Source organism: Juglans regia, chromosome 12, assembly GCF_001411555.2.
Source record: "Juglans regia cultivar Chandler chromosome 12, Walnut 2.0, whole genome shotgun sequence".
In the NCBI taxonomy this organism is placed as follows: domain Eukaryota; kingdom Viridiplantae; phylum Streptophyta; class Magnoliopsida; order Fagales; family Juglandaceae; genus Juglans; species Juglans regia.
Window position 1 is genome coordinate 1,014,675 of NC_049912.1, and position 121,896 is coordinate 1,136,570.

The 121,896-nt window shown below is 35.1% G+C and overlaps 8 protein-coding genes and 1 pseudogene across 9 annotated transcripts; 4 read left to right on the top strand and 5 right to left on the bottom strand.

Annotated features, from left to right (window-relative positions):
- Positions 1-2,933: 2,933 nt before the first annotated feature.
- Positions 2,934-6,906, bottom strand: LOC108985759 (SUMO-conjugating enzyme SCE1). Its single transcript, XM_018958180.2, has 5 exons — positions 6,764-6,906; positions 6,555-6,638; positions 3,922-4,074; positions 3,695-3,808; positions 2,934-3,244 (listed from the first exon to the last, which is right to left on the bottom strand). The coding sequence occupies exons 1-5, from the start codon at positions 6,830-6,832 to the stop codon at positions 3,182-3,184; spliced, it is 483 nt and encodes a 160-aa protein (XP_018813725.1). The 5' UTR covers positions 6,833-6,906; the 3' UTR covers positions 2,934-3,181.
- Positions 6,907-25,231: 18,325 nt separating this feature from the next.
- LOC108985769 (probable inactive receptor kinase At5g67200) lies at positions 25,232-29,553 on the bottom strand. The gene is made up of 2 exons (XM_018958190.2): positions 27,950-29,553; positions 25,232-26,615 (listed from the first exon to the last, which is right to left on the bottom strand). The coding sequence occupies exons 1-2, from the start codon at positions 29,538-29,540 to the stop codon at positions 26,059-26,061; spliced, it is 2,148 nt and encodes a 715-aa protein (XP_018813735.1). The 5' UTR covers positions 29,541-29,553; the 3' UTR covers positions 25,232-26,058.
- Positions 29,554-30,852: 1,299 nt separating this feature from the next.
- LOC108985745 (protein IRX15-LIKE-like) lies at positions 30,853-32,243 on the top strand. The gene has a single exon (XM_018958167.2). It carries the CDS (start codon positions 30,921-30,923, stop codon positions 31,842-31,844), a length of 924 nt encoding a protein of 307 aa, XP_018813712.1. The 5' UTR covers positions 30,853-30,920; the 3' UTR covers positions 31,845-32,243.
- Positions 32,244-37,487: 5,244 nt separating this feature from the next.
- On the bottom strand, positions 37,488-39,218 carry LOC108985768 (probable WRKY transcription factor 7). Of its 2 annotated transcripts, none has more exons than XM_018958189.2 (3): positions 38,402-39,218; positions 38,186-38,311; positions 37,488-37,976 (listed from the first exon to the last, which is right to left on the bottom strand). In XM_018958189.2, the coding sequence occupies exons 1-3, from the start codon at positions 39,121-39,123 to the stop codon at positions 37,817-37,819; spliced, it is 1,008 nt and encodes a 335-aa protein (XP_018813734.1). In that variant the 5' UTR covers positions 39,124-39,218; the 3' UTR covers positions 37,488-37,816. The 2 variants fall into 2 exon arrangements, with proteins under 2 accessions (XP_018813734.1, XP_018813733.1); XM_018958188.2 differs by having other exon boundaries at positions 38,186-38,314.
- Positions 39,219-50,064: 10,846 nt separating this feature from the next.
- LOC108985762 (probable beta-1,4-xylosyltransferase IRX14H) lies at positions 50,065-55,160 on the top strand. The gene is made up of 3 exons (XM_018958183.2): positions 50,065-51,199; positions 51,404-51,970; positions 54,464-55,160. The coding sequence occupies exons 1-3, from the start codon at positions 50,457-50,459 to the stop codon at positions 54,699-54,701; spliced, it is 1,548 nt and encodes a 515-aa protein (XP_018813728.1). The 5' UTR covers positions 50,065-50,456; the 3' UTR covers positions 54,702-55,160.
- A 6,712-nt stretch (positions 55,161-61,872) lies between these two features.
- LOC108985746 lies at positions 61,873-63,703 on the bottom strand. Its single transcript, XM_018958168.1, has 3 exons — positions 63,595-63,703; positions 62,331-62,608; positions 61,873-62,226 (listed from the first exon to the last, which is right to left on the bottom strand). The coding sequence occupies exons 1-3, from the start codon at positions 63,701-63,703 to the stop codon at positions 61,873-61,875; spliced, it is 741 nt and encodes a 246-aa protein (XP_018813713.1).
- Positions 63,704-67,773: 4,070 nt separating this feature from the next.
- LOC108985763 (floral homeotic protein APETALA 2-like) lies at positions 67,774-71,328 on the top strand. Its single transcript, XM_018958184.2, has 10 exons — positions 67,774-68,850; positions 68,972-68,997; positions 69,146-69,176; positions 69,317-69,404; positions 69,600-69,745; positions 69,901-69,945; positions 70,045-70,136; positions 70,229-70,410; positions 70,552-70,749; positions 70,836-71,328. The coding sequence occupies exons 1-10, from the start codon at positions 68,327-68,329 to the stop codon at positions 71,028-71,030; spliced, it is 1,527 nt and encodes a 508-aa protein (XP_018813729.1). The 5' UTR covers positions 67,774-68,326; the 3' UTR covers positions 71,031-71,328.
- Positions 71,329-92,883: 21,555 nt separating this feature from the next.
- LOC108985764 lies at positions 92,884-100,414 on the top strand (annotated as a pseudogene).
- Positions 100,415-101,900: 1,486 nt separating this feature from the next.
- LOC108985765 (protein ENHANCED PSEUDOMONAS SUSCEPTIBILITY 1-like) lies at positions 101,901-103,636 on the bottom strand. Its single transcript, XM_018958186.2, has one exon. It carries the CDS (start codon positions 103,416-103,418, stop codon positions 102,078-102,080), a length of 1,341 nt encoding a protein of 446 aa, XP_018813731.1. The 5' UTR covers positions 103,419-103,636; the 3' UTR covers positions 101,901-102,077.
- Positions 103,637-121,896: the final 18,260 nt, after the last annotated feature.

Sequence of the window (121,896 nt, forward strand, 5' to 3'; positions counted from 1 at the left end):
AATTTTGCCAAAAAGAAATTGCAAATCTTCTTGACAAAAGGATAATTATACATAGCAAGTCCCCATGGTCTTGTCATGCCTTCTATGTCCAGAAAAATGTTAAGTTAGAACGAGGAACCCCTCGACTAGTCATTAATTACAAACATTTGAACAAAGTCTTAGAATGGATTAGGTACCATATTCCAAACAAAAATGACTTAATTCATAGTCTGAGTGATGCAATAGTCTTCTTCAAGTTTGACCTAAAATTCGGATTTTGGAAAATCCAGATAGCAGTCGTATTTGAAGAAAATCTTTGACATATACAGGCATCTATTTGGAATAAGGTACCTAATCCGATCGTGTGGAGAGCAAGGTTTACAAAATTATTCTGATAAATAATCTTTTTTGTTTCGTTTATAACCTTGTCCTTCTCAGGATCTCTGGAACACAATCTCAGGGATTTTAAAAGGAGAAACAACTACTTCTGATCCTTTAAAAGGAATAAATACTGTCTCTAAAGGCGGATGACTGGCTTGAATGACAGTCTTGCTTTCTTCCTTGGCAAAATCAGTTTTAACAACATTTAAAGTATTTTTATAAATATAGTAATTTTCAACAAAATCAAAGAAAAGAATATGCCTTTGGAGTTTATTCATTTCTTATTTCTATTTACGTTTGACGCATTGCTTTTCAATTTGTGAAAATTTCAGATGATAAGTTCTTCACTTATCATGGTTTTCATAAGATTCAAAATCTTTGAAAAAGGCAACCAAATCAAATTAAATGGTTTGTTTAAAACAGTTAAACTATGATGTACAAGAGCAACAGAAGCAACCATATCTGAAGCTGTGAGAGATACAGAAGAATTATCTTTTTTTTTTTATATAATTTTTTATTTTACTTTGTGATTAAGAAAGTATTTTCTTAATAATATTTTAAATTTATTTTATTTTTTTTAAATATTAAAAAATCTATATAAAAAATTATTTAAACAAAACAAATATAAAATAATACTACAGCTTCCAGCGGGAGCTCCCGCTAGGGGTTGTAGCATCACCCTAATAAGAAAGAATAATGCTAGAGACCCCGCTGGGGGCTCCTGTATTTTTTTATATGTTTTTTTTTTGTTTTTTGTTTTATATAGATTTTTTTAATAATTTTAAATATTTAAAAAAAATAAAAAAAATTATTAAATTATTAAATTATTAAAAAACACTTTCTTAATCACGAAGTAAAATATTTATTTTACTTCGTGATTAAGAAAGTATTTTTTAACGATTCTTTTTTTTTTACTTTCTGGTTAAGAAAGTATTTTTTAATGATGTTTTAAATTTATTTTATTTTTTTAAAATATTTAAAAGTATTAACAAATATGTATATAAAAAATAACTTAAAAAAACATATGAAAAAACACTATGTTAGAGCTAGCGGGAACTCCTAGCGGTGGCTCTAGCATCATCCTTTATAAAAAAAATTCATAATATTATTAAACAATACTTTCTTAATCGTGAAGTAAAATAAAAAATATTTTTTTATAATTTTTATTTTACTTCGTGATTAAGAAAGTATTTTTTAATATATTTTTTTAACTTTTTGATTAAGAAAGTATTTTTAATAATGTTTTAAATTTATTTTATATTTAAAAAATATTAAAAAAATTTATATAAAAAACAACTTGAAAAAAAAAAAACATATAAATAATAAATACATGCTGCACCACCCCAACGGGAGCTGTAGCACTACCCTAAACCAATAGATGTTCGGAGCCCACTGGGTTCGTATAATTTTATCAAACTTAATGGTCTATATCAGATCAGATCGGGCTTATAACTCAAATCATATTCTCTTGTGCAATTTGTAAATAAATCTGCTCTGCAACGTATTATTTATTGTAAAGTCCATTATATTCTAATAAATTTTTAAATTCCACGTTAACGGTTTACTTGTATATCAATTAAAAAGAAAAACTTGCAAATAGATTTATTCATCATATTCGATATCCAATCAACTAACACTAACAGTCCTCGATTTTAAAATCTAACTTGTGACTTGCCCTCTTATATATGTCCTGATATGATCTTAACCATTAAAAATTAAAAGAGGGAATAAATTACAATACATGTTTTAATTGGGAGTTTAATGACAACATTGATAATTTTGAGCTCACGTTGAAAAATTAATGGTAGTTTGAAGAGTAAGGGTATAATTTTATGGAATGGTTAAATATTCTTTTTACCCAAAACTTTTTAGGTATTTTACAAAATACTTAACAAACTCAAACAACACCAAAACTAGCTTATATTTCTTAATTTTCGCGGTCTTAAAAGGTCAGTATTTGAATGAGAGGGCGCCATTTGACAGAAAGTGATAATTTGAATAGAAAAATACTATGAACCTATAAAAGTGACCAATAAAAGTAACCAATTGACTTTTTTAATTTTTTTACTTAATGGTTAAGAAAATGAATATTAATGAATTGATATTTTTTTCTATTTTTTAAAAATGTTTAAAGATATATAAAAAATTATTAAAAAGAGAGGAAGAAAAAAAAAGTGCATTTGCCCTTATAATATGCAATACGAAAGTTTTTGGTTATTAAAGGACCCAGAAGGTTTTATCCAATGGGAGATTAGGGAAAATAAAAACATTTGACGAAAAATTAGCATCTTGACGGATAAGAGTAGAAACTTAAGCCAATGGACAGGGATGATGAACATGAATCTCACCTCCTAAGCACCTTGCTTATAGAGATTCCTATTCATGGCCTCTCGTCTCTACCAAACTATATGGGAGCAGGTCTCTGGTACCGATCTATACGTTCTCCCTTCTTAAATATGCCCACTAACTTCATGCCAATCAAAGACATTCGATTTATGCCTAATCACCTTGAGGATTGGTGAGCATAGATATTATAAGTAGAGCATGTGCTCTACTGCAATTATGAATCAAAATTACTCATCCAAAGCAAGTTTTAACTGATATAAGGACCAATGAGTTTTATTGGTCGACTGATACACATATGCCCATAGACATAAATGCAAATTTCGAGAGAAGAAACATTTCAGCATGCAGTCTAGACATAATGGCAACTTACATTTACCAAATCCCGATACTCTTAGAAAAGTCTTTATAACATCAAACAAGAGGTGGCAAATAACAATAAACATAGTACACAATCTCTGAAAACATGGATTTAACCTTACACGAGAGGGGGGTATTGCTTTGCCTGCTGTCGGACTCGTTTCTTATACTCTGCAGTGTCCTGTTGAGAGTTGCATAAGAATATAACTCAAGAAAGAAATGGAGAGAACCAAAAGTGAGCCCTATACATATTTAATTTTAAACCAGGTCAAATTCTCTGCACTTAAACCCTACTGTCCTACATTCAGCAACCACAGATACTGAGAGAATCAGTATGATCAGCAGAAAGAAATGTTCCTGGTTTACCATATCACCCAGTCATATAGTATCTCATTAGGCAAGGAGGGCTTTGCATTTAGACAACGCAGATGTACATCACTACTACACCTGTTTTGCCTCATTGAAAGAAATGAAAGGGCCCTTTCTATATCCTGCTGAGATAGCATGTGACTGGACCTGATGATGCACAACGGCTTATTGAAAACAGGCGCTTCGCTTCGAGTTAGCGAAGCGCTATAGTAGTGCCACATAACAAAGCAGAAGTTCAGAAAGTACTTTCAGCCATTTATACCTGGATGTAGAGGTGATACCCTTCCGTCTGTGCAGGATCAGCTGGATTTGGTAGGTCAAGCAAATCCTGAATTCCCACAAGGATTTGCTTTACAGTTATGGCAGGTCTCCACCCCTGCATATACCACAAGATTTGCCATCTTATGCCAGGGCCTTAATGTTATGGCTGGGCTCCAGCCCTAAAGATAAACTAGCTTCAAATTGTCAATAGCAGCATAAGGTACTTACACTATCCTCATTAAGAATAGATAGACAGACAGTTCCAGATGGGTAGACATTAGGGTGGAAGAAACCTTGAGGGAATTTGCATTTAGGGGGCTTACTAGGGTAGTCTTCACTGAAGTGGAGTGTCAGTGGGAAGTAACCACCCTCCCAATCAGTCTGCAAAATCACGAGTGGAAAGATAAAAGGTCATGACATTCACCATAGAAAAACATGGTTATAACGGAAAATAATTTGAATATTCATTTGGTTCAAATTTAAAGTTCAAACAAGGGATCTTCTGAGTCCTTAATCTCATCTTGTGTTTGAATTCACTCATAAGCCTACAATACAATCTTGATTTTGACATGCTCCCTATTACACTACACTAATATCATTAACCACACCGTCATTGGAAGGGGGCTGTTGTCATATGTATTTTTCCAAATTTGGAAATTTTTGAGTTTATTCTTTGAAACCCACATTACATCTTCCACAAAGGCAAATCCTGACCAACATTGAAGATCAAGTCACAGCACTTCTACAATTAAAACAGTTTCAATGAGTTGGTGGTTTGAGTCATTTCCATTGTATTCAGCAGCAGGATTGTATTCAACAAACCCATCACAAAATAACTAAGCATCTTTAGGATATTTTAAAATAAAGATGGGTCTAGAGTTTTTTTCATAATATTTGGAGCCTTGGGACTGTTTTCTTCAATTTGAATAAATCATTTGTGTGTTAATTTTGCAGATCAAAATAAGGAGTCCAAGAATCAATAAATAGTCATTATTGTACACTAATGAAACCAGACTTTCAAATGATGGAATTGTGAGTTTTTTCCAATATAGAGGCATCATTGCCAATTGTGTGCTAATCATTATCATCAGTACACATCATAATTCTCTTCGTGCTACTTTCTATAAAGCGCCTTGTTCTCTTCACTTTTCTCTACTTTCCCCAATATAATAACAATTTTTCTTCTGAATATATCCATTGTCCAAACAGCCCAAAGCCCTTAACTATCTGCTGTCCAGAATATGAGAAATCTTGATATCTGCTGCCATTAATTATCTGCTGGACATTGACACGCCTAAGTGAACCTTTATTTTTATAAGAACACCTACGTGAGCTTTTGAAATGAGAAAAGAAACCAAAAGAACAAATGAAGAGTAAAAGACACAAAGATGAGAAAAATCATCAGACACCTGCAAAGCAGCTTGTTTTATCGTAGACAATTTTAGGGACTTTTTTTTCTTTTTGTTGACAAGTTAGACAATTTTAGGGACTTGGAGAAAACTAATGAGGAAAAGCTAGAAATTCATTCCATTATGCCAGAATCTTCATTTGGTACGTGTTTTCAAGAACCATTTTGTTTTGGGGTGCTTTGTTACTATAGCTCTTGAGAGTGTATGGTAAGTGTTTCATGAAATGTAATGTAGGGAAAATTTGAGAAAAAATATTTTTAAAAAATGGATGGTGGATCTCCCCCTCCACTGCAGCTTGTGCAGTGGCAGCACTCAGGGAGGGGAAAGATATTTCCCTCCTCTGCGGCTCATGCAGGTGTTGGTTTTCAAGAACCAAATGTAGCCTAATGTTCCAACAAATCCTCTAAGTCTATATTTCAAAGACCAACACCAATATTAGACTTCCATCAGTTGATTCAGTTCTCAAATAATATAGCACCAATCATTTTTCTGCAGAGAAAAGCTGAAATATCTATCAAAGAATGAAATCCCTGCCAGGGTATACACACAAGGAAATGAACCTCAAATTAAAACTACATGAGGCAGCTCAGTTAAGTACAAAAATAGGAACAAGTACTTTGATAAAATGCTGTAAACCACAAGAGATATATGCAAGTCAATATATATGAAATGTAATGACGAAAATCATATGTATTAAACACTCCTTAAGGTTTTCCACTTCATTTTTGGCGGCGACTTTCCCATAATATAGCTCAAACCTATAGGTTAAACTGAAAGGAAGCTCAAACTTGAGCACACACCGTAAAGCAAGCAACTCCATTTTCTCACATTATCCATACTGAGTTTATCCATTCATCCAGCACCATAGCCCAGAATAACTGGAATTCCAAAATTTAAATCTTCATTTTGATCTTGGTCAGGCTTACTTTAGATGGAATTTCAACCTTGCTAACTCATTCAATGAACTTACTTTTTTTAAGATAGGACCAAATCGCAATTCACTGTAACTGTTCCTGCCAATCACACCTATTAATCCAACAACCATGTAAACATCTTGAGCACAGTTCTTAATACAATACACCTAGTTGTAAGTTATTACTTCACCGTCTCGAATTGGGAGTCTTGGTCTGAGATGGAACTTTATGAAGAAGAAATAGTATACCATCTTTACCACAACGGCCAAAATGCACACGAGCGTTCAAAATTAATTAATATTATTTTGGGACATGTGGGAAGGAACAAGTGCGTAGAGTTCCCTCACTCCAACTTGACTGTCTTGCTTTCCTTTCTGTGTGTGGAAATTCCAAATTGAGTGTACATTTTCAAAAAACCAAGACAAATACATATGATTATTAGAGAGTAAAAACAACCTAAGAGTGCCAAACAATAACAGGAAAAATGCACAAATTAGGGTTCAAAAAATGAGGGTGAAGAAGAAGATGAAGAGCTTACGCCAGGCTTGCCAGGGATAGTGCAATGCCACACCATCAAATTAACTGTACCATCGGGCAGAGTCTCTGGTTTCGCAACAAAACCCTAGATTGCAAAAACAGAAACCACTAAATAAAAACCAAATTCAAATAAAAGATATATATCGAAAGGAATTTCATAGAGAACTAACAAATACAAGATATTAGATAGAAATAGAGCGTTGTACGGACATGTGGATGGTTCTTACGCCAAGCCTTTCGCTCCTCGGCAAGTCGACCACGAGCAATACCTCCAGACATGTCTCTCACAATCCCTCTCTCTCCTTTCTCTCTCTCTCTCTCTCTCTCTCTCTAAAACATACTCTGGCTTCGCTGGCGGAGTATTTAAAGAGAGAGTGAGCAAATCCGGTTCGTCTTCCTCGGTTCCGATTCTGCCCCGGGCAAGGACTTTTGGCGTGCGGGAACTTGGAGGAATGTACGGCCCAGATCTCATCAAGGCCGGTAGGGTACTGCAAATAGGCTGACATTTTTGTCCCTTTATGTTTTCCTCCTCCATTAATAAAAAAATAATAATAATAACTAAAAATTGACAAAAAATTGACAAAAAAGTCAGCTATTCTCGCTTAAGAATCACGCCACTGTGTGTGCCTACACGTAACCCACGTTTTTAGTCCACCCCTAGTTTAGGGGTAGCAATATCTGATAAGATTTATTAATTCAATAAAAATATGAAATAATAATAAAAATTTTGAATTTAATTTTAATAGATTTAGATCAAAATGAATTAACCTATTAAGACATAATTGTTTAACAAGTTGATAACGGATCAACTCGTTTTGATCTGTTATGACCCGAGGTGGCTCAATACAAATTGAGGCCTAAGGTAAAATTTAAGTGAATTGTTCGTAATTATAATATAATAAAATATAAATTATTATATAAAAATTTTTAATAAAATGAGATTTTTTTAAAAATCTTTAAATACAATTTTTGTGAATTTATATTTACAACAACTTAAAATGATGCCTCAATGCAAATTTCGTGCCTCAATTTAACAAAATCTTTAAAAAAACAGAAACTCTACTCTCAAGCCGGTCTAACTCCCACTCCACACACCTGCTGATGTGGCAGACCCGGTCTCAAGTGTAAAACGGTCTACTCGCTAATTTCCTAACTCCCCGAAGGCACCCTCCATCGTCTCCCCCCTTTGAGTAAAATCTCCCGAAGGCACCCCCCCATCGTCTCCCCCCTCTATGCCCTAACTCCCAAACCCGAAATCTCCCCCCCAAATCGTGATTCGTCTCAAAGCTCCCTCCCCATCTTGGAAATCTAACTCCCGAAATCTCCCTCCCATCGTCTCCATCACTCCCTCTCCATCTCTGTACCCTAACTCCCGAACCCGAAATCTCCCCCCCATCGTGATTCGTCTCCATCGCTGGTCTACATCTGCGAACCCCCTCTGAAATTGCCGGTCAGCTCTCTTTCCAGCAGCTGCTCAGAGCCACATCGAGATCCCATACCAACAACACGGTACGATCCGAAACCCATGCCTTGATGTTTCTCATTTATTTTGCTCAATTTTTTGTCAATAGCAGATTTCGCATACACCATTTTTGGATTTTCTTGGGTTTGATTTTGTTCATTTTAAGTGCATGCTTGTTGAAAGTGGATCTATGATCTGTGGGTGCCTTTGATGTTATTTTTGGTTTTTTTTTTTTTTATTTTGTTTGGGTTTGTTTGGGTTCAATTGATTGATGTTATTTTCGTAGGTTATTGATTTTCATTGTTTGGGTGACATTGATTTCGTTCTGCTTGAGCTTTGTCGTCCCCTTCCTTTGTGCCAACAAGTTGATGCAGCGCTGTCCCTCTTACAGGTATAAGTCTCATCAACACTCCCTCTTACGAAGGTACTTATATTTTCCCGAATGTGATGTTTCGAAAAATGAACAAATTCTTGAAGAATCTGCACGATATGGGTACAGATTTGGTTAGGTTTTGGACGTGGGTTTTCTATAGGGTATTGATTTGGTGAGTTGTTTCTTTCAATTGGGTTTTCTAGAGGATACTGATTGGCATTATTGGGTTTTTTTTTTTTAATTCTAAATTAGTTTGAACGCCAAATTAAAAAGATTTTGGGTCTTATTAGAGCTGCATGCAGCGTTCCATTGCATTTTTATATTCATATGAATGATATGATCATCCTTAATTTGGACGAAACCTCCTCTGCCCTCCAAGGTCCCAAAGCTTGATTGTCACATTTTCCTTAGTAACTTTTCGCATATTGAATCCAACCTGGTTTTATAGTATTAATAATCCGTTGTTAGAAAAAAAAACTGTTGTAAGATAACGAGATTAAAAAATTGTGCAACAATTTCTTCAAGGACAAGATACCTACAGTTGGAATCATGTCCTCACTGTAACCCCTTGTCTGGCAGACATAAAGGACTAATGTCAAAAGAAAGCAACTCACAAGTACCAGAATAAATAGCAGAGATTATGTTTACTCACAGCAATGGCATTAACAAGAGATGTCTTTCCTGCATTCTGAAGGCCAACGAGAGAAAGTTCCATTTCCTGTTTAAAGAATAAGCTGATACACAGGCACACAGTAAAAGGAAAAAACTTCAATTATTGCAGCACCCAATTATAGTAGAAAATCCAAATATTGAATGCAACCTTTTCTATATTTTTATAAGTAAGAGAGGTGAATACAACATTTTCCATTGCATTGATCATACCAATTATGAACGATAGAAGTATTAGTATCACTTTGTATCCTATGTTAACCATATATGGGATTATTGTAATGATCATGCAGGAAGAATATAAGGATATGTTATAATTTTGGAGCAGGTTTTTATCTGTTTGGAACTTGTAATTAAATGGAATTTGAGATTGTTTGTAGAAAGTAGAGTGGGTAGGTGCAAGCCTAACTGTTTGTAGGGTTGTGTTGTGTATATTGATTTACATATTGACATACTTGAGTGGATTATGACTGGTGTTATTGAAAAGGTGCTAGCCTCACTGAAATGCAAAGTGCCAAAATTTTTGTTTTGGTTCAGTTATTGTAAGACAATTTTGAGGGTAAACTTAGCTATTACAATTGCACACACATGGAATCCCTTATTGTGAACAAACAACCTCAATGCTTGGGCTGGGTGCATTCCTTCTTGCATATCCATATGTTCATGCAGGATTCTTCAACCCTTTCCAGTTGGTGCCACATGCACATGGAACCCAGTCTATTTGGCCAGGGTATTGAAGGAAAATAGGACACATGATTTTTTTGTGCTCTCATGTCCATGACTTTTTTGGTTCAAGTTCAGCTTTCTTCAGCTTTCATGTGCAGGCATATAATTTGTAAAGTGCAATAAAGTGCAATGTCTTCATCACAATCACAATCACATTCATCATCTTCTTTGAAAAATGCTCCAATATGTTTATGCGGATCGATTGCACATCTCAAAGTCTCAAACACCTCGAGAAATCCAAGAAGACCTTCTTTTACTTGTCCAAAGTACAACAAGAAGGTTATCACTAAAAACTTTTGTTATCTTACTTTTAATCTTCTACACTGTTTGGGCTGAAATATTTAAATTTTCTCCAATGATGTTGACAAGTTATTTGCCGCAGGGAAAGCCATACTGCAACTACTTTATATGGGCAGATTTTGAAGAAGGAAATGAAAGTTCCGTTGCCAAAAAAATAGAACTCCAGCAAAGAGAGGAAGAACTCGAAAAAAGAGAAGTTGTATTCCTAACAAGAGAGAAAGAACTCCAGTATGCCAGGGAAGAGATTCAGAAAAGAGAGAAAGACATCCAAAATAGAGTGTTGGTTCTACTTAATGATCGGGAAGAGCTTCAAAGCCAAATTAAAGATATTAGTCATGCACGCATGCTACTCTGCGTGTATTGGGGACTTTCAATTCTAATCTCATATTGTTTGTTGCGATCAAGTTTGTGTTAGGGACTTGTTGTATGTTGTTAAGTTTGTTAGTGTTTCAGTGTAGCAAGACTGGTGACTTGTAAACATTCTACATTAATATGCAGTTTTGTTAAAGTTGTAATGTGCAGTTTATGTTGCAACTGTACCAAACTTATGATCATTTCAATAGAATGTATTTTTCCACAAATTTTATGTTGTATTAGTAAGCTTGATTATGTGGCAGCTGCTCTTTTCAGTATATTAATAAAGTGGAAAACTATTGTTGCTTGTATTGTTTTACTACATTGCTTTGAGATGACACATATATTGTTAATCAGGGCTAAAGTCACTACCATGAGCATACAAAAACATGCCCAAACTACATAACAGTCTTCTAAAATTTATAAAAATATGTAACAGTCTTCTGAAAATCCATAAAAGTATGTAACAGTCTTCCAAAAATTCATAAAAATTCATAACACTCTTCTAAAAATCTATAAAAATACATAACATTCTTCCAAAAATTCATAAAAATTCATAATAGTCTTCCAAAAATCCATAAAAATATGTAACAGTCTTCCAAAAATTCATAAAAATTCATAACACTCTTCCAAAAATCCATAAAAATACATAACATTCTTCCAAAAATTCTTAAAAATTCATAACACTCTTCCAAAAATCCATAAAAATACATAACATTCTTCCAAAAATTCTTAAAAATTCATAACACTCTTCCAAAAATCCATAAAAATACATAACTCTTCTAAAACATCATAAAAATACATAACACTTCCAATATCCATAAAAAATACATAACACTCTTCTAAAAATTCATAAAAATACATAACACTCTTCCAACAATCTTGCTAAATACATAACACTCTTCCAATATCCATAAAAAATACATAACTCTTCCAACAATCCATAAAAATACATCAAAGTCTTCCAATCCACAAAAATACAAAACATTACTCAAACTACATAAAATACATCACAACAACTACTCATTGCCCGATGGCGTTGGTTGTGTGACAGTACTGCGCTGAGTTAGAACCACAAAATCATCTTTAGCTACACTGGGTATCTGCTCCTAAATTAAAGAAAAAAAAAACGACATTAGAAAGTGGTTATGAATGCAGTGGGAAGGGAAGCAATATAGAAAAAATACTCTTCCAAAAAATGTTACCTCAACATTTTCAGGAGCTTCCGACACCTCACAATTTTGGTTCGTATCATCAAATATTTTCCTGCGTGTCTAAATAAGTTTCAAGTACAAAAAATATACATCCGTTAGAAAGAAATATGCATGCAGTGGAAAGCAATGCACGTAATAAATACTTGGAGAAAAGGAATTACCTGTTTCTTCTTCCGCTTGGTCGCAACCTTCTCAACAGGCGGAACCTTCCTTTTTGTTGTCGGCCTCCCTTTCCCTCTGATAACGTGTGGGCTTAATATTTTCTTACCCTTGTCCGTGACCACAGTCTCTGTTACCTTCGTTGAACTGGACTCAAGTGTTAATCCTTTAAATTGATTCTCAAACTCCTCCAAGTGGCGCATGAATGCAGTAACATGAGCATCACTCGACGAAACACGGGTAGCTAATTTCACACATCGTTTCACCACAAACTCATACCTTCGTGAATCCGCATTTTGCCGCAAGTCATCGTAGCTACTTTTTACCACTGTGTATCTCCTCTTTAAGTCCTTTCTCTATCGATCCAACAAGTACTTCTCTGGTAGCGCATGAATCTTATTCATCTGACAAACGTTCAATGCATGCCTACAGACAATCCCTCTCATCTCAAACAATGCACATGTGCATTTCAAATCAATCTCCTCATCGTTAAAGTAAATTGTGTACTTTATGCTCTTGACATAGTCATCATCTGTCGTTATTTCATCTAAAACATTGTACGTGGAAATGCAACCCTCCTTACTGATAAGTATGCATTTACATAAAATCATTCCCCAGACCTCTCTCTGAACCTCTTTAAATTTCGCATTCGTATACACTACTTGAAACTGCTTTTCAATGTGGAACGCAGATGAACATGGGATGGTTTGGTTGGAGAAATTGAAATCAGTTGTTGTCTCGACCTCCACCTTTTTTCTAAGCGCATTGTCAAATTGATCGACGAATTCTTTCAACGTCGTACCAGAATGCACAAACCCATCAAAGAAAGCATTCATGCTTTCAGAACGCTGTGTTGTGCTCATGCCAGCCCAAAAAACTCCTTTAAGGTACACGGGTACCCAGAACGACCTCTCGTTATACAATCCTTGCAGCCATTGATTTTCACCTAGCCCATATTTCTGAATAAGTTGCCCCCACTTCTTCTCAAACTCATCACATGTCTGTGAATCATATAGGGCACTCTGGATGGCAGTCTTCAACCCTGCGTTGAAGGCAGCATGAGATCCCAATTTCTCAGGCAGTTTTCACATTATATGCCATAAACAATATCTATGGCGCGTGTCTGGGAATACCAACGCAATAGCAGCCTTCATGGCTCGGTCTTGGTCTGTTATAATCGCTTTTGGAGCCCAACCATCCATGTACTCCAACCATGCTTGAAACAACCACACAAAAGTACTTGTGTCCTCGCTTGAAATCAAGCCAGCCCCTAACAGTATAGACTGCCCATGATGATTTACACCAACAAATGGAGCAAACGGCATACCGTATCTATTTGTTAGGTATGTCGTATCGAAGATGATAACATCTCCGAAATACTCATACGCTGCTCTACTACGTGCGTCAGCCCAGAACACATTTCTAAGTCTCAACTCCTCATCCACGTCAATCACATAAACAAAACCATCATTCTGCAATCTCATCCTTTTGAAGTACTCAGTCAGTGCTTGACCACCACCTTTACCCAGTCTTAATTCTCGGGTTTTGTCAATAAAATTTCGACAGTCTTTTTCTTGAAACTGCAGATTCTCAAACCCCCCCGCCTCAACAACAAGTGCCCCAAAATTCTTGTTCATTCGAATACCTGCTCTGTCGTTCAAATCAAGCATCCTCTGACTATATTCGTCTAGATTCTTGTGCGATCTAAAGAATCTAGACTTTTGTGGGCTGATGGTACTATGATTATGGGCAATCTCAACAGTGGTCACCACCCAAGTACCATCCACCAAGTGAGCATTTATCCTTACCTTACAATCCGTTTTAATAGTTGGACGTGGCCTCGAGATATTACTATGACTAGGATGGTACTTCCCTCCACGCGCACACCCAATTGTTAAATACTTCACCCTCCCATTAGCCTCTCTCTTCGTCCTTTGTGTTATAACACCAAAACCTTGTTGCTTGGCATATCGCATGTAGTAGGTCATAAGCTCATGATCAGTGGCAAACTTCATACCAGGTTTGGGCTCCTCCTCAACTTTGTCATGATCAGAATTTTCTTCATTTATCTCCTCAACTTCTGTCTCTACGTCTAATGAAGTACTTCCAACAATATTTTCACTTCCAGATATAAATGCCGATGTCTCAGCAGTCGACGGATTACTTGCGGTCTTTTCAAAACTTGTCGAGTTCTCTCCGGTAGTCGACGGAGTGCATGGCATTTGTTGAACACGACCCAAACCATCTGCATTAGTCGACATGAACGTTGTAGGAAAAGCTGGCGTTGGTGGGGGCTGTAATCAGACACGGTGTTAGAACGGGTAACAACGCACGCATGAAAAAATAGATAAAATATTAGAAATGAATCTACCTGATTCATTTGTTGAACACGACCCAACTCATCCGCATTAATCGATGGATGGGAAATGAACGTTGATGGAAAATGTGGCATTGGTGGGGGCTGCAATCAGGCACGGTGTTAGAACGGATAAAATAAAAATGCATGCATAAAAAAATAATAAAAGATTAGAAAGGAATCTACCTGCTTCGTTTGTTGAACACGACCCGACTCTTCCGCATTACTCGACGGAGGGTAGATGAACGTTGATGGAAAATGTGGCATTGGTGGGGGCGGGGCTGGGCTACAATCAGGTACGGTGTTAGAACGGATAAAAATGCACACATCATAAAAAATAATGGCCTTATATATATATATATATATATATTATAGAGGAATGTACCTGGTTCGTTTGTTGAACAGGACCTGACTCGTCCGCATTAGTCGATGGCGGGTAGATGAACGTTGATGGAAAATGTGGCATTGGTGGGGGCTGCAATCAGGCATGGTATTAGAACGAATAAAAATGCACGCATTAAAAAAAAAAAAAAAAAACAAGATTAGAAAGGAATCTACCGGATTCGTTTATTGAACACGACCTGATTCCTCCGCATAAGTGAACGGCGGGTAGATGAACGTTGTTGGAAAATGTGGGTGCTGCAATCAGAAACGTTGTTAAAAATATAAAAATGCACGCATCATAAAAAATAAATATAAACTGAAAGGAATCTACCTGGTTCGTTTGTTGAACACGACCCCACTCGTCCGCATTAGTTGACGGAGGATAGATGAACGTTGTTGGAAAATATGGGGGCTGCAATCAGGCACGTTGTTAGAACGGATAAAAATGCACGCATCATAAAAAAAATATATATATTAGAAAGGAATCTACCTGGTTCGTTTGTTGAACACGACCCGACTCTTCCGCATTACTCGACGGAGAGTAGATGAACGTTGATGAAAAAGGTGGCATTGGTAAGGGCTGCAATCAGTCCACAATGTTAGAACGGGTAACAATGAACTTAAGGAAAAAAATTGGGAAAGTTTAAAATAGAATATACCTGGATACCCCATGCGTACGTATATGAATTCGGATATGCATTTGGATGAATTATAAATGGCGGGTAGTAAGCATTTCCTGGACAAAGAGGGACCTACAATACACAAATAAAAATACATTAACTATTAGAATCAAGACACATTCCTTTTATGAATGACCAATGTATCATACCTGAGTCGGTGGAACTAGTGTAGAAGGTCTGGGTGACCTTCTATCTTCCTCTTTGTCCATCACACTATTTCAACTGAGTTTTTAGATCGAATTTACAAGAAAAAAACTATTAGTCCATTATCATAATATTAAATCGACATTACTAGGAAAAAACACTTTTGGTTACTGCTACATTTGTGACTTTTCTATGCTCTGTAGCTCAGCTTATTATTATCTTACTCGACGATATGTTTTAGTTGGTCTTCTTAGTGTGCCTTTGACTTGTGTATTTTATATTGAACATTGTTAGTTTTAATTATTTTGGGAGTTTTAAGGTTGGAAATTGTCTTTAAAACAGCCTCTGATTGTATTAAAAACAGCCTCTAATTTAATGAGAGTAACATATGGTTTAGATCTACCCAAAGAAATCTCGAAATCAGTAATTTTATGATTTTATTCTTGCATCACATACATATAACTGAGGACATTTTAAGTAAATGAGAATGGTATGCAATGCTCCTAAATCTTGAAAGCTTGTTTATGGGATATTAAAGAGTTTTCTAGACAACTTTCAGTTTACATTTAGGTAATTTAGCAAGTGAAAATGGTATGCAATGCTCAAAACTCTCAAAACTCTAGACAACTTTCAGTTTACATTCAGTTTACATGCTTTGTTAGATGCTGTTTTGAATACAATTTTTTAACCTTAAAACTCTCAAAATAATTAAATTAACAATGTACAGTTCAATATAAAATGCTCAACTCAGAAACACAACACTAAAATGAACCAACTAAAACATACAAAAATACAAAATACAAAACAAATGCAAACGTTCAATGGATGACCACAATGTAGACGCCGGAAGGCAGACGGCACGGCAGAAAGGTAGACGGCACGGCAGAAGCCAGGCAGCACGCGGACGACGGTAGAGGATCGAGGGGAACCGAGCTGGAGAGAGAAATTCGAAGGGAAGATGTGTTTTGAGCAGACCGAACGGCAGAAGCCACCCAAACGACGGCAGACGGCACGCTTTCGACGGCAGGAACTGAGCAGGAGGGATGGGGTCGCACGAACCGAGCAGGAGAGGTCTGAAATTCGAATGCACTGTTTAGAAAGGGAAGATGGGTTTTGCTTTGAGTAAAACGGTTCGTTTTACTGTAGTAGACCTGCTACTGTTGAGTAAAACATTTCGTTTTACTGTAGCAGCTTAAAAAAAAAAAAAAAAAAAGCCACGTCGGCAGTGTGTGGTGTTGGGTACTGTAGCGGCTTAAGTGTAGAAGAACTCTTAAAAAAATTATTTAAAATATAAATAATTTATTGTATTAAATATTAAATTTAGTTTAATGGAGTCTTGCACACATTGAAAACTATAAAAATTATTTCAATTTTCTTTAATAAAATGGTTTTTATTTTTTTTCAAAAAACAATTAAAAAAAACATTTCATTTTTATTTTTGGGGGGCCTTACATAAGGTGAAGCCTTAGGCAATGGCCTAAATGGTCTTACCATTGACCCAGCACTGGTTATGACCCGTTAAGAAAGTTGAAGTTACAATTATACTCATATACCTAAAAGTAAAATTGTTGAGATTTTAATTTTGATATTTTTATTGTTTGGATTGTAATTTTGGATTTGTAGTTAGTTTTATATTTTTTATAAATATTACGATTTTAATATTTATATAAAATTATGCTAAACTTAATCAGGCCAAACGGGTTAATTTCAGGTTTGTCCAACCCATTTATATAAATGGGTCGGGTCGGGTCAACATATTGCATAGTATTTACTAACGGGTTGACACGACACGACCCATTATGTTAATGAGTCGTATTAGAATTTGAGATTTTAACACGATAACGTCGATAAGCTTAACGAGTCGTGTTTGGGTTGACCCATATAGTATAATATACATGCCTTAATACGACACGAACACGACCCATTAACACGATTTGACACCCTTACCCTAAATTGGCCAATGCCACAGTGTCAAAGGTCATTCCATCTAGAAAAATTCTATAAACAGTCACTTTGCGTACTCTTTGCGCATTTCACTAATTTGATTGGTTCCGTTACTTTTTTTAATATAAAATAATTGTTTTGGCCAATCACATCAGTGAAGTATACAAAGACGATGCAAAAGTGATTGTATGTAGCAGAACTCATCCATCAAAGATTGATAACTTTTTCTTTCACTAACTATTAAGGTCATTTGGATACAAGAAGTATTTTATCTCATCTCATCATTACAAATTTCTTAAATTTTAACAAAAAATATAATAAACAATTCAATTTTTTCAAATCTCAAAACAATACTAATATTAAAAAGTAACATTTTAAAAATATTTTATTTAACTTTCATCTCAACTCACTTTCCAAATGGTATCTAAGTTTGGTAAAAAAAAAATAACTCTCAAAAATTTTAAATATTTTAATCTAGAAAAATATATATATATATATATATGTAATAGAGCTCGCAATATTTAATATTATTGTATATAAATATTTTAGATAATATTAATTGAATAATAAATATTATAAGACTCATTTTATATGTCTATTTTCTTATACTCGAGGAAGATTTTTTTATAGGTAAGAGGATATTTAAATGTAATATAATTCGTGAATAATTTTAAAATCTTTTTAAAAATGATGTTTTGATAAATTTAATTAGTTAAAAAGTATTTTTGAATAATATAATAAATCAATATTAAAAAAAAAAAAAGATCTTAGTAGTTGAATGGCCAACCTGAAACCACCGGTGGCTTAGTCTGGGCCGCCAAGCCATCGTGAGTAGGTTAGATTGGGCTATTGTGACGGCCAAGGCTCTAATGACAGAATACAAGAATGAGTGGTGTAGGTTCATCCCAATAACTTAAGAATGGCTCATCAAAGATCATGCAGGCCCAACAAATGACCCGTGTTTTAGCCCATTCCTTACCATTGGTCCCTGAGCATTGTAATGCTAGTGGTGAGCTCAAATGGTCCTCACCCACCCTAGAAATAGGTAGGGGTGTGCAACCGGACCGATTTTGTTTTTTTGGTCCGGTATGGAACCCAGACTACACCTGGGCAGGTGAGAAGAATCTGGATCCGGTTACGCATCTGGTTTTGTGACCCGGTTATCCGTAACCAAGTCATTTAAAAAAAAAAAAGAACACTTTGTCTATTTGCGTATGCACAACAAGCACAAGACCTCCTATCTTTTGGTAGCTAGCTAGTTAGGCTCTTTACTTCTCCTCTGAAACCTTCCAGCAATTAGCAATGTTGTGTCAACTCACACCGTATTCCATGCATGCTTTACAAATACGACTCGCTCTCTCTCTATTGAAAAATCTACAATGTTGTCTGCAGAGTACTGACGCCCAAGATGTGTTGTAAAATCGACAAATGCTACCCATTTCTGAATTTCTTAAAGTTTTACCATTTCATTTTAATTAAATAGAAATATAAATCCTTAGGAAGGATGAGTATTGAGATGATAAAAAGTGTTTAAATTATTATTTTTTAAAAAAAATTTGGGCAATTTAAGCATGATATCAGTTTTTTTTTTAATAAAAAAAAAGTGAATAAATGTTTTTTTTAAGTTTTAAAGTCTTTTTTTTAAAATAAATAAATTCGATATAACCCAGATATCCGAGTTAAATCCGGATATCTGGTTACAATCCGGATATCTGGATTGAATCCGATTATTTGCCCAATTTTTAGGATTTGGATCCAAATCCAGTTATGGCCGAATATCTGGATTCGATTGCACACCCCTAGCAATAGGCCCATATCTATGAACCAGTGGCAAGACCCAGTGATTTTAGATTTTTAATCCTTATTGCTAGCTGATGATGAAGCACCAATATTGTTAAAATGATTATGAGTTGAAAGGGATCCCATATAGATTTCCAAACCATTAACATTATTGATGCATTCTAGAGTAGAAGTAAAATATCACAACCAAGATGCATGCAAATAAAGACTTGAGCTTTCAGAATTAGCATCCCAATATTCTCTGTCATTTGCCATGTACAATAAACATTCATCCTTAGTGGATTGTTGAGGAACTTGAAGATGAAATTCAGAAGCATTACATGTAAAGAAAAAGGAACTGTATCAAAGATGAAAAGGTTGAGTGTAGAGCAAAGATACTTTCCAGTGAAGTACTGTCACAATCTACCACTCACAAAAGCTGATAATACCATCACTTATTAATTGTTTGATATATTCATGTCTCAAACTAATATGTCTAGATTTTCCATTATAGACTTTATTATAAGCCCTAGACATAGTAGCTTCACTATCACAGCGCAAAGAAATGACTAACATCGGTTGTGGCTATAACTTTATGTCAAATAACAAATTCTTCAGCCATTCTGCCTCTTTGTCCGCTGCCGCCAAGGCTATAAATTCAAATTCTTTTGTAGAATGTGAAATACACGTCTGTTTCTTAGAAGCCCATGAAACAGCTCCATTACAAAGGGTGAAAACCCAACCAGACGTAACCTTATTATCACGTGCACTAGTAATTCAACTAACATCACAATATCCTTATAATACAGCAGAAAAATTAGAATAATACAATCATAACGAACTACTTCTTTAAAGGTACATAAGGACTCTACCAATTGCTTTTCAATGCTCCGTACTAGGATTATCTGTATATCTAGAAAGTTTGCATATTGCAAAGGAAATATATGGCTAAGTGTAATACATTACATACATTAAACTAGCAATTGTACTAGCATATTATAACTAAGCAATTGCTCTACCAGCATTCTCAGTTAATTTAAATGAAAAGTCATATGGGTGTTTGCTTCATTAATTCTTAAATGTTGAAATTTAATAAGCATTTTCTCAACGTAATGAGATTGACATAAAGCATAAACGCTACTATGTTTCTTTACTTTGACACCCAAAGTAGTGTCAACTTCATTAAGATCCTTCATTTTGAACTTTGAAGATAAATATTCTTAGTTTCAGATATTCCTTCCATATTTATTCCAAATATAAGCAAGTCATCCACATAAAGATATATTATTACACCATAACAATCAATGAATTTAGAATAAATAAATTTATAAGCATTATTATGCTTAAATCCATGAGATAAAATTACCGAATCAAATTTCTCATGTCATTGTTTTGGTGCTTGTTTTAATCCATACACTGACTTGATTAATTTATAAACTTTATTTTCTTGCCCATACATAACAAATCATTCTAGCTGTTCCATGTACACTTCTTCAACAGCTCACCATTTAGGAAAGCAATTTTTACATCTATTTTGTGTACAAATAAGTTATATATTGAAGTCAATGTCATAAGCACTCTAATGGATGTAAATCTAGACACTGAGGCATACGTATGAAAATAGTCTATGCCCTTTTTTTGTTTAAAACATTTGGCTACTAATCTAGCCTTAAAAGTTTAAAGAGACTCCTATGTATTGTATTTTCTCCTAAATACCTATTTACAACCAATAGGCTTTGATTTAGGATGCAAGTCAACTAAATCCCTAGTATTGTTTGACAATTTTGAGTCCATTCCATCATTTATTGCCTCTTTCCAAAATGCAACATCTCTAGAAGTCATAGCTTCTGTAAATGTTTTTGGATCTTTTTCTATATTTAATAGAATGAGTATTTTATTTAAAACAGCTCTCTATTTCCTTTCGAAAGGAAAACAATAGCTTGAGATAACACAAATCTGGATCCAAAATTTTCTCTTTTCTGACTCTTTGACTCTTCTCAGTTCAGTCAATGTGTTAGGAATTATACAATTCATTTTTCAACTCAAGTCAGTTTATGGTGTTTGAGTATGGTCTGATACTGTTTTAGAGTCATTATAGAATTTATCTTCAATAAATTCTACATCTTTTGATTCTACTGTAACGTTAAAATCTAAATCCAAAAGTTTATATGCTTTTGGATTCTCAACATATCCTACAAAAACACTTTTGATTGCCCTTGGACTTAATTTTATTCTTTTTGGGACTGAAACTCTATAAAAGACTAAACAGCCCCATACCCTTAGGTATTCCAGATTTGGTTTCCTGTTTTTCCACAATTTATATGGTGAAACTTTAAATTCTATAGAAGGTATTCTATTATGCAAATAACATGTCATGAGCAATGCTTCTCTTCACAAATTAAAAGACAATTTTGCATTCAAAATTATAACATTTAACATATCAACTAGTATCTTATTTTTTCTTTCTGCTAAACCGTTTTGTTGTGGGGTATAGGGCAGTGTTTCAAATATCGTATCGTACCGGCCACTGATCCGGTACAGGTATTGTATATATTTCGTACTAGTCCAAATACCGGCCGGTATCGGCCTATACCAACCTGTATTTTGGCCCGTACCAGCCGATATTTATGCCTTTATTTTATTTGTTATTTTATTTTCATTTTTTCAAACTATAAGCTCATTGTTTTATCCCTAATTCAAATTAGGCTATTTATAATTTATATATATGTATTTATATATAATTTATTCATATATAGACTAGTATTTTAGAATATGATTTATATATATATATAATTTATTCATGTATCGACTATCCCAAAAAGGTACACAAACCATACCAGTATTGAAATATTTCGTTCTAGTGCCTTAACCGGTACGGCGTTCGATACGATATTCAAAACATTGGTATAAAGTGCACTAGTTTGATGTATTATGAAATTATCCTTGTAGTACAAATGAAATTCAGTACGAAAATATTCACCACCTCTATCATTATGAAACATCTTAATTTTTTTTTTCATTTTGATTTTCAACAGAGACTTATAAGATTTGAACATATTGAATGCATCATCCTTACTTTTCAATAAGTATACATATGTATATCTTAAAAGATCATCAATAAATGTAATAAAATAGCTATTGCCTCCTCTAGTTAAAATACCATTTAGTTCACAAATATCAGAATGCACAAATTTTAATAATTGTGTATTTTTGTCTATTTTAGGGCAATGTTTATTTGTCATTTTCGTTTGAATGCAAATTTCACATTTAGCATCATGTTCATGACTATATGAAATTAAACTATGTTTAGACATTAATTTTAAAAATTTAAAATTCAAATGTGCTAAACAACCGTACCACAAACTAGAAGACTCAACAATATAAGTAGAATCGAAATTTATTTTATTAATACTTAGTTTATACATGTCATCGCAAGAGTACCATTTTCCAACAAATACTCCCCATTTGGAAAGAACTATATTACTAGACTCGATTAGAGTCTTGACATCATTCTTACAAAACAAATTTGCAGATACAAATTTTTTCTTTATTTCTAGGATATGAAGAACATTGACAAAAATAAGTTTCTTTCCATAAGTGACCTGAAGTTCCACAGTTCATTTTCCCACAACTTTTGCAAAGTTGTGATTTTTCATTAATATTACATGTACATTTGCTGCATCCTCATAATTTTTTAATTAAGATCTCTAATTGCAAACATAAACGGTAGTGCTTGAATCATACCACCAATCAAAAGACTCAATTGTTATAGCTATATTTAACTCTGTACTCATGCTAATGTCCATTTCAGAGACCATGACCACAATTTCCAAAGTCTCATTTTCTATCAGATTTGCACAATTTTCATTTTCATTTTCTTTTTTGTATTTCTTCTTGTACATGCATTCACGCTTAAAGTGCCAATTCTTTCTGCAATTGTAATAAGTTTTTATTTTCTTTGACTTGTCAACATTGTTGGAAAAATCATTATATTTTCTCTTTTTTTTTTCCTCTAAAATTACATTGAAACTTATTTTTTTTATCAACAAAGTTCACTTTAGAGCCATTTTGAGAAAATCATTTATTATCACCAATTCAAGTTTCCTCTTCAATTCGTAAATGTTTTTGAATTTGCTCTATAGTGAAATCATCTGTTGTGTACATAAGTTTCTTTCTATAATTATTTCAACTTGGATGAAGTTTGGCAATAATAGCCCCAACTTGCAAAGATTAAGAAACTTCAACATTAAGATTTTAAAGTTTATTCACCAAAACTTGCACTTCATGGACTTGATCCATCCGAAAAGTATTATCATTTATTGTAAATTCAAAATATTTCATAATAAGGAATTTATTCATACCTTGCTTTTTGGTTCTATACTTGGATTTCAATGTCTCCCAAATCTCTTTTGGTGATTTGATTGATGTAAACAAGTCGTAGAGACAATCAGAAAGTGTATTTAGAATGTTCCCTCTACATACCACTTTATCTTCTTCGCACTTTTTGCATTCTGCCTTGATTTGATCATTATCGTCAAATTTGGGTTCTGAAAGTACTGGCAAGTTCAGATCCAAAACATATGAAATCTTCAATGTAATAAGAATGAACATCAACTTTTCTTTCCAACGAGTAAAATTCGTTCCATCAAATCTATTTAGTTTGACAAAGTCTTGATTCATTATCTTGAAAGTCCTCATATCAGATTCTGATACCATTGCGATTATCACTTTAAAATTGTTGAAGAAAATTATGCAAATACAGTAATCTGAAAAAATAAATGCGATTTTGAGGCATGTAGAACACTATCTTTAAGGTGATAATTGTCCCCACTTGATAGAGTTTACTACTGAATTGCAAGCAATTTACCTCTAGGATACAACAAAGTCACCAACTGCAGATAGCAATTCTGAAGTTTTTCTTTCATAATTTCTCTACAAAATTGTGTAAATGAATGAAAATATGAGAGAAATGAATATTCAAATTCGTGGATCTCATTCTCTATTTATAAAAAATGAAGTAGTACCATGTGAAATATCATAACTCTTAACTTGTGACTTTTCAAGTAGTAATTGATAGTTTAAAGGTCATGATATTTCATATAAAGACCAAAGGGCATGCCTGGTCAAGTGGTTGGATACCTCCCTCCCCCCTTTTCCAAGGGAGGTCACTGGTGTGAAACACACTTATTCAACATATCAATTGAATTTATTTTGAAGAATTGCACCATTCTACTGAATTGCAAGCAATTTATCTCTAGGATACAACAAAGTCACCAACTGCAGATAGCAATTCTGAAGTTTTTCTTTCATAATTTCTCTACAAAATTGTGTAAATGAATGAAAATATGAGAGAAATGAATATTCAAATTCGTAGATCTCATTCTCTATTTATAAAAAATGAAGTAGTACCATGTGAAATATCATAACTCTTAACTTGTGACTTTTCAAATAGTAATTGATAGTTTAAAGGTCATGATATTTCATATAAAGACCAAAGGGCATGCCTGGTCAAGTGGTTGGATACCTCCCTCCCCCCTTTCCCAAGGGAGGTCACTGGTGTGAAACACACTTATTCAACATATCAATTGAATTTATTTTGAAGAATTGCACCATTTTCAAGTGCTTATTCTGGCCAAGCATTGCACCTATTCAGGCCAGCCCAAGCATTGTGTCTCTTCGAATGGGCCTTGGGCTTGGCCCACGTGCGCCCCTTGGGCTACCTCATGCCTTGTTAAAATTAAATCATCAAAATGATTTCAAATTCATTTCTTTTCCTTTGAAACAACATACCCTTACCACTAAATCAATGCATCTCTTTGTATTAGTGATTCATGAAAATAAATAATAACCCACATTTAATAAATTCACATATTTAATATCAAAATCTACAATATAAATATAACATAAATTACATTCATTTCTTCGCAGAGTTCTAGAGTTCTAGAAAAGGCAGGTGAATGAGGCAACACCATTGCAATTTTTTTATTTTTATTATTATTTTTTTTAATAGAGAGATCTCTTGATAAAATAAAACCCCCTCTTATTCTAAAAATTATATCTCTCCATATAAATCATAATTAAATTATTATCTCTAACAGCGACTATATAATTGATTTCAAGAAAACCAAAGTCTACAACACGAATGTACTACTGTTCACTTCAAGATCAACATTCAAACTTGAAAGACATCATCCAAGGAACTATTGATATCCCTTATATTTTCAAGGCTGGCTCAACCATGAATCAAGGTGCATCTTCCCAATTTCTCTGAACTTATTCACACAAGTAGGTAGACAAAGAAACGTTGTAAGAAACCTATTTGCCTCAACCATAAATAACCCAATGAAGACAGGATAAACACCTTAATATAGGATCGATCCTTCTCTATAGAAGGCAGGATGCTAACCCCAATGTTAAAAAGACATTAGAACACAAGCTCATGAGCAACCAAAAAGTTGAAACACAAACGCTACAGCATGCACTGTTCTCTCTCGCCTATATATGATCCCCCATCTTCCTCCTCCAGAGGATTTAGTGCCTCCACTCTTGATCACCACGACTGACTTAGAACATTGGCACCGCCGATGGATTCTGGACATTATTACCTCTGATATTCATGAGCAAGTTTTTGTAGAAAGGCATTGTAGTGAAAAACCGTCCAAAAGCAAGCCAATTGGAATAAAATTACCTTCTTCTATCATCAAAGATTCTATATATAAAATCATGATTTATCCACCATAAAAAATAAATATATTGTGGGAGATTCTACTTATAGGTTTACCATAATCGCCCAAGCTTCGCCCAATAAATAAGAGTTGTTCATGACACTTATCTCCCACTTTTATAATCCTTCTTTGGTGTTTACTCGGCCTCCCTTCCAAGTTCCAAAATATACAAGTTGTCTCCGGCCACTACCTCGATTTTCTTCTTTGCACTCAATCTTGTAAATCCAGACAAAAAACTATGAGAATCCAAGAGATGCATTATCTACTACCACCCTCTCCTTTATTTCCTGTATCATCTTCAGAACCTGCCACATCGCTGGCCTTTGTTCTGGTGATGTCAAAGTACAGACACATGCAACCTCTGTAAGCATTCCAAGTCTGCTGTCTTCACAACCATCATCTTCCCTCATTGCTCTGACCCAATCAGGCACCTCCGTGGGTACAAGGAAAGGATGTTGTGATGGGTGTTTACCAGTCAAAAGCTCCAACAGAAGGATGCCAAAGGCAAAGACATCAGACTTGAAACTGGCTTGGCTGCTAGACCTTCGGGTCTCGGGTGCTTTGTAGGCTGCAGAATCCGGATTTTCATTGGACAAAGAATCTGCAAGGACTGCAAGGCAATAGTCTGTGACACAGGCCTCAAAGTCAGCTCCAAGGAGGACATTGGAGGACTTCAGGTTGCCATGGATCAACCTTGAAGCTTGATGGATGTAAGTAAGGCCCTGGGCCACATCTTCAGCTATCTTTAAGCATGATGTCCAGTGTAGAGGCTTTGCTCTGGTTGATTTCGATCCTACACAGAATTTGCAACTTTTAGACACGAAACAATGGGTCAACAGTGTTGCCCAAAAACAGCCAATCAATAAAATTATTTCTATTATTTATTGCAGTATAACGAAAAAAGAAAAGCTTACTTCAAAGGAGAAATATTCTATTAATCAGCTTGCACTAGAATTTCAGATATCTCTCGCCTCAAGTCTCTTAAGATGCATACCAGAAATAACTATAATATCTTAAGATCTTAAACAGTGTTCTGTAAAAATAAAAACAAAATCCAAAACTTAACATTGCAGAAACTCTAAAAGAAGCTTCTACAACACAAAATATAGTCATTATGGGGGTAAGTGTATTGCCTCAAAGCTACCAAAGCAATGTGGGATACACCACCTACCCTTAGGTGGCACGGCTCAAGTCTCACATTTCATATTTCTGATTGGGATAGGCTCTAATACTATTTGTAACGCCCTAAGGAAGGGGCAAGGCACATCTGTCTATACTACAAAAGGACTAGTCAATGATACAATTTGAATCTCATTGGAATCATTATAAAGAGCAAGAACTTATCATTCCAAAAACAATGCGGGATTCCATACACCACTTACTTTTATCGCTCATAATGGGATATCACAGTAACATTCTCACATAGACTGAGATAGGATGGAATTAAGTAAAGCTTAAGAAACTAATGGTGACGACTTTGTGTAGGACAAAAAGGGCATTGATTCCTACTTTGGCAAAAAGAATTGGAAAAACAATTAGAAAAAATAGTTGCATAAATAGTGGCTTCAATCAGAACATGCTAAACTAAAAATCGTCTCTAAAGTAGCACAAAACAGGAACATACTAAACTATTTAGAATTATCGAATTCTCTCTATTAAAAGTTTCATAGATACTAATTATAACCATGCAGTTAGCGATGTAGTAAATGTTCTTGAACAATAGAACGAATGAAAATTGAATCCACCTTTATGATTCTGTCCATAATATTAACAGCGCAACGATTCGATTATAGGCATTTGGCAGCTTTTGAAAAAATAAAAAAAAATATAGGTCGAGGAGACAAAATAGCTCATTAAATTGTCGCATTTGAAAAGGGAGAAATCTGTGATGTCATCCTAAAACTATTACGACGCCTACCGACATTCCGTTACGTCGAACTCCGATGCTTACGGACGGGGTTATGATAAGAACTACGATCTAATCAACACACTGGGTGACCGAAAATACGGAAAACCGACAATACACCCGAATCAAAGCCAAAAATGCTCAACTCGGCGCCAAACCATGGAGTAAACTCAGTAGACTCGGAAACAAAATCATGGAGCTTTAAGTAGTTAGTTACTCACCGTGAATGAGGTTGAAGAGGCTCCCGTTTGGTTGGTATTCGTAGATCACGAGCCTCTCCCCCTTGGCCTGGAAGTAAGCTCCCATGGGAACTAGATTCGGGTGGCGGAGCCCGCCCACGGCGTCCATGTGGTGCTCGAACATTTGGCTGCTCGTAATGGCCGTCTTGTTTGCATCCAGCCTCTTAACTGTCACGATCAGTTGGTTATCGAGCACGGCCTTGTATGTCGTCCCAACCGTGCCCCTCCCCAGCAATTCCGCCGACGCCCTCATTAGCTGCTCCAAGTTGTACGGCTGGGCCTGCCCTCCACAGAACACCAAGTTCCCGCTCTTACGCACCGCTCGAACCTCGGGGATGAAACTTTTTGGTAAGTCGCTAATTTCTTCGGCTCGAGCTTCTGTGGGAGGGTTTGGAGTATAACCGGGTTCGCTTCCCAAAGACTCCGTTGTTTTTTTCGGTGGGTCTTTTTCATGGCTGCCCTTTTTCTTGACCAAGCCAAAAACGCATAGAAGAGAGGCAATGAGGACTGAGACTCCGATTAAAGACCCCAAAACAAGAGCAATGCTCTTGTGCTTCCTCGAATTAGATGTAGGAGAGAGAACAACAACCTCCTGCGATTGCGCGCTTTGGTTGAGCGGAGCAGTGGCATTACTGGGAGATTCGAAGAAGGGAGAGTGTGAATTATTGCAGACCTTGTTGATGATCTCGCCGCAGAGACCGAGGTTCGATTGGAACGACTTCGCGTCAAAGCGCGAAAGAGTTGGTGTGACGGGTATCGGTCCCTCGAGGTTATTCTCGGACACGTTCAAGATTTGAAGATATGACTGGTTCAGCGGAGGCACTGTCCCGTTGAAAAGGTTCGACTCAAGCCGAAGGGAACTGAGCCGGTCCAAAATGCATAATGAGGCCGGTATCGGACCGGTGAGATTGTTATGCGAGAGTTCAAGCACTCGAAGCCGATGGAGGAGTAGAACCGAAGCAGGGAAGGAACCGGTGAAGGAGTTGCGATCCAAGATGAGGGACTTGAGGTTGAAGAGACCGGAGAGGTCAGGAATGGGACCAGAAAGTGAGTTGTTGCGGAGAATGAGGACTCGAAGCTGATCGAGTCGAGTCAAGGTGTTGGGGGGGAGGACGCCCCGAAGACCGAAGCCCTGGAGACCGAAGCGGACCACGCGGCCTTGGGTACATTTCACGCCCTGCCACTGGCAGTAGTCGAAGCGCTCGTTCAGCGTGTATAGCAGGCGGTTATCTAGGTCGGCTTTAGATTTGAAGGAGAGCAGCGAAACGGCGTCAGAGGGAAGCAGCAAGCTCTCTGCTGCCGGGGAAGTCGACGGCGCAGCCAATATGTGGACGGAGAAGATGAGTAATGAGAGAACAGTGAGGAGGAGGAGAGAGAGTTGTCGAAGAATGATCATTGTGTTCAACATATTTGAGTGGCGGACACTGGAGGCGGGGGCGTTAAGAAGTGAAAAGGAGTAAAGGGTGGGCTGTATTGTATTGTGTTTATGTCTAGTCGTGTGTGGTGGGAAGCAGCTGGCTTTCCACTTGGAGACTGGAGACTCACGTGAAAGTGGGGAATGGCGCCTTGACATTTTTTAGACTCAGATCAGTACAATTCTTTCTCCCAGTTTTTTCATATATTCTCAAGGTTGTTATTAAATTCTTTTCTTCAATTTCTTAATATATATATATTTGTGTATATACTGCCATTTTAGTCTTCGCATGAATCATGAGTGACTCTACGATGGAGTGTTGTATGGACGGTAAGTATGTTTATTCATCTGCCCAACATCATCATCAGACAAAATTCTGGGCCATCCTTGTCAAAAAAATAGGGGGGGACTGTGCTTTCCTTCTTCTTTTCACAATTTCAAAGAGCAAAGTCTATGCTTTCTTGACCAAAGGTGTCATGAGTCCACAATGATGGTGTCAGTGTACGTACGTGGCTTTGCTATTGCTGCGCACATGATGATAATAAGTGAGATTGGGCCACAGCCTACTTGTTTATGGGAATGAGGGCTAGGCTAACCCCAGTTTAAATAAATTAATGTTTCAAATATATTAGCAAATTCTCTGAACGTTTGTTTGCCAATTCTCTTTTTACATACGTAATCCGAGTCATCCTTGATGTATGAATAGTTGGGGCCCAATATCAAGCACATGGACATCAGGTGGTAGCTAGTCCTAATTGGGGCTTTCATCTAACAAGCGTGTTTGGGCCCAACCCCTGCTAGTTGCCACTTCCTCCTTTGATTTGCTTTTTTAACTCGTGCAACAAAAGTTGGTCGTATAAATTAAGGTACAGTAAGTACAGTTTTGACCCGTTTTCTAGTTAAATCGTTGGCTTCACCCACGAGTCGCTATAAATATTATCTGAATTTCCATGGCATGTTTTCCATATGGAATTTGTTGCAGCAGGTAATTGGTCTCCCTCAAAGGTAACTACTTATTTAAGAAATTGCAAAAAAAAAAAAAAACAAATATTCAAAGAGCTTCCGTGGGAACTAAAGCTGGAATTGGAGAGAAGGAAAAGTGACTTGTGGCTTGTAATCAGTTATGAGGTCACTACAGCTATTCCCTCTTACCTATTCTCCACCAGCTCCAGTCCACCCACCCCCTTTTTTGTGTTCTCCTTCCTCCCATCCCAATTCCATCTACTTTTAGTTTTAAGAACCACCTCCCATTAAAATAATACAGGAAAAATGGAAATACCTAGCCAACCAACATAAACTAGGGAAAATAATAACTAATTGGTACTAAATAAATTGCTATACACCCTTAATTATTTGGGTCATTGTAAGGTCACCCTCATATATTCTACTCTCATACATTGCTTAAGTTTTGTTTGCTTACAACAACTCTCATCTTTAAATCAATCACTCTTCCTCAAACCCATTTCAGAACCGATTTAGAATCAACTTTTCAGAGAGATTTTTTTTTTTTTCTCTGCAGCCTTGATCGATCTTTTCGAGATGAAGAACAATAACGGTAACACGAAGCTAATCCTCCTCCACCCTTATATCCAGAAACAAGGAAGCTCCACTCGTCTATGGCTCCTAGCCTTTGTTTCCTTCTTCACGCTTGCTTTCTTACTCACCCTCATCTACACAAGAGAATCCACATCGACCGCCGCCGCTGCTGCCACCGTTGCTTCCTCTAGCTTGGCCGGTGCTCCATTGCCGACCACTGTCATCAGTATTCTCATCCACTACGCCTCAATATCCAATAACTCATTCCACATGTCCTACGCGGAGCTCAAGCAAATCTCCGATGTCCTCCGAAAGTGCTCGTCCCCATGCAACTTCCTTGTATTTGGCCTCACCCCGGAGACCCTTCTCTGGAAAGCACTCAACCACAACGGCCGGACCGTGTTCATCGACGAGAACCGCTACTACGCCGCCTACATGGAAGAGAAACACCCAGAGATCGATGCATACGACGTGCAGTACACGACGAAACTGAGCGAGCTGCACGAGCTCCTAGCGTCTACAGAGAAACAGATACGAAACGAGTGCCGACCGGTGCAAAACCTATTATTTTCGGAGTGTAAGCTCGGCCTCAACGACCTTCCCAACCATGTCTATGAGGTGGACTGGGATGTCATACTGGTGGACGGGCCGCGCGGCAAATGGCCGGACGCTCCGGGTCGCATGTCACCGATATTCACCGCCGGCGTGCTTGCGAGAAGCAAGAAGATGGGTGTGAATGCCAAGACCCATGTGTTCGTGCATGACTTCTACGGGGAAGCAGAGAGGGTTTGTGGGGATGAATTTTTGTGCAGAGAGAATTTGGTGGAGGCGAGTGACACTCTTGGGCATTATGTCTTGGAGAGAATGGACGCGAATAGCTTCCAGTTCTGTCGCAACCAGACATTACCGAAAGCTTCATCTTCCTAGCCAGCAGTTTGTTTCATGCATGCATCATGCATGCATGCTTCATCTTCTTCCTAGCTATATTCATAACAGCTAGCATTGTTCTGCTTGCAGGGAGTCAATTGCATAAAGTGCTAAAAGTACTGGCCGCTATTTATCATGATCATTTCATTTTTTTTTTTCCAAATATTGTTTCTTGGGCGGGGAATATTGTGAAAAATAATTTTTTTGCATGGAAAAAGCTGTATTTCATGGAATTTAGAATTCTCCTGTTTTCTTGTCAGTGTACGTTCTTCTTTTCTTTTCTTTTTTATCAATTCAAAGGCATCAAAATACAGGCCACCAGTCATTTTATGTCATGGAATTGATCTTCAACTGCATGAGAAACCAATTAAGTTGGCCTCTTAATTAGAGGCAATATCACGCGGCCCTCATGTACAATTATATTGAAACAAGAGAAATGTTGTTCTTTGTACTAAATTTTATTATTAGTGATATCTATGAAACAAGAGAAACGTTGTTACTCTCTCGGGATATGAGTTTTGTTACCTGGTTAGTTATTCTGTCGGGAATATAGATGTACATGACGAATCTCTTAAACTTAGGTCCTTAGAGATCTGTCATCAGAACTAGATCATGTCAGCTACGAAAATATGCTAGTGAGCTATTAACGTTTGTAACTGATTTATTTAAATCAAATTTGTATATTCTTTATTATGAATGAATTGTGATATCTTATTATAAAAAAAAAAAAAAAAAAAGTTCTTTGTACTAAATTTTAGCTTTAAAATGCATAAAATAAATATGATTACTATATATTTTAAATAAAATTACCACATATATAACTTTTCTTTCTCAAATTTTTTTTTTAAATTTTTTTTATGTCCTATGAATTTTTTAACACGTCACTTGTGGGCATGCAGTAGTTGGAAGGTTTTTGTCATGCAATTTGGTAGACAGACTGAATTAATCAATCAAGCATGTGGCTAGCTAGCTAGGCTAGCTGTAGCAGTCACAAATTAAAGTAAAATTGCATCTTCTAACTTCAACTTTGTATTAATTCGTTATACCCAACTCAAGATAATTGACTCCTCATATATATATATATATATATATATAGATATAAAACCAGAACTCAATTAGGTACGTACATAATTGGCTCAGCTATCAAGTAGTACCACACCCCCACTCACAAAATTGGACGACCGATGTGAGAATTTTGGTAGCATAATTAGAAGGACACCATATCACGAGGATGAAACATCATATAAACATTGTTTAATTCTCATTTAGTTTGCTAAGGAAATTAAACTAAAACAATGAAAACCACGCAAACATGTTTGGTAAGGCCGGCCATGCTGATTTAGTTGGGTTCTAGATACAGAATATATATGCATTTAGTAAGTCCTTCTATATTATGTAAATTAAATCATATCACGACGTTAACCCTACAAAAGAGGTCGGAGGATAGATTATATATTATCCACACCGACTTATAAATATGATTTTTGTTAACCAGCTGAACCTCACCCCATGATTGAAACTTCATATCCAGATGAACGAAGTTTGTTAGGATCGCTTAATTGATGACCAAATGCTCTCCATAGACAGCTATTTCGAACTTCTTAGCTTCGTCGATCTGCCCTACCCCTGTTTACGAATTTCCGAAGGCTCTACTGTTGTGCCAAAGTTTGGTTGTACTATACATACAACAAACTGATGTGTGGAGCACCGACAGCCAGCACACATAAATTCAAAGTTGCAAGCAGAAAACATACTCAAACATAAGCTGAAAAAAATATAACTGCGTTGAATGAAGACATTGAAATAGAATGATCTAAAGAAGATGTGCACTCCTAGTCGACGACTAGAGGTATAATTGATTTGATTTAATCTGGTTTTAGATATACTTTAGAACCAAACAAAACCAAATCAAATTGGTCTACATCGGTTTTGGAATTTTGATCATTGAAACCGACTGATTTATCTAGGGAACCATAACTTTCGGGTTTTTTCAGTATCTATTCGGTTTTACAGTTGTGATTATGTTTTGGGCCTCTTTGTTGGTTAATTGGTTTTTCTTACCCAAATGTACAATTTGTTTAGAGTAATGCTACGTACATTTGTGGAGTGTGCCGTTGTACAATTGTTTTGAAAAAAAATGGTGTCTATTCTTAAAAAATTAATTTTTTTCATATGGATCCTATAGTTTTTCACTTTTTTAAAATGGATTGCGCAGTACTTACGCACTTCACAACTGCAAATATAATTTCTCATTTTTTTTAGCCCAAATATGATAGAGCCAAAAATATTATTTTCAGTTCAAAACATCATACACATAACCAATTAACCAAATAAATGCTAAACACAATTAGCCAAAACACACTAATTAGCTTAATCAAAATATACATTTAATAATCCCTAAAAAACATATTAAGAAATGCACATAACAATATTCCTAAGGGCTAAAAGCCTAAAACATGCATACAAAAAACAATTAGCCAACATAAACAAAATCTTAAAAAAAAAAAAATACACTGAAACAATTGCAAATGCAACAACTAAAATAAAAGTTTCAACTCCAAAGTATATAAAAATTACAGAATAACTTTACCAACTACTTAGCTTAAAAAAATGTCCTTATTAGAATATATATATATATATTATACTTATACCATATTATATATGTAAGTATGGAACTTAATATGTAATGATAAATAGAAACATGTTAATTAATAACTTAATATCAACATTCATGTTCAAGAGTAATTTTATTTCAAATGAGTATAAACTCATGTAGTACTTATGTTTGGCCAAAAGAGGAAGGGATATCGACCAAATAACCTTGGTTTCTTCTTTTCCTTTCTCTCTCTCCTTTTTCAATTTGTAGTATTAAAACTTAGTTTGTGAAGCCATGGCAGGATAAAAACGGCATTTGAGATTTAGCAAGTATATATTATGCAGTCAAAATCATTGCTCATGGCATGCATTCATCTCGGCTTGATACGGATATGGAGGGAAAAAAAGGAGCTTGGAGTCTTCGACCCACCAAAGAACAAACCTGTCTCATGTGAGTCCATTGAATTTTAAATTTGAGAAAAACCGGAGCCAAGTTTGAGCTTTTGATATGATCAGAGCAGGGAGGAAGGGAGTTCGATAATGGGGATGGAGTTGAAGTCGGTGGCCATGACTGCTGCTAATTGCTACTGATCTCGCAAGTAAGAGCTCAGTGAAGTCAAATGAAACCGACAACCTTTCGTACACAACGAAAAATGAAAAAAGGATGATCAGCAAAACTGCAGATCAGAAAAGTAAAGTTTCCGAGAAAAATAAATTGAAGTTGATGAGCGGAGGCGGAGGCGGAGAAGGAGGAGGGAGTGTAATGGAGACCATCAATCCAGCGAGGATCGACTTCTGCGACTAGAAAGGCAGGCTAAAATAAAATAGATTCGACTTGACGACACGTATAAAGATACATTCTCTTTTATACAAGGAATGTATATATGGTTTATTACATATACAAAAATTTTTATTTTTTTATTTTTTTTAAAGAAAAATATTTGTTAATTTAAGTGATAAAATCTTAACATGATAACCAAGTGATTAATTATTAATTACGAGAACTCATGAATAGTGAGATTTATTTCATTTAAGAAAAATGATAAATGAATTAGCATCTACAATTATTCAAAAAGAAATTATCCCAAATATTGTGGGAATAACACTTAGGCATCGTTTGGTTACATAAATGTGATGAAAAATTTGTGAATAATAATGAAATAATTTGTAAATAGCAGTTAAATAGTTTGAGTTAAGATTTTTATAAGATTTTGAGAAATGAAAAAAAAAGTTAAATAAAAAAATTATAAAATTAGAATATAATTTCTTAATATAATTTTATTTTAAAATTTAAAAAAGTTGAATTATATTTTGTCTTTTCTTCATAAGTTTAGAAAAGTTATAATGAACAAGTAATGATTAGATGAAAAATTTGAAAATTTGAAATTAAAAATTATTTGTATTTGAATGATGTTTGGACGTTGAGATAAAATGGAATGAGATGATATCAAATATTTGTGAAATCAAACTTTCCAATAAAAAATAATTCATTTCATTTCATCTCATTTCATCTTATTTTCAAACATAATTCAAATAAAAAATTTTTAAACTAGTCATTACAATTTTTTCAAATTTTCAAATAAAAAATAATTCCAACTTTTTCAAATCTCCAAATAAAAATAATATTATAAAATTATATTTTTACAATATTTTAATTTTATAATATTTTTTATTCAACCTTTTTTCTCCTTTTTCAAAATCTAAAAAATATTCAACTCAAATTATCTCGCTACTATTTACAAATTATCTTACTACTATTTATAAAATTTTCATCTCATCTCACTCTCTAAATTAGTTAGATAAAAAAAAAAATTATAGAAGATCTTAATTCGAAGTCAGTGTTGTGACAGCCTTGCTTAAACATGAGACATACTACACTCACTGCTCCCAAAAATACCATTTGGTTTTTTTTATTTAATTTTTTTATATTCTTAAATATTTTTTGAAAAAAAAAATTAAAATATTATTAAAAAATACTTATTTAATTATTAAAAAAAAATTATCGGGAACCATACTCGTCGGTAGGTTTAGCTTTTCTCATATAACGGCCCCAATTAAGTTCCACCAAGCTAAAAAAAAAAAACCCGAGGTCCACTCCGAATGCTATTTGGGCCTAGGGCCCAGGAGAAGGGCCATCTCGGTTGATGGTTTTTGCCTTTTGGTTACAATCCTAAGATTGGGAAGCTTCCCTGAGTCCCTGGTTCTGTTAGCGGCGGGCGTATAGCTAAGTAGTCAAGTAGATCCAGCGCAGCAAATCGAACTCTCTCTTCGCTAATCTCGGAAAAAAAGGGAAAAAACTAAGAAAATTAAAATCTAACCGGACATTGATGTCCGTCAAGAGGGAGAAGAGGAAGGGGTAGGAGCCGTAGCGGCTGATTAGCGGCATCTGGTTCTCACAGACCTGGGCCACTGTAAACGTGTATTCGATTTCTGTGTATTCAATATTCTTTGTTTTAAATTGTGTAATCGAGGCAGCCTCATGAGTGGTGGTGGATGACGAACATCCGAAGTATAAATCATAGAGGACCAAATGCACAACGGGGTTGACGTTAAGGCAAAGGCAAAGAACAAAACCGTGGATAGGCCCCACCTCTCAAACCACAATGCCCAGGGCTAATCAATTCCGCAACCCACTCGTTTTGACTTTGCCCATTTATTTTCCCATCACGAGTTCCGTTTCTCCTCACTCCACTCCAAATTCAGCCAAACGAGCCAACAAAATTTGCATTAAACACTCTTTCTTTCTTTCGTTTTCCCCACCCATCACCCACCTTCTTCACTAAATTGGCCGTCCAAACCTGCAACTGCCAACCCCTCTTTTCTTTTTACCTTTGGTCAACCGTCCCTAACACGACATGTTGGTCCACTTCTTTCCAAATGTTTGACCCAGTCATTTTCCCTTCTTTAATGTCTCCTTTGTCAGTGTACTGCTACTAGTATTATTATTAGATCTGAGAAAAAACTTTGGTGGGCAATGGGAAAATAAAGTAAGGGGTAGAGGGCATCCAAAGACAAAATCCAAAGATAAAAGTAATCAGTACCAAGATCAAAGCGAATAGAACCCACTTCTTTTTGTTACGTATTCATACCCAAATCTATAATCACCAAATCCACCATCTTCTCCTTTTTCGTCTTTTTAAATTCATAATGATTCTGGTGTTCAAGAGAGAGAAAGAAAGAGGAAAGAGAGGAAGGAATCCAATATGTTACAGGCATTGAACTAACCCCACTAATCTCCTTCGAGATAAGAGTGGAGTCTGACCGAGAACCAACAGCTACAGCTGCTGCTGCTGCTGCTGCTGCAACTGCTACTATTCTTGGCTCCTTTCGATGAATTAATGAAACATGGAGAGGCTTTCTGCAGCTCTCTGTGATGTTCAGGACGATTCTAAGATGACACTGGTAGCATCGGTAACAGGGAGAGAGTGGTTGTGATCGCCTTCGTAGGTCACAACCAGCATAGATGGATCATCCAGTGCTCTCTCAACGTGTTTACGTGCTGGACACCCTCTAACGCTGCTGCACTTGTAGTATCCCCTGTTTCATTTACATTTACATGTCAAAACACGTATTCCAAACTGAGGTCCTGAATTAGCTGCAACTTGGAAATATGGAAAAAGAAAAAGAAGTTTCCGCACATAAGCATGGTGATGATGGAGACTTGGAGTTGACGACCGAGATAACAGAGTTCCGAAATTTAAAATGGAAGGAACCTATCTAATTATATATCTTTGTTATCTACATACCTTGGATGAGGAGAACCCTTAATCGGCTTCTGTCCATATTTCCTCCAGGAAAAATCGTCCGGTGGAATATCAGCCATCTTCAAGCTAATCGCCGGAACCCTCACCACCCTCTTCATCCTCAACTTTCTGCTATAATAAAAGAACATATATAACTTAGAAAATCGAACAAGTTTAAAACAATGTAAGAGAGAGATGAGGTAAGGAGGAAAGACCGACCTTTTCTTGGAACAATGGCATCGGCCGGAGGAGCCACCGCACTTGCCGGAACCCAAAGTTTCGGAGCTACACTTTCTCTTCAAGGAGGTTGACGAAGACAAAGGTGGCTTTCCCACGGAGGAAAGCTGGGACAGATTCGTGATTTGAAAAGCCGAAGAACAAGATGGCTGCTTGCTGTCTGTGTCGCCAGTCAAAGACGACATGAACGAGGTCGCAGCAGAGTAAGAAAAATTAATCGTGGTGGAAGCGTCCTTCCTGTCGATCACACCCTTTTTAGGCATCAAAGAGTCACTGTACTGGTACTGATTATTCAGATTGTGGTGAGGAAGAGGTGGGATCTGCTGGATCGGAGTCGCGTAGTAAACTCTGTCGGGTTCAGATGCCTTCTCTTTACCTTCGATTTGGGAACCCAAAGGGGCTCTTCTGAAGCGAGCGTGGCCAGTCCGGGTCCGACCCAGAAGAGAAATAACCTTCTTGAACTTGGAGACGGCAACGTCCGCCACAGCCTTGCAGTCCATCTCCATTTCCATGGACGGCTTCGAACTCGAGGACGAGGACGACGAAGATAGGTATTGCTGCTGGCTCTGCGAAAGCAATCTGATAAGCTTTTCGACGCTCTCGAGTCCAGACGCCGCTTCCTGCACGGCGTTGTCTTCCATTTTCGCTCTGAAATCGCTGTTTTTGTTGTTGTTCCTATACTCCATGATGAAATCCACCGCCATCTCTCAGAAGCATCAAAGAAGAGGAAGAAAAAAGGGGAAAAGGGAAGGAGAAAGATGAGAGTAAATGTAGAAAAAGGGAAAGGGTGGGTCTCTGGTCAAAGTGGTGCCCCTTACATTGAATTAAATAAAATTTTAGCATCCCCTAGCCCCCACTGACCCACGGCGTGACCGACCTGTCACGCTACCTCTCCGTCAAACCTTAGGCGCGAATCAAGCCCCAACTGCCTGTGGGCAATTTTTTATTCATTACCGTGCAGAAGGACAAAATAATATTTTTATTTTTAATATTTTGCTCACAAAATAATTTTATATATAATTTATCGTAATATAAAATTAATTTATTATAATATAAATTTATCAAATTAAATAAAATCACATTAATTTATAAATTATTTTTACCTAAATGTAGCATTGTTTTTAGATCTAGTTTGGGCACTTAGATATTTATCTCATTATTATTTTTTATTATTTAATATTTTCTTATTAATTTATCATTATAATTCATAAAATAATTCAACATACCTCACTACCCAAAACGTTATAGTATTACTATAGTCGCGACATTCATTGACCATTTGACCTGATATTCTTTGAGTAGGGCCCGTCGAGGTTAACGTGTTCTCCACTCACGTTGAGGTCAAACAAATGCTATTTAACCTTAACCTATTGGAATGGATTGGTGTCGGATAGAAGGGAAGATTGGGATTATAAATCGTTTTGATTGCTTGCCAGCAGGGCAGAGTTGACTATCTTTCCGGCACTGCAACTTTCATAATGAGTAATAATAGACGAGAAATATAATTTCTCATAAAAATAACATTTTCCTTTTTTCTCGTGGGAAATAACTCAAACGAGAGGTGAAAGATTAGTAGTTGTAACAGTAGGTTGCTGGGTGATTTTATCAATATATATATTATTATTATTAATTATCTGGGTTTTTTTAATTAATTGTCGTTGCACAAATATCAAGTTGGTGAGACGGACTTAGAAATTTAATTTTGGGAATCTAACTAAAACTATAATAATTTATTGAGTTTCATAATATATATTTTGTGATTGAATCAATTTTCAACTGATTTGGTGGAGAAAGAGAGCTCCTCCCGCCGGGCTTACGTCTTGTGCTTGAAAATCCATGGTCATAGAAGTATAATTACTTAAAAACTTGAGAGAAATTAAGTTTATATGAGAGATAGAGAACATCATTTCAACTCAACTCATTTCAACACATGATGATATATTGATGATAATAATACTTTATACATATATATATATATAATAAATCCATTAAATCCTGATTGATAATAGGAGATCTTTCAATGTTTTGTAAAAACATCTGAAAAAAGAGAGATAGTAAAAATTTAAAAGATTATAATATATAAAAATTATATAAATAATAAAAAATTACGTAGATTTTTTCTTTCCCTATCCTTTTCCCCCTTTTCCCCTTACACATTTTTCCTTCAGATTTTGTCCCCCCTTGTCCTTTGCTTGTCCCTTCATCACTACATGGGCTCGGCTCGAGGCTCCATATGAGTAGGGGATTTTTATTCCTTCCACTTTTGGTTAGTTTTACAGGCACAAGGCACTAATAATGGAAACTCGATATCACTGTTAGTAGTTAAATTTTGACCAAATTTTAGTTAATTTGGTTAAGTTTCATCTACATCAAATTCACTAATTCTACTTTGTCGATTCTTTTTTCAAGGACTCCTGTTCTTTTTTCCGGTAAGCTTCTGCTACTTGATGTTCATTGCCACAGCAAATTCCTCTGATTGCATGATTTCTTTTTAACATTTCAATAAATTAATGGACATTTTCTAATTTTTCTTAATCGTGAAATTAGACCGAGCCCCAAAAGTGTGTAGTATATGGGCCATATTATATATATTACTCTGAAAAAAATTGAAATAATATGAATATTAGAAAAATATATTTTCCGAAAAATGTCATGTTTTAATTTATATGCTTTTAAATAAGAAATGAATATTCCAATAATCATGAGAATTAAAATTAAAGAGTAAAATGAAAAAAATGAATTCTCTAATCAAATGTTAGCCAAAATTTAGCTACATCACTGTCAATGCTCTTACATGATAAACACATATTTTTAGTCATCTAAGGGAATGTCTCGTATTGATATTGATATCATCTCGTCTCATTTTCTTTTCAAATATTATTAAAATATAAATACTTTAAAGCTAATCGTTATAACTTTTTTAAATTTTTAAGTAAAAAATAAAAAATATTTCAATTTTTTTAAATACAAAAATAAAAATTATATTGTAATAATATTTTAACTTTAAATTATTTTTTATTCAACTTTTTTTCTTTCTTTTTCAAAATCTAATAAATATTTAACTCAAATTATCTCACTTTTATTTACAAATCGTTTTATTACTATTTATAAAATTTTCAGAATCTATCTCATTCCCAAGCATAAATCTCAAACCCATATAACATGTACGTTTTCATCGCATGTATCTATGACACTTCCACATATAATGTCATTATTAATAAAATGTCACTAAACAACACTAGAATCATTTATCTCTTTTAAGACGAGATTTTTATCTTTTAAGAGTATGTTTAGATGTTAAGAGTATTTAAATTATTAGTAAATAGTAGTGAAATAGTTTATAAATAATAATAAATAATTTGAAAATAGTAATAAATTGTTGATAAATAGTTATAAATTATTTATAAATAATATTGAAGTAGTAAATACAACCTTAGATGTCTCAATTGCAAGGCGTGAGTGATTAAAGTTTGATGGAAGTTTTCTGTAAAAGAAAAACAGACGATTTTCTTTCTTTCTTTTTAACTCATTAAAGGCATAGAAAATAAAGGCATACCAAAAAGATGGATGGGGGTTTATGGAATTGGGTGAAGAAATTTTGATCATTTGTCGATCATGAAACTCAGATATATGGAGTTTGTCGATTATATTTAATTCACATGAGTTGGGTGGGGGGCAGTTTGGACCGATCGAGCTTTATAAACATTAAGGCTTGTTTGGAAAAAAAAAAATCACATTTCAAAAATATCATTTCATCTTATTTTATCTTGTTTTATCTTCTTCCTAAATATAATTCAAATATAACATTTTTAAATTAATTATTACAATTTTTTTAAACTAATCATTATAACTTTTTAAAACTTTTAAATAAAAAATAAAAAATAATTTAATTTTTAAAATTTAAAAATAAAAAATTATATTATAATAATATTTTAATTTTATAATATTTTTTATTCAACTTTTTTTTCTCTCATTTTTCAAAACTTAAAAAGTATTCAACTCAAACTATCTCATAATTATTTATAAATTATCTTGTTACTATTCATAAAATTTTCATCTCATCTCACTTTTAATACAGACTTAAAAGAACTCTTATTAGATTATACAAATATAAATCCAATGGGATATTTGGTTAATAGAATCTCAAAATGTATTACATTAAATTATACAAATATAAAAGGAGATAACTTCTTATTATAGTAAGTTACTGTTGTGGGTCAATAGCATGACCAAAAGGTATAAAAATAAATTTTTTCTTACTTCTTACCACGATTTGGTTGCAGCAGTTTTTTTAGAGCTATAATATAATCAAATACTCTATTTGCATGTATTTTTTACGTATTTTATTAATGTAATTAGTTGTATATTTTTTTAATATAAAATAATTCATTTGGCTAATTATATTAGTATAAAGAATACGTAAAAATAATTATATATAACATAATTTTAATATTATTATTAATTAATATATAATCGATAGAATGATAAAATATAATAAAATAAAATAATTTTTAAATTTTAGAAAAATAAGTTGATGTGTTGAATTTTATATCCAAACACCTAAATATTTGCTCTATGATTGAAAAAGACGTACGTAAATGGTGAAGAAGATTGATTAGTGTTGGAATTTGCTTAGAGCATTAGTATTGGTCTATGTATATCCATATCTAAAGTCATATTTGGATAATATGACTCTAAAATCATCCACATTGACTTATGCATATCTATAAATTTGGCTACCTATGAACAGTTGTTATCTAAATTTAGATAACAACTATTCACCCTACATATTATATTTTAATAATTAATTCTCTCTCCTCCCACTCTATCTCACACAATCTTTTCATTTTCTCACTCCTTCAACAATAAAAAAAACATTCACTTGCACATTCATTTTATTATTATAATATATTATATATATATTTTTTCATTTTATTATATTTTTAATATATTATTATTAAAAATTTATATTTTTTATTATTATATTTGTATTATTAATGTCAAATGTATATAGTAGATGTTAATTGTAAAATATATATATAAAAAATAGATTTTAGCAAAAAAGTAATAATAATAAAATAATAATATTTTATTATTATTTTATTTCAAATATGCATAAGCCAATGTGAGAATTTTACTTGAATGATAAAGTAAATATGTAAAAGAAGTAATTTTAGATATGCATACGCATAAATTAATGCTAATACTATTAGAAAAAAAGAAATGATACTTGCAGTCGTGAGCGTGCAGTCGCCGTGCAGTCGCTTTAAAAAAAATGAATAAATAAGGGACCCACCTGAAAAGAAATTAATTTTTTAATAGTAGACTCCATTCTTTTTCAAAGTGACTGCACGACATTTGCGCATTCCACGACTGTATGTAGCATTACTCTTAGAAAAAATAGTGTTGGGATTCGGACGAGAAGTTTGAAAGTTAAGGCAGGCGCAGCTGGGAGACCGACTGATTTGGACATGGCCTCTTGAGCCTGAGTTCGTACGCACAAAAGTCAAATTACGTGTTAAAGTTGGCCTCCATCGTTGTCTTACTTATTGACTTCCCGTCCTAATTAAGTCTTTAATATGAGTGTTTACTATGATTTGTTTTCCATCTAAACGAACAAAAACATAAAATAAAAGTATCGTCCTACGTCCACCGCTCCTACCGTTAGTATAATTGTTTTTTTTATTATTATTTTTTTTTATATGTATATTTTTATATTTTTAAATATTTTTAAAAAAATTAAAAAAATTATAATATTATTAAAAAAATATTTCCTTAATCATTAAATAAAAAAAATTATAAAATAAAATACTTCCTTAATTACTAACTAAAATAATTTCCGTTAGTTACTTTGATGTGTTTTTTTTATATTTTTTTAAATGTATTTTTTTAATACTTTTAAATATATATTTTTAAAAAATAATTCACAATATTATTAAAAAATATTTTTTAATTATAAAATAAAAAAAAAATGCTAGCGGTAGCTGCTTAGCATTATCCTAAAAAAAAAAGCACACGTTGAATGGATTGGCAAAAAAAAATCCGGTTGGAGGTGGCGACAGGAGATTACTTATTTACCCAGGCATGATCATGGTAACACCTAATCTGCTGGAGAGCAAGATGGAAGGGACCTAGACGGCGAGAACCAAAGTGCTTCCTACAAGTCGCACTTGAGCCAATGTCTGACCCAGTTCCACGAAAGCATCAACGATCCATGAAGTAATAGGTCATCAATCAATTTGAACGCCTTCCATTGCGAGATTCGACCTAAGACTTTTGGCTGGGTTTGGATATTAAATTGAGTTAAGTTGAGTTAAAATAATAAAATATTATTAAAATATTATTTTTTAATATTATTATTATTTTAAAATTTAAAAAAATTAAATTATTTATGATATTTTATGTTAAAATTTAAAAAAATTATAATAATGAATTGAAATAAGTTTAGTAACCAAATATACTTAGTATCCACTGTCAAACTCATGAACCATTGAGCCATCACCCTCAATGGTACATGTGGAATGAAACTAATGCATGTTATATATATCTGGTTAAATAAAATTTTTAGATAATATCATGTATTAAATGATTTAATAATATTATTATGACGCTATTTCTACAATTTTTTTAGAAAAAAACCTAAATCTAGGCACTTTCGTGTACCCATTGCGCACAACTCAGCTTACATGGTAAGTAAAACGGTGTGTGAAGAAGTTCTTCTTCTCGACGAGATGCCCCTACAAGGCTACAACCCAGTCTTGATTTCTCTTCCCCAAGTCTTCTGAACAAAAGCAAATGAAGGACGGACAATGAATCTTGCAGAACAAAAACCTCATCACATATTTACCTCTTTAACTACTAATAATTTTGGGGCTTACACGCACTAGTGGTTCTGAATTAGACTTTGATAGAGAGAGAAAAATACAAACTTTTGTCCTAAAGAAGTGAAACCTAGAAAGCAATTTGAATTTTGGAGGTTTGCGATAATGAATTTTGGGGCTTATATGCATTAGTGGTTCTGAATTAGACTTTGATAGAGAATATATATATATAAACTTTTGTCGTGAAAGAAACGAAACACAAAAAACAATTTGTAATTTGGAGGTTTGTGATAATGAAGTTCATCTTCAAGAGAAACGAGCTACTAGGAAACAAACCCAAAATAATCTCTGTTTTCTGATATTTGTTAACGAACAAATACATAAGACGGAATAGTTTGTTTCTATTCTATATATAAGCAAAAAGGAAATGACACACCCCACTCAGATTTATTTTCTTATTAAACAATCACTCTTTAGCTAGAATAAATATCAATTGCACACTTCCGACCATAGATTTTCCATTAAAGCTAGATTTGACAGGATTAATGGTTAAGAACAAACTCAGTGAGAGATTGGATTTGGGGGAGGGGAGATGAAAACAGATCCGGGAACAGCCGATGGCCTTCTTCTTCTCTTCTCGAATCTCTTCGAGTTTCTTTTTATTTCTTAATTTTTTTTAAAAAGTACTAACATGGCAATAGGTCATGTTAGCTTCATACGCGGATTCGTTTACCAAATCATCTATATCTATTTGAACTATTTTTTAGGTCTATTTCTCAAATATTTTAAAAATAAAATTCTAAAATTTGAGAAGGAACTTTTAAGAAAGAATAATGATAGTCATGAACTTGTGTGCAACTCTTCGCAATTTAACTAATAAATATAATAAAAAATAAAAAGAAGGAAAAAATTCTTGAAATGTATTTATTTATTTGTGAGTAGTAAACTGATGGTAAATAAGTTCAGAATGCTATCATTGTCCTTTAAGAGAAAAAGCTCGTTATTTTTAAGACAAGAGTTTTGTTATGTACAAGCAAGTTTGCATACTAATCTGTGTACTAATGTTGTTACTTTCATATTCTAAATTTAAATTAGTATTATTTTTAATAAAATCTAATTTCTGACCAATCATATTGAATGTGTGTAGTGTGCATAATCGCTTACAATTAAATTTTTCTTCATGACAAAGTTGAAAAAGTGTTGGGAATTGGAGGGGATGGTTGAATCCAAGATGTTGGTATAGATGAAGGGAGCTGCAACAGTCACCAAAGCTGGTCACAAAATTTTTTTACCGAATGACATTTCTTCTTAAGTGACATGCCACGTAAATTGAAAAAAAAAAAACAAAAAACAAAAAACAAAACCAAAAATGAAAACATACCCAGTCAATCGTCCTTGCCATCATCCCTATCCTCTCATTGTATTGCTATAGTCTACAAGTGTCGGCCTTGTTTTCTCCTTCTATTTTCGACACCAACCTCTGGTTCTAGTCCACCTTCCGTCAGCTTTACTTTTTCCTTTTTATGAGCGGTAATTTTTTTTCCATTTTTTTCTTTATTTTTACTCAAATGTTAAAGTTTTTATCTACAAATGTTAGGAAAAATCAAGTACTCAAAAACATAAAATCTGTTATACAAACTCACTGGGAATTAAATAAGAAAAAGAGACAATTTTCTCATTGTTGACAATCACCGGTGTTGACCCATATACCATTGTTCACATAATTTACTTACCATTTATTATTGTATTATATGTATATATTTGTATATATTATTTTTTTTGTATAAATATTCACAAGTATTAATAATGAACTTCAAAATTTTTTATTTATTGTTTTACTTTTTATGCATACGAAGTGGACTCGGAGAGATGAAGGCCACGGACGTGGGTTTGTATTTCAGGGAGATGCGTTCATGTGGTTCAAGGAGATGAGGGAGATAATTTTCAGGGAGAGAGGGTTCGTAGGTGGAGATGAGAGAGACGAGAGAGATGAGAGCTCGAGATGGAGAGGGGGGTGGTGTTAGGTGAAGTCTGGAGATGAGGGAGAAGAGGTAGGATTTTTATTTTCTTTAAGGTTGAGTTTGGATGTTGAAGTGAGTTGAAGTGAGTTGAGTTGAGATGATAAAATATTATTAGAATATTATTTTTTAATATTATTATTATTTTAAAATTTGAAAAAATTGAATTATTTATTATATTTTGTATTAAAATTTGAAAAAATTATAATGATAAGTTGAGATGGATCGATGATCCAAACGAAACCTAAATCCATATGAAAGCAACCAAGTCAGTCGGTAGAGGGATTCTGTAAAAAAATTCCGTGGACTTGCATTTTTCATAGAGGAATATCAGATGACACGCATGACTGATAGTTGGAAAAGAAGTTGTACAGTCCAAACATGGAGTAGTGGGAATGTAGAACAACTCATCGGATAAATTTGTGGCCAATTAACGTTCTAGACAGAGATCCAAAGCTTACAAAGCAGATTTGACTACCAATGTTAATTAGTTATTAGTGGATGATAATCGACAAAGAAAATAATTTATAAATAACATTTTTTACAATATTTTATATAAGTATATTTTAAATAATAAATATTTTTATAAAATATCTTATAAAAATAATATAATTTTATAGAAATATTCTTATTTTATAATATTATTATATAATTTATTAACACCGTACTTGGGTTCACACGAGGGATTTGATTGTTCCATTATTGTCTTGCTCTAGTGTATCTGCCTCAATTGTCTCAAGGGAAACGCTTATCCGACCGAGAAAGGCAATTGATTTTTTTTTAAAAAATAAAAAAATTATTTATTTAATTAAACTCATTTAAAATTCAATATAAATACCTTAATTACAAATGAAATTTTTATATTTCCCATCCAAGTATATTACAAATCAAATTTCTATAAAGGGATTTTTCATTTGTGATAGGAAATGTTGAGAGAAGAGAGAGTGTTCCAAAAATAATAATAATAAAAAGTATTTGGTTCATCTACGGTGCATATCAAATATGAATTTTTATTAGATATATTGTAGTAAAAACCAACTGTAAATACTTTGCATAATCTAATGCGAGCCGTATTTTGTCCCAATAGCTCCCAACATGTATATTTTTTTTGCCTTTAGCTAATCTATCGAGATTGCCCTAAGCTGTTGTGTAAATCCACCCATTTGTTGGGAATGCATTATTATTATTATTATTATTAAAAATAAAAATATACATTTATAACTCTTTTCACAATTCTATTTTAAATGGGAGATATTTTTATAAAAATAGCATCATTTTATCTAAATACTCTCAATTTAAAACATAGTTGTATAAATAGTTGTGAGTATATTATTACTCTATTAAAAAAACTATCAATTCTTTTTTACACTATCAACAATTTGTCGGGTACATCTATAAATAGGTTTGTAAATAAGTTTTTTTTAACAAATAATATTTGCAGTCATAGAATGTTCAAACGCTGCGCACTCTTTTTAAAACAAATAATAAATGTGAAATCTACATAAAAAATTAATTTTTTAATTGTTAACTTCACTTTTTTATTTTAAAAAAGTGTGAAGTGCTTGCACAATCTAAGATAATATCTTGTATTATTATTATTATTATTTTTTTAATCTCCAAATCTAATCCACTTCACTCTAATTTCTTTTATTAAATTTCACGGAGTTTTCACGCAAATTCTAGGGCTTGTGCGGGGGAGAGTTGTTGGTACATACCTAATAATTTTGGGCCATCTGAAAAAGAAAAGAAAAGAAAAGAAAACTGGTCGTACTGGGTGTGATTATGGTTGGTTTTTGTTTTAGGCCCAATCATAGGAATGAGGATGTTCTCCTAAACTCAAAAGTACAGCTGGGCCCAGTGATTGGTCTCAAGCCACAATCACTCCAGCAGCTAGAGTCAGTTTTGTGAGCTCAACTAATGGGCCCGAACTATAGGCTTTAGGTGTGGACCCATTTGGCTTGGGAAACAAAAACAATAATTAAGAAGAGAAAAAGAAACAAATAATTTTAGCACAAAAACATCATGCACATTCATACATGCCCGAACTTTATTATTGGACTGCATTTCTGTTCCTTTTTAGTTTGGTTCCCAATCATAATCAATCAACAACAAGATGATTGAAATGTCACATTTTCCCTCATATTTTTTTGGTACCATTTCACGATCGAACCCACCAAACCCATTCCCTGTTTCATACTCTTTATATTTTATGTCCGTCTTACAAATATGTGATTTTAATATTTTATTCTCATATTTCGTATTGAAATATTGAAAAGGAGTAAAATAGTACAATATTGAAATATAATAGTAAAAGAGTAAAATTATATATTTTTAAGTGGTATGTAAAGTGTGAAATTTCTATATAACACGATTCTTTTAAATTTATGCAATGGTGACACTTTTGCACATTGTGATTAAATACCAATTATGTTTTTAAAATAAATTATAATATTTATCAAGTTACATCAAGTATTCATTGTATGGTATTTATAAAAAAAAAAATTGATATGAGTTAGCCAAATTTACCTGACATATTTATTAATTTATTTTTATAAAATATGTTTATAAACGGAACTTTCTAAAAATGCTCATTTTACTCAAAATTTTCAAAACATTCCGACATTTGAGTTACTGCATACTGACCATTACCGTCATCGTTGTTCAATACTTTGACCCAAAGATTACTATCATTAATAAAAAATTGTTACGTTTAAATATCTTTAGCTTAAAATGATATTTCTGCATGGATAACCTTAATCATGACAAACAGCTCATTTATCAAGAGTGAAGAACTTTTTTCATTTTTAAATGATAAAGATTTCTAGAAATTGATATAATGAATCATTCCGATCGACTCCGACTGCTTGCCAAGAAAATCGGTGGAAAATGAAGACACAGTGGTCTCTCTCTCTCTCTCTGTGACTCTGTGTCTGTCCCCGACCTCTCTCACTGTTTGCTTGCAGTTGCAGTTGCTGCTGTTGTGAGAAGTGAGAACTAAGTAATCGGCAATCGAATAACACCAGACAATGATATATCACACGCCCACCGATTATTCCTTCATACATTCGTAAACCCCAAGAAACCTCCGATTAAACCAATCGAACCACACCTCCTCCATCCCAAATTCTCTCTCTCTAACAGTCCACTCGCAGAGACAGCCAAAGAGAGAAGAGAGAGTGAGAGTTAGGGTCGGAGCCAATGAAGCTCTCGGTGCTACAGCAGAGTTACATGAACCGGCGCGGCAACAGCTTCAGGTCATCTGGTCCCTTGGATTCGTCTTCGGACGCTTCCATCAAGTCCCCCTCTTCCATCGTTTGGCTCCTATTCCACGGACTTTGTTGCCTTATTAGTCTCGTTCTCGGCTTCCGCTTCTCCCGCCTTGTCTTCTTCTTCCTCTTCTCCACTTCTCACACCACCAACCTCTACAACTTTCCGTTTCGCACAGCCTCCGAGCTCGCCCAGAGTCTCACCGTTTACTCCAATCCGATCACCAATTTCAACTCCCCCCTGGGTAGTAACGCTACTACTACCGGCGGTAGTAATAGCCGAGTCGTCGTCGGGAGACATGGGATCCGAATCCGGCCGTGGCCGCACCCGAACCCTGTCGAGGTCATGAGGGCGCACCATATCATCGAGAGGGTCCAGAAGGAGCAGAGGCTCCAGCTCGGGGTCAAGAATCCGAGGACAGTCATCGTAATCACACCGACCTATGTGCGGACGTTCCAGGCGCTGCATTTGACCGGCGTGATGCACTCGCTCATGCTGGCCCCGTATGATCTCGTCTGGATCGTGGTGGAGGCCGGTGGAGCTACCAACGAGACGGCTTCACTTATCGCCAAGTCAGGGCTTCGGACTATCCACGTTGGATTCCGTCAGCGGATGCCGAATTTGTGGGAGGGACGGCACCATTTAGAGGTTCAGATGCGGCTTCAAGCTTTAAGGTGAACGCTATTGCCTTTTCTTTTGATTTCTATTTTCTATTTGTTTGTTGAGGAAACCGAGCTGTAAAAATCGGGGGCTACTTCTACATCCTCTACTTGCAAGAAACTAACTCTTTTTTTTTTTTGGTCCTCCCAACGAATTATGATTAGAGGATTTAAGTTGTTAGAATATGAATTTGATTCAGTGGGTCTATGATGGAACAGAATTGTGCGAGACAAGAAGCTGGATGGGATTGTGATGTTTGCAGATGATAGTAATACGCATAGCATGGAGCTCTTTGACGAGATTCAGAATGTCAAATGGGTTGGTGCTCTTTCGGTTGGTATACTTGCGCATTCGAGTGATACCGATGAGTCCTCGGTGTCCTTATTAGAGAAAGACGAGGATGAAGATGACGAGAACCCATCAATGCCTGTTCAAGGTCCTGCTTGTAACTCATCCAATCAATTAGTTGGTTGGCACACCTTCAATTCCATACCCTATGTTGGGAACAGCGCCACTTACATTGGTGATAGGGGGGTTGTGCTGCCCAGGAAACTTGAATGGGCTGGGTTTGTACTGAATTCCCGGTTGCTTTGGAAGGATGATGACGGCGGGCCTGAGTGGGTTAATGATCTAGATACATTAGCTCACAATGAGGAGGCCGTAGAGAGTCCATTATTTCTGCTGAAGGATTTTTCTGTGGTGGAGCCACTTGGAAGTTGTGGGCGTCAAATCTTGCTCTGGTGGCTCCGAGTTGAAGCTCGTGCTGATAGCAAATTTCCTCCTGGGTGAGTCTTTCATCTTTTGCTCTTAGTATTCGATATCTTGCAAAAGTCATTTTATCTCATGGTGTCCGAAATGCATATCCATTAGTGAAGGTTGTGATGTTCTCGTCTGCTGTCACATATATGATGTTGAAATTATTTGGTTATGCCTTTGTAAATTGAAATTAAACTATAAGTGAAACGCCATCTACTACTGCCTAGTTTTATAAAGGTCAAGGTGAACTTGATTGACAACACGTTGAGATTAAACCAAGCACTGTCCCTTAAGAATTTTGGAAAGGAGACATCATTGAAAGAAATTACCTTTTGGAGGTGGACTCAGCATGAAAATTGAGCATCAAGTGTGCGCTTTTTATCTTTTCTAGATGCCGTTGTACGTCAAATTTCTTCTAAGATGCTAGAATTGCAATTTGAGTGACATAATCCAAGTTGTATTAACTTGTCTTTGTTAAAACCAAGTGCTCTAAATGTAGACCATATGTAACTTCAAAACACATAACATCTTATGTTTGATATGATGAGCACAGCTTCATCATGTTGATAATTGGCATGTCAGTTATAATGATGTGTTGAGTGTATACACGTGCCTAACTTTTTTTCAGAAAATAATGCATGGTTATTGCTCTATCCATTATCTCAAATTAGTTAGAATGCTTACAGTCTATTTTGTTTTTGAGGTTGTATCTAAATGATGACTTTCTGCATACATGTAGAAGCATAAATAGCACTAGTCTCATAGGTGCATACAAACAGACACAGGTTTTATTGATCACACCTTGTTGATAAAAACATTTTATCCAAGTCCTCTGTGGTTATAGTTATAAAGGCACGTGTTTATGTCTCCAAGGACCAAGACCCCATACTGGAAGTCATCATGTTCAATTCTCATTGTTTTTGTCAAGTAGTTGAGGATCTGTAACAGCAAGGAGTTTAGGCCCATGCAGCTTGTCATGTTTTAATCTTCAAGTTTGGTTCCACGTTTGTACGACTCTTTATGATCTCTGCAACAACTATTTTTTTACTTCTTTAAAGGACCTCTATCCAACATCTTAAAAGCCTCACTGTCCTGTTCAATCAATCCTCCATCACCTTGGAACATCTGATAGCCATCCCGCTACCTTCCTTTCACATGAAAATGCCTCTTATACAAATTATGAGGCTGTCCTACCTTATGGCCTTTCTTGACCATGGGCTTAACCACTAGAGCTACTTGAAAAAGAAACCAAGCGACGTCAATTTTAACTTTCCCGTGTTGCCTTCCGTTCACATTTCCTTTTGACAAAAAAAAAACTGCAGTATGCTGTCATTTGGTTGTGTGCTCTTTGTAATCTGTCAATGTTCAAAAAAGAATCAAGATTTGACATAGCCTATTTCCTTACACATAGTTCTTATTAAACTATACGGATAACCACTGTTGCCTGATGTTCCGATTTTGATTAGGAATATAGGAATTTTTTTGGATAACAATGCATTGAGCCTATTAATTTCAGATGAAAATCCTTATGCATTGATTGTTAGCATATCGCCATGAGCCACATACATCCACCATGTCAGATGCAGGGGACGTATAGCATACCATTCTTGCTATGTGCAAGTTAAAGGGTATCATATGACTATCAGATCCTTTAAGCATGAAGTTGTCACGAAGCATGGGTACAGGATTGAGGCAGTTTGAAAGTGCCTCTAACTAGTAGGTGCTTTCCTGAACTAATATTATCCATGATTCTGAATTTTAAGCACCATCCAAGCTCGAACATTGAATTCTACCATAGTGCAACTGACAGAGGAAACCATGAGGTACATTTTTGGGCATGTGATGGCCCATTGTTTAGAGAACTGGGTTCAAGGTTGTCAATTTTATTCCATTTTAGGTCACTCCCTCAAAAAACTTAGGAAGTTTAGGAGTACAGGAATCCTTCATTTTTAAGAGAGCTTGATCATGAAGTTTCAGGTTACACATAAACTATGCAGTTTTGTGGCTGCTAAGTATAGTTGGAGGCACACCATATGAATCCATGATGCTATCTAGATAGAAAGAGGGACCAGGGGTTTGGGGTGTAAAGATTTTAACGGTTGATGAAGAAGTAGCATGTGAAACTCCACTAAATGACCTCGTTTCTAGTTTCACACTGGAACTAAAGGCCTTTCACAGCTGCTTGTGTATATGTAACTTCGTACTTTTCTAGCTTTTGATGATCTCAGGAGTAATCACTAATATTAACAGTCATCAATTGTGTGACTTGTGGATATCTATGCCATATTGTTTCTTAGAAGTCTAATATGAAAGTCGATAGTGGCATCCTTGTCACTAAGCATGTTCAATATTTTGGTCATCGCAAGTAATATATTTTCAGTATAAGGTTTTATGATATGAACACACAAAGAACATGCAAAATGGGCTGTAATTGGATCTGTATTTTCTTTTGCAATTTCTGTTCACTGGATAAGCTGTCTAGCACGCATTTTACATATTGATTTTGAATGTGTTTTATACAGATGGATAATTGATCCTCCTCTGGAGGTCACTGTCCCATCGAAACGTACGCCATGGCCGGATGTTCCTCCTGAACTCCCATCTAGTGAGAGGGAAGTGACCGGTGTCCAAGAGCACATAGTGAAGCACTCTTCAAAGACTCGAACATCCAGATCTAATCGCTCTCGAAGTAAGAGAAAGTATCATGACACAAAGATACTAGACACACAGCTTCCTGTGATGGATTCTGAACAAAGCTGAAAGATGATCCCGGACATCTCAAGATAATACGATGCTGTGTGAATTTAAGACCACTGGTCTCTCCGCTTCATAAAATTTGGTTGATATAGGGAAAAAAGCAACGGGGTAAATACCTGAAGGCATCGGTTACACACGCAGTCCATCCGATCTGAATTCCAAAATCCAGCCAGAGTTTTGAATTTTTTTTCCCTTTTTTATTTTACTTTGTTGGGGGTGATTGATATTCTGGACTCATGAAAGTGGTGTTTTCACTGGATCATGATGAGTCTCGTGTTTGTAGAAAGCTTGTATCAAATAGGCTTTTAAATCGTGTACACAAATCTTTTCTAAGTAGGAATTATAGAGTTGCGTTCATTTGGATCTCTGAAAAACGAGACCAAATACAATAAATTTTTTAATTCGTTCCAAAGCAGTGTCCTTGCCATTGTACAAACTACCAAGTCATTGCATGGCTTTCTTCGAAAGGGATTCCAATATTACCATCAAGGCCTCTTAATCAGTATGTTTTGTCTCCGTGGAGTTCAGTTTATTTTTATACATACGAATGAGCCAAACCAAATATCCCAGCCGAAGAAGCTTCTGCTTGATGCATGTGGACAGGAGAGACCAATTTGATTCATTCCAATTTTTTTTTTTTTTTTGGGTACACGGACAAAATGGTAGAGACTATTGAGAGCAAGCCCCTATACCAAATATGTACCATGTTTTAAGCTTTTTCTCATAAGAGAATTTACTTTAGGAATAAATGGATTATACAAAATAAACCTACAAAGTGATATGACTTTAAGTGACATGTCACATCAAAATTTCTGACATGCCACATATAAAATAAGTGAGTCCTATATTGTTCAAGTAAAACTCTCGTATTGTCTTGATCTCTTATATAAAAATTAGCTTAAGAGGTCAATGCAATACAATCTTGTGAATAAGTCTAACAAATTTATAAATGTAAAAGTGGTTAGCTATGATTAGATGACTAGGAAGATAGATATTTATTTAAGTTGGGAGATTGTTGAGATTAGATGAATGTAAATATTTTATCTTTATCTAAGAACATTTAATTTGAATTAAGCGGTTATTAGATAAAATCTTAGATAAGTCATGAAAGTGTGCATCTGAAGTTAAATGAGTATGAAATTATCCAGTTGAATGGAAACTATATTTGATGAGAAGACTCAGTGCTAGGTGTCAACAGACGTGTCGACAGACTCGTTCCCAGCAGAGTCCTACTGCAAATCAAATTCCTACCTGACTCATTCTGTCAGCAGAGTCCTACTGCAAATCAAACTCCTATCAGATTTGTTCAGTCAGCAAAATCTTACTGCAATTGGAATTGATTTTCAGATTATTTATTTAAGGGATCCTATTGGTTAAGATCTGTAGAGATTCAAATTTGGATATTTTCGAAAGCACTTACCAGTGCATATTTTGGTGAGAAAATTTCTTGAAATTTTTTCATATTGTCTCTCTTAGAAAGTGGTACTTGAGTGTGAGATCTAGTGTTTTATCTCTCTTATTGAGTGCGTGCATACTCCGTGTCGGAGTTGAGGTGATCGAGTTCAGCCACTAGAGTTCTAGGAGGGAAGTCAATAGTTTGAACATGGCCAGAGGTTCTGTCTGCTACTGCGGTAGAAGACAAATAAGTCATTTGTCTGGTCAAATAGAAGAGTCAAGTTACAAAAGTTTTGTAATTATGATTTACTTGTAATTGATTTTCAAATAATAAGATTGACTTTCCTGGATTTTGCTGCCTTGTAGGGTTTTACATTTGAAGAGTTCTTCAAAGGGTTTCCCTTCATAACCAAAATTGACGTTACACACTTTATTTATTCTATGTTATTGCTTAATTATTGAAATTAATTGCATACTTGACGACTAACCAATTTGTTGGCTAGGAATTTGTAGATATTTCCATTGCGTTACAGTAGTATTTGGGTAATTTCAAAATTGTAATATATATATATATATTTATATATACACGATTTGTAAAATATAAATATATAAGTAGGGGGTGGGGCGGGGTTGGGTCCTGCCCGCCCCCCACCCTCGTTAGGGGACCAGATGCGGGGCCCGCTACCTACATCTCCCCACATCTGGCAGACGGGGGTCCGCCCCACCCATGCGGAGGCAAGGTGGACGAGGGTGGTGCAGCAAGGTGAGGGGTCCTGTTGCCCACCCCCACATCACTCTTTTGAATGGAAACTACATCTAATGAGAAGACTCAACGCCATGTGTCAACAGATGCGTCAGCAAACTCGTTCCCAACAGAGTCCTTCTGTCAACAGATTCCTACTGCAGATCAAACTCCTACCAGACTCATTTCGTTAGCAGAGTCCTACTGCAGATCAAACTCCTATCAGATTTGTTCCATCAGCAGAATCATACTGCAATTGGAATTGATTTTCAGATTGTTTATTTAAGGGATCCTATTGGTTAGGATTTGTAGAGATTTAGATCTGGATATTTTCTAGAGCACTTTCCAGTGCATATTTTGGTGAGAAAATTCCTTGGAGGATTTTCATATTGTTTTTCTCAAAGAGTGGTACTTGAGTGTGAGATCCAGTGTTTTATATCTCTTGTTGAGTGCGCTCATACTCCGTGTCGGAGTTTAAGTGATCGAGTTTAGCCACTGGAGTTCCAGAAGAAAAGTCAATAGTTTGAAAATCGCCAGAGGTTCTGGCTACTACTACGGTAAAAGACAAATGAGTCATTTGTCTATTCAAGTAAGAAAGTCAAGTTACAAATGTTTTATAATTATGATTTACTTGTAATTGATTTTCTAATAATAAGATTGACTTTCCTGAGTTTGGTTGCCCCTTAGGGTTTTACCTTTGAGGAGTTCTTCAAAGGGTTTCTTTTTGTAACCAAAATTAGTGTTACACACTTTATTTATTATATGTTATTGCTTAATTGTTGAAATTAATTGTATGCTTGAAGACTAACCAATTTGTTGAGTGAATTGGTAGATATTTCCGCTGCGTTACAGGGGTACTTAGGTAATTTCAAAATTGTAATATATATATATATATATTTATATATACACAATTTGTGAAGTATATATATATATATATATATATATATATAAATATTTAAGTGGGGGGTGGGGCTGGGTTGGATCCTGCCCTCCCCCCGCCCCCGCCAGGGGGCCAGATGCGGGGCCTGCCACATCATTTGGCAGATGGGGGTCCGCCCAGCCCATGCGGAGGTGGGGTGGAGCGGGATGCGGGGCCCTGTTGCCCACCCCCACATAACTCTTTTGTCATATTCTTCTTCACATCTCATGAATACTTTTTAGGCTCATTCCATCTTTTCCTTACAAGTGCATTTAGCCACCACACGCCTCCAATCCTCATTTCTTATTGCTTGTACTAGTATTGCCTCATTTAGTTTTGCACCAATTTTATTCGATGTGTGGAGGCCATGCTCCACCGTAGGTGCACGGGGCCATTAGCCAGCTTACCTAGGGGCTTTCCCCTCTAGCATGACTACTTTTTCAACCTCTTACTACATTTTTTTGCTCCTAAAGACAATTAACAAATGATGGTTGAGATAACATAGTTCACTTGTAATTAACTATCAGTAATAATACAACACATGTAAATAAACCAACTATATATATTCATTTAGTAGTCATATGTAATTGTACAGAAATCAAGTTTTCTATGAACACTTGTTTCCTTTCAAATCTGAATCTTCTTCACGTGACACATCCATCACCTCTTTGTCCCATTCTTCTCTTGATTATATTATTCTTCCCAAACCTATCAATGAGTCTAACCTCACAAACTCTGCTCTTGATACTGCACCTAATCTCACAAACTCTGTTGATGAATTTTCAATCCAAACAGAAACAAACATTGTAATTCAACAAGTCAGGAGGTCATCTCGGGTTAAACATCCTCTATCATAGTTACAACAATATCATTGTAACTTTTTACATCTATTTCTACCCTTCCTACTTCTTCTATGGCTGCAGCTATTGGTAAGCAAAATTCTTTCCCTTATTCCATCTCTAGATTTTTATCATATGATAAACTTTCTCCTAGCTAAAGTGCTTTCACTCTTAGTCGATCATCAAATTTTGAACCCAAATTCTATCATCAAGCTATCCAATATCCTCATTGGCGTAAAGCTATGGCAGAAGAGTTGGCCGGTCTTGAGGTAAATAATACGTGGGAACTTACAACTTTACTTCCAAACAAACATCCCATTGGATGTAAATGAGTGTTTAAAATCAAATACAACTCAAATAGTTTAATCGAAAGATATAAAGCTCATCTTGTTGCCAATGGCTACACACAACAAAAAGGCCTTGACTACTTGGACACCTTCTCTCCAGTTGCCAAGTTAACTTCTGTATGATGTCTATTGGCTATTGCTACCATACATAATTGACATTTACATCAACTTGATATAAATAATATCTTTCTTCATGGATCATTAGATGAAGAGGTTTATATGTAACTACCTCTTGATTATGGTAGCAAGGGAGAGACTCGAGTATGTAGACTGGTTAAGTCTCTCTATGGACTTAAACATACATCTAGGCAATGGTTTTCTAAACTTTCTGCATGTTTACTCAGTCGTGGATCTACTCAGTCCAAGTCTGACTATTCTTTGTTCACAAGGATAACAGATTCTTCCTTTATTATATTGCTGGTTTATATAGATGATATCATTGTTGCTAGCAATGATTTACAAGCAGTACAAGATTTCAAAGTCTATTTTCACAGTCAGTTCAAGATAAAAGACTTGGGTAATCTCAAATACTTCTTTGGTTTGGAAGCTGCACGAACAAACAAAGACATATCTTTATGCCAAATGCATTATGCACTAGAACTTCTCAGTGATGCAAGTTTTCTTGCCTGTAAACCAGCACAAGTTCCTATGGAACCCAATCTCATATTAATGAAAACAGACGAAAATCTCTTGGTTGATCCTACAAGTTACATGAGACTTATAGGAAGACTGCTATACTTGACCATTACACGACCAAATTTAGCCTTTGCAATAAATAATTTGAATCAATTTATGGATAAGCTTGCTACTATATATTTAGATTCTGTAAATAAGGTTTTACATTATGTAAAAAATCTAGATGGACAAGGTATATTTTTCTTTGCAAAACCCACTGACGCAGAACCTCCCACAATCATAAACGAAACAAAATTCACAATCTTCTGGCGTCTCACTAAGTTAATCCCATCTAATGATCAAACGTGTACTTTTATTAATCATAAAAAATCCCATTTAATCATGCACCGTAGACCCTTAAATAATTTGCCAAAGTGCCAGATTACTCTAACAAGATAAGAACAAATGCAGATAAAATAAAACTAGAATACAATAACAATGACAAGGGCATTCATCCCTTATTGAATAAATTCTAAATATCTATTGACTTAGCCTTATTGATAACTACTACTTGAATTAGTCTTATTGATAACTATGACTATTTAAGATTATCCGTTCGGTGCCGTTGAGTTCTTCTTGCACTTGGACTTCATCAATTCTCTCTGCCCCTAAAAAGATTTGACTCCGACGGATGTTGAGACTGATAATACTCGTTCAAGTCCGGAGCAAGGCGTTGAACTTCCTCTGCTTTAACCAACAATAATCGGACAATAGTCTATTTTTCCAGTTGACAAGAAATTTATGATACCCTGCACACCTTGTGGACACTACCTGATCATCTAAGATGGCTTCAATTGTTTCTCGAGGTTTGCAATTCTTGGGCAGTGTAGCGGGGGTGCTTTCATTCCCTAGTGTGGTATCATCTCTTAGGTAAGGAGTCAAATCTTCCACATTGAAAATGAGACTAAATTGTATGTCTGCAGGAAGCTCGAGTAGGTAGGCGTTTGGACCTAAACGGCACAACACCTTGAAAGGTCTAGCCTTGCTGGAATGTAGCTTGGTCATTGCACCCCGTGGAAATCTCTTAGGTCGAATATGAGTAAGAACGAAGTCTCCAGGTTGAAACTCGACATGCCTACGATGACCATCAGCATGTTGTTTATATATTGTGTTGCTGCGGGTTATACGATCACGCAGTTCCTTATGGATTTCTTGTAAATGGTTACAGAAATTAATAGCCACTTCACTGACTCTAGGAGATAAAGATAGTGGAACAAGATCCAACGGTGGTCTCGACTTAAGCCCTGTGGCCACTTCAAAAGGGGAACGACCTGTGCTGCGATTAACTGAATTGTTATAAGCAAATTTGGCATGTGGAAGGAAGAGATCTCAAGTGGCACCATGATCTGTAGCAATGTAGCTCAATAAGTTTCCCAGACTCCTGTTGACGGCCTCTATTTGCCCGTCGGTATGTGGGTGAAATGCACTAGAGAATTGGAGTTTGGTTCCCGTCTTTGCCCATAATGTTTTCTAGAAATAACTAACGAACTAAACATCACGGTTGGATGTGATAGTTTTTGGTATGCCATGCAACTGTACCACTTCAGAGAGAAATATAGTAGCAACTCGTGAGGCATCGTACGTTCGGCTGTAAGGGAGGAAATAAATGAGCCATTTTAGAGAAACGGTCTACTACCACAAAAAATAGAATTGTGTCCCTGAATAGTGCTCGAAAGACCAAGTACGAAGTCCATGTTGAGATCCTCCCATGGTTGATCTGGTACAGGTAGAGGGGTGTACAAACCTATGTTTTGTCTTTGTCCCTTAGATAGTTGGCATATCCGACAACGTTGCACAACTTGTTGGACATCCTGTTTGAGGCTTGGCCACCAGAATTTGTCCTCAACGAGTTGGATGGTTTTGTCACGGCCAAAATGACCTGTAATTCCTTCTTAATGTAGCTTGCGGTTAATAAAAGATTGCATACTTGCATCAGGTAGGCATAGCTGGTTGCAAAAAAAAAAAAAAAAAAACGGAATCCATCAATAAGGGTGAATTCAACATGTTACAAAGAGGATCCTGCTTGCAACGTTGTATATATAGTTCCAACCTTGGGGTCAGCGTTGTATTCTGTTTTGATTGAGTCAAATTGAGTCGTGGTTACTGTGAGGGTGGTAAGTAGGGCAGCTTTGTGGCTTAGGGCGTCGGTAACTCTATTTTCAAACCCAGCCTTATGTTTGAGAACAAAATAGAAATACTAGAGAAAGTCTACCCAACGAGCATACTTGGCGCTCAAGTGTTTTTGAGATTGGAGATGTCAAAAGGAATCATCATCTGTGTAGAGGATAAATTCTCTATGTATGAGGTAATGTCTCCAATGGAGCAGTGATTGTACGAGTGCATAAAACTCGAGGTCATAGGCCGAGTAGTAGCGTCGAGCTTCATTGAGCTTCTTGCAAGAAGGTGATGAGATGACCCTGTTGACAAAGTACTCCACCAATACCTGTGTGGGACGCATCGCAAGCAACTTCGAAGGGTTGTTTGAAATTTCGTAGCCGCATAACAGGGGTCTCGGTGAGGTGTTGTTTGATGGTTTGGAATGCTCGTTTCGCAGCCAGGGACCATAAAAAAAATCCCCTTTTTGGTGAACTTGATAATCGGAGCCATGATACTGCTAAAGTTTTGAATAAAACATCTGTAAAACGAAACAAGCCCATGGAAACTACGTGCTTCGTGTATGTTGGTCGGAGTGGGCCAATCCCAAACAACTTGTACCTTTGAGGGATCAATGAAAACCCTTTGATCAGAGATGATAAATCCGAGAAACACCACATAATTCTTTGTGAAGGTGAACTTCTTTAGATGTATCAAAAAACTTTCGAAGCGAAGAACTTGTAATACTTGGCGGAGGTGGTCTAAGTGGGCAGGATAATCACGGCTGTACACAAGAATGTCGTCGAAATAGACCATGCCAAACATGTTTAGGGTCACAAAATCTGTGTCATCACCCTTATGAAAGTACTGGGGGCATTCGTCAGTCCAAACAGCATCCCCTGCCACTCAAAAAGTCCATCATTTGTCTTGAAGATAGTTTTCCACTCATCGCGGGGATGTAGTTGGATTTGAAGGTAACCAATCCGCAAGTCAATCTTAGAAAAATTTTGAGCACCATGCAACACGTCTAACATATCGTCCAAACGAGGAATAGGAAATCAATATTTTATTGTAATTTTATTGATAGCTAGATTGTCGATGCACATGCGACAGTTGTCGTCCTTCTTGGGTATGAGTAGAGCGGGTACTACGCAAGGGCTGAGGCTCTCGAGAATAAACCCTTTCTCAAGTAAACTCTGGACCTGTTGTTGAAGCTCTTTGTGTTGGCTGGGCTCATCCAATATGCGGGGCAAGGTTGCCCCCAGAATCAAATCTACGGCATGTTGTATGTCCCTTATGGGCAGTAGGGTCTGAGGCAATTCGTCTCGAGTGATATCCGAGAACTCCTCCAAAAGCCCTATTATCTCTTATGGCAATGTTTCCGTCATTGGTAGCAAACTAGTTGCTTTGGAAATCAATGCAAAAATAATCCCATAGTCTTGGCTTGCTTGAGCAAACCCCCACAATGCTAATATTTAGTCTTCGCCAGAGGGATAGTTGAAGTCGTGGATCTTCATGGGTTGTAGGACCACCTTCCTGCCATCAAACAAAAAGGAATACGAGTTCTTATAGCCATCATACTTGACTCAACGGTCATATAGCCAAGGGCGCCCCAATAACAAATGGCAGGCTCTCATTGGGATCACATTGCGGCGCAAGGTATCGATATGGTGTTGTCTGAGGGAGAAGGTGATCAAACATTGATGTCTCACTGGAATAGAGGTGTCATCGACCCAACTTAATTTGTATGGTTGCAGATGTTTCTCCACTGGAAGTTTGAGTTTTTGTATGATTTATTGGAAAATCACATTCATTCCGCTTCTGTTGTTAATAATAAGGTTCAGAGACTTCCCTTGATGTTCCACTCGAATATGAAATATGTTACTGCACATCCAATCATCACCAGCCGATTCTTCCTTCTTTTGTCCTGTCAATACTCGGTAGATCACACAAACAGGCAGTTTAGATCCTTCTAGTATTACTTTAAGCCCCATGGCTTCGGGGTCCTCATCGGTATCCGATGTTTCTTTCTCCTCTACCGTCTTGAGTTGGTTCTCACATGCCAGGGTCAGTCTCTATTCTTTTGTGGGGCATACTACTTTGAAGTGTCTGTATCCTCCACATTTATAGCATTCCTTAAGCTTGCCTTTGCAAATATCACGTTCTGAATATCTATTGACTTAGCCTTATTGATAACTACTACTTGACTTAGTCTTATTGATAACTATGACTACTAAATATTATCCGTTCGATGCCGTTGAGTTCTTCTTGCACTCGGACTCTGTCATCCACTCTACGTTTGAAAGGTTTTTCTGATTCAAATCTGGCCACATGTCCAAATACTAGAAGATCAATAACTGGATTTTGTATGTTTCTTGGTGATTCACTTATCTCTTAGAAATCTAAGAAACAAACTACTATATCATGATCATCTGTAGAGGCTGAATATCGAGCTCTTAAATCCACTGCTTGTGAGATCACATGGTTGGCCTCTTTGCTAAAGAATCTTGGTGTAGCACATCCCTCTCTAGCTGTATTATATTGTGACAGTAAGGCAACATTGCACATAGCATTAAATCCAGTATTTTAGGAGAGAACAAAACATATAGAGATTGACTACCATCTTGTTAGAGAAAAGCTACAATCAGGTCTTATTCGTACACTGCACATATCTTCTCAGCATCAAGTAGCTGGCATACTTACTAAAGCATTGCCTGGTAGACAGTTCTTCTATTGAGTTCTGCTACATAAAATCATTTTTGCGTACTCCTTGCACACTTCATTGATGTGATTGACTAAAATAATTATTTTATATTAAAACAAAGTGATGCAACCAATATATTAGTGGAGTGCGCAAAAAGTTAGCAAAAGTGACTGCACATAAAGTTTTTCTCTCCTATCTCCTTTCCAATATGGGAATCATTAACATTCATTCCACATCTTGATGGGGAGTATTAGAGATAGCATAGTTCACTTGTAATTAACTACCAGTAGTAATACAACACATGTAAATAAACCAACTATATATATTCATTTAAAGTAGTCATATGTAATTTTACAGAAATCAAGAAAAAGGAATACACGAATCTTGAAAGTCTTCTTTCTGAAGTTTCTGGTTTCCCTCTGTTTTCTTTCTGTGTTTTACAATTGAAATCTAAGTGAGCTGTAGTTTTAGCACCACCGGCCTGTGTGGTCCATTCTCTACACCACAACAATGTCTCTTGTTCTTAACCCCCTTTAGTCGTGCAAGAATAGTTTACACTCCCTCACCCCTGATCTCACATTTATAACCGCCTCTCTCTCAGTTCACTCAACCTTAGTTTGTCTCAATGTCCATACTCAGCAGTTTTTCCATTAAATTATTAAGCTTACTTTGATTCAGATGGTAGCTTTCATATATCCTCTGTTTGGTTGTCAAAACAATGAAAAGAAAATAAATATATTCATTCTACCTAGTAGCTAGGGGTTTTTGGCTTGGTGGGTCTCAAAGAAGGAGAAGGCCAAGATCTCTCGTCTCCCCCACCAACTCTTTTGTTTCTTTGGTACCATCGAGGATACAAATGAAACAAAGATATCAAGTAAATAGTAGTTGTGGCCTCTATTCTTAACTAGGAAGCGCAGGATTCAACATTTCTTTTGAACAGGAAACAAAGAATGTACCTTTGCTCTAGGACCACTCGCAAGCTCTAGGGACTGTTTAAGGTATTTCACTAAGAAAGAAGATCAGTAATCAAGATAAAGCCTTTTAGTTTTAGCAGTAGCAACCGCGCATGAGCGCTTAAGCACCCTATCTATCTTATTAACAATAAGAAAAGGGAAGTGATCGAAGAAAACTTCGAACAAAGTCCAGCTAAGCTGGGAAACCACTACTCATTAATTGGTGAAATCAACGGGGTGATTGGAAATGTTTCAATAATTTTTATAAAAAAAGAGCCAGCTGACAAAACAGCTTCAGCAAAATGCCAGATACAGCAACATTGTGCAGCACTTTCTTTCTTTAATGTATAAAGTGTACTACTTTCTAAGACAACTGTTGTGTGATGTATGTACAATGTTTGGTCTTTATGTTTGGTCTCTGTCCTCCTTGTTAGAGTGGCATGCACTACCACCACATATTAATAATACACATGGAATTTATCACTCAACAAACCATGCTGCTGCTGCTGCTGCTGCATCATTATCATCATCATCATTATCATCCATACTACGTGGAAAACAATAAAAGCTGAGAAGACATGGAATTCGTGCATACGAGAAAAATATGAAAAAAAAAAAACAAAAGCCAATGGCTACGGTACATGTTGCCTGCAAGTACATAAATGGTGGGAACAAGTAGTTAGGTTGGGAACAGTGGTAAACGGTTAAGGACAATAATGCAAAGTGGGCCTAATACCTTCAGTGGAAGACAGATAGAGAGAAAACGAGAGGTGGGCCTGGGCTTTTTTTGTATAATTCAGTGGAGAAAGAAGAGAGAGAGACAGAAAGGTTAGAGAGAGAGAGGCCCACTTTGGAGGTAGTACTGTTTCCGCTTGAGGAAAACTACCTATTGAGCCGTAGCCTCGTCCCACTTCCATTATTGGAAGGTTTGGAATGAGAGAGTCTAGAGAGAGATTAGAAGGAATAGACCGCATTTGGGTTGGGCCTATTGGGAATTTTGTTTAGGTGTGTTGTGACGTTCTCCGCCTTTCACTCTGAGAAGATATTTTCCTTTTTTTATTATTATTTAAGTACAGTACCTACTTATATTATTATATTTATAAAAATAATAAAACTGGACTTTTTTATTGGTTGATTATTTTTAGGGATAATATTATAAAATTAAATGATGATGTCAGGGATGATGATATATGTTATTAATCTACGAATCTATCCATCAATCTATCCTCGATGGTTTTTGAGTTGGCTTCAGCTATTTAAAGTCAGATGTTTAGACCCACGCTCTTCCGTTTCCTTGTTTATTCACGCTCCCTGTCTAGGGAAATGTTACACCCTATTACTATTCTATAACTTTTACCTCGTTTTTTTAAATAAAATATTATTCCTTTTGAATCCAAAGATCATTAAAATGAAAAAAGAAATTCACTAAACATAATTACAAGTGTATTTTTTGTTCTAAAAAAATCAACTAAAAATTAGATTACGGTGGTCTAAGAAGGTAAGTGTAGGTCACGCGCGGTTAAACGGGAGTGAAAAGGAAATTAAAAGTCATAAATACGAGGTACCAAATAGAGAGGCCATTGGAGGAACGAAAGAGGCAAAGGTGGTCCTCTTCCCGTACTCCTGGATTGGTCTTTTCGGGAAAGAGCTTCCCTTTCTTACTATATTCCCGTTTCTTTCCCCTCCTATAACTAGACTCTCTCTCTCTCTGCTTTTGTATTCAGACACAATAAATAATTAGTACTATTACACCTGTAAATTTATAACTGATTTATTAAATTTAAATTATAAAAAAAATAATTTTATAATTTAATAAATCATATCACATCATATCAATTTATAAAATTATTTTTATTTTTTAATTAAATTATTTTTTTTATAAATAATTCAACCCAAACTTCTTCCTAAACTGCCCTTCTCCTTACTCCATTACAGCTTATTGCTGGATCTGTAATACCAACGGTAAGAGCACGAAATAATTAATATTTAAAGATGGAAGGAAATGGAGGTGACTTGTGACGTTAAAGATTAATAATTATTACTCACTAAGCTAATAAAGGTAACTGAGTGATTAGCTATCTCTTCGAGTCCCTGTGCTGTCTATTTCCATTAGTGGGTGATTTAGAAAGAGAGAGAGAGAGAGAGTGGTGCTTTTCGATTTGGTTAACGTGGGAAAGTTGTAAGGAAAGAGACGGTTCTTTTCTTTCTCATTTTCCCAATTTATGTTCCTTGGAACCCACCAATGAGAAAAAGAAAAAGAAACTGCATTAGCAGTCCTCCTAGACAAGAAGGACAGTAAAGTTCGTACACGAGTTCAAATAAACAGAAAGTAGGGGTTAAAAATAAAGAAGCCTAGACAGACAAACTAATTTATGAATAACATAAAGAAATGAAAAGAATACAGAAAATGGAAGTAGCAGTAGAATTTGAGAAAGAGAGAGAGAGAAATTGAATTATGAGTCATTGAAAAGAGAAGGAAGAGAGGCAAGTGGTCAGAGAGAGAGAGAGAGAGAGAGAGAGAGAGAGGGAGTGGGGTAATAAGGAGAGCGTGGCTTGCTTTCGGCCAAGCTTGCTGAAGCTGGCCTCGTCTATGCTGTATTGGGCAGCGAGGAATAAAAGATCCGGGAACGTCTTCACCGCTCCTAGCCTCCTAATTACCTAGCTACCTTTTGGCTCGCAATACAACCTACGCATACTCTCTCCTTCTTTGTCCTAGGTTTTCTTTCGTTCTTTCATAAGTCGTAACACTCTCCTCTACCTTCATTTCTCTTTCCCTACACACACATCTCCTCTTCCTCCTCCGAAAGAAAGAGACTTTTATTTTTATAATCATTTTCAATCGTATATAATATGGCTCCTATGTGAGAATAAGGTTCGGAATTTGTACCACGAAGCAATAGGGTCTTGTACTTTGCAGAGATATATAACATCGAAGGCGGGAGGGAAAAGAGCTGAAAAAAATGTGGGATCTCAATGACTCGCCTGATCAGAGACGAAACGACGAATCAGAAGGCTGTTCTTCCCAGAAGACCTCATTTGATGGGGACGATGACAAGGGAAAAAGGGTCGGATCGGTGTCTAATTCGAGCTCCTCAGCTGTGGTCATCGAGGATGGATCCGACGACGATCAGGACGGCGATAGAGAAAGAATGATCAAGCGGCGGGGCGTTAGCAACAGCAAGTTATTCGGGTTCTCGTTCACGGGGACCGACCCGACACTCGTGACCAGGCAGTTCTTCCCGGTCGAAGAGTCAGAAATGGGGGCTACATCCGATGCCGGAGTTTGTGCCACTGCTGCTGTTGCGTTTCCTCGTTCCCACTGGGTCGGGGTCAAGTTTTGCCAATCGGATTCAATAAGCCCCAGGAAGTCAGCCGAGGTCTCGCAGCCCATGAAGAAAAGCCGGCGGGGACCGAGGTCGAGGAGCTCCCAGTATCGAGGTGTTACGTTTTACAGGAGAACTGGCCGGTGGGAGTCTCATATATGGTCAGTCTTGTGTGATCGATGAAGTAGTTTATCTTTTTGCTGTTCTCCCAGTATCTATTTTTGGAAATCCATTGGTGTCTTCACAATTTTTTTTCTCTTTTTTGACTTGTGTTTAATGTAGGGATTGCGGAAAGCAAGTTTATCTGGGTAAGACTGTCTTTACGACTATGGTATTTCCTTTTTTGTGGAAAAAATAGTTACTAGTCTTGATTGTTGAGAGGATATGGATGAGAAAATAATTTCTGTGATACTGAACTGATGAGATGGTTGGTGTTGCTTGGGAATAAATGTGTAGGTGGATTTGACACTGCACATGCAGCTGCTCGGTGAGCTCTTGCTTCTTCCTCTCTCTTGTTTTGCAAGCTTCTAATATTATTGACATTTCTTTATCTTGAACCGAATAAACGAATTAAATATAAAATTATCTCTGGAAAATGTGAGACTGAAAAGGGAGATCTTTGTGCAGTGCATATGATAGGGCGGCCATCAAGTTCCGGGGTGTGGAAGCAGACATCAATTTTAGTCTTGAAGACTATGAGGAAGACTTGAAACAGGTTTGTGCATGAGAGATGTTAAGAGAGGGAGAGAGGTGGAGAGCATGAATTTGTATTTTATTATAAACTTATGTTAGCTTGAACAGTTTCACCTCATCTTCTTATATTTCTCTTTTTGATATGCGGTATTGCTTTCCTTTCTTTTGCTTTTGGCAATTGAAATATATGATTTACCAAGGGAAGTGTCTGTAATAGATGAGCAATCTGACCAAGGAAGAGTTCGTGCACGTACTTCGCCGACAGAGCACCGGATTTCCGAGAGGGAGCTCCAAGTATAGAGGTGTAACCTTGCACAAGTGTGGAAGATGGGAGGCTCGAATGGGCCAATTTTTAGGCAAAAAGTAAACCTTCTCTTCCTCTACTTTAACCCCCCTCCCTTATGGAACCCTTTCTGATTTTTCTTCCCACTTTTCCTCTCTGTTTTGGTGTGAATTAAATCGAGTTTTCATTTCTTTTTGGGTAAGTACTGTAGCCTAACCTTAATCTAATCTGACAGATATGTTTACTTGGGATTGTTCGATACCGAGATTGAAGCCGCAAGGTGCGTGTCCTTGCGCACTTGTAATCTTTTGCTCTCATTCAATATATAAACAAAATATTGGTTCCGTTGGAATTTAATTTTCTAGTACATGATATGTAGGGCATATGACAAAGCGGCAATTAAGTGTAATGGCAAAGAGGCTGTCACCAACTTCGATCTAAGCATCTACGAGAATGAGCTCGACTCTACCGGTACGTACGTATTAATTCAATAGTACTTGTATATATATGTATGTCTGCTTCCTGGACTTTGGCAACTATTTTGTTTGAGAAATGTTCAACAGAATCTTCAAGTATTAATCCTGCAAATCACAATCTTGATTTGAGTTTGGGCAATTCAAACTCCAAGCAAAGTAGTGCAGCGTCGGGAAATGATAGTTACAGTAGCACTAAAGCTGCAACGGGACAGCGGCTGGCTTCGATTCAGTTCGCAGCTGATTGGCGGTACCGAGGATTTACGTCCAAGGTACTTTTTATTTGATCAAAATCTAACTTGGTTGATCTAGTTTGACTATCATCCTTCGATCGATCGATCGGGGCCTTCTTAATTAATGCTCTCCCAATAATGTAAAGTCTTATCTTTGCTTCTTCATGTTTTAACCCGCAGGAACCATGTAGAGAAGTCGACGTTGATGCTCACAGAAGAGAAGGGTTCAACGAAACTGAAGCCATGCAGCTTCTAAGCCGAACCCACCTTCAATCTCCACCGCCTAGTGAAATACCGAGGCATGGGCAATTCAGGAGGCCTGAAGGGACCCAGATGCTCGCCAATTTTCCCACATACCTTAATTCACCCGGTTATCAAGTGGGTATTATCTATTAGTTAAAGCACATTTTTGGGTATCCATCGCGAGGAAATTTCGAGGAAAATTATTATTTTATAATTTGTAGGTTCACTATCCAAGCAGCAGTATTGGGGGCTTAGTTGCTGGAGATCTATCACTGTCGATTAATGAGCAACAATGGCAGTCCGGTCATCCCCAGTTTGCAACGGCTGCAGCATCATCAGGATTCCCAGCGCAGATGAGACCCTCACAACATTGGCCGTTCAAAAATGGATTTCACTCTCTAACGAGACCCTCTTGATCCACTTGTTTTTCCCTAACGTCTGCTAGTTTTTCAGGCTCTGCCAAATTTATTTGTGAGCTTAGTAAAAAATCAATGTTTTCACACTTGCTCGCATTCCAATCCCCGATCGAAAGAAAACCAAAATCATAAGTACTGATCAGAAACGGAGAGAAAATATCTCCAACCCTTTGTGGAATGTGGGTATAACTGCAAACTAACAATACGTACAACGAAAAATGTTCAGCCAAATATATATTCTGGCTTCAAAGTTCTGACTGGAATTCGCTATGAATCTATTTGTCCTATGTCCTGAATATATATTTGTGCACGCTGCATGCTTTGCCATCCCATGGAAACTAAGGCTTCGTTTGGATCTCAAAATAATATCAACTCATCTCAACTTATCATTACAATTTTTTCAAATCTCAATACAAAATATAATAAACAATTCAATTTTTTTAAATTTCAAAATAATAATAATATTAAAAACTAATATTCTAACAATATTTTATCATCTCAACTCTACTCAATTCAACTCACTTCAACATCTAAACACAATCTAATTTATTATTCTTTCAAGTTTTTTATTTACGTACGTAATTACATATTTGGTTAGCCATGCCAAAGTTATTCACTTCACGGTAGAATAATGGACCAAACCCTTTTCTACTTTTTGAAGAAACGTCCGTAGATTGGCATCAAGTTCAAATGTCAGTGGAACCACAAGTGGTTTCTTCACTTCTCTCTTGGGGTAGTGCTCTACGCGCCAGCCTAGCATATTGACGAGTGGCGAAAAAGCTGGAAAATTTACCTTGCTTCGACTTTCTAATTAGAGAACGTGTGAATTGGGTGGCGAGATATTACAGAGATACCGGTATAAGAAAGGTGTATTATTTATGGTGTTGGAAATATCACCGGATGGTGAGATGAATAGTCACAATCATCAGTGTCCTTTGAATCAGTTCTCTCGGCCAAAAGCAGTCAGACATGGTTATTATGACGAGAGGGACCTATCATTGTAGCCCCTATGGCTTCAAAGGACACTGCCTCTCAGAGAGAGAGATCAGATAACAGGAGGGTCTTAATTAGGGTTAGGGTTAACTTGTGATCTGTCAAATACTGTATTCTGATCATGATCAGGAAAAGAACGTCAAAAAGTTTGTGCCTCTGTGGGGTTTAGTATAGGGTTTCTCCCCCCACAGAGACGTAAAGATGAAAGGTGGGGGGCGCTTAGAACCAAATAAAATTGTTTTATCTTGGGTTAAAGAGACTCGTGAAGAGTTGGTACGGATACAGCCAGGGCTGAGATGTATTTTAATGTCGGTGGAAACTTCCAGGAACCTCTTTATGAAGATTTGGTACGAAGTAAAAGATTCATATCAAGTGCATTCAGATATATATAAATATATATACATATATTATTACATGGTATAGTTGTCGAATGAATGAATCATGATTCATAATAATGGAATATTATTATTTGTCTTGAAAAAGAAAATCGTGAGGAGATATTCAATCAGTAAATATATAACAAAATAAATTAATGGACACTGTCATCCTCCCGATCGAGGCTCATCATCGCCATATTGGCATTTTGAGAAGCAAGCAAGGGGTTCGATGAGAGTGCCACTCCCTTTCCACCAATGATTAATTTTTCATCATAATAATATTGAAAATATTTCATATATAGTTAACATGATCCTCACCAGAAAACTAGAGCTAGCGAGCTAATTTACCAAATCTCACATTGTCATCGATAGCATATACACTTTGAAAAAATTATTTGTGAAAGATTATTTACAATAAAATATTTATTTAATAAAAAATAATCATTTTTATAGAAAATAATTAACTATAAATAGGCAATTTTATAACTTTCAATTTTACGTGCAGTACTGGAAATTAGAAAATATTCTTAATTTTTATCTAAGAATCACTAATAATCCCAGTATCAAGTTGCATGGAGCTCATATTTATTTTTTTAGAAATAGTATTATTTATTATAAATTTTATTATTTTTAGTTATATTGGTTGATGTCTTTAATTGTATTTTTTAGGTGATTTTCTATGGAGTGAATGATTTATAAAACTAATTAAAATGTGAGATAATGTCAAATGATATAATTAAAAATGATAATCCTTACTTTTATTTCCTGTAGGGCTCGTACTTTCATTTTCATTTTACTACTTTTTCCTGCTCAATTTCTATTATTTTGTCTACGATCGATCATTTTGGTTGCCATGCATGAACTGCCTCGACGAGCTTTAGAGCAAAGAATCATATCCTTTTTTATCTTTTTTAGTACAACTTTTCTCTTTTGACCATTAATTGTGAATACTGAGGGCAATAGAAAACAGGATGTGGATGGATTTGTTAGAGACCATTGAATAGCAACTAAAGGCAGGCACGTGGTCCACGGCACTAACGCCACGCTCATTCATTCTATCGTGTGGAAGAGATCGAAGCACATATATAAATAAAAACAAATTAATTTCCAAAAGGAAAGAAAGTCAGTACTCCGTCCTATATAGCAGGTTAAACTGCTAAGATCCTTCCCTTCCCATCGGATCTACGAGGCACTGCAAAAGAAAAACCTCAGACAGACACATTCATCTCTATCTCTCTCGATCTCGATATATGGTATGAGAGAGAGAGAGAGAGAGAGAGAGCTTAACCGTGGTATGTATAAGGTAGTATACGACAGACCACCTTCCCCAGTTGAGACAGTGTGGAAAAATATGAATATGAAAGAGATAGGGAATCGAAAAGAGTAAAGTAAACATGGGGTTGGGCTAAGACTCCCTTTTCACCTTTAAAGATGTCGATTTCCAAAAATGGGATTTCTTCAACGGTAGGAAATCGTTTGGTGCTGTTATTTTTTTGACACTTTTAATTTTTCAATTGACAATAGGGAGTGTGCCTTCGTGTTCGTTTTTGTGTCTGATGCTATATACACTAGGACTGACTGCGACTGGGACTTGACTGTGGGGGCATTGGTCCTCTCTCTCTCTCTCTATATATATATATTTATATATATAGATAGATGTATTATGCCTTGAAGTGTTACATCGCTTTCATCATTCACTCAGACAAACTACTCCTTTGGTTTCCCTTTCTGGGACGCGCTGTACGTTACCCTCTCTGATCTCTCTCTCCGCATCTTAAAACTGTGGTTTGCCTGATCCTTATAACCTTACCGCTGCCCACAAAAAAAAAAAAAAAAATGAATGCCTTGTCTATCTCTTCTCTTCTATTGCTTCATTCGCTTTAACACACTTTCCTTTTGTGGTATGCTTTTGTAGGGTTTGTTTATTGTGTCCACAAGTTTATAATATACTGACCCATTAATTCCTACCTTTCGCTACTTCTACCATATATACGATGAGATCTAAACTCGTACGTGCATGAATATGTGGGCAAGATAGGTTTGCCGCCTTAGTTTGTATTTTTCTGTAGTGGGTTGTTCTGGTTTATACATCATGTGGTGTGTGTGACTGTCTCAGTTAACGTCAGAAAGCGAGGGCATGCAGGCGGGCCGGGGTAAAGTACGAGCTAGATGGCATCTCTTCAATTTTGATGCCAACTTGTTCATGCGTATAATTTGTCTTTCATTAATATCTTATGAATTTAAGGAAGTCGTACGTAGATCTGGTCATGATTTTCAATTTTGATTAAGAAGCACGGCACGCCTCCTTTAATTTCAACCTACTGATCTTTAGGTCGGCCAGAGTAGTTCTTAATCATCACGTACGTTGTAAAAACGTTACTCATGATCATGGAAGCTAGTCCACACGATTATTCCCAAGTACTGTACATGAAATATTAGCTAGTTAGGGCATGTTCTAATAATATAATTTACTAGCTTTGTTGAGAAATAGTGTGCAAATTAAGTACGTGTCCTTTGATAAAGGATCTCAGCATTAAAAACCTAGCTAGCTAGCTATCTGAGTAGAAGTACGTACCATATTTATGTGAATGTATTACGTGGCACCTTTGTTTTTTGTTTTATAAGGATGTCCAAAAGTTATGAAAAACCTCATGACAAACACACCACCGATTTATTACATCGGCTTTGCTGGGTCTAGAGATCGACTTTGAAAATATCCATCTGTTGAGTTTGGAGTTTGGACCACCAAAATAAGAGGAGCTAGCTCAGCCCTTCCAGACCCACATGACCTGCATGCATTTAGGTTGTTCTGCAGTCCCTCTCGGTAGAATATGCAATTTTCTTTATTTATAATTAATGTAACACCATCCACATAAAAATGCATGCGCGCATGTGATATTTGTGATCATGTGATCGACACGTATTAGTTATAAATGTCTTAAAATTTGAAAAATTAAATCATAACCACTCTTCTATATTATATAGTGTTATATCTTTTTTTCGTTATAAGGACGTCAATCATTTATGCGAGCGTTACATATATAAGTGATCTTACACACGATAACATTACTCCTGTCATAATTAATGTTTTGTATCATAGAATTCAAAAGGGAAAAAAAAAAAAATTCTTATTTTTTGTCTACTCGCTAGTGTTTCTTTAACCTTAATTTGCTTTAATTTGCTGCTAATCCTTTTCTTTTGATATTGGCTACTGTAACTTTGCAGATTTGATTAAAATTAAAAATTAAATAAAATATTATTATAATATATTTTAAATATAATTTTTATTTTAAAATTTAAAAAAATTAAATTATTTATTTTATTTTATATAAAAATTTAAAAATTTATAATAATTAAATAAGATGAAATAAATTATAAAAAATTATAAAAACTACCTAGGCCGATAAAGTTACAAACTGAGTTCTCCATGGCATTACATAGAATATTGTAGTTTTACCCTAGTAGATTTCTAGAGTTCTAACTGAATGGTTTGAATTAAGAAATAAGTTAAGATGGGTTGAGATGGGTTATGAATAATAGAATAAATATTAAATTATTTATTATATTTTATATAAAAATTTGAGAAAGTTATTTTGAGTTTTAAAAAAGTTGAATTGTTTATTATATTTTGTATGAAAATTTAATAAAGTTATGATGATAAGATAAGATGAGTTGAGATTAATTTTAAATGTAAACGAGATCACTTAAAATTTTACTGAATGCATTTTGTTGAAAATCGATTGACAAAATTATTTTAAAAAATAAATAGATATTTTCATCAGTCTTTTAATATTGTCTTTTCATTTTTAAATAAAATATATTTAGGAAAATCTTAAGAAAGATATAAATCAATTTCGGACGCAGATATTCAAGATAATAATAAAAGATATGAAAAAACAAATTGAAAAAAAAATAATAGAAAAGTAGAAAGGAAGAAGAAAAAAGGGGGTCGAGGCTGGTTTGCTTTAACGAGATACTACGGACTCAGTGATTGACCCAAATTCATGAGTTACGATGAAACGAATGTCACGGGCTCGTACGCACGTGATATTATCTTGCTCACAGTTTACCCATCATTGCACGCCTAGTTCATTAACCCACGCGCTTTGCTCTGCAGTGCAGATTACTTCCTTCATTATGCTTTGTGTTTGAAACACATTCGGCTAATAGGAGAGTGAGAACCATACAAAGGAGTTTTTTTTTTTTTTTTTGAACTTTTATTTATGGCCGATGATTTTTTTATGAATGACAACTTAAATATTTATCTTTAAAAATAAATTGAAGATGGGATTGTTTTGGATACTTTCCTAGTATGGAAAGTTGTGGACGTGGATGCAGCTGTGGATTTGTAAATATGTTTTAATTAAAATAAATAATTAAAAAGCCAATCAAATGTAAAAAGAAAAAAATATTTAATTCATTTTATAATAAAAATAATTTTATAATTTAATAAATAATACATTAATTTATATTTTTTTATAAAAAAAATTTAATTAAAATATTTCTCATGTCATATTTAATGCTAGTTATGGGTGGCAGAAGCCACTTTATATACGTTAAGTGTGAGTCGTGACAGGCTATGTTGCCTTAATGCTTGCTAGAAAAATAGAGATAGACCATCAACAATTGATCAATATGACATAAAAAAGTATTACCATCAGCCACTGATCGAAATCATCCAAAACACACCAAAATAAAATATCAAAAACACCCCCACAATAAAACCCACTTCCCTCTTATTTCAAATTTTATTTTTATTTCCTCCCCCCACCACCCGTGTCGCCCAAGGCCTCCCACCCCTCGCCCATCCTCGAACTTCAACTGTCGAGATAGTGACGATTGTTGAGGTGCCGTTTACTGTCAAGATGGTAACAGTCGATAGTCCAGTAGTGCAGATTTGGCCATGAGGGAGAAGGCATGTGAAGGAGAGAGAAACGATCGATGTGGACTGGGAAGTGAGGGTATGGCTGAGGGATGGACGTTCAACGTGCTCGTGGACGGCGATGCGTAGCAGTAGGTAGTGGAATGTGAGCCCCGACGAGGGTGCATGAGGTTGGGTTACGGGTGTGCGTGCAGAGGAGCTACGGGCCTCGGGCTGAGAGAGGAGGACGTGCTCGGTGGCTACAATGGGAGGCTGAATCGGTGGCAAATCTGGACTGCGACGGGGACACGGGTGAGAAGAGAGAAATAAGGAGATAGAGAAATGGATGAGACGAGAGAAACGGGTTTTAAGAAGGAAAAAAGAAAAAAGAAAAAGGTGACAGTTACATGTGTTATGGATCAGTCGTAAACAGTAGCTGATCCGTAACACAACTCATGACATATACCTACTATCAAAGTAAAAAACGTGAATCAGTACGAGTGGCACAAATCGTTGAAGAGGACATGCATGACCTGTTCCTCTTCATCATGTTTGTCAAAAATGGTTCAGTTGCATCTATCATGAAAATGAAAATGAAAATGAAAATTTCCTCTCTCGTTGGAGTGATGATTGGTTCCGATTTTTCTATTTTGGGAAGGATATAGACTTTCATTATTTTCCCAATCAACATTTTTTCACGAGATTTTTTTTTTGGGGGGGGTTGTCCTTGCGCATGCATGTAAACGTTTTGCAAGGGATGCTGACTCCGTTTGTTGGTTGCGATGGACCCATGCACTCTTTCCCTCGATTGAACGCACGGCACAAGTCTTCCTGTTTTTTATTCGTGCAATTTGAAACACAGAAAAAAATAAAGTTCCGGACATTATATTCTACAATCTTATTTTCAATTTGCAATTTTAAACCATAAAGCATTAAAACTGTCAACCTGTACGTGTCATAAAACACTTACTTTTGATAGTTTGCATCAATTTAAGCCGATGAGAAATGGGGCAAATGATACAAATCTAACGATTTGGTCTTAATTCATGTTAATTAGATTAACAGAATTTAATTGGTTATAGAGACACCAATTTTTTTTTCTATAAAAAGTCTAATAAGAGGAGTGAGATAATTCCTTATAAGGACAAGAATCAAGATAAATTTATTTTTAATTCGTGTGAGACTTTCTCAATATTAAAAGAAAAAAGAAAAAAAAAGCCATTTTTTCTTTCTAGAGTGGGGAGTGGGGGCATTAATATCCCTCTCCAGTTCTGCATAACACTTTAGTACATGCACAAATTTTAATTTCCATACCTTTTCTTTCTTATTTTTCTTGCCTTTTGCCTCTAATTCAGCAAAGTTCTGATCATTTTTCAAGCTTTTCGGCAACCTACGGTCCACACATACCACTAATTAATTAGCATTCATGGCCTGTGGTGGATCTTCCAAACAAGACATCTAACTAGCACAAAAGTCTCACTTGCATGCCGCTATATATGAAACTGCACCAGCTGCAACATCTGGCACGCGCAGCACCAACAGTTTCATCGGACTCAAATTTTCAAGATTTGCTTTTTTGAAGCTTTAAAGTTACCAGTTATACAATTTGGGGTATAGCCTCTACATAATATATATATGTGTGTGTGTGTGTTGGTTAATTAAGGTTCTGAAGCCGATTCCAGTGAGTTGAAACCCTCGGCCTCCAGTTAATTGTTTGAAGTTTGATGTTGATGATTCTCATTTCTAAGCTCATGTATGCAGCAGATTCAAAATCTAACATACGTTACGAGTCACGCGAGAGGTGAAGTTCGGCGCATGCTTGTTTGCTTGGCTAATTAACACCTGAAAAAAATACAAGAACTCAAGTATAAAACTTCCAAAATTGAAGAAAAACCACTAGACTCGTAGAAGAAAATTCACTATGTAAAAAATTATTACAATCACATAATTTTTCTGTTTATCTCAAAATACACCCACAAAGCTTTTCTACTAGTAAAATTTTAACTCAAATATCTTCTCCTTTTACAAAAAAAGACAACAGAAGAATTTTATTAAAGTAAAAAATTACTAGTTAAACTTTTGACTGATACACTTAGCCAATGACACTAATCCTCTTTTTATAGGCTTTAAGCCTTGCTTCTTCTTTAATCCCCACCAATGTGGGGACTAAAGTCAAAAAGCAAAACCCAACAAAACATACTTTTGTTCATCCAAATTTGCAAAGACAGAACTATGTGATCAATTCCTATGATTTGCACCGAGGTTAAGACATTCAACTGAGTATGCAGTTTTGTTTTAGTTTTGATTTCTACTGTTACTTTAGACATTTCTGCAGGATAAGTTGTTCTTTCTTGTGTATATGATTTACAAATGTAAATGTCCTTGATTATTCGTGACTACATTGATTCTTGTCACAGAGTTAGTGTATTAATAACATTGAGATACCATCCCTTTTTCTTAGGAAGCATCTAAATAGTTTCGGATTTTGATTTTAAGCCATAAGAACTTCTTTTACTTTTTTAGCTTGCATTAAGCAAATGATCCTTGTACAGTCAGGACCTTGCTTGTTCCAATGCCAACTGGCCTCCACCCCAGACGCATTTGACGTTGTTCATAAATGTTAAATGCAGAACATCGTATATATTTGTATAGAAAAGACGTCCTCAATGACACAGTCACACAAACTTAAGAAATGATTCAGAGTGACAAGCTCAATCTGAATATGACAACATAGTTTATCCGCAAAAAACAGAAAACAAAAGGACAGATGCAGAATGCATTTGACATTGGTCACAAAGCTGGTTAAAGCATTTGATTTATAACTACACTTTGGATTTGGTCATGTAATCAACACTCGTATATTCCTCTATCATAAATAAGGAGATAATAATATATATATATATATATATATATATATATATAGACACATCGCCCACCATAAACTCCAAGTTCATATTATTTGAAAATAATACAAATATCAATTTACATTTGTTTTCTCATGGAGAAAATAATTTTTTATGCATGCTTTTTAATGACTATGGAATTAATAGTCTAATACAATAACTTATGAATATGTCCGTGATAAACTTTAACATTACTTAAAAGTTTTAAACTATGAGATATCTTGCATTTTGGGTCTGCCCATAGATCACACAATAACTTATGTGTGATCTAATACAATAACATGACTATGGAATTAATAGTCTAATACAAGAACTTATGAATATGTCCGCGATAAACTTTAACATTACTTAAAAGTTTTAAACTATGAGATATCTTGCAGTTTGGGTCTGCCCATAGATCACACAATATCTCACAGTTAAGGAGTTCGGTCCAAACCGAAAAAACCGACTTGACTGAATGGTACTTCGATTTGGTACCTCAGTCCCACAAATTATGGACCGAAGAAATTTGGTTTTTTCTTGGAGTCTATAAAATTTGGACGAGACCAAATTCCTATATATATTTTAAAAATATTTTTAATAATTTAAAATATTATTTTTATATAGTGATTATATAAGTTAATGATGTAATTTTTATTTAATTTATTATCATTGACCATATAAAATAAAAAATAATATATGCTATCAATTAATAATAAATCATAAATCATGTGATAATTTATGTCATTATATGTAAATAGTTAATACATTATACATTCATACATATTCTACTATTTACACTCAATTAAAGTAATTAGGTAATTTTTTTTTTATAAATATCTAAGTTGCAAGCAAGTATAAATAATCTATGTACAATGAAATTATTTGATATTCATTAACCATATATAAAATGTATGACATTATTAATAATTATGCACACTAAAGAGTAAAGTCTAAGTTAGTAAGTAGTAACTATCAACATCATAAATATAATTATAGTTAAATATTATTTTTAAATGAGTTAGTTATATAATTCACATAATTGTAATTTGAGTAATTTAAATAATTTTTTATTAATTTATTTGAAAATAAGATGAAACAAAATAACAAAATAATTGGGTCGAATCAAACAAATTAATTGGACTAGACCGATAGCTACCGGTCCAGTTCGATCCCAATGGGTGTTTGGTCCGGTCCGGTTTGGAAGATTGATGGACCAAAAATTTTGGTCCATCACCCTCAGACCAGATTGGACTAGACCGAACCGATTTACACCCCTATCTGAGACATGAGCAACGGTTTCTTCTTTTATAGAGTATTTCTTGAATATCTTGTGCAGTACATAGTGATAGTCACTGTAACTTCTTTATAGCTTTGCTAATAAATATGAAGTCATTAATTAATATAGCCTACCTTACTAATAAAAACAATATTATTTGTGTCAGTAGCTCTCTTATTGCCCGATTTTATCTTCACTGGAATGAGATCAATTTTTCTCAATTTCTCAAACGTTATGCACTATGCTTTACCACGACCTCATTTCACCTTAGAAATGGCTTAAAAATATAGGAAGAAATCATTTTTAGAATTACTATTTTGTAGTTCTTCTAAAAGATGCATGCATATATCTATAGTAACGTTGACATGCATGCAACAACTACTTTGCATTAGATACTAATTAATCATCTATTGTATTATGCTTCAATCCTTCGTCGACAATGCATGTGGCCTATTTCTCAAAGTCTTGTCATTACATACATACATGTAACAGAGATTCACAAAATATGCAAGTTCAAAGGTATTGAGAAGTCATGAGAAAAAAGATTATGAAAATAAGTAGTAAAACTTCATAAAAAAATCACTAATTATATAGATATAATTATTTAATTTGTTGCATGGTACATATATATTATATCATATGATCAAATCATATTTATCCCATCTTTTTTTTTTTTTGAAATAAATCTCTTGTATTTGATTTGAATGATCATTCATTACAAAGTTTGTCTTTCTCCAGACAACTACTTACAAATTCTTGTGCTTCTTCTATCCACACTCTCTGAGAATCTAATTGTAAAATTTTTTTTGCTAAGGTGTGTGCAACTGTGTTTTTCTCTCTATGTACAAAACTCTCATGCCACTCTGTTCTATCATGAAGATATTTCTTTATTTCTTGTGTAATATTCCCATAGCAGGAATAGTCTTCATTTTCATTGTTCACTGCATTGATAATAACATGTGCATCACCTTCTAAAATAATTTTGTTAAAACTCAACTCTCTACATAATTATGTTGTTCTCTATAAGGCTAAACTTTCTGCTATAGCTGGTTGGTATACATATATTCTTTGATCACACGCTGCTGCCAAAATTTCCCCTTTCTCATCTCTGATAATGATTCCAATTCCCATTTTCCTATTATTTTGATCCATTGTTGCATCCCAATTGGCTTTCACAAAGTTCTACATAGGTTTTTCCCATTGTTGATCCTTCCTCTTTTTGTTGCACTTTTGAAACTCTCATTGACTGTTTGGCTGACTAATATTCTTAGAGTCATTCCTTTGCTGATCTAATCACACTAATGAGACTTTTAAACTTTTGGTAAAAAATGAACTCATTCATTTTCATCCACAAACCCCTCATTGTTGTTGTTGTTGTATCTTCCATTTCTACATTTGTTAATTTTACCCTTAACTTCTCCCATAGACCGAGAAAGTCATCTTCTGCACTTTTCCATTTCTATATTGGATTCATCATCACCGCCTAGACATCATTTGCAGTTGGACACTGCCATAATAAGTGCATCACTGACTCATCTTCTTGGAGGCATATGGGACACAGGGGATTATCCACAATTCTTTTTGTTGAATAAGTTCCTTCTTGTGGCAAGCAAATCGTTGCCTACTTTCTAAAAGAAGATCTTCACTTTCCCAGGGACATTTATACCTCGTTTATTTTCGAAGATAAGATGAGTTAAATTGAGATTAAAGTTAAAAAGTTGAATAAAATATTGTTAAAATATATTTTTTAATATTATTTTTGTTTTAAGATTTGAAAATTTTAAATTGTTTATTTTATTTTGTATTGAAATTTGAAAAATTTGTAATGATTAGATAAGATAAGATGAGATGAGTTGAGAAGTTTTCTGAAAACAAACGAGATCGATTCCAAATGTTCTTCCATCTTCCATCCATCTTACACTTCTCTGATGATTCTCCCTGAATTGATTTTTTCCTCTCAATCTCCACATAATAAGCACTTTTGACTGTGAATAAACCTTTCTCTAATGGACCTCAGATCAATTTATCTTCTGCACCGAGTTACTTAAAGGAATACTGCAAATTTGCTCTACCTCCTCCTATTTAAATACTCCGTATCAGTTCCTCATTCCATTCATCTTTCTGCTGGATGATTAGCTCCTTCACTTTTATATCTTCATTCAGAATCGACATTGGAGATTGTACTTTAAAAGAGATTGGTGTGGATAACCATTTGTGACCCCAAATTTTTATTTTGTTGACATTACCCATCCTCCATCTCAGACCCTCTTTCAACAAACCCAAAGCACCATTTGTGACCCCAAATTTTGATTTTGTTGCCATTATCCATCTTCCATCTCAGACCCTCTTTCAACAAACCCAAAGCTCCCCACACACTCCTCCAAATAAGTGATGGTTTATCACCCAGTTTAGTTTTCAATAGGGATGTTCTTTTAAAATACTTCTCTTTGAAAATCACTGCCACCAAACTATTAGGATTCTTGATAAATCTCCAACCTTACTTAGCAAGCAAAGCAGAATTGAAACTCTCAAGTCCCTGAATCTTAATCCTCCCTTCCCGTTTTGTTTTCCCATCTTTTCCCAGCTCCACCACTGCACAATTCTATTCCTTTGTTGATTTCTCCACCAAAAGTTTGCGCACATCACATTAAGCTCTTGACACAATTTTTTGGGGATCTTGAATACACTCATAGTATAAGTGGGTATTGCCAAAAACACAATCTTTATCATGATTTCCTTGTCTGCAGCAAACAAACATGTGTTCTTCCAATTATTAATTTTTTGCTAAACCCTCTTCTTAATGCATTCGAAGGTATTATATTTCGATTTGCCTACCATGGTTGGTAATCCAAAGTATTTCTCAAAGCTACCACTCATTGATGCTCCCCCTGCTGCTATTATCTCCCTTTTATCTTCAATACTAGTATTATAACTAAAAAAGATGGTTGTCTTTTCTCTGGTCAAAAATTATCCCAAAGCTTTCTCATATCTAAGGAGCATTTCTTGTATTTTTAACCATTCATCCAATCTGGCCCTGCCAAACAACATGCAATCATCCACAGATAGTAGGATGGTTTATTCTTGTTACTCCCCTTACTGCTACTACCCCTCTTGTGTCCCCCTTGGAGTTAGAATTATTAAGCAAATAGCTTAATCCTTCTGCACAGAGAATAAACAAGTTTGGAGAAAGTGATTTCCTTGTCTTAAACCCCTTGAAGGAAATATTTTCCTACTTGGCTTACCATTGATCATCACATAAAAGGTAATAGACGATACACATAACATGATCATTTCTACCCACTTATTACAGAAACCCATCTTTCTCATTATTTTCTCCAAGAAAGGCCACTCTATTATGTCATAGGCTTTTGACATATCTTACTTAATGGCCATACTTTTCAAAGTTCCTTTTTTTTTTCTAACCTTCGTTGAGTGCATAACTTCATAGGCCACTATAATATTGTTAGTTATTAATCTTCTTGGGATGAAAGCACTTTGATTGGAAGATATGATTTCTGTCAACACTTTTTTTAGTCTATTAGCCAACATCTTTGACATAATTTTGTATAAAACATTACAAAAACTAATTGGCCTATACTCACTTGTATATGGATAAAGTTCATTGATGGATTTAATGCATTGCCATTCAAGCAAGAAAGTACAACTGTGCTCACCTCATCTCCAATTATGCTTCAATGATTTTGAAAGAAACAAGCTCCAAATCCATTAGGCCTAGGTGACTTGAATGAAGCCATCTGGTTTATAGTTTCTTCTACCTCCCTTCTGGTGTAAGTCTTTGAAATACAATCATCCATCTCTCTTGAAACTTTGACCTCCAAGTTCTTAAGACAGTCCTCAATCTCATTTGCACTTGGCTAAGAAGAAGTGAATAAATTTTCAAAGAAGGACTTAAAAGCTCCTTCAATCTCCTCTGGCCTCGAGAAACTTCTATTTTGATCATCTACTATTTGCTTTATCAGATTCTTCTTTCTCCTCTGCCTAGCACATGAATGGAAAAATTTGGTATTTATATCTCCATGCTAATACCAATTCCTCTTGGCCATTTGTCTCCATTTCATGTCTTCCTTATTAAGCATTACACCAATCTCCTTTTGAATCTTTTTGATACTCTCCAAGTTATACCTATTATCTTTTGATTGTAGTTGTTTCAATGCTTATGTTCTTTTCTTCCTAACTCTTTCCCCCTCTTTGCTCTTAGATGGTTACTCCACTTGACTAGAGCCCCTCTGCTTCCCTCCATCAGCTTTTGGAAATTATACATGGATTCTCTTATTTATGTTTGGTCTTTCCATACTCCCTTCAACACCTCTTCACATTCTTCCTCGAGAGCCCTACTTGCTTCATATCTGAAAATTTTCCTCACTCTCCAATCTCTATTACCAGCCTAACTCGCAGATAATAAAATAGGTTTATGATCAAAGCTCATTGCTACTAGCACTTCCACAGATCTCTCATTAAAATCTTCAGACCACTTTGTGTTTGCAATAGCCTTGTCCAACCTTTCTTTAGTGAAGGAATCATCTTCATGCTTGTTACTCCAAGTAAATTTATCCATTCTCCATCCCAAATCAAACAGTTCCCCTTTCTCTAGAGCTTCTCTAAATCTGACCATTTGTCTTTCCTATCTTGAACCTCCTCCTTTTTTTTTGCATTAATGGTATTGCATCATTAATGCAATCCGATGCTCATTTCAAATTTTTCGAGATGTTACAATTTTTATTTTTTTTTTGTTGCATGGTTTCTTAGAAATAAGTTTTGACTCAGAGATACACCTCAGTGTCTCTTTGCTAGTAGGTTTTATTTTCAAACCTTCTATTTTATTCTTTGATTGGCTTGATTTAATGAATGTGGCCCTAGTCTTTTATAGTCATGTTCATGCTCCATTTTATAGTGTGAGGTTTTGTGCATTATGTTCTGTATTTCCTTAGATTTTTCTTTCATGCAAAGTTGATGATTGTGCCTTTATTGTTGGGTTAGTTTCGCGTGGTTGCTGCTCCTGTCATTGACTGAGCACCTCACTTGTGTTTTATTAGTTTCTTTTTCTCCCATAGGATATAAATCTGAAACCAATTATGTAATTTATTGGCTTGGAAACTCAATTAATACTTCAATACAAAGCCTTTACAATATACACTACTGTTATCTCCCATGGAGCATTTTGTAGTTGTATAAGTCACATATGCTACTTCTTGTTGTTCTGCCTCAATGTCTTCCTGTAACATCAAATGGCATTGTTTCTTGAAGTTCAATAATTCCTATGTCCACAGATTTTTTTCAAGTCCATTTTGTCGGCAAAATGTAAGTGTAAGAACAGTTTCATTTTCTTGTCCTCATTAGTTCCTTTTCTTAATCAATTTGGATTCCATTAACCCATATGGCAATTTTGACTAGAAGAGCCAGTGGAACATAACTAAGGAAAGTAATGGGAGATAGGCTTCCCCATTCTTTTTAGCCCCACAATCCTAGTGAATGCAGTATTTAGTTCCAACTTCCAACCATTTCGTATAATGCCAAGAGATTTACTAGTTGAACCAAATGAAGTTGCCATTTGGCCCTTGCTAATGGCCACTTGTGTCGTACTATACATAGTTTATTAGCAGTTGGATATTTGACAGCTCACCAAATTAATAGCCAGGCTAAGGCATGCACGAGAGTGACTGAGAGATGAGAGTTCATTAGATTCCACTTTACTGAATATATTAGTTAGAGCTTTATCTAATCTCTCTCCAGTGACACACTAAAACTATGTGGTTTGAAGGAAGAAAAGGGAAAAATGTATGTAGGGAAGCACTTGAATGGTCTGTTTATACTTAGTGAAATATTGGATCCTTGGTATCATACATATAATCTGCTCCACCTTTAAAGGTACTTTTTTGGTCATCCTTGTCACCAAGTAAAACCATTCGGCTTTCCTTCATGTTGCAGTGAAGACTTTACTTAAACCATAATTAAGTTCCAAATCTGGTTGAAGTTGAGCTGCAAGGATCTATGCCAATATGCATATTGTTTTGTAAATCAGGATTCTGTTCTCTTTGTTGTGAATATCGGGTGCATTAACTATATCGCAGGATTGTTCTTGTAGGGTTGCATGCACTTTTTACTGGAGAACATGATCCTTGGGAGGCTTGGCTCAATGTTGATGCTTCTGGTTTTTCTAGTGTTATTGGTTTAGGTAGAAATGGAATTAAGTTATGATAGCTGAGCCCACACACTTGTGATAGCATAGCACTTATATATGGTGTTTGTTTTATTATCTTACACTCTTGTTCATGTCCATTGTAATGTAACTTTATGTCTTATTTCAGAAGCGCATATAAATTTCTTGCCTTTTAGTATAGTGGCTGTGAGTATTTTCTAAACAAAGAATCTTGGACTTAAATCCATTTGATATAACTCAATAATGAGGTGCATCCAATACAAAGTGAAGCAAGTATTTGTGGCATTTAATTTTAAGTTATTAAAAGTATAGTTGCCCCATATCAATTCGATTCACAAGCATGGGCTTGGTCAACAGACTATGGGTGGCCATCTTCTGCTAATTTTGCTTCTGTTAATGAAAAGGTTAGAAAAGTTGCACTTAATATCTCAAGGACGCGAAGAAATTCTGGATGAAAATAGAAAAACTGGTTAGTTTATCTATGAAGGTTAGGTTTTTTGCTTCCTTGTGTTAATGTCTCTTTACTATCACTTGTAGATCTGATTTTAATATTTTTTACTTTTTTTTTTCATTATAATTTTTTGTACGTATTGTTGGGAAGTCTTGTGCCTTTGCCACTTATGCATACAGCTTGTTGTTATCCAAAAACTGATAAATAATAGGACATGTCCTCATTATGAAGTATATTTGGGCCTCCCAGGTATATAAGTCCACGCTGAAGCAAGATGGTAATGTGGGACCATGTGAGTGAGGTAAACATGCAGCCTTCTTGTGAATATTTAGAATGAACTATCTGGCATTTTCTTGTCCTATATTGTGTGATATCAGTCGTGGAGCTGTTCACCTTTTAGACTTTACATACAGTCTTTTTGTGTATGTGTTGTGGGTCTGTTTTGTGCATGAGCTTGTGGTTCTGGATTTGTGAAATTGGGTTTCTTTAGGGTTCAAAAGTGGTCATGTATTGTTTTAAAATTTGGATCTGCTGCTACATTGTGTTGTCTTCTTTTAATTAGGTAGAGATGCTGAGAGTTACATAAGACTAAAATTTTATTGGATAGTACTTGATTAACAACATTGATCGGTGCAAGAAATTTCTAGCTTTAGGGTTTAGTTCATATATTAATTATATCTTACAGTTGTATATACATATATATTAGTTCATCAGGATTAATTTTATGGATTTTTTATTTTATTTTGTGAAATATTTTTTGCGGCAAGTAAAATTTGCCAGAATTAATGTTTTTGCATATTAAACTTATTTCCGGCGATCGTATATCGTTGGAAATAATTTTATCGGCGATTTTTATAAAAGTTTTCCTACTGATTTAATTAGGCCGTTGGAATAGATCTCTTCATTAGTAGCGATTTATTAAATTTTTGCGACGACTATAATTTGCTGCAAAAAGTTTTTCCAGCGATTTAATAGGCAAACCGAATATGTATTTACAGTGTTTTATTTAGAATTTGCGATGAAAAAAATTGCTGAAAAAGATAACCTTTTAGCAGCGATTTTTTACTTCTGTTGAGGTAAATCATAAGTGAATGAATAATACCGGCGAATATGCAGCGAGGTATAAATTGCATGATGGATTTTTTCCAACGAAAATAATTGCTTATAAAAGTCAATTTCCTTGTAGTGACGTAGTTAGTTAAACTGGCATGATGATCAACTTTGGGTACATGAATATTGCCAAACACGCATGGATTTAATATGCCTGGCCTCTTTCTTGTTTTACACGTACGTACAATGGTGTTTGAGGTTTTGTCCTGGTTTAATCCGGGTTTAAAGAAATATTATTTTTCATCGCTTTCAGATTAGGCCATGCATATAAAAATGGTTCGTTCAGCTTCAAGCTGAAGGATTGGCAATGAAAAGCTGGATGAAAAAGCAGGAGGAGCTGTTTGTACCAGATGTGAAGGAACAGCAACAAATATATGATCTTCTCAGACGTTTGAGCTTCTTCTTTAATTTATTTCTGGCAACGTGGGCCTGCCTGCATGTGTGTTCAATGCAATTCTGACACTTTACGGAAAGAGTCATTAAGCGTTCATTCAGCGTAGACAATTCCATGTGCTAATCAAGTAGAATCCAATGTAAGAAAAAACCAGGCAGCTTATTTTCACACCCCGAAAAGGAAGCGAAAAAAAACCAAAATAATGGGATGCTTTTTGTTTTGTTGTTCTCTCTCTCTCTCTCTCTCACTCTCTCTCTCTCTATATATATAATACTGTTACATCCATAAAATAATTACATAATCTAATATCACATATTGACGTAGTTCTATCTAATTAATAAAAATAAATTTATAATCTGATAAACTACATCAAGCTACATTAATTTATAAGATTATTTTTGTATAATTTTTTTATAATTAAAATATTTTTCATATATATATATATAAATATACACACACACAAGCTAGAGGTAAATTGTCTGTCAATTTATGATCTTTAGCCATGGATCACCCTACACGTGCATTCCCTAAATTTTCTCTGAATTTTGACTAATAAACACACTTATTTCTATTTTATCAAATCACTTTTCAAAAACAACATATATTCCATTCTCTATATATATCTTTATCTACTCCATTTTAACATTATTCTTTACTCTTTATCTATTATTTCTTTATGTCTTTTATTGAGTCTTTATTCTTTCTTTTGCTTTTAGCCTCTTCAAGCTTCCAAACCCAAATTCTCAATTTTATTACCTTTTGTTTAAAGAATTCTATTAACTTTCACAAATTATAATTCAATACTTGTTTTAAAATATATTTATTTTTTATTTAATTTCTCATCTTTCCTTTTTTAAAATCTAATTGAACATCTTAACTCAAATAATTTAACTGATATTTACAAAATTTTAAAATACTTTTAACATCCAAACATGCCCTAAACTTTTTTCTTAAAATAAAGAATTGCACGTGGAATTGTTTTGAGAAATGAGAACTATACCAAATATGCAGTATAAAGTAATATTTCACATAACAATTAACAAAGAAAAAATGCATCGAAAATATATATAACAGTAATTAAAAAGATGTGGGCCGGTTCGGGAAAAAAAAAAAAAGGACAAAAAAGTAATAAAGAATGGGCCATATTGGCTTTGGTTTTAGGTCGACGCTCACCAACCGAATAAACTGCAAAAGTGAGGGACCAGGGGCCAACTAAATTGTCATTATCATATTTATTATAATTAAATTAGGAGAAAGACTTAAGACTTTAGACAGATACCAAGAGTAAGCTCAATGGCTATACTATATGATATATGGGTAATCTTATCTTATATTTTCGATCCAGACAAAAAGCATGCTTAGGAAGGAGTGAAAAAAAAATTATAAGAAAAATAAATATTATTTTTAAGATGAATAATTCTATATATAAGTTTTTAAGTTTGTAAATTTCGCTCATGTCTTTAATAAAAAAAAAAAAATAAGACTCAATAAAAGAATAACTTTTTTTACAATTTTTTTGATGGAGTCCATTTTTTTAATAAAGAATTTGTGTGAGATTTGTATATTTAAAATTTGTAAAAAATAATTACTCCTTTTAAGATATATATTAAAAAAAGCAACTTGTTTTAAAATTTAAATCAAACTGATACACAAATAAAAATGAATTAATAAAAATGAATTAATTATGACTCATCCATGTAATTTTTTTTTTCTTTTTCTCTTTCTTTTTTATTATGCACTTATTGCTTTGCAATTTGAATGCTCGAATTATGAGCATTGATTATGGCCTCGTTTGGATTCGTTTTGTTTGTATTGAAAACTCACCTTAACTCATCTCATTTCATATTATCATTACGATTTTTTTAAATTTCTACACAAAATATAATAAATAATTCAATTTTTTTAAATCTTAAAATAATAATAATATTAAAAAATAATATTCTAACAATAATAATATTTTATTTTATTATTCATAAACCATCTCAACTTATCTTTAAATCTAAATGAGACATGAGAGTTGAGATAAAATGAATTGAGATGGTTTTAGATTAGTTGAATAAAATATTTTAGAATATTATTTTTTAATATTACCATTATTTTATAATTTAAAAAAATTGTAATAATGAGATGAGATAAAATGAATTAAGTTAAGATCACTTCTCAATCGGGACCTATATATATTTGTTTCTTTGCTAATATATGTTTTGATCTTGTAATACTATTTAAAAGCTTCAATCATCCATCATTCATATATTATAATTTAATTTATAAAATTTTAATTTTAAAATTGAATTCTGTCGCTTAAATAGGTTAGGATATAAATACTTTTAAATAAATTAAAGTTATTAATAATTTTTCACAAAAACACAACGCAACGAATCCCGTCAAACCACCAAGTCGCCAACGACCACGCACGTACAAACGTGTACCTTCTCAGCGTCAGATCCCAACCGACACTTGCCAAAAACTTTCCTGTCAATACTCTCACTCCGTACATAGTACACTCTTTAAGATAGTACAAGGTTCGAATTAATTTTCTAAGTTATATTGAGATGATTTAAGAGCATTCATATTGTAGTAGTCGTGTGTCAATGTAATTTCATATTTTGATTAAGTATAAAAAAATATTTATATTGAATTAGTTAAATTATTAAAATTTAAGATGAGCTACAGAAAATTAAGAGGTTAGTCATATTTAAAGAGTGACTGTTTAATTAAATAATTATTTTAATATTTTCGACCAATCATCCCTCTCTCTTTCCCTCACTCTTTTCTCCCTTGTGGAAAATATTTTTCGCTTTTGTGCATTCTTCTTCTATTTTCTTTTGAGATATTTTTAATTTTTTCTTATTTCTTTATTTATATATTTCCTAGTAGGTTTGATAATTAGGGTCATTGTTTTTATTTATATTTTAAGCTGAAAGAAAGTTTGGTTTGTATGTGTTTGTTAGATAATTAGGTTGATGAAGAAAATAGTTAAAAAATAATAATTTTAAATAAAAATTTAATTATTAATTAATATATAAAATATATATTTAAAATAAAAAATTATTAAAATAAAAAATATTATATTATTATTTTGATTTTAAGATGAATAATTTAATATAGATTCACCTAACTAAAAATTAATGCTATAGCTAAAACTTGAAATTCTAGCTCTAATAAGTTCAAGATGAGTTTAAATTTTTATAAAAAAAAATTAAAAAAATAACTAGTTTTATCATCAATTTGAATTTTTTTTTTTTTTTCGATGAATGAAGAGAAGGATTCGATTATTGCCAATTGTTCGAAAGGGCCTCGGCAATTTGAGATGTGTTAAGATAAACACGACCTCGACTTTTTACTTTTCCTACTTACCAAACACAGACAAACTCTATTTTGGTACTGTCTTCTAAAATCTCTCGTGGTTCTGTTCCTTTGTTACACGCTTCTTCTCGAATCCATCTCTCTGAAAGTGGGTGGGTGTGTGGCAGCGTCGGTGAGATCGAAACTTGTTTCGCATTTTAATACATTAAGATATTAATGATGTCTCTTGGTTCTCTTTGCTTCTTTGTTGCAGCTTAACGTAATAGCTGGTTATCAGTACTAAAGAATCGCACTAAATTGCATTCCTTATCCTTTGTTCTCGGTTCTGATAATCCATGAACAGTAAAACCCGGTGGGTTGGTCTTGTTTCTTGGTTTTCGGTTTCTTCTTTAAGTAAATTTCTTGAATGCAATTTTTAATACCTGGTGCATGCGATAATGCGAAGGCACAAGGTTGTGTAAATTTGCAACAAAATTTAGTTGTAGGAAGTAAGTATGTTATGCTGCTAAATGGTTGAAGTCAGATGAAGAGACTACGGAATGCTCTATGTAAATAGTATGTGTCTTTTTGCTTACATTTTTGCCTATTTACTGGAGAAATGGAAGTACATTCAACATGCCATATCAATGCGTAAAGTATCTTTTAGGGATGGAGAAAAAAGAAGGCAAAATAGAGTTTGATATTAAAAGTGTTATTTGTTTTTTCAGAGGATACGCAGTGTCAGACTTTTCGTTTGCCTTTATTTTTTTTCTCAATTGTATTAATTGACTGATTGCTGGAGTGCATTTGGGTTATGTTTGCGAAAACTGTTTCTTCCCGGCCTCTGAGTCTTTGGCCTGTTGAAATGAAGTTTCCAGTGGTAAATCTCAAGTTTCTCGTTCCATAATGCATATCTGTTGTATGCTTTCTGTGTACTTGGATTGTGCCTCTTTCTGCTTTCAGTTTTTAGCATATATTTTTCCCCCGGGAAAAAGATTTGAAAAAAAAACTCCATTGAGCGACAACATGGCAGAGTGTTGAGATATATTTGTGTCTGTGTGTGTGTTTTTGCTGCCTATAATTTTAGTACCAAGGAATATTTTCATTTTGTACCCTTGTAACATATCTTTTTTTTCAATTTGCACCCTAAACAATGAAATCTTGAACATTTGCACCAATTTGGCCATTAAGATTGTGTCACATACCCTATTTTTAGTTGATCTTAACTAGGGTTCAAATTGTCAAAATCTGGTAGTTTAGGGTGAAAATGACAAAATGATGGTAGTTAAGGGGTGTAAAATGTAATTTTCCCTTGTAATAATATGGAACTATAACTTGGTTTTCAAGAAAGCTTGTTGCAAGAAAAGTTATCATCTAGACTACCAATATTATGAGTGTGTGATCAGCATTAGTTGCTGATATGAAACACCAGTCATACAAATTTCCTCTTTCATGTTTCCATGCAGATTCTTTTTATAAATTCATTATACTACTCAAACTGGACTGGGAAGTATAATGGACAACAAGACATGGCTTTGGAGGAAGAAATCTTCAGAGAAGACCATCGTCCCAGCTGACCAAAAAATGCACAACTCTTCAAAAGGAAATGAAGAAGAGGTAGTTCATTAACATTTTGCTCGATCAGTTTTTCTTTGCCACTAATTACACCTCGAAATTGAGTAGCTGATCTTCTAATGCATCCTTTGCAAGCCAGTAGGTCCAGTACCCTGGCATATAAACACATTTAAGCTCAATGCTTTAGCAATTAATGTCCAAGATTCACTCCTTCCTCTTATGATATCAACGAAATCATTCCAGGAGTGTTGTTAATCAATGTTAGAGGTGAAAATTAATTATTTTGGGTGAAAAATCTTTGAAATGAAATTCTTATCAGTGTTGGTTGGGTATATGTCACCCAACCTCCCTAAAGAAAAGGTTTTCATTTTATTAAGTAGCTGAATCTCAGCTGTCAATGATAGATTATATGCTTTAAGTTGAAAACCTTATGCTGGTGTATGGAGGGAATTAATCCTAGCAAACGGCTTTCAATTTTAAACAGATAACTGGTGATGGAATGAGATTTTCAATCTACTATATTCTATCCTTTTCTTATTGCTGTCTTACTAATTTAGTATTCCACTATGTAGAGGAGCAGGCTGACAAACATCTAAATCATAATACTAGAACTGAAGAACTTTTTATCTGCATGTTTATCCATGAAGCTATAGCTTTTGGATTACTTTTCACTTTAATTGGAGGTTTCACTGAAAAGCTTGTGTTATATGTTCTCAGAAATGAAACTAGCATAACTTTTTTATAAAAGACTTTGTTTCTGTGAAATGATATCTAATGGTGGAAATAGAGGTTTATAAAAAAAATTTGGCACATCGGAAGATCAAAGTAGCCTCTCTGAGATACCATGGTTCCGTTCCAAGTCAGTCAATCTCTTCAGAGAGAAAAACTTAACATGTTTTTGAGTCATCCATCTCCTAGAACCGAGAGCTCCTCAGTTAGACAAAATAATTATAAATTTAAGAGGAGAAAAAAAGAAAGAAAAGATGACATCTAGTGGTGAAGCTTCATATGGATACTAGATATGTTTCTCCTCTGGGGTTCTAGGAATGCATAAGCTTAACCAGATATAGAGACATGAAGTATCACAGAATAGCAACTGTCATTAGAAAGTTGGTGCCTGCCAGTATGAGGTGCAAAAATTTTAAAAATGATCCCCAACAGGCATTCTCACCTTACTGCTTTCTGCTGCCTGTCCTCAGTTGCTGAACGTTTCCAGTGTGTTTTTTTTTTTTTCATTTAGTAACTGTTTATGGATTCAAATTCAAGAGTTCCTACCAAACTGGCCTAGAGTGAGAGAGATAGATAGACTCATGAAATGAGTCCTACAACATTTATTAAGCATTTATTGAGCTACAGGCTCGCTTCATGTGTCTATCTCTTTCTCACTCTAGCCCTAGAATTCCGAACTCTAGAGGAACCAACTCTCTGTTTTATGTACTCTAATATGAGGCCCTTGCAGTTCCCTAACCATTTTTTTCTTTATTATACAGACACTTTTGACTGAGAAAGCCAAATTGGAGAAAGACGTGAAAGTTTTAAATGATAAGCTTTCTTCAGCTCTCTCTGAATCTGAAGACAAGGATGAACTTGAAAAGAAACATTCAAAGATGGCCCAGGAAGCAATTTTGGGTAATATAAGTTTGTTTTCCACTTTTCTTCTCTTGTAATTTGTTGCAAAAAATATGGATTTCACTGTGTACTTCTCTTTTTTGAACAATAACACTTTTTTGTACTAAACAAAAAAAGTTTGTTGGTTGCAAAATCTCCAATCATCCTATGATGTGTCTGCTGTTAAATTCTTTCTTTGACTCAGTTAAGTTTGTTTTACGTAGGCTGGGAGAAGGCAGAAGCAGACGTAGTGTCTCTTAAGGGAGAATTAGATGAAGCTTTGCAGCAGAGAGTAGCTAGTGAAAAAAGATCAGCTCATTTGGATGTGGCGCTTGGGGAATATATGCAACAGCTACGTTTTGTTCGAGAAGAGCAGGAGAAAAGAATTCATGATGCTGTTATGAAGACATCGAGAGAATTCGAAAAATCCCAGATGGTTTTAGAGGAGAAGTTAGCAGAGACCACTAAGAGGCTTGCCAAAATAGGCGTTGAAAATTCTCATCTTAGCAATTCTCTCTTAGTGAAGGAAAAGTTGATAGAAGAAGTTAAGAAACAGTTGACTCAGATGGAGACAGATTTTAGTGCACTAATGACTAGACTACAATCCACAGAGAAAGATAATGCTTCTCTGAAGTATGAGGTTCGAGTGCTTGAGAAGGAGCTTGAGATTCGAAGTGAGGAGAGACGATTTAATCGCCAAACAGCTGACGCATCACACAAGCAACACTTAGAGAGTGTGAAGAAAATTGCAAAGTTAGAGTCAGAGTGTCAAAGGTTACGTCTCTTAGTCAGGAAGCGACTGCCAGGACCTGTTGCTTTGGCAAAAATGAAAAGTGAAGCTGAAATGCTGGAAAGGGATTCAGTTGAAATGAGGAGGGGAAATTTAAATACAACTGCTTTCAAGGTTGACTCTGCAGTTGACGTGTCTCCTGAGAATCCTACCAAAAGGATCAGCATTATGACTGAGCAATTATCTAGTATGGAAGAAGCAAATAAGAATCTCTTGGAAACCCTTCACAAAAAAACAAATGAACTACAATTTTCGAGGGAAATGTATGCTCATGCAGCATCCAAATTTTCACAAGTTAAATTGCAGCTTGAAGAAGTGTCAAAAGGTCAGAACATTGTGGAGTCAACAAAAATTGCTCCTGTGTCACATGATCTCTGTCTGGCATCAATATCTAACATTGGTAGTAATGACAAGGTTAGATGTGCTGAATCATGGGCCTCTGCTTTGACTACAGAACTGGAACACTTTAGAAATGGAAAGCAAAAAGGTTTAACACATTCAAAACAGTTGGAACTTCCGAAATTAACCTAATGGATGACTTTGTTGAAATGGAAAGATTAGCATTAGTCACTGTTGATAAACCACTTGGGAGTTCTTGGTTTTCTTCACATGAAGCTAATGCAATTTCTAGCCCCTTGGAAATGGAACTAAACCAGAGCTCCTCTGAGTTAATGGGAAGGGAGATAATACCATCACCCAACTCTGAATCAGGCTTCAGTATGTCAAAACAGGAAATCAGATCCAAAGATACATTTATTAGCAAAGTTCCTGATTGGCATCGGGATATACTGAAAATGGGCTTGGAGCAAAACCATGTCACACCCAGAAACCCAGATGAATTACTTGAGGATATTAGAGCAGCTTTGGTACATATCAATGCTCCAAACCACATTGATGTTGTTGATGCATCTAATGCCACACTCATAAGCGGCTACATCTTGGGGAAACCATCAAATAAATCTTTAGTGATGGCTTCATCTGATGGTGGTGTCTCGTTGACAGAAAAGACCAACACGCAGTTGCAGTTAAATCTTAGCAAGTCAATAGGAAAAATAATTGAGCTTATTGAAGGGATAGGTCTGCCATCTCTGGACTACAGTAATCCTGAGACCTTGGCCAGAAAGGATGAAAATATGATCACATACAAGAATTCAGAAATACCTGCAGGGTACATGGTCCGGGTTTTTCAGTGGAAAACTTCTGAACTCAGTGCTGTTTTACAGCAATTTGTTCATACTTGTGATGATCTGTTGAATGCAAAGGCAAATATAGACAAATTTGCCCAAGAATTAACTACTGCTTTAGACTGGATTATGAAGCATTGCTTTTCCCCACAAGATGTTTCAAACATGAAGGAGGCGATTATCAAGAATTTTGATTGGGATAAATCAAGAAGCGAGAGTGAAGCAGAAGTTGGAATGATCGGTCATTTTTCTGAAGCAGGACGTGTTCCAAGAGAACAATTATCATATTTTCTGATGACTGCCACTTCGAGTGGAAATTGTCTTCAGATGGAAGAACTTCAGTCTACCCTGATGGAAGAAAATATGAAATCTAGAGGTGAATTGATGAATTTGAAATCTGCAAAGAAAGACTTGGGAGGAAGGCTTCAGTCAGCTACTGATAAGAGGGAACCCATGATGAATCAGCTCCTCAAATCTGAGAAAACCATTACGTGCTTGCAAACAGAGTTCGAAACCCTAAAAGAATCAAAAGGAAAAACTGAGACTCAAATCAAAAGTCAGAAGTTGATGAATGACGATCCTGATAGGCAGCTTACAGTGGCCGGAGTGGAATTAAATGAAGCTCAGGAGACGTTTTCATCCTTGGAAGTGGAGGCGGATGATAAAAATAACTGTTGTGAAGAATTAGAGGCCACATGCCTTGAACAGCAGCTCCATTTTGGGAGGTAATAATATATATATATATATTTATATGATTTTACTCTTTTTTTCTTAAATAATGTTTACTTCTAGTTATCTGCATTATTGATTATCGAGGTTTCTCTGGTATCTGTTACATGTTCAGCATTACAAAGAAGGAAAGCCCCAACAATGACCTCAATCTGGAAGAGAAGCATTTTCGGGCTGTATGTTCAGTCTTTTCTTTTTTTTTAATGTTCATATTGTCTTATTACTGGATGTACTTTAATTTTGGGTGAAATACTCCATGTTTTGTGTTTTTGCTGCTTTAGAATCTGATAAATTTGATGATAACTGAAGCTGCTCACTATAAATGTAGACTTTGAAAGCATATATACTTAATTTTCTAACACCTGCTATGTAAAATTGCTGGCTTTAATTACTCTACTTTTCTTGTTGCAAAGATAGAAAATATTGCAGACTATAAAAATTGCTTTTTTTAATAATAAATAAATAAATGTGCTTCTCCACGGAAGCAAAAATGAAAGAACCTGATCAATAATGTATTCTTCTTTATTATGTATGAAACCTTGCATGGGGAATTAGGAGAATACAACCAAGAAATCTTTAGTACGGACATTAAGTGATTTGCTCAAATTGAATTTCTCCATATGACAATATCATAGAAAATCACCAGAAATCTATCTCATGTACTAGGTTTCTGTGCACCCCCCACCCCCGGTATGTTTTGAATAACACAGGACTGGTGATTGGTGAAAATGTTGACCCCATGTTGAAAACAAAAGACAAGCAAAATAAATTTATTATAATATGTATAATATCACTATTACGAATGTCGTTCTAATTTAGCAAAATTTGAATGTTTACTTACTAGCGCTTAGTTTGCATCTTACGGATTACTTGGTAGTGAAGTGCTGTTGATCAATCTTGCAGGATTGGGAGATTACAGCTGCTTCAGAGAAGTTGGCAGAGTGCCAGGAGACCATCCTAAACCTTGGAAAGCAGTTGAAGGCATTGGCTGCCCCAAAGGATGCAATCCTTTTTGACGAGGTCATAGCTACCCCCACTGATGCAGTTACCGCCACCACAGTTACAACGCCATCCCCTCCCAAGGACAAAATCATGTGCCAGCAATCCTCTCTACTAGATCAGTTGCTGGCAGAGGATGATGCTAAAGCTCCGAAGATCAAACAAATAAATGGAAATTGCACTGGGAAAGTTAACGAGATTATTGTTTTAAATGGGATAAAACACAAGGATGAGAATGCTTCAGCTAGTTCTGTGGCTATTGTGCCTAGAAAGAAACAAGGAGGTCGCAGTTTGTGGAGAAAGCTGTTATGGAGAAAGAAGAAGGCTAATAGCAAGAAACCACCTCTCCTCTGTGCCCCGTGACAAACATCATATAGTTACTAATCATGCAGTGATGGCAAGCTTATTGCTCAGGGTTCCTTTTTTGTTTTCTTTTTAAAGTTGTTTGGTTTGTTGGGGGTGAAAGTGGGAGATAACAAGTCTTGGTTTTATTAGTCGTGTCACAGAGAGAGAGAGAGAGAGAGTGTGTTTTGCAAGTGAATATAATGTATGTAGAGATTGTCTTTCGGTTTATGCCTAAAGACAATAAGTAGAAGAAATTGGAAGGCATGTTTGGATGTTTGTAGAATCTTAAAATTTTGTGAATATTAGTAAAATGGTTTGAGTGAAGATATTTTATTGAATTTTGGTCGATGAGAGAGAAAAAATTGAATAAAAATATTTTTTAAAATAAGTATTGTTTTGGAGTTTATGAATGTTACTAGATAAAGTTAAAAATTATTTAAATATAATTTTTATTTTAAATAAAAAATCATTTGTATTATTTTAATATTATCTCTCTCGCAAATTGGATTCCTTGTTTGAATGAAAAGAATGTAACAGTGATGTTATTAGGGATGAGCATTGGTTTAGTCGGAGTCGGATTTCTCTTGTGTGAGCACCAACTCTGACTGCGACTTTTGTCGGAGTTTAAATCCAAACTCCGATTCCAACTTGTGTAGGCTTCGATTTAACTCTGGCTTAACTTGTTGGAGCAGAGTCGGATTTAGACTTTCAGCTTTGAGTTTCTTTTTTTTTTTTTAATTTCATATTTAGCTCATTTAAAACAGAATTTTTTGTGAGCTTTTCAATTTCAATTTTTCGAACAAATTAAAAACTAAAATTACAACATTTCCTATTAATTTACTTCTATACTAATATTTAACTTATTTTTATACTAGAATTATACAATAGTGTTACGTGTTATTATATTATACTGGTGTCTAACTTATTTCTAGTGTCTAATCTCATGTTATTATACTTCAGTAAATTAATATGTATTATTAATTTATTATACTAGACTTATTTAAATACTAATATCTAACTTATTTTTATACTTGATTATGTATGATAGTAATACTATGATGTTTAAATATACTAAACTATCATTAGTCTATTATATTATAGTATAATTATATTATTTTATAATAATTAGTTCATACTAACATATTATTGAATTTAGATATATAATTTATAGTTATATAACTATACTTGTATATATGATAAATATATAGAGAAATACATATTACAATATCTGAGTCGGAAGGGAGCTAGATTCTGAATCGGATTTTCAGATTTTTTCACAGGTGTAATAACAGCAATCAAAATACAAAGAAAGTGGCAAGATTTCCAAACAGAAAATAAACACAATCTCAAAAGAAGTATAAAAAATATAAGTGGGAAATAGACGAGGGTGCCAAGTATACCTTACAAAAAAGCTGCTCTGATGAACGTCTATGAAAGATTTTATTTTTTGTAAGGAGACTTGACTCTTGAGAGCTACCAGGGAGGATGGCTTGATTGATTCGTTAAAGCCACGGGAGGAAGAGCTTCACGATATTTTGACAGGGATCGGTATCAAGTAGCTAGTGCGTAAAATATATCGAATTTGACTTTTCCACAAAAGATTGAATTGTGAGGGCGCAAAAAGCCAGAAAAATGCCACTGTGAGTCCCAGCCCACACACATCCGTCGAGGGGCATGAACCGAAAAGGATGGTTTTGGAAGATGGTTTCGCTATGACTGCGCTGGCGCAAGGGAAAGAAACGCTTTCGAAGATTGTGAATGGCCAATAGATAAGTTAGAGAACTATCTATTCTTAGTACTTATTTTGGTTGGTTTAATTGATTTTTAATGGTAGGTGATGTATGTATCGTTTATTCTTGAGACTTTTGCCGGATTTGCACAGATCGGATTTCCATTGGGAAAGAAGGGGGCGAAAAGAAACACCAAAGTGACAAATCAATTTTACGATCCAAAGAAAATTACACACAATAAAAACTCATATTGATGGATAAATGTTTCTGGCTGAAGTTAATTAGGTGTGACAGCATCCATGAATTCTGAATCATTCCCCATAGCCTTCAACGTCTCCGGCGAAAGGCAAGCTTCGATGTCAATGCCTCCTTCTTCCGCCGCAGGAAAAATTGTAACCTTCCCTTGAGTTTTGTTCGCAGAACCGCTTCGCACAGCCACCGGTCTTCCCCATCCGAAGTCATTACCATACACATTGAACCGCGGCGAGCTGCTTGTGCCCAAAGCATGACCAGCCAAGCTACCCGTTGTTAATAACCTAGGGCTTTCCACCCATGACTCCAAAAAGCTCCTAGCTTTTTCCTCTGTATGCAAAGCAACCATCTTGTTCATTTCCCAAGCTGCATGACCAAGTCCACCTTCAAGTAGATCACCTGCTTTGACGGTCACGGTCCCTAAATATACCGCATTTCCGAAATAATTTTCAGGCAATGGTGGCTGCAATCTTGTTCTAGCTCCTATTAGCAAGTTGCAACATACTTTTTGATTTGGGTCTAGGTTTTGGCTACGAATTACAGACCGCCAAAAATGAGTTAAGACTGCTTGTAGAGAGGATACCCGGTTGGTCATGTCAATCTCAGCATTGGCCTTTGCTTTCAGTTCTGCAATCTTTTCTTTTGTGAAATGAAAAATTCTTTCTTTCGGCGATAGCGGAGTGAGGCTATCAGAGAGCTTTTGAGGAGGAATCCGGATAGGACATTCAGTACCATCAAGGAACCATCGTCTGAGAGCTGGAGATTTGGATATTTGATTAAAACCCCTGGAGATTTCGGACCAAGAGTTGAAGAAATGCCAAAAGGACGTGCCGTCGGCAACTGCATGGTTAAGGGTGCAACCGATGAAGATGCCATCGACAAGCTCAGTGACTTGCACTCCGAGCAAGGGCTTAGAAGTGCCCTCACAGTTTAGCACTCCGTTGAGTGGGAAAAAAGAGTGGACGAGTCGATCGGGAACGTAGACAGGCTCGAGAATATCGGCAATCGTAACAACATCATTGGCTGTGGCGTGTACAAACTGTGCTCCAACGTTGTTGCAATCGATAAAATAGGAGGTGGAGTTGTCGTCGTTTTGGATGGAGACAAGGCGGCCGGCGAGGGGGTTGAAGAAGTCCAGCGTGCGGGAAAGGGAGGTTCTGAGGTGTTGGATTATTGAGCTTTCTGATGAGTACTCTCTGATCTCTTGTGTGGTTTTGGGTTTGTGGAAAAGGAGTCCCTTCTGGATGGGGCCTACTAGAAGGAACTGGAGATCCCATGGAGTCAACTCAATTCTCTCATGAGTTGAGCACTCCTTGTGACTCGCCGCTTGGACTGAACTCGTTGAGATGAGTTGAATGTCCTCCATGTCAGTTTCTTCTGCAACTGCTCGCTTTTCTCCAAGCGCCTGCGTATTTTGCTGAAGCTCAATGGTTGGACTTAATTATTGCCTGAATAAAACAAAGGAAAAAGGTTCATCATCGCTCACGAGAAAGCATGTATCTTACTATCTTATAAAAAAATAACAAAATCCCTGAAGCATATTTTATCAGCAGCCGAGTTATCCACGTTACCGCATATATGTTTATTATAAAAAGGGTAGTGATTGTGATACCCTTTTCTCCGTCTACTACTAATTTATTTTTTTAATTATTTTCCTCTGCAGGTCAGGACTTCGTAAGCTCATTTCACTCTTTTGGCTCACATCACACTGCTAAAGATTTGACCGAGGCTGATAGAAAAGTGTCAGCCAAAAAAAAAAAAATGAAATCCCTTTATATCAATATTCAAAACAAAACGGTAACCCACGAGTTTACTTTTTTATTTTCACCATGTATTTAATTTTAATTTTTCTTTATTTATTTTTATTTAATAATTAAGAAATTAACTTTTAATATTTTGATATATTTTTTATTCTTTAAAATATTTAAAAAATATGAAAAAAATTAAGATATAAAGTTTAGGCATGCCCAATCGTTAGCTAGCACTATTTATATTCAAATTGGTCCCATTTATAGAGACTTTGACAGAAATAAGAAAAAGGATTCACACACAATTTCTTATTAGAAGAAGGAGGTATAAATACAAAGTTGAAAAACTAAAATTACTCCTAAACTTAAGCTAACGTATATGAGAATACTAGCTGTACAGGTTTCCTAAATTAGCTGATCAAGGACAATAAGTGCCAGATACACTTACGAATTCTGATGCTGATTTTCTGCATGAATACTAGCTGTCCTTATATGCCCCCTCAAGATGGAGGTGCCATCTGCAACGCCAATCTTGGATCGTAATAATTGAAAGCGTTGTCTTGAGAGTGATTTGGTAAGAAGATCAGCTAGCTGATCAATGGTATGGATGTGCTGCACACGAATAGTACCCTTTTTAACAAGATCGCGTACAAAAAGAAGATCAATTTCAATGTGTTTCATCCGTGTGTGCTGGACAGGATTTAAACTGAAGTGGTTGGCGCCAATATTATCACAAAACATTTGAGGTGCTTCTTTGAGGGTGAGGCCAAGTTCCTTGATAAGAGAATGAAGCCAAACTGTTTCTGATGTGGCAGAAGCTAGTGCCCGAAATTCTGCTTCTGTGGATGATCTTGAAACGGCCCTTTGCTTGCGTGCAGACCATGAGATTGGATTAGGGCCAATGAAGGTGATGAAGGCAGTAGTTGAAACACGAGTGTCTGTATTTGATGCCCAGTCCGCATCACTGTAGGTCTTGAGCTGAAACTGATCATGCTTTTGGAGGAGGAGACCATGAAACATGGTCTGTTTTAGATACCTGAGAAGTCTTTTTGCTGCAGCCCAATGATTTGTTGTCGGCTGCTGCATGAACTGGGATAATCGATTGACTGCAAAAGCAATATCTGGGCGAGTGAGTCCCAAATACTGAAGTGCTCCAATGGTCTTGCGATACTCAGTGCTGTCGACACATTCAGAATTATCTTGAACTGTAAGCTTGGCTGTAGTGGACATTGGTGTGAGTGTTTCTTTAGCATTTTCCATGGAGGTTCGTGAGAGGAGATCCCGAATGTACTTTTGCTGAGATAGAAATAGCCCTTGTGGTGTTGGAATCACTTCTATGCCCAAGAAATAATGCAAGGAGCCCATGTCTTTGACTGAGAATTTAGAGCCAAGCTTTCTTATAATATTGTTCATGAAGCTGACTGTGTTGCCTGTGACAATTATGTCGTCGACATAGACAAGGCAGTAGCACAAGATATCATGAGACTTATAGATGAATAGAGAGGTGTCAGTGGCTGAGTGAATAAAACCAAAGCTGAGAAGGGCATCCCGAAGAGCTTGGTACCACTGGCGTGGTGCTTGTTTAAGACCATAGATACTCTTTTGGAGCTTGCACACATGCTGAGGTTGAGATGGATCTTCAAATCCTGGAGGTTGACGCATGAAGACTGTTTCTTCAAGAGTACCATGCAAGAATGCATTATTGACGTCTAACTGATGAAGGGGCCAGCCATTCATGACAGCAATAGTTAAAATAAGTCTAATTGTTGCTGGCTTTATCACGGGACTGAAGGTTTGAGAGTAGTCAATACCTGGCCGTTGATGAAAGCCTTTAGCGACAAGTCGAGCTTTATATCGACTGATTGTGCCATCGGGATTTCGTTTCTTCCGAAACACAAACTTACACCCAATAATATTCTGGCCAGGGGTGGGAGGAACCAGTTCCCACGTCCCATGTTGAAGAAGAGCTGTCACTTCTTCTGTCATTGCCTTGCGCCAGTGAGGATCTTTAAGGGCTTGACTTACACAACTTGGTTCGGGTGGTTCAGGTAAGGGATGCTTGATGGTGTTGTGGAATTGTTTTGGTCGAAAGATATTGTTCATGGAGCGGGTGATGATGGATCGTGGACATGGTGTTGGGGAGGAGGCTATTGAATTTTCTGGTTGAGGAACAGAGGTGACTAGGGGAGTAGGAGAAGGTACCTGATCAGAGGTGGAAATTGGTGCTTCTTGAGGTTGCACAAGGGCTGGATCTTCGCTTGGAGTCGCAGAAGCAGAGGGGAGATCTCCTTGAGCCCGTGTGATTGCTGGAGGTTCCTTGGAAGCAAGCTGCAAAATTGGTCCAGAAAAGGAAGAAATTTCTGGTGTTGATGAGACAGTGGATGGTTGCATGGAAGCCTGTTTGAAGGGGTAAACCGATTCATCAAAGGTTACGTGTTTGGATGTGTATATGCGCTGACTTTGTAGATGAAGACATAGATATGCACTTTGGCTAGTAGAGTAGCCAACAAAAACACAAGAAACAGATTTCTTTTGAAATTTGTTAGTGTTATACGGCTTCATCAAGGGAAAGCATAGACATCCAAAGGACCGTAATTTTTGATACCGAGGTTGCTGCTTAAAGAGAACTTGAAGAGGTGATTCATGATGAAGAACAGGTGATGGAAGACGATTTATCAGATATGTAGCTGTTGCAAAAGCATAAGCCCAATATTCTGATGGAAGTGAGGCATGACTTAGAAGTGTTTGACCTGTCTCCACAATATGGCGATGACGACGCTCAGACACTCCATTTTGTTGGGGTGTATGAGGAGCTGTCGTATAATGACTAATGCCATGGATTGTGAAAAAGGGTCGAAGAGCAGTGAACTCACCTCCATTATCGGAATATACCCCTTTAATCTTTGTGTTAAAACGAGTTTCAATCATTTTATAGAAATGAGGAAATATGGTTTTAACATCTGATTTTTGATGCAAGGGAAAGAACCACACATATTTAGTAAAGTGATCAACGAAAATAACATAATATTTGTGACCATTCAGACTAGGAGTGGGAGAAGGTCCCCATACATCAGTATAAAGTAAATCAAATGGTGCTGTACTTGTTAGACCGTGTTTATGAAAGGGTAGCTGATGAGCTTTATTGATAGAACACGAGTGACAAGTATTAGAGCCAGAAGAACATGAGCTGGTGGGAAGAGAGAAAGAACTAATAAGACGATTGACAACTTTGGATGATGGATGACCAAGGCGCTGATGCCAACCAGCTACTGAAGTGCGTTCATGGACAAAAGCAACCGGAGTAGCAGCAGGCAATGAGGGCAGAGGATAGACTCCATGTTCACACGGTCCTTGAAGAAGAATCTCCCCCGTTCTCCGATCCTTCACAAGAAAGTAAGTTGGGTGAAATTCCAACTTGAAATTTTCTGTTTGGAAATGAGAGAGTAAGTGAACCGGAGTGAGTAATGGGCAAACCTGATCCATCTCCAATAATGACTTCATCAGTACCATCATATTCAGAGTGAAAATGTAAATTGGAAACCTGAGATGTGATATTGTGAGAAGCCGCGGAATCAATGAGCCAACGTTTGTCAGGACTGGGAGTAGCAGTTGTGCAGTTCACAGTGGCTTCAGAGATTTGCAATTTTGGGCAGTATTTTGCAATGTGACCTTGCTGATCACAATATTGACACCTTGGAGGGTACTTGTATTGCTTAGACTGTCGAGGCTTTGATTTGGAGTCAGTCTTGGGTTGTTGAGAATTTGATGAAGACTGATTTTTCCAGGAGCGTGAGTCCCTGCGTTGAGTGGTGTTGGCAGTAAGTACCAAGGATTGGGCAGTGGAATCAAGTCGTCGAAGATAGGCCTCATGACCAAGTAGCAGATCATGTAATTCTTCAAAAGAGAGAGAAGACTCTCGGGCTCGAATCGGGGCAACAATGTCACGAAAATCAGATCCTAAGCCATGAAGGACATATAGGGTGATGTCATCTTGAGATAATGGAGCATCAATAATAGCAAGCTCATCGGCAATGGTTTTTACAGAGTGTAGGTACTCTGTAATGGTGCGAGTTCCACGCTGCATGAGAGTGAGATCTTCTTTGAGTTGCATGACACGAGTCCTGGATCGACTAGCATAAAGTTTTGTTAGTTTAGTCCAGGCTTGATATGATGTCTTGGAGGTTGCTATGAGTGGTATCACAGCTGGGGATACTGAAGTGAGAATTGCACTTAGAATAAGTTTGTCCTGACGAAACCAAAGGTGATGAGCTGCAGTAGCAGCTGCATCAGTGGTCGTTGGTAAGGGTGGAGAGGAGTGAGTGCCGTCGACATAACCAAAGAGGTTGTAGCCAAGGAGCAGAGACTCGAATTGAGCATGCCATGAAGGGAAGTTGGTTGGTGTGAGACGTGCAGTGATTTGCTGGGTGGCATTGATGGCTATTGGAACACTATCAGAGGAAGAAGTGGCCATAGCGAAAGCAGGAAGAACAGGATGTACTCGTTAGAGTTTTGAGGTGTTAATCTGATACCATATAGAGACTTTGACAGAAATAAGAAAAAGGATTCACACACAATTTCTTATTAGAAGAAGGAGGTATAAATACAAAGTTGAAAAACTAAAATTACTCCTAAACTTAAGCTAACGTATATGAGAATACTAGCTGTACAGGTTTCCTAAATTAGCTGATCAAGGACAATAAGTGCCAGATACAGTTACGAATTCTGATGCTGATTTTCTGCATGAATACTAGCTGTCCTTATACCATTTTCACTCTGCTCAAAACACCTTGTGATTTTGTCCTCCTCGCATACGATGGCAAGCCAGTAACACGAACTCTCTCTTCTATTCTCTCTCTTTTATTTTCTCTCTTGTTGAGAAAGAAAGTTAACAAAAAAGTTGACAATTCAATTAAGAATAATGTTACATGAAATTATGAAGTGTATAAGTATCGTATAATTATTTTAAAAAAGAATCAAATTTACTATTTAAAAATTAATTTTTTTTATGTAGATCTTGTATTTTTTTTAAGTGATTATATAATATTTATAAACTCTACAATACAAATATCATTTATCTTTGATCAAATATTAGGACATAAGATAAATATTGTGGCTGCAATATGTAAATAATTAATTATAAAAATAAAATTAGAAAAAAGAAAAAAAAAAAGAGTTTAAGCTCATTTATTTATGTCAAATCTTATCGAAAGTGTGTAACGAAGAAATGATAAAACTGACAGCAAATTCTAAAGTGAAGGCGAGCGGTGTGAAGAGGCTAAAGAAATTAAAAAAAAAAAAAAGGGTAGTGGACCAGTAGCACAGCATAGTAAGACTATAATTTTCCTTATAAAAAAATTGGCTCTTACAAAAAAAAAATATATATATATATATATATATAGGTTTATATATTTAGGATTTTTATAAAAAATATAAAAATTCTATGTATAGTTACTTTAGCTTATTCTTTGTGCACTCCACTAATCTGATTGCTTATGTCACTTTTTTTAATATAAAATAATTACTTTGGTCAATAACATCAGTGGAATGCACAAGGAACAAGGAGTATGTAAAAGTGGATGTATGTAGTAGAACTTTTTTGTAAATAGTAATGAAATAGTTTGAGTTAAAATATTTTATTAAATTTTGGAAAAAGAGAAATTAAAAGTTAAATAATATATTATAAGATATTTGAAATTTGAAAAATTTATATTTTGTTTGGAAGTTTAGGAAAGTTGTAATTGAAAGTTGAAAATTGTTTGTGTTGTTTGAATGTTCAAATGAGATAAGATGAGATGTAATGAGTTTAGATCACATCCAAACAAGACATTAATTGCCCTTTTCCACTTCACCATTAGGGGTGTAACTAATCTGATTTGATCTAATTTTGGAACCAAATCGACATACACTGATTTTGAAAATTTAATAATCTATATGGACAGATTTATCACCGAAATCGAAACTTTTAGTTTTTTCAATTCGGTATGGTTTACCGTTTACACGTGTGGCACTATATAAGTTTAATATTATAATTTTTTCAATATTAAACTTAATTGTTAGAATTTAGTATTTATTATTAACAATTATTAATTAATTTATATTCAATTATACTAATATAGTATAAGTAGTGTCTAACTTATCGGTGAGATTAATAAACCTGAATAAGAAGATTAAAATAGTATAATTAGTATCTAACTTATATTAAATATTATATTAATTTTACTTTATAAGATTAACATACTCGAATAATAAGATTCGAATTTAATGTTATATTAATTAGCAATTTATCGTATATTATAATATAAAAAATTATATTTATATTGCTGGTCAGTAGTTTAAACCGATTTTCAAAATATGAAAACTGGTATAGGGCAGGTTTGATTTTTAAGAATGGTACCGCACCGGTTCAACTAATTTTCGATTTTTGTTTACACCCTTGTTCACCGTCAACCCCATATCCATTGGGAACTGAAAATTGACCAAGGTATTGCTTCCCCACAAGCACGCGGCCCATATGAGATTTTCACCTCTCACTCACATAAGCTATCGGCCGACATTTGTTATGATCCCACATTGGTTAGGAGTCAAATCGTATGTGTGCATATAAGCTTGGGGGCACCTCTACTTAGCAAGTCGGTTTTCTTGGAAGTGAATCCTTGGGCCATATATGGACACACAACAAATTGTATCAGAGCCGGTTGTGGGCTCCCATGCTGCCTCGTCTAACGGGCAGGGTTTGTGGAGTGGCCGGCTATGGATCCAGTTGGACGGGCCATGTTGCCCCAGCCTGGTGAAAGCCTCCAATAGTGCTCGACCAACGTGGACGTTAATCTTGAAGGCTGGGGATATGTTATGGTCCCACATTAGTTAGGAGTCAAATGGTATGTGTGCATATAAGCTTGGGGGCACCTCCACCTAGAAAGCCAATTTTCTAGGATGTGAATCCTTGAGCCATATATGGACGCATAACAAATTATCAGTTTAGATATGAGAGTAGTGAAAATGGATGACAAATCTGGAAATTGTAATGGATAATTGTAATATTGTATTGGAATTGATAGTGAAAATAATCTTCTTCGAGGGAGAGCTCCTCCAAACAATCTGATAATACAGGAAAATTCTAGATGAAAAACCATAACCATCTCTTTATAGGGATATAGAGAAAACAGTAAAATGGCTTGACAACCCTTACTATGGCCTACGGCCCATATTGTAAATGAAGTAAAAAATACTATAGCAATCAAAGAGGCCCCATTGGTGACCCAAGAACATAAGCCTAGCGGGACCCCCCATTTCCAAGCCCATTTGGCCCGACTCCAACACTTAGCTTCTAGGCCTTCTATTTCCTTCATACGCATCAAACCTGCAGAAGCCTCCAAGTCTCCACCTTGTCTTTCCTCTCCTTTGTCGATGGGTAGTAGACATGTAACAGAGTTCCCTTCTTCAGAACACCTTACCCACGAGGTGAGGGAAGGCTTCACACAACTTGTGGTACAATTCCCATGAGGCCTCTTCCGCCGGTTGCCCCTGCCAGCAAACCAATAACTCCACCATAGGTTGGTTTTTAACCTTTTTCATCCTCATTGTCAAAATTTCTTTCGGTTCTGGCTTGAAAACCCCCATTGAATCTACTGGTGGCAGCGTTGGTAAGGGACTAACATTTCGCCCTAATTTCTTTTTCAACAGTGACATGTGAAACACATTGTGAATCTGGGCTGTTGGTGGGAGGCGGATTTTATAGGCTATTTCCCTGATTTTCTATTCTACTTGGAAGGGCCCGTAGTATCTAGGTGAAAGTTTGAGACTTTGCCTCTGGTGGACTATGATTTGCCGATATGGCTGGAGTCTCAAATAGACCTAGTCACCAACTTGGTATTGCTGCTCCTTTCTCTTCAAGTTTGTATTTTTTTTCATCCTCTGTTGAGCACTAACCATGTTCTGTTTTAGCAAGTACCACAACTTGTCACGCTCCTACAAGGTAAGCCCCATTTCTTCTACCTTGGTTGTTCCTAGGCTGTAGCCCATTAGTATAGGGGGTTTATAGCCGTGGAGGGCCTCAAATGGTGTTACTTTGGATGTGGCATGTTGATTAGAGTTATAACACCATTCTGCTAGAGCAATCCAGTTAGACCAGACCTTAGGATTATCACTGACATAACTCCTAAAATAATTTTCAACCCATTTATTTACAGCTTATGTCTAACCATCCGTTTGAGGGTGGTAGGCAGTGCTAAAGGCTAGCTAGACCTCTTGTAGAGTAAATAATTCCTTCCTAAGCTTGTTAGTGAATGTGAGATCCTATTCTGATATAATTGAATTAGGCAAGTCGTTGAGCTTGAAAATGTGCTTTACAAACTATTGGGCTATTACTTTGGTTAAATAGGGGTGTGAGATGGGTACAAATTGGACATATTTAGTGAATCTATCCACTACTACCCATAAAGCATTGAACCCCCTGATGTGGATAATCCTTCTACGAAATCTATAGTTATCTTAAACCATGGTCCTGTGGATATAAGTAGTGGTTGTAGTAGCCCACTAGGAAGTGTATTATCAACTTTGACTATTTGGCACACTTCACAGTCTCTCAAAAATGCCCTCAAATCATTTTTCTGTCTCGGCCAACAAAAACCCCTTTCTAGTATGTGGCTAGTCTTGTCAAAAGCCAAGTCCCCCCCCCCCCCACCCCAATGGGGCTGCTATGACCCAATTGCAGTAGTTTGGTGATCACAGTAGGACTAGCAGGGACATACATTTTGTTTTTGTACAGTTAAATGCCATTTTTTACTAAATAGTGTTGAGGTAGGCTCCCATCAACATGTTTCTGCAATAGGCCTTGGACCACCCCATCCCTGTCATAGAGAGACTTGATTTCAATCACCTAATCCCAGTTAGGGATAGAAATCATAGTTAGAGTAGTTTCAACAGCAATGTTCTGTCGTGACAGGGCAACTGCAACTAAGTTCTCCTTCCTCTTCTTATATACCACAATAAAATCATAGCCCATAAGTTTAGATACCCATTTTTGCTGTATAGGAGTTCCCACCCTTTGGTCTAGTAGGAACTTAAGGCTTTGGTGATCTGTTTTGACCACAAAGTATTAGCCTAACAAATAAGGCCGCCACTTTTGCACTGTGGAAACCAGTACAACAATTCTTTCTTATAAGTTGACATACTTAGTGCCCTCCCTTTTAGTGCTTGCCTTCAAAATGCAGGGAACTTGCATTCCTGCATTAAAACAGTCCTAATAGCCTCCCTGAAGGCATCACATTCTATAGTGAAGGTCAATTGGAAATTGGGTAGAGTTAAAACAGAGGGTTGTGTCATGACAAGTTTTAGCCTCTCAAAGGCAGCTTGCGCCCCTTTATCCCACTTGAAACCTTCCTTCTTTAATAGGCCAGTCAACTTGGTAGCAACAGCCTCATAACCCTTCACAAACCTTCTATAGTACCTGGTGAGGCCTAAAAACCCTCTCAAAACCTTGATGATTTTCGACACAGGCCATTCCAACATGGCCGTCAACTTTTCCTGGTTAACTCTAATTCCTTGGCCAGATATTAAATGGCCCAAATAAACAATTTCTTCACAGCCAAAGCAACAATTACTCATCTTGGCAAAAATATGATTTTGCCTCATGATGTCAAAAGTCACCCTTAGGTGTGTCAAATGGGTCTCGGCATCCCCGCTATAAATCAAAATGTCGTTAAAAAAAAAAAAAGATGAAACGTCTAAGATGAGGTTTAAAAATTTGGTTCATAAGGCTTCGTAATGTCAAGGGTGCATTAGTCAAGCCAAATGATATAACTAGGAACTCGTAGTGCCCATCATGTGTCCGGAAAGCCGTCGTGGGTACACCTGCCCTTACTCGAATCTTGTGGTAACCCAACCTTATGTCAAGTTTAGAAAAAATTTTGGCCCCATGAAGCTCATCCATCAACTCCTCTACAACGGGTATAGGATATTTATCCATGATAGTGACGTTGTTCAGTGCCTGTAATCCACACATAACCTCCTTGTTCCATCCTCTTTTCTCACCAATAAGACGGGTGAAGAATAGGGACTTTGACTAGGGCGAATGACCCGCGAGTCTAGTAACTCCTTCAATATTTTCTCAATTTCATCCTTCTGAAAATAGAGATATCTGTAAGGACGTACAAAGATGGGTTTAGTGCTAGGTTGTAAGTTCATTGAGTGATCATGGATTCGGTTAGGGGGAAGGCCATTTGAGGAAGAGAAAAATGTCTGGGTACTGGATAAGTAGCTGTTGTATGGGCTCGGGTATGGTTGGTGTTTGGTCTGTAGGGACTTTTTCAATTAACTACAATACAATCTCCTTGTTCTCACTGTGATTAGAGCTATTTACATACCCTTCCTCGATCCATGAGTTAACTCAGCCCCTTCAACTTAACAGCCACATTGTTTAAGGAAAATTGCATTGTCAACTCCCTGAAATTCCATAGGATGGAGCCTAGCCTTTGAAGCCATTGCACCCCTAAGACCATATCACAACCTGTCAAAACCAGTAGGTACAGAAGGTATAGATCCATGTTAAAATTCTGTCCCTGAATGGTGACTTTGACCCCTCCCACTTCTCCTTCACTTTCCACTCGGTCCCCATTAGCCACTTTAACTTTCACCCTTTCTTCCATTGTTACTGGTAGTTGTACCATAGCGAGTAACGCTGAGTCCAGAAAATTATGTGTGCTTTCCGAATCAATTAAGATTGTGACCCCAACACTGCCAATTCTTCCCTTGACACACATTGTTTTAGGGTTGAGTGACCCTGTTATGGTGTGTATGGATATTTCAGGGCACTTTCCAGCCTTGTCCAGTCCTAAACTCTCTTTTTGGTCAGTCCCTACATCTAACCCTTCTTCATTAACCTCTAGATTATCAACTACTTCCTCAATTAAGTATAATTTTGGGCTTTGGCTGCGATGCCCCAGTCTCCACTTGGAGTCACAGTGGTAACATAAGCCTTTCTCCCTTCTATCTCTTATTTGATTCTCATTGATTTTCTGCACAGGTACTACAACCCTTCTAGCATTTTTTGTGTCATGGTTTTGAGAGTTTGGGGTTATTTTTAGTGAGGCTAGTTCATGATAATGAGGGGTGGGGTTTCGAGTTGTGAGTTTCTTGTGGAGGAACACATGTTCTTCTTGTATTTTGGAAAGGCTATAAGCTGAGGTGAGGTTGTTTGGGTTGAACATATGCACAAGTAACCGTATTTCATCTCTTAGGCCACTTAGGAAATAACTTAATTAGTGCTGCTCCGATAGGCCTCTAAGTCTATTGGAAAGGGCTTTAAAGTAAGCCTTGTATTCTTCCACTATTCCCCCTTGTCTTAGCCTAGTCAACTGTTCAATGGAGTCATCATAGCTAGTAGGCCCAAACCTAATCAACAATGCCCTCACAAATCATTCCCAATAAAAAATTAGACCAGATTCTTCTAAATCTTGAAACCATACTAGGGTCATGCCCTCCATTTGGAAAGAAACAAGTCTCAAATGTTGTTGTGGTAAAGTATTGTGGACAGTAAAAAAATGACTCAACTTATACAACCAACCATAGGGGTGTTCACCATGAAAGGTGGGGAAATTGAGTCTCACAGCTCTGGGAAGTATCATCCCCGTGTGGGGAATCATCTGCCACTCGGGTCTTGTTAGTCAGCCCTTTCATGACTGTTGGACCCACCTGACCTCTATTTGTTGTTTTTGTATAGATCTACTGCAATAGAGGAAAACTACTGCATCATGCCTTCCATTTGTTTCCTCATTGCTTGTAACTCCACTCCAATTGAAGAAAACTGGAACTCAAATTGCTTAGGGCTCGTTTGTTTTCAGAGATGAGATGAGATGAGTTGAGATTAAAATTAAAAAATTGAATAAAATATTGTTAGAATATATTTTTTAATATTATTGTTGTTTTGGGATTTGAAAAAGTTGAATTGTTTATTTTATTTTGTGTGGAGATTTGGGAAAGTTGTAATGATGAGGTGAGATGAGATGAGATGAGATGAGATGTTTTTGGAAAACAAACAAGGCCTTAATGTGTGCCTCTGTTGTCTTCTTGAAGATCCTTCAATCTCGTGCCATCAGCCATGGAAGCAGGGGAGGAACGCTATCTCTTGATACCACTTGTTATAGTTTAAATCTGGGAGTAGTGAAAATGGATGGAAAATCTGGGAATTGTAATGGATAATTGTAATGTTTTATTGGAATTGATAGTGAAAATACTCTTCTTCGAGGGAGAGCTCCTCCAAACAGTCTGACAATACAAGAAAATTGTAGATGAAAAACAATAACTGTCTCCTTACAAGAATATAAAGAAATAGTAAAATGACTTGACTACCATTACTATGGCCTATGACCCATATTGTAAATGAAGTAAAAAATACTATAGCAATCAAATAGTGACCCACGTACATAAGCCTAGCATGACCCCCCCTTTCCAAGCCCATCTGGCCCAACTCCAACACTTAGCTTTTAGGGCATTCTCCCCTCTATTTCCTTCATACGCATCGAACCTACAAAAGCCTCCAAGTCTCCACCTTTGCCTTCCTCTCCTCTGATGATGGGTAGTAGATGTGTAATAACGTTGTTTATTGTTGTTACACAGAAATGGAGGAAAGCAAAGCGAAAGTCGGTGGGTTGCATTAGTGTCTATTATGGAGAAAGGAAAATCAGAAGAAAAGGGAAGGACGGAGGAACACGATGGCTTTCCCCCTTTGCTAGAGGCTTTCTAGCAGCTTTTATTGTATTGAAAGGTCGATATGATAATACTGTCTAGTTATCAATGAACATTCTTAAGAAAATGAGAGAATGACTCTTATCATCTCATCTCCACGCATTCTAACGGCATTCACAATGGCTACTTTATCTTATTTTTTAAAATATGAATTGAAATTAGATGAGATAAGATAAAAGTTAAATTTAAATAAAATATTGTCAAAATATTATTTTTATTTTGAAATTTAATAAAACTTGGATTGTAATTATATTTTGTATGAAAATTTATGAAAGTTATAATGATTAGATGAAATGAGACGAAATAAGTTAAGATGAATTTTGAATCCAAACCTCCCCTAAATCTAATTTTTTCTATTTTACATACTGATTTTTACAATATATCATACACCAATTTATCTATTTTTTATTCATATTATTCAAATAATTTTTTTAATTCTTTTTAAATATTTCATTTATACCAATAAATTTGCAAAATCTATATATTTTTATATACAATGTAACATAATTCAGTCCTATACAAACAAAATAAAAATGTATAAGCCGAATAAAATTAAAAATAAAATCAAAATATGACAAAATTGGATAAAAATATTTCCAAGATAGTTTTTAGAAGAAATGAAATAGATGTGTTTTAAATAAGGAACAATAAAAAGAACTTGCGTACATGATAAAAATCAAAGTAAAATGAGAGAGAAATATAAATCATAAAAAATATTTACAGGATGAACAGTACCTGCTACATGTAGCGGGTTAATGTAGTAAAGAGTGGCGCTAGGGCCACCGCTCCCAGCTACCGCTGGGAGCTACCGTTAATGTAATTGTGAGTTTTATTTTTTTTGTATTTTCTTTTATGTATTTTTTTAATACATTTAAATATTTTTAAAAAAATAAAAAAATTCATAATATTATTAAAAAGTACTTACTTAATCATTAAGTAAAAAAAATAATAATAAAAAAATAAAAAAAGTAGAGCGGTAAAAATAAAAAAATTTATAATATTATTAAAAAGTACTTACTTAATCATTAAGTAAAAAAAAATAATAATAAAAAAATAAAAAAAGTAGAGCGGTAAAAACCATTGGTAAAACTCATTGGTAAGAGTAGTATTATTCATGTAGTAAATTGTATTTTAGCTTTCCTTTTACATTATCAGATGGAACTTTTTTTCTGAGCAATTCTTCAAATAATTTACATTTCTTGTATTACATATAAGCCCTTAAAAATGCTCTTAGGAGGTTGGTTTTATAAACATTTGAAACAATCTCATCCTATCTAATTTCAATATCCAAATACCATTCAAATACAAATATTTTTTAATTGTAGATTTTTAATTTTTTCATCGAAACATTATCTAATTATTACAATTTTTCTAAACTTCTAAACAAAACACAAAAAATAATTCTAATTTTTTCAAATATCAAAATAAAAATTGTATTAAAAAATTATATTCTAACTCTATTTTAAATTTATAATTTTTTTATTCAATTTTTTCTCTCATTTTTCAAAATCTCATAAAAATCTTAACTCAAACAATTTCATTATTATTTACAAATTTTTTATCTTATCTCATCTCAAATGTAAAACCAACTGAGACCTAGAACGTTTGAATATGATGTATTTTACCCATATGAAATCATCTCATATTTTTATGTTTGAAAAATTCTACTCATCATCCTCACACTACACATAATTTTTAATTATTTTTAATTTATTTTTCTAATTAAATATGTGGTGTATGGATAATGAGTAAAAAAAACTCAATTAGTTTAAGGAGAATAAACCCAAAAAAAATTAAAATAATAAAAATAAGTATGATTTGTGTTTTGTGCAAATGATGAGTAACGAAGTTTGTTTGTTTTATCTAGCTGTCCAAAGCTCCCTAATTATTTAATAAGAAGTTAATAAATTTAATAAATTTAATTAGCGTTTATAACGTGATTCTAAAAATACGTAATAATCGAAAAAGTAAATTAACTACTTTAATATTATGATGTAGAGAAAATAAAAATAAAGTGATAATATATTAATTTTTTATATTTTATGAAAAGGTGATGCTAATATTAAATAATTGAAGTGTTATGATATAATTAAATATAATTTAAAATATAATTGAATAAGATCTAATTAAAAATAAAAATTTTGAATTAAGTAGATCGTGATTCATGATCCTGCTTATTAGCGGAAACGAGGCACCGTTTTATTTTTTTAATTGTTATTATTGACATTAGATATTCGAGACAAAAATCTCGATAGCAGTTTTGCATAAACAGGTTCAGAATAATCTAATAAAAAAGAGTTCAAAATATTGTTTTTATTTTTTTTATTCATATTTTTTTATCATTTTAAGATATTTTTAATTTTTTTTAAAAAATATTAATATATTAATAATTATTTTTTTAATTATTAAATAAAAAAATTAAAATATATGAAATGTCAGAAGACAAATAGAACTTGTAAAGTAGCATTTACAATAAAAAAAAATCCGTTAAAAGCTGCAACTCCACGTGATGGCTTGATCTGGTGTTAGGACAGTGGAATTCATTCCGTTGTCCGATGTTGGGATGAGATGAGCTATAATATTAATTTGTTGTATAAATGAAATAAGATAAAATGAAATATAAGTTAAGAATTAAATAAAATATTATTAAAATTTAATTTATTATTTTTATTTTAAAATTAAAAAAATTATAACTATTATATAAGATGAGATTCTCGTCTATCTATCAAATAAAAAATGTCTAATAATTAAGCATTTTAATATAAAAAATGCCCCTCCCAATTTTATAATATTAAACTTTATATTTAATCGTTAGTCACATGTAAACTTTGCATTGTTTATATAAAAATAAATTATAAAGAATTGTAAATGTATTATTATCCTAATTATTTTGCATAGGATAGTACAATACATTAGACATTAGCTTCGTACTGTTTGTATGCCACGGATCGATGAAAATTTGTTACAACTTTTTAGTGGATTTTTAATAAGGTTTGGATCTAAAAATTCGTGATCTGTTTTTTTCTTCTTGTTAATTAAGATTTTATAAGATTTGTTACTAAATTTATCTCAACTCATTTTAATTAATCATTATAATTTTTTTAAATTTTAATATAAAATATAATAAGTAATTCAATTTTTTTAAATTTTAAAATAATAATAATTTTAAAAAATAATATCTTAATAATATTTTATCATCTCAATTCAATTTAACTCCATCCAAATCAATTTTAAAACGCGGCCTAGCCGTATCGTCTCTGCTCACATAAATTTTGTGATTTATTTTATTTTATTTTTACTTTTACCATCGTTCCAAATTTCCAATCACAATAAAATAGGACGCAGTAGGTGTCTTGGAGAATTAACTTAGTCCACGTGTTCCCCATCAGGATTTTGAGATAAGAGAGAGAAAAAAAATCAAGGAAAAGGACTGATCGTCCGTCTGGACGGACTCCGTCAGATTCCATTGGTCGGCCAAAATATTCCAAAGAGCTGGATGGTGGAAAATATTTTCAGACGTTTCTCTATTCTGAAAAGGACCCATGATTCTTTGAATAGAATAATTTTACTCATATTTTTATATTATATATTATTTATTTTAATAACTAGAGATAATAAATAAAAGAATTCAATTAATTTATTCAAAATAAAAAATTAAAAGAAATTAAAATATATATAACGTGTACTGTAGGATGATGTATAGCAAAGACTTTTTGCAAACCTATTACCATATACATTTTCATTTAACCAACACAGCTTCCTTCTAACTGCATGCAAAAAATATTGTGTCTAATGTCTATTGTATCATTCACTCAATCTTATAATATGGCTGGTTGTTTCCTTCTATATATAAGTCATTTGCCTCATTCATTTTCACAAAATTTTTCATCTCATCTTATTTCATCTCATTTAATTATTATAATTTTTTTAAATTCTTACATAAAAAAACAATTCAACATTTTTAAATTCTAAAATAAAAATATTATTAAAAAAATATTTTATAATAATATTTTATTCGACTTTTAACTTTTATTTTAACTCATCTAATTTCATCTATAAAAACAAACGAGACGGATCACTATATATTTCCATTTGAAAAGTTTCCATAATATTTAGTTTGTTATTAAGAAATTTATATAGAATTTTAGATGTGTTTAATACTTTTTTTTAGTTATTAACGTTAAATGAACATTTAAAATATAATTGTTTAAACAATAATTTAATTAAAATATGATTATTAATTAACATATATATAATCAATAGAAATACAAAATATGATAAAAACTAATAATAAAATATTAAATTAATAATAAAATTTATTATTGTATAGATATCATATGAATAATTTAATATGAAAATAGGTTTTGAATTGAATAAGATGTTGTTAGAGCACTGGCAACAGATTCAGTAAAATGAAGAGAAGTCTAAAATCTGAATAGACTGGGAGTGGAACTGCTGGCATTGGATTCGGTAAAACTAAAATCTCAAACTTTGAGCTACAGGAAATTTAGTTTCATCTTTATATTTGAAGACTCACTATTCATGAGTCTATCCCATTATTTTATTACAAAATAAAGCAGACTACTAGTTTGAATTTGAAAATTAGTTCGTGAAATGTATTTGTTGAGTAATTAGGTTGAGAAAAAAAAAATTAGTTGGGAAACAATAATTTAAGTATCAAATTAAATTATTAATGTACATATGGTTAATATAATTGTAAAATATGAAAAAATAAATAAAAAATATTATTATTAAAAAAATAATATTATATTATATTTTTATGAATTTAATGATTAATCCAATATGAGATTATGGATATGGAGGTTTTAAATTTATAAAAAATATATATTTTTTATTAAATTTTAAAAATAACTTTGATGAAACGAATGCTAATACTTTTATATATTGAAATTTGAGGGAATGACACTTGTAACCATGGTTCAGGCCATGGCAATTATGTAAATATTGCTATTGCTGAATTTGCAAGTAATATACCTAAAAAAAGATATCTGCAATATCTCCTTTGCTTATTTTATTTAGCGGAAGTTTACATTTTACATCTTCAAACTATGGCATCTTTTTTGTAATGAGAAATGATACTTATAATAATGAGTATGTAAGAATTGTATAGTCATTTTAAAAAAAATAAAAAAATATAGAATTTATATAAAAATAAATAAATTTTTTAATAATAAATTTTATTTATTTTTTAAATAATTGTATAATATTTATATATTTTATAATTATATGTAACATTACTTTTTCTAATATGAACTCAAACTAACACTTTTGACACGTTGTATATATCTTCAAACTATAATTTCTCGTCAAGTCTTTGACATGCCGCAATCT

Coding starts and splice junctions, on each gene's coding strand:
- LOC108985765 (XM_018958186.2), bottom strand. CDS start 103,418: ATGGAGGACATTCAACTCATCTCAACGAGTTCAGTCCAAGCGGCGAGT.
- LOC108985762 (XM_018958183.2), top strand. CDS start 50,457: ATGAAGCTCTCGGTGCTACAGCAGAGTTACATGAACCGGCGCGGCAAC. Junction 51,200..51,403: donor ATGCGGCTTCAAGCTTTAAG/GTGAACGCTATT, acceptor ATGATGGAACAG/AATTGTGCGAGACAAGAAGC. Junction 51,971..54,463: donor GATAGCAAATTTCCTCCTGG/GTGAGTCTTTCA, acceptor TGTTTTATACAG/ATGGATAATTGATCCTCCTC.
- LOC108985769 (XM_018958190.2), bottom strand. CDS start 29,540: ATGTCAAGGCGCCATTCCCCACTTTCACGTGAGTCTCCAGTCTCCAAG. Junction 26,616..27,949: donor CCTCTTCAACCTCATTCACG/GTGAGTAACTAA, acceptor AATTCTGTGTAG/GATCGAAATCAACCAGAGCA.
- LOC108985745 (XM_018958167.2), top strand. CDS start 30,921: ATGAAGAACAATAACGGTAACACGAAGCTAATCCTCCTCCACCCTTAT.
- LOC108985759 (XM_018958180.2), bottom strand. CDS start 6,832: ATGTCTGGAGGTATTGCTCGTGGTCGACTTGCCGAGGAGCGAAAGGCT. Junction 6,639..6,763: donor GGCGTAAGAACCATCCACAT/GTCCGTACAACG, acceptor TTTGCAATCTAG/GGTTTTGTTGCGAAACCAGA. Junction 3,809..3,921: donor CTATTCTTAATGAGGATAGT/GTAAGTACCTTA, acceptor TGGTATATGCAG/GGGTGGAGACCTGCCATAAC.
- LOC108985763 (XM_018958184.2), top strand. CDS start 68,327: ATGTGGGATCTCAATGACTCGCCTGATCAGAGACGAAACGACGAATCA. Junction 68,851..68,971: donor CGGTGGGAGTCTCATATATG/GTCAGTCTTGTG, acceptor TGTTTAATGTAG/GGATTGCGGAAAGCAAGTTT. Junction 70,750..70,835: donor TTAATTCACCCGGTTATCAA/GTGGGTATTATC, acceptor TATAATTTGTAG/GTTCACTATCCAAGCAGCAG.
- LOC108985768 (XM_018958188.2), bottom strand. CDS start 39,123: ATGGCGGTGGATTTCATCATGGAGTATAGGAACAACAACAAAAACAGC. Junction 38,315..38,401: donor TGCCATTGTTCCAAGAAAAG/GTCGGTCTTTCC, acceptor CTTTTATTATAG/CAGAAAGTTGAGGATGAAGA. Junction 37,977..38,185: donor AAGGGTTCTCCTCATCCAAG/GTATGTAGATAA, acceptor TAAATGAAACAG/GGGATACTACAAGTGCAGCA.
- LOC108985746 (XM_018958168.1), bottom strand. CDS start 63,703: ATGGGGCTTAAAGTAATACTAGAAGGATCTAAACTGCCTGTTTGTGTG. Junction 62,609..63,594: donor TGGTGATGATTGGATGTGCA/GTAACATATTTC, acceptor TTTGAGTGGCAG/GGGATGCTGTTTGGACTGAC. Junction 62,227..62,330: donor TTTTCATTGATCCCTCAAAG/GTACAAGTTGTT, acceptor AAACTTTAGCAG/TATCATGGCTCCGATTATCA.